The following is a 144,179-nucleotide window of genomic DNA, read 5'->3' as shown; positions in this document are numbered from 1 at the left end:
TCTTCTCCAGAGCTTTTCATCCACTGTGTATTGTATTTAAAGCCACATTGTATTAATCAGTCAATAGCATTCCATTTGTTAAGTCCCACTGTACACTGCTGACACTCTGTAAGGCAAAGAAGTCAGCCAGTACTCCAAAGCTATGGGCTGCTTCATCACCCATATCTAAAGAGTACATTCTTGCTGAAATGCCTGTGCCTTGAGATTAGGAGGCTAGAAGCAGCCCAGCTGGGGTATTGCAAAAAAAAAGAAGATTGGTTTCCAGTCCTTCCTTGCCTTGCACTTGACATTGAAGAAGTAGTGATAGATGAAGTCATGTAACAGACCAACATCCTGTACAGAAAACTGTATTTGAAGCTTACAGAGAAGCTGCCAAATGCTTCAGGATTAGGACATTGCCAGCCACCATAGAAGCTGGTACAGCTTCGCATTGGCTGCTTGCCTTTAGCACAAAAATCGTTTAACTCTGCAATGTGTACAATATGGTTTCTGACTTTATGATGTAACATGTAATCACATGTTGCCTAAACAGACATCTGCGGTGCTTATCCAAGTCTTCTCTCATGTTAAATCAGGTGCAAAATGGAATGGCTGTGTATGCAACATGGGGGACCCTCTCTACTATACTGAACCTGACGATATACCTGCAGCATCAGACAGTCACATCTAGATGTGACTGTGCAATGCTGTCAATGCTGTTACTTCTAATGGAGCTGTTAACCTGGTGAGCCTTACTCCCTGCTGTGTTTTGATGTTTGACTGCTTTTTTTCCCCTTCCTCTAAGAGACAACACTGAGCAAATGCACCCAAATGTTTTGTCTTCTTCTTTTTCTCCCCAGGTTTCTCTTAGAAAACTTCTACTTAGATGAGCATGTGCGTTATATCATGACCATCTACCCTGTGGTAATCCTGTGGTTAACAGGCACCCTGAGCAATTCTGGCTCTAATGAAAGTCCCATTTACATCTTTGCAGGTACTGTTTCAACCCTGAACTAAGGGAAATTAGCATCCTGCATATTTTCCAATTTACTTCTTGGTGATTGATTAAATTTCTCTGTACACTGGTTATTGGTTTATAAAGATATTTGATCTTGTCTTTTCTCTGCAGCTGTGATCCTGCTTATTTCCTGCATCTTGTTTGTGGCTCGCATTGCCCTGGTCACATGGAAACACCACAAACGGCCATTTTACAATGACAGTGGACCCTTTATGTCACCAGTAGAAATTTCCTTGACGCAGAAAAAAATCTTTCTATGAATGAATGTTAGTATAAAATAGCCTATTCTTACAGGTGGGTAAAAAATGATTTTGTAAGACTCAGGTGTGTACTTGTGCAGGGCAGATTTTCCCTGGTGTTTTTTTTTTTGTTTTTGTTTTTTTGTCTTTTCAGCAGTATTTTTCAGAATGGCAGTCAGTTAGTTGAGTTGAAATTTACTATGGATATACTACAATGAATGTGTAAATACTGCAATTATATTTTAAAAATACTAAAACACTTTGCATTACTAACCCGATAGAAAAATTCAATGTACAGCTTAAAAAAAACAAATAAATAAAAAAATGACAATAAAGTTATGGTATTTCTTTGATTCATTGTAAGGACAAAAATCATTTAGTCTATAAAATGTCAGAAAAAGTTCAATTTACTTGTTTTGTCTGACCAAAAGTCCAGACTCCAAAGATATTGAATTTACAATCTTATAGAGATCCCCTTAGACATCCCCTCTAGACTAAAAATATATGCTCTGAATAATGATTTGTGTCTAATATCTTTTCACAAAAAAAGTTAATTTACCTTGTTAAAATTCTTGAAATGACATCTCTTTCTTATCCTTCATTGAAAATCTTCATTTCAAAAGTTTAACTGCTGGACACTGGAGTCTTCAAGTTTCCACATCACACCTGTGTAAGTTGCATATTGGACCATGAAGGCTCCAAACTAGTCGTGATGTTACAAATCATGCTCATAAGTACATGCCTGAAACTGAGATTTAAGGTGAGCACAGAGAAACTTCCCCCCTTCAGCAGATGAAGGGGATTGTCAGACTTTGCATATACATCATTCTGCACAGTGAATCTTCAACATCCAAGGGAAGGAATAATAAGCAAAATTAATTGTTGAGCTAGAAACAAATATTGTTTTACATTTTTGCTTGATTAATAACTAAAATCAGCTGTCAAAATTGTTGATTTTTTTGTGGATTGTCTAATTCATTAATCGGCTCAACATCTCCAATTTATCCCTGTGAAAAGTAATGTTGTCTACACAGTCAAAAACATTTTATCATTCTGGATGGTAAAACCCTTCTCTTACTCTATTACATATACTCACATGACTTGTAATATCATCACTGGATCATAATTACCAGGCTTACAGGGCATTGAACATGTAATCACAGAGATGCCATAAAACAGTACATGCAGCAATCCAAAGTCCAAAATGTTAGATTGTGGTGGCAGTTGTTGTGCCTGACAGCGTTTAGAGCTGTAGTTAGACACTATGGCGAGAATCCAGATGTTCCTCCTCGCAGCGAAAAAGAGTGACCATGTAATGACACATGCTGTATGCGTTGCCCTGGCTGTCATTACTCAGCTATGCTCAATAGTCTTCTGTAGTCTGGCAAAGGACAGCACCGTGCCCAACGGTAAGTGACATGACGTCTACTGAAAATTTTAAATCATACAATGATAACAGATGCTGTACTGAGAGCCGGAGATGAAAGAATCTCAAACTCTCAAGGTTTTGATAAACTGGTGCTATGCTCATAGTGATATATATATATATCATATACTTTAAAAGAAAAAAAAAGACTTTTTTTATTTTACTTGAAAAGTCACCACATTGAAAGCTTACTTTCAGCAAGCATGATTCAACTTTACTGTTTACTGTAATTCTTACTGAACAACCTTTGCCTTGCCAGTCATTATAAATTATGTACTTTTTGCAAGCTATTAGATTGGCCTGGATGGATGCCAATGAAGTTAAGGCCATACAGAAAAGACACACACACACACACACACACACACACACACACCTCTTACAATCTTTACACCTTGATTGTTGATGTATTACCTGTGGTTACAGCTCTGTTTAAGACCTCATCCAGGAATGTGTCTGAGACCTTCCCCCTGGAGGTGACTATGGACTGGTGGTCAGAGAGCAACTGGATTTTGACTGACATTTGGTCAATGGCTTGGCTCACGCATGCAATGGTCGGACTCTGTAAAAGGTAGCAAGGATGTAGTCTTTAAAATGTAATACAATGCCAGAGTAAAGTGTGTTTTACCAGAGCTTCTATGGTAACCCAAGGTTCTGCATGTGATCACAGTTGACTCTGTCTTTGCTCCATCTGTAGAAATGTCCTCGGTCCTGTGTCATGCAATCCGGAAATCCACTCTCCAGTCTTTTATCTGATGTGGGTCATGATTAACATTGCAAGAACCTACATTATCATTATGTGGGATGAACAGTGAGTTGTTCTTGTAGCATGCACAACTACAGAAAACACATAGTTACACACACACACACACAAAGAAATATGTGCACAAGCGATCAAATTTGTTTTGGCTTTCTATAGCAATGTATTTGGAGCGGTCATCCTGACATGGTTTCTACCAGCCCTCAGCTTCTACATGCTCTACATGTCCTACTACAACCTCAACGAGTGCAAAGCCTGGCTAGCCATCAACAACCCTGATGAGATCGGGTGGATTCGTTACCTGGTGAGGCTACTTTTTTACCTCATAATCACTGCAGTAAAAGCTCAATTGCATTTGGTAATCATCAGGAAAGATGAGAGGTAAAAAAAATGAAAGCTTCCTCAAATTCTTGTCAGTTTTAAATGTGTATGTTTTATCATTTGTTGCAGACACAGAATGGGTTGGCACTATTTGCCTGGTGGACTCTCTTGAAAGCTGACGTGGGTCTTGGCATCGTGCTCAAGTACAAAGCTGGTCTACAGGACCCACTGGTCAGCACCATTGTCCTCACCGTAGTCCTCTTGTGCACTCTAACCTGGTAAGACTGGAGATTTAAAGGAATGCCCTCTATGTATTTTTAACTTTATGGAAAGATTTTATTTGAAAGAAATGTTTGAAAATGCATGCTACTCCCCTCAGGTTCATCATGCAGAGCTTCCTGTTCACCAAGTACATGCGCTACACATTCACTGTGTACGCCATTCTCATTCTGGGCCTGGGTGCAATGTTCACCAGAAGCTATCGCATTCATGACTTTGCTGCAAACACAGTCTATTGTGGTAAGATCTTACCCAAGAGTAGTAAATGTACATTTAAGTGTCATATTTGTGAAAGCTCATCATGGTTTTTATTATCTCCAGGGTTTCTTATGCTAATGATGACCATCATGAGCTCAGTCCATTTGATGTCTATATGTCTGTACAAACCTCCTGCCATGGAGCCCTATGTGACATCTGAGAGCTGCCAGACAGTGTGCCAACCTGAAGGCAGGAGCCAACAAAAACTGCAGAACTGACATCATCAGGAAAGCTTATAAGTTCATCTGGTAACAGCAAAACAATCAAATCTGGGTTCCCACAGTTTCTTGAAATCCTTGAAAGTTTGTGAATTTGAGGGGAAAAAAAATCAAGGCCTTGAAAGTTTTTGAAAGTTGACATAAATAGACATGGGTCATTGAAAGTGCTTGGATTCATATATTTTGTGCAATAATAGAATATTGTTTGGCTGTGTTGGAGAAGGCCAGAGACCACATAGATTCTGTAAAGCCTGCTAGTTCTCATTATTAAAATTCTGTGTTATAACAGTAATTAACCTTGATCTATGACTCAAACTACGCCATGGTGGGTCCTTGAATTTGAGGGAATTGGGCCAGGAAAGTCCTTAAAAAGTCCTTGAATTTGATGTTTGAGAAGGTGTGGGAACCCTATCAAATAAATAAATGTCTATATCATGCAGTGGTCATTTTTTTTTACTGTTACTATAACTGACACCTTACATAAATATACGAGGAGTAATCATTTGCACATGTGCACCTTACATTAATCACCAAAGGAGGGCAGCATATATTCACACCACACTGATAAACTGAAATGACAAGAAGAGCTCTGTTCTACCAGAAGATGGCACAGTGGCTCAAGCCCTTTGACAGAAGGTCTCTGAATTCAAGATTGAAAACCAAATTTTATTGGTAACAAAGACCCAAATGATCCAAAACAAACAAAACGAAAATTATCCAGTGAGGCACAAACTATTTATGTGTTTTTTTGGCCAAGTTATTTGATTTCTGTTCAAAAAGCATCAAATCCTAATGCACACTTTAACCTTAACATAAGCTGAACAAGAGTAGGGTTACAGAAATACAACCAAACCATCAAATCTTTTTTTCTTTTTACTTGTAATGATGAAATTTTCTGAATTAATGACCAAAAAAAGTTCATTTAAACCCCCTATACCCTCTCCCATTCCCTCTTTGTGTGTCTCATTGTGTCTATGACGTGGTACGGCAGGCACAGATAATCACACATGCTCAAGTTTATAAGTGCCCTCTTTCTTGATGTGGCTTAAAGAATGGAATATCAAACACAACCGTTGGCTGTGGGGAAGAGCAGCACGACCTTTGATGAGGACGTTCAGCTGAATAGAACTGATGAAACCGCAGATGAAAGCAGCAGGGGAAAAAAAAAAACAATAGGGATACAATGAATGTGTCCACGGATGGACATGTTGACCACACAGCTGAGCAAATTGGTTTTCAACTGCAGACTGCAAATTGAATACTGAATTGTCTTTTTCCACATATTTCTACAGTAAGATGCAGAAACAGTATCTCAGACATCTTTTTGAATTTTTAGATTGACAATAATTGATTCATTCACAACAAACTGCATGGAAACCATAATGCTTTTCCGTGCTGTTGATAAAGTGTTATCTTGGCGTTCACAGACATTAGATTGCAAAAAATGGCTTCTGTAGTAGGTGGATGTCTGTGATAAACTCACATGGGCAATTTATTTGACTGCCTCATTTGGAGACATTTCTGCAGAAGGTTATTATCTCTGACTTCATAATGCAGAAGTGATTTGCTTTCAGGGTCGTTACTGAAAGAGGCAGAGCTATAGTACACGGGAGTGGAAAATCTCTCATTACAAACCATATCACTGTAATTTTGTTTGGTGTATGTACTAAAATCAGTAATTCTGTTTCCAAAAACATAGATTTTGACATATTATACTTGTGGAAATGTGGGAATTACAGATCTTCCTGCAGTGAGGATGTTGCGGCTCAGTCATTATGATTTTCCATTGAAGTTTCATTTAAACTTCTTTTTCCGCTCATAAGAGAATATATGAAAGTTTTGTTTTAATTGGAGCTGAAACACTATTTTAAGGCATTTTTAAGTAACAACGGCAAACATTCACTGTTTTCAGCATTTTAAATGTGAATAAAAAAACCCCCAAAATATTCAAGGTAATCAAGGGCTCTGGGAAACTGCGATGGGCATTTTGACATTTTAATTGGTAGATTGAAATAATCTGCGTTAATTGATAATGAAAATAATCTTTAATTGCTGCTCCAGATATAAGAAGTAATGGTGAACACATTACTGGATTAAAATAGGAAAGGGATGAATTGGAAGACTGCACTCACATACTCAAATGATCACAGTCAAAATGCTACATTGGCCCTTTTACAGTGAAATATCATAAGTAAACATATTTTCTGGGCTTTTATGGTAATAGGTTTCAACACAAGTAATCCTAACTCTGGTATAAAGTAACTTCCAGTCGAGTAAGATATTCTAGTAGTCTTTCAACCCTGACAACATAATGCATCGGCTTAGGTGATTAAAATTAGCAACGGCTTCACACCAGATTGGGCCCAATATTCTTACAATGAAGGTGGGAAAACTTGTCAGGAGCAGAAAATGAGATTCCCCACACACCATTTGCAAGACAGTATCAGATTGAACAAGTCCAATCAAATTTCCATTAGAACTTATTTTCAACTATCCCCTCCCTGGCAAAACACGTTTTTTTTTTTTTTTTTTTAAATAAATACCTGCAAATGTTCAGAGTAACTAATTTAAAGATATCATGGGTAGTGTGTTTTAAAGGTGGCTGCAAAGTCCATTAAATTGCTTCATGGATGTGACTCCTGCACATATTGCACTGTGATGTTATCACGTCTTTCCTCCAGAGTACTGAGACCAAATCCTCCCCGGAGCAAAACACTGGAGGAAATGGCAGACGTGAAGGGAGAAATGGAGGTGTTTTACTGTCTGGCAGCCTTTTAATTGTTTCTATACTCTCCAAAGGCCTTTTTCTCAGTAAGAGAAATAACCTAGATATGCAAATGTGCCTTCCCAATTAATTTAATTCATATAATTATGCAGAGAAAAGAGATTGGTTTGGAAAAAGAAGTCTTACCTTATGCCAAGTTGTCCTCCCACTCAAGCCCTCCTCACTCTGCAGGGTACAGCTAAATTAGCTTGGAATATTGAGGCATGCTCGGCTACGCAGGCGAGCATCAATTATAACTAACGTTTTAATGAGTGGTCTTCAGTCGTTTGGAATCAACAAACAGAGGGGTTGGTGGAGGTAATCAATACAAGTTGAGGTTTAAATGCATTGATTAAATGCATAAACATGACCTCGTGACCCCAGCTTTAGTGCTTTTACACGTTTTAATTTAAAATATAGAGCAGAATTTATGCTTCATCAGATAGACTAAAGGACTGTTTGATTGGAAAATATTTTAAATTGACTGATAAACGTTTCTTCTTAACAACTGAATACTCGTCAAGAGACTCCTATCCTTTGTTCTTCGATCTCTTTATTATTTTATTCCGTTGTGTTTCTGACATGCTTACAGCTAAAAACACGGTTCCTATTCTAACATGTTGAGCATGTTTCCACAATGTGTGTTTTCTAGCATATTCCAGTGATTTTATATACATTTTTAAAAGATTAAAATTTATAATGGCAGTCTATGGGAGGAATGATAGACCTCGGTTGGAAAGTTGGAAACTCTTTGGAACTTAGAAACTCACCTGCTCGGACGTACGTTGGCCTACAGACCCCGTTCAAACTTTAAAACGTTCAGCAGACTTTCAATATTCAAAGTTGTGCTCTGTGTTGTGATACCTTTTGAACATTTTGAGCAATTTAAGTCCAAAGTGAGGGTTTTTACAGCAGTTTTCAGATCTCATCATGGTGTGATATGATCAGGCAGAAGGGAGAGCATTAGGTATTTTAGACCAGAAAACAAATTCAAAATGCATCTCACTCCCATAGTTTTAACTCTCCAAGCACATATCATACCTCATAATGTTGCCACAAGCCTCCTCTCTCTCAAAATGTAAATATATTTCCCATAGAAGTAACAGTTTTTGCAATCTAAACCTTAACTGATAGGGAGCAGGCTCTCATTGACTGCAATACAAACTGCAGGTGGTTCCTCCTGTTTCTTAAACTCTTCCTTCAAACACTTTTCAAAGGCACTAACAATGAAACATCTCTTGTATAAACTACAGTATTTTTCCATATGAGCAACCAATTATTTCAGACATTTCCAACATCAGGCTGAAAACAGGAAAGGCACATTTTACATAGAAATTAAATGATAAGGTGATTATAGGAAAATGAATAAGCAACTATTTTGATAATCTATTGTGTGTTTTCAGTTACTTATAGGCAATAATTTCAAACATTACCTTGTTACAGCTTCAATTTGTGAGATTTTGCTGCTTATCTTTGTCTTTGATGGTAGCAAATTAAATAGTTGGGGGTTTAGACTGTTGGTCTGACAAACAAACAACCTGAGGACATTACCTTGGGCTTTAGAAATTGTGATCGTCATTTTTCTGACATTTTATAGAAAATAATCAGCAGATTAATTGATACTAAAAAAAAAAACACTATTAGTTGCAGCCCTAATCTCATGAGTAATTAAATTAAAATGAAAAATGAAAACTAAAATGTAATGGCCGGATTTATTTTAGAGGCAACAATTATTAAAGAACCCAGAACACTTCTAAAAATTGTTGACAGCAACGCCTGTAAAGCTGAATGACAACATTTAATACTCACCCTTACTTTGCCCTTACTACTGGAACTGTATGTTTATGGAAATAATATGGTATAATAATGATAATGATATAATATAATTCCATTAGCAGCACAATTCTCTATATTACATTATTATTATTATTATTATTATGTTATTATATACTATATAATTATATTCTACAAAATAACATTGGCAAAATTATATGTTTCTAAATGTTTTCTGTCATGTTTCCAGACTTTACAAACTTGCCACGGTTGTAAAATACTGACTTGCAGTATTACAAAGTGCTATGCAGTGTTTTGACATCTGATTAGTCTCAATATACATGGATCTATCCCTCAAACTGGACTTTTTGTATCATATTTCATCATCTCACCACTACCTGCAGCAACCTGCCCACACTAATACAGACCATTTTGATCTTAACCAGGCTCAGACACACTTTCAGTCTGGTAATAGCTCAGTATAAAAAGCATTGCGTCTACATATTCTTGAATAATTCAATACAAATACACTACTCCTGATGCAGAGAAAATCTAATTTGAAACATACCTAAGATTGCTGTAGAAAGGGCAGCGTCACTCAGTTGTCAGTTTGATCCTGCGGGAACAGATTTAACCAAAAATGTGAAATACTTTGTGTTACAGTTGTAATTCCTCCTCATTCCAGTTAACAAGAACTTCACAATGAAATGCTTAAGTGACTTTTTAAACACAAAATATAGCTATTTATTTGACTTACCAATACAGTAGCTGCTTTCTGGTGAGTCAGGTGATTTAGTCCTCTTTAGTCCTAGATGTGCACAAATAGACATGAATATAAACTGCCATGTAGAAACATCAAACATGTAATATGGGCAGGGTTTGAAGTAGAGCTATTATGTTTAGTTCATTAATCTTTAAGTTGATTGAAAGAAAATTAATCAGCAATTATATTTTGATAATTGATAGTTGTTTCAATGTTTTGTTTTGTTTGTTTTTTTAAAGAAAACTGCCAAAAATGTGCTGGTTCCAGCTTCTCAAATATGCAGATTTTCTGCTTTTCTCTATCTGATATCACTGTGAGTTGAACATCTTTTGATTTGGGACTGTTAGTCAGACCAAACAAGACATTTGAAGAAGTTACCTTGGGCTTCTTCAAATGACACTAGAACTCTAATTTTTGTATAAATTTTGTTTAATTTTTTTATAAACCAAACAATGAATTCATTAATCTAGAAAATGATTGCTAGTTGCAGCCCAAGTTTAAAGTTATTAGCAATTTAATTTATTTGGTCTTCAAAATAGATGTGAAACTGAAAATGTTTGCCTGCAACAACTGAAGAACTGAAATCCCTCATCTATAAATGTTTCAAGTTAATGGCCAGTATCCACTTCAGATGAGGCAACCAGTCACTGGAGTAGTAGCGCTGGGGGAACCCTCGAGTACATGGCTAATAAAATTAAACATTGAAGCACCATCACTATTTCAGCATACATCATACTGAGATTTCTTTGAAGCTCAAGGAACCTCAGCGCTCACGTTGAGCCTAGGAGGAAACATAAATGACAACAGATATAAGTTAACTTAAAATATATGAAGGATTTACTATACAAACATACAGTATGTTCAATAGTAACACAGTTCAGTATTTACCGGTTCAGTCAAGCTGTTTATATCCAAAACCAAACTATTTAGCTGAATTATTCCTGGTTAAAAAAAAATGTTTTGACTATTTGAGTATCACATATATAAATTCTTAAGATCAGAAGAGGAAAGTAGTTCTAGGATTGTTTTATGTGAATAGTTTTTAGAGGCTCAGAAAAAGTGGGTGAGACCACATCATTTAGTCCTCATTACACTTTGTATTTTTTCCATAGTTGTCATTTGTTTATTTAGCCAGTTTAACATCTAGTATTGTATTGTTGTCACATAATATCCTCGGTTTTGTTGTATTTAGCGTTGTTTTGTTACATTTACATCTGCATTTATGATTTAATCAAGACAGACAAGTATTTAAAGTCATTTATTGTTTATTGATTTGAGTTTCTTGAGTTACAGATTAGCTTGGGTTGTAACTTACAATACTCATCATGCTTTCAGGAGACAAAAGGGGAGGCACTGAAAGCACTTCCTGATTTTAAGCTCTCGCTGACATCACCAGTGATGCCATGGGTTAGACCAAGTTATTTTATCAATTTTATTTTATTTAGTTAAATGTTTAGTTTTGTATTTATGTTGGTAAGGACTATGCTGTGGTTGATGTGTGTGTAAACAATGTTAACTGATATGTCAACCTGTCATATACCAGTTGTTGGTATAAGGGAAGGGACCCCCTGCTAGAAATATGGTTCTGCCTATATAGACTGGAGGGCCTATTTAATGGGAGAGTTGTTGGTTTGAGAAAGAGCAGAAATGAAAAATGATGTCAGTATGTCAGTGATAAGATAAGTTTTAGTTGCTTGATTTCATTTCCTTTTTGGAGAAACTTATTTTTGGATAAACTGGTCAGAATTCATCACCCTTTTTGGTCAGTCTGTCTCTTATCACCTTACTTGACACTTGGCAATGTTTCCTCACAGGTAAAACTTTATTTTACAATAAAACAGCAAACAATTGTAAAAGGCCAGAAAGTGTTGCAGATATATATTTCTTTTAGAAACTTTGTTTAAATGCCAAAACATGCATCTTCTTCAGGAGATGTATGCTATTACTTTTCTTTTTTCTAGTATACTACAGTGATTTTATCTCATTTAAAAAAATATATTTAATTTTATAATGACAGTCTATGGGAGGAAATGATCTATCTCAGTTTGAAAGTTGGAATCTCAACTGTGCTAAAGTGGACAGGTGTCCCATGTGGAAATGCTTAACATATTAAAACATAGCACCAATAGCGCCACCATATGGTCAGTTATTATGTTTTACATTTGGGCTAATAGTAAAACCATGTTTGCAGAGTGTGTTCCTTGGATGAAGTTGATTTGACTGATATAGGCCACACCCATTTTTGCCAATAGGATCTTTCCACCTTTTGGGTTTTTTTGGTGAACACATTTTTTTGCTTCTTCTGGCACATATTTCCTCTAATCTTCACCAAACTTAGTACATACCATATTTAGATGACCTCAAACAAAGTTTATGAGTTTGTTTTTGGGTAACACTTACCATTTCTCTGTAATTGGTTACCAAAATTTTGAAGACATGGCCTGATGCACTTGATGGGCCATAACTCGTCAATGCTAAATTTGATAGCAACCAAATTTGGATTGTTATTCTTACAGCTGCACTGCACAAGTGTGTAACTTCTGATACAATTCTGCCCACAGGGGCGCTACAGTAACAATATAATATGATATTCTACAATTCTTTTGCCTATAATGAAATTAAACTTGGTACACAAGTTCTCATTAGAATGTGCAGACATATTGAAGCAGGGCACCAATAGCGCCACCTTGTGGCCATTAATAAAACACCACCATGCTACTTATTAACTGCCATATCTCTTAAATATAATAGGTAGGTGACACTACAAGATTTAAAAAATTGTTGCTGGAGCAGCAGCTTACAGCAGCAGCAGCAGCAGCAGCTCTCTACAACTGTAAAATGTTGGCAAAGGTCTGCTTGGACCAAATCAATAGGTGAGTTCCTTTTTTCTTTGCTTGGTAGCATGGGCAAAATACAAAACATTTAAACTCAATCAATTTGAATTGTGCTATATGCCCTTTCTTCTGTCATGATAATGATTTGCTAATATGCCATCTGATCACAACAAACAAAATAAGCTAGTTTACTTGTATATATTTTTATATTAAGCCTGAGATCTATCTTTCTGACTTATTAACCAACCTTGATGATTTGGAGTTTTTGCTCAAATTGTTTTCTTGGAATGAATTTTATTCCGTTTAAATGCGAAAAGCAATGGACTTCAATTAAGTTTTGAAATCAGTCTTGCAACTAGCTACATCTGTACTGTTGCTAAAATAATGTCTTGTTGCAGTGACAAGTCACCTTTCCTGAGGGTGGAGCACGACTTGTGATTGTGATGCTCCAAATTACATGGTGAGTTTCAGTTTACTTAGTCTTATATGCCAACGTCTCCAAATGACTTAATTGTATTTAGATGATGTCCCATTGCTGTCTGTGTAGTAGTGTGTACAACTTTGTAACTGATGAAATCGTTTTCTTTCATGCCTAAGTACTAGTGGATTTAGTACTACAGTATGAAACACATCAGCAATTTACAGCAATATCCCTAATTTACTCCTTTTAGGGATGCAACACTGAAGAATGGATGTTATATAAATTAAGCATTATTATTATTATTGTTTTTATTTTTAGTTAGGTTACAAGTTGCATTAGAGGAGCATGTTAATACTTTTGTAATGTTTTATGTCTTTAGTTGTGTTCGGACAGATTGCACTACTTGTTTAAGTACTTTTTAAATGACTGAAATTTAAGTTTAATTACGTGAATGAGCTCTGTGCTGTTTTTTTTTTTTTTTGTTGTTTTTTTTGATTACTTTCTAATTTTGTACAAATGTTTAGCATCTTCATTTAAAATGTTAAGAAAGTGAGACATGGTTTGAAAGAAACACCTTATATTTCCCATACAGAGTAACAGTTTTTGTAATCTAAACCTTAATTGATAGGGAGCACACTGTCCAGCTCATTGACTGCAATATAAACTACAGGTGGTCCCTCCTGTTTCTTAAACTTACAGATTGTCTCTTCCCTCAAACATTGTGTACAGATATGATATATCCTCATTCTCAGCTAATCCTGCTGCCACTAATGATGTACAAATCTCTGGGCTACAAGCTTTAGTTTTGGGCAAATCAATTTCTCCTCAACAAAATGGGAACTTTTTCATAACATGTCAGGGATAGTTGTCTGGCTCAGTGGTTTAAGCACTGTCTTCATGGTCAGCTTTCCTATGATGATGATCTGCTGATTGCTCTCTCTCTCTCTCTCTCTCTCTCTCTCTCTCTCTCTCTCTCTCTCCCTCTCTTTTAGCTGTAAATACATTCAAATCTTTGGTGGCTTCAGGTTTCATTCACAATTCAAAACTGACACACACACACACACACACACACACACACACACACACACACACACACACACACACACACACACACACACACACCGAAACAATACATAGAAAGACACACTACATACTGACATGTACAAACACACACAACCCCCCCTCCTTGTCACCTTGTCTCCTCTCTTCAAATTCAGTTGTTTAGAAGCAATGTTAGCTTATTTGAATATACTTCCCAGCATGCATTGCAGTGGTGTGAAAACTGTCTAGAAAACCTTTTGTCTGGACAATTTACATGATTGAGGCTATTATGTGTCTTTGTAAACATTGTGTTAGAAGAGTCAGATAGTTTTCTCTCTGATCAACATTAAAACCATTCAAACCATGATGAATACAGATATGCATGTTACTCACTTGCTGCACACTGTTATATTTCTGATTTTTATACAGCCTCACCTGTAAGTAGCTCTACAATATTGAGAAATAGCTGCAGCAGATGGCAGTAGCTGCAGTTATCAGCTAGCAGCAATCACATGCATTTTCCTCAGGAAAAGCACATTCTAGTTACTTGAGATTCATATAGCAATCTGTCAGGACCAGAATAAGTAATTCTTCTTTTTCTTTGGCACACTCTATTATATTTTCTGTGGAACGCCATTGTTTTGGAGAGGATTTTAAACATAACTAAAAGAAGATAATGTGTTTCACATACTGCAGGATTTGTTAAAAAACAAAAAGGTAACACATATTTAGAAATCAGAACTGTCATGTTAACCCTTCTTGTCTTGTTTGAAAGTAAAGTCCTAATTGAATTCATAAATAAACTATGTGTGGAAAAAAATATAAGCATAACACAAATAACAATAATATTTTTTCCCTAAGACAAATGTCTATAAATCATTAAGTAACCAGACTTTAATCAGTGATTCAAGGTGATTCAACACTTTATTATATATTTTAGATTTTAAAAAAATTCAAATTTCTCAACAGTATTATACAGAGTTTAAATAGTGTCATGACTTATAATATAACAAGTGCATCGGATGCATGCTCAGATGAATGGGTTTTGAATTCTAATGCCTTTCTACATTTTATTCAAAATCCTTCTCATTGTTCATGCATTTGTAAACACCTGATAGAGAAACAACAACAACGTGCAGAAGGTTGACATACTGGTTTTTGCTGGGAGCAAACAAACTTCAAGAATCCTTAGTATTACAACAGTGGCACCCTGATGCCAATTAGCTTTGTGAGACAATTAGAAAATATGTAAATGTTCTGAATTAATTAATCCAGTGACACAGTTACACTAATTAGCTGGTAATCCCTGACTCCTATTCCTCCATATTTAAGACAAACCCCCCTCAGTCCAGATATGGGGACAGCAGAAACCAAATAGTGAAATCTGTAGAAATAATTATGACTTTAAATGGATGATTTTTTTTTTTCAAACTAGATCTGACTAATTAGTGGTGGCATTTTTATATGTCAGTACAGATGAGCATTGACAGATTTAGTCTTCTAGGACGGAGGCAAACCAACAAGGAACTTGTTGATGTTAATCAAAAATATATATACTTTAATTTACAGTACTAATTAAGAGAGGTAATAATTATAGTGAACACATTTCTCTAGTGGTCTGTAAATGACTTTAAAAAGATAGAAATACAATTCAATGCCACATGTTGGAACCAGACTGAAGAGCTGAACAGCTGATGAAGTTTTCAGACTCGAACGAATGAACAAACTGTCAGATGACTACAGCTGCTTTCCACATCTGTGTTTTTTGCCTCAGTTGCTTATTGTCACTTTACTTGTAGTGACATCTGCACACAAGGGACACCCCAAGTATTTATTAGTTACAAGGAGTAAAACGCAGTGTGTGAAAACAGTGATATAACTGTCAAGTCTCAACTTACTCAAGTGACATCACTCCGGTATCTTATCTCAGACTTGAAGACGACATATTTTTAGCAGAAAACATTATAAACACATTATAAACTAAAAAGATGTGGGTCTTTACCAGGTAAAGATGATCTAACAAAAGATTGCATTATGGGAAATGTAGGACTCAGTGTTTTTAGAGCTTCACCCATATTAGGGTCTAAAAAGTAAGTCTATTTCTGCCTTTGCTGGTTATATTTTGACCGTTATTTCATGAATATGCATGAATAAATATATTTTTATGAAGTGTCAATGGTGCCCAGTTCACATGGGCTTACAAGACATTACTTATGTTACCTACAGAAGGAAGATAAAACAAAAGGAAGGCAAGCAAACGGTATTGTGCACATACTGTATGTGTCAAACACTACATTAATCATGTCAAGCAGGCTGGGATTTTCACAAAAAGCTTAACTGTAAGATCATGATAAAATTGATATTCTCATTATTATTTATCAACCTGTTTCTTGCAATTCCCCAATTTTATGGAAGTACAATACTAAATTGCTGGATTACTTGAGTCCCAGAACCTCACTGTGTTGAATCCTGTGCTTCACTGAACTGCTACATTACTGGATCATTCTGGAGCAAGTCTGTGGTTAACACTTGTAGTGTGTTTATGTTTTACTGGTTCACTGTCAGTCTTGCCTGCACTAAATGTCCTTGTTTGCACTGAGTTTGTCGATCCTGTATTGTGTAACTGTCTTAAAATCTGTCAACACAAATTAATGAAGGCTGTTTCCTTCTACGTTCATTGTACTCCGTGAACAAAGCAATTCTGGTGCTGAAATGTAAGATTTGAGAAACAGTACGTGCACCCAGGGGTTTAGGAGGGGCATGTTGACAAGATACAGAAACAAAAATGCCTGCAAAAAAAAAAAAAAAAAAGATGGCTTGTGCTTGAAATGCTGCAAAATACTAGGAGCATTTTGAGAGTGCAGCCTAGTTTTAAACTTGATTCTGAAATATTGAAATACTGTCAAAATACAAGGACTCTTCTTGCACAACACAGTTAAACAGCACTTTCACTTATTTGTGCGTGACTCATCAATCAGCATCTCCCTGATTTGCTTTCACGGCAAACAGACCTAAAATTGCTAATAACGTGGAAGCTGCCATGATGATTGAATGCCAAATTGAGAGATAATAACTGCTTCTGTAGCTTTTTATCAAATGTCAAATTATGTGTTAGTTACTGAGCTTTAGAGTTGTTGGTAGGTGGATTTCTTCACCTTTGGACAGAACTAGGCTTCTACTTTCTCCTTGTTTCCAGTGTTTATGCTAAGCTAAGATAACCATCTGCCGGCTGTAGCTTCATACTCAGCGGACATTTATAAGAATATCAGATGACCATGCTGCTGAGTGTATCAGCACCATAAACCATAAAACAGACACTCAGCGGTTCAGATATAATAATGATACAGAGAACAGATGTCACATAGAACTATTGCTTTGAGTTGAGATATTTATCTAATTCTCAACTGAGTGTGAATTGCAAAAAGAAAATGTGAATGTGTGAGTTTATGTGAAGCCGTTATTACAGAGAGATAATTATCCGAATGGGCTGTGGGAATTATAGCCATATTTACATCCCTGAAGCCAATATATAATATTTCCCTCTACTACCCCTGCTTGCAGTAAGCCTGCAGGCAACTCCAATAAACAATGAAAATAACCTAGAGGGAAAGATCATGCCACAAATCCAAATCAGTTAATACATTTAAGGATATTCATATTTCACCACTATGCAAAAATTAAAGCATTAAAGAATTAAAATTCACATGCCAAACAGCAAACAAAAAAAACAAACAAAAAAGCTGGCTAAATCCTTCAGACATCAACAGCCAGCAGCATAATGTTTGTTGACCAAGCACACAGACACTGACTGAACAGAGCCAAGACATCAACTCACAAGGAGAATGTTAGCACAAGCAGCCAGCACTTACCTTGTAAAGCGGTGATAGCATCTCAGTGGTACCAAACTGCCACAGCAGGGACAGGAAAACTGTCCTTCCAGCTTGAAGTGTGCCTTTACAACAAATCAAGACAATAATTATTCCTCCACAGAACCTTCTAGAATCTTCCTTGGACTGTTGACAAGCATTCTAATTCTAGAATTATTTCTTCTTAACTTTAAGTTATTGAATCATAATGAGAATTCTACTGACTGAAATGAATGTGTCACGCTCACTGTAAAAAAAACTCATATATCAAAGTGTTTTAACATACAAAAAAATGATTTTAAATGTCAAGGGAAATATTACATCAGCTGGGAGGAGGTGGTATCTGTTTATGAGCTGGAGAATATGGTAAATAGCACTTTATATGAGCAAATGATATTTTTGAAATAGTGCTGCAAGCTGAGTCAGTGTAGCACGGTGTTTCATTTCCAATTCTGTCTTATATTGGATCAAATGACAATAAAGGAAGGACTGGGGTGATGAAACTATGGACTTCTGGTTGTTTTCAGGATCCAAACCTGAGCTACTAGTTAGTCTAAGAAAGAAGTCAACCGCCTCCCTAAATTAGATGTGTCACTACTGACTTCATATTAAGCCTACCGACAGAAAGGCAAAGCAAAAAAGCTCAGACACAGAAAATAGGACAGTATACGCTCATTGTATACTTTCTGACAAGGGATCAATTTCAAGCATCTGACTCACCCCAAAGGTCCAGGGTCTCTGATTGCAGCAAATTACAGATTAAAGGGCCCTCCATACTGTTACACAAGTGCTCCTGACGCACTGGCTGGTGTCTGAGATGATATGTGATCCACGGCGCACAGAGTTGGGTCGGGGTGTGTGTGAGAATGTGTGTGTTTTGGGGAGGGGGGTAGGGGAGGGGGGCCTCTATTCCTTCCCTGTATTGTTTATTTGTCACTGAGCAAGGTGACAGGAGGATTGGGTGAAGGCAGCTAAGGCACATGAAAAGGAAGAAATCAACTTGCTCTGACAGCAAACCGTATATTCATGTGTTCTACTGAAAACAAAGATGTTAACAGATTTGGAAAGCTATGACAACCTCATAGTGCAAATTCAAAGAGCCTCCTGGCTGCAGTGGATCAATATTAGATGAGTTATTGTAATGCTAAGCCACAGTTCCTCATTTTCGCACTTGAAAATACTAATGTCATTTTAAAGAAATATGAAGCTTCAGGTTGTTTTACCTTGGCCAGTCCCTAGGTGCAGTAGATGGATAGTTCCTCTCAGGGTTTACTGGCATATGACCTTGAGTGCTTTATTAATTTCCTTATTTTTTTAGGACAATACCTCAGGCTATTCACCTAAGAGATGAGTCAAGGGATCACTTGAGGCTTAAGATCTGAAATGAGACAATTTCCAGTTAAAAAGACTTCAATAGTTCATTAACTGTTTCAATTAAAATTCTTATTGAAGAATAATTAAATTAAAATGATCCAATTAGCTGTATTGTTTTATATGTAAGTTACACTTTTTCAATTATTCAAAGGATAGTCATTATTTAAGGCATTTAGTGACATGAGTCTGCTTCAAATCCAATCAGGGCAGAAATATTTTAACTTTAAAAATTGAAAAAAGAAAAAAAAAACATCTTTCCACTAAATCTAATGTATTTAATGGCAAGTAACAAAAGCGGTGCTTTAAAAAGATAAATGCAAAAGAGATTATTGTGCAGAATAATTCTACTGTGAAGTTTGGATGCTTTGAAAAGTGCTTTACACTAACTGGCATTTAACCACTTCAATTAAAGTATTCATGAGGATGATAAATTCATCTGGAACAATTAGATTCTCCCTGGAGAGTATAAATTGAGGACTGGGTTCATTTTAAGATAAAACACATGTGGATTCATAAGTGACCAAAGATTCACAATTCATGCACCACCGCATTGTGTTTTGAAAAGCACTGCGCTCAATGTGTCATCTTTGGAAAGTGTGAATAAGACTGAATATATTTCATCTGGATTGTGTTCATCAAAAATGGTTGAATAAAGAAGCTGTATCCAGAAAAGGCTTACAGAGTATCATTTACGTAATCTTGTATTATCTACCCGGATATACTTTAAATTGGGAGATATCAGTAGCAACACAGAGGGAAAGAGCAATTTAAAGACTTATTTATTCCTTTGAAAATAGATAGTAAAGCACGTGTGGGTCAAATTGCTTGTGTGAGGAATCATAAATAAACACGAGCTGGGAGACAAAGTAATGACTGATGATGATGTTGACAGCAACACATAGCCTTTCATTAGTAATCTGGCCATTCTTCTTATGTTACTCTGACAAAAAATGTCTTTGGAGAAAAGAAAACAAGAGCTCTATTCTGTCATTTACAGCAGCTTGAAATTCTAGTAACATATGTAACAGGCTCCTACAGTATTCCCAGTCTTGGCAAGTTCACAGCACCACAAGGGGTCAGAGCAATTTATTAAGATGATTGCTGTACAATAAGGACACCTCTGCCCCCAGTATTATGTGCAACACCTAAAAATCAGCTGGACATTTCAGGGGAGATGATGAAAGACTGTGTGTGTCAATAACAAGTTAAAATAATTAATCAAGAAGACTTTTGATTGAGAGGGGTGTTAGTGACAAAGAATCAAAACTTAATCAATTAAAGAAGAAATGTGTCGGTTATTTGGGACTACAATATAAAGTTACATACAGCTGGAAGACACAGATAAGCTACTGTATGAGAAAAATGAGAAGTACTATAATATAAAGTGCTCGCATAATGATAAAAACTGTAAGGCAAAATTGTTTAACTTAATGTGAAGATTCTTTTCAGAAGATGCTTTTTCAATAATATTTTAAAACTAGACACACAATATTCTTGAATAATGTGTTGAAGGAGTCATTGCTCATTGCTTGATATATGATAGTACGTTGGATTGAGTTTGTTCTATTCCTGGGAGATATAAACTGCCCTCCTGCTGCATATCTAATAAATTATTATGTGTATCAATTCAAAAAGTTGACATTTTGTACAAAATATATGTTTTTTTTTTAACCGTCAAGCCAGGAGAGTCTTTCATGCATAACAACATTTATCTATAATTGACAGTGAAGAACTATGCAAGCTTATCTGCAGAGGTAGCAGCCCATACTGCTGGACAGTAATCAACATGGAATAAAACCAAGGTTTGAGTCATTTTATTGCTTATCTCAAAGATTTTGAAAACCTCTTTACAGCAAGACCATTTTCCAAGACCATTTTAGTGGGTATTTAAGGCTGTAATTCACTGTGAAATTATTACATTTAAAGTTTACGCATTTGTGAACCCAGTCCCCAATTTATAAAATTAAGTCAGAGAAAAGACTAAATTGATCAATTTAAGGTTTCTTCTTAATAAATACATATTTATGCAAGGGAATAAGTGTCCAAATGAACAGAAAAAGACAACTTGTTATCCAATAAAACAACACTGCAGATTACCAGTAGTGAAAAGTAATTAAGTACTATACCCAAGTACAATTTTTAGGTACTTGTACTTTATACTTCTAGTCCACTACATTTCAGATGTCTATTAGCACTTCTACCAAAGAGACATTTCCCCAGTAAACATCTCAGGTAGCGCCGTTTAAATAATTATGTCACAAAAAGAAAAGATTAGAGAAAAGTAAATGAATACAACTTTGTGTAGCAGAGCATTGTTGTTCCTTCTTTCCTACCCCATAAATCATCTCACAACCCCTCATTTTTATTGCATGACCTCTAGGTTGGGAACCACAGGACTAAACTACCACAAGGTCCATTTTTCTGCAGAATAAGTACTCATGCTTCTAATACTTTCGGTACATTTTGCTGTTCATTCTTCTGTACTTTTGATTGTAATGGGGGATTTTTTGCATACTTGTATTTGTGCTCTCAAAATACTTGTTCCACCACTGGAGATTAAACTACAACCATAATCACACTGAATCACAAAACTTATATTTTCTGCTGTATTAGATTGCTGAATTTTGCATATGCAGGTAAGCAAACACACTGTCAAAGTAACATGGTGTACTGCAGAGTATGGTCTGTATCTAAGGTCATTGTCACATTGAGTCAACCTTAAAAAATATACTTTTTGAGTTGTGAGCATCACTCATGTGCAGGATTCACAGCTCTCAGTGTACTCTGCCAACAGCCGATCAAAGAGGACACAGCACCTCCATCTTCACCATTTATCAAATCACTCCGTCTTTTCCTTCATCTACTGGGCCAGTGCTGCTTGCCTCAGCACATCGCAGCCTAACACCTTGCCCGTCTGAACCTACCCCTGCCTCACCAGCTACTGGCACACACCGATGCTGTAATTAGGTGTGAGTGGTACAGTGCAGACAGATATCATTAGCTTTCAGGGGCAGATGACAGTATCAACCTTGTCTGTAGTATAGAGGAAGAAGTTTAGACTTTTATCTTCTACAACATATTTTACCTGTCATGTTTTTTACTGACACCATAGAAACTCTGTTGTTTGGATAACCTCTCGATGTAAAGGGCAAAATGCAGGCTTTGCTACTGCAGCAAAAAATATATTATTAATCATAAATAAATAAAGACGAAAATGTTGTACCCACTGAACATCAAGGAGGTGTGGTGCTACAATTCTATATTATATATTCCACACACATGAACCATTGAACTCTCATGACACTGCTTCAGCAAAGCAGTGTCATGAGAGTGAGAGGGTTTTACCATGTACAACATGGTTAGATTCTCATCATGGGTTCATATGAGGAAACAGAATGAAACCCTTGTGCTTCTCTGTGTTTAATCACTCATTGCACTATTACTGCAAACCAGGCACCCTGCAGGCCCATGCCGAAGAGCTGCTGAATTTATGTGGCAGGTTTACTAGCAAAGTCCCTGATCTCAGACCACATCACATTTTTCCTCTCTGGTCATTTTCCAGGACCTACGACGCAAAGTTATAGTTGCTGACAGCATTAAATTCTGGGAGTAATAGGAATAATTGATGATGGCTATTTATGGTGATCAGACCAGTCCAGCAGGACAAGGTCAGAGATGTGATTTACAGTAATGTGCCCAGAAAGGAAAAGAAAAAGAGAAAAGATCCCTTTGCCTTGCACAGAGCAAGTGTGATGTTCACATTTCAGGTTTTCTTGAGTCTGAGCAAGGTGAGTCACAGCTGCTCGAAACAGGACACAGCATGATTTTCCCGGTGACAGAATTAAATGTTAAGCTTGATTAGAGCTTTTTTTTTCACAAACCAGGACTACACTGTATGGTATGAGTCCTTCCACTGTTTTCATGTAAGCCTACTACAGTGTACTTTTCATCAACTCTGGACACTAAACAGCTAAACAGCTGGAAGTGCAAGTATGTCATCTGTTTTAATAAGGAGCACTTTGCAGTGACACTTTAAGCAGGTTGCATTAATGCCTTCATGACCCTATAATTAGCAAGACACAATTTTGCAAAGCAGGTTATTCTGCAGTAACAGCAGAAGCGACTACTGAGCTGATTTGATTTTGTGCATCAGGATCACCTGTATGAGGGAGTTAAGGTAGTGTGGGGGGGGGGGGTTGAGGAGGGACTCTGGTGGGAAGGTTATATGGAGGGATAGGGGAGGGCACTACAGCTACTCACATGTTATCCTTGAGCAGGGGATGATGTGATGAAAGCCAAGTGCGCCTATACATGCGCGCAGCTGCATATTTCACGGTTAGTTGAGGAATCTACTTATACCCTTTGAGTAGGTGTTTCAAACAAATCCTGTGGATTAGGGGGAAGTGGGTGTTAGCACAAGCAATAGGTAGATAAACTATCATTGTACCCTCCACGGCTGCTGAAGTAAAGAGTGCTGTGACATGTACGCTGCAGTAGAGGTTGAAAAGCCAAGTGCATGCTGTGTATTTTAACCTTGGAACAACTGTATTGTAGGTTGTGCTGCGACAAACAGGCTGTTCTCTCTATAATGGTAATAAACAAGCATCCCATGGTGCTGTCCATGGTGCTGAAACCACAACTTTTGTACGGGTTCCCATTTGTTATCAGTTACTATAAGGACTTATAGTGTGAGTGTGATACTAAATACTATGATCAGGGCATTGCTCTGTATTGTTGCTCTATTATATTACAGGGCAGTTGAATGTCAGTGACCTTCACAGTAACTGTCTGACATTATAAAGTCTGGATCATCTGGATTATCCATCCCTGGTCTTCATGTAGCTACACGTCTGCTGTCTGGGAAGTTAATCAACATTAAATTGAATTAATTTTGTCTCCCAAAAAGAAAACATCTTTAGAACAGATTCTTAATTGACAAATTGTTTGCTTAACAGTCACAGAGTGTTCTCTTGTTCTCCTTGCAGGAAGCCACTGGCGCAGATGATGATTTCATTAAATTAACTATCCTGAGAGGATTTTCTCAGGACATTTTCACGGGACAAAGGAAAAAGTGTTGCAAGGGATATTCCAGATACAGCCCATAGAAGAGAAACTTGATTTCAAGTTATCCTGCCAACAAATGAGATTTGAATGAATTTGCGCGAAGATCTTGATTAATCACGCTGGCGGGAGATGGGAGAAATGCCAGGGGAGTTTTCATAGGTGAGATGGCTGCATGGCAGTATCGTTTATCATAAAGCAGCAGGATCCGTGTCTCCTCAAGCCACCTCTGATCACTGCAGAATGAGAGTAATTAATAAAGAGGGAATGTTTTCTGAGCAGCACGGACACTGGCAAGACAGAGACATTGTCTCCTTTCACACTGCACGCCTCTGAATAGCAAGCTGCGAAAAGCACGCCCCAAAACACACACACATACACACACACGTCTCCCACATGCTTAGAAAACGCAGTGTTTATTACTCGATTTGGACTCAGTTCCCCCTTCCGACCACTGTGGTTTATTCCAGCGCCTCTGTATCCTCAGTACGAGGTGTGTTCCTGCTGTCATCCACACTGAAGCCAGGCGGTTCAAACACTCTGACAGACCACCAAAGTGAATTTTGATGGAGAGACTAAGACCTAGCAGAGATCTTCTGGCGCCGGACTGATTGATGCCGAACTGTTAATGGGGTGAGTTGTTTCCCGATAAAGAATCGTTGCCGCCGAGTTTTCTTTCTTCTGGCAAGAATTAGCGTTTCTAAATGAAGATTCAAAAGTAAGGTTGTGTTTCTGAGAGGATGTGTAACAAGTGTCTTGGCTGATTATCAGGTGTGAACAGGAATCAGGTGCAGACAGGTGACCTCATGGGACAAGAGAGCACCACAGGGAATTCTGAATATGTAAATGCCAAAGTTATTATTGTGGGGAATATCATTTTTGCTCAATCTCTTAGATATTGCGGTTTCAATTATAAAGCACTTGTGCATGTTTTATTTATTTATTTATTTATTTTCCAGTGGAGCATGCTTTAAAAATCTTTTACACATTCATTGCACTGGTTTGAAAACGTGTTCCACCAAACCCAAGACCAAGTGCTCCTTTCAGCTGTAAATGTCAACCACTGAAGCCACTGAAGCCTCAGAGAAACTCTCCTTGGAGATAATTATGTGACAAATGATCGTATAACCGTTTCAGAATGAAGAGCTTCACACTATGCTATTCAGATTATAGCTGTTACAATAAGAAGGTTGTGATAGCATGTTTTTGCATAAAGATGAGATAAAACTGAGATGTCAGAAAACTTTTGCCTGAATCTGCAGCTCACAGCCATTAACACCTTGTTCGAAATTGCTTTTTTTTTAATCAGCACACTGATTGCATAAAAGGGGACAGCAAATTAATAAATTATGAAGAGAAGAATTTGTAGGACAAATTACTTTTTTTCCTTTGAGCAAAGAAAACACATGCAAAACACATTCATCTAAGTTTGTGGCTAGCTATGAAATAATGAAACGTCTTGATTTCTGCAGCATCTGGTGCTTGTGAAGCTCAGAAAGGAATATGATTGCTAATTAATTTGCTCACTTTCAAATTATGGGGAAATATATGTGGTCTGGAAATATGTCCTTGCTGCAGCTCTGTCAGGAGTATGAAAAGTGTTCACTCTTCACCTCTGTCTTAATACTAGCAATAAAATGTAAAAAAAAAAAAAAAAAAAGCACAGACCTTATGATACGTAATGAGATGTTAATCATGCTCTGTCCCCATTTAATTCCTAACAGTTAACTAAAATCCCCACAAGGCTCATGAGCAAATACGCCCAGTGAACCAGCTGTCTGTTGCAAGTCTAAAGACACTGACTGACCTGAATTGACACTTTACCCGCACAGCTGTCTAAAAAAACAGTGTCAAATGTATTCAGTTATTATCATTTCACACTAGGGACCGTGATTGCTGTCCTCCTGTCGATCAGTGTCTCCCTCCATGCTCCTCTCACATATGCATATATACATTTGCATGTGTTTCTCTTTCTTTCACAGAGTGAATGGCAGCCGCTGTTTGAAACACCTGGTCTGTGATGTCAGCACAGAAATTGTAAGATTGCTTTGCTGAATGCCGCATGTTTGATTGCCTGTTTTCTTCATAACTGTTGTTCAATTTCATGGCTATTAGGCTAGTTAATAGGTGCGGGGAGAAGAGAGAGCAGAGGGCCTATTGGTGTGCTTGGTTGGACCCTTTGATTAGAGGGCATGGTTTGTGATGCTAAGAGACAGTGTCACATGTCACAGAAATACACTGCTTGACAGCGACATGGCTCATACTGTTATTACCCATCGGGCTTTATTGATGAGGCAAGTGATTGATAACAAGCAGATCAATCTGACAGTGGGTATAAAAACATAAATAAATGAAGCATTTCATGAGGAACCTTGTGGTATATTTTTGTGTGTTTTTTCCTGCACAAAAACCAACATGTCCTTGGAAATTCAAGAAATGTCTGATTTTTTTTTGAAGATTTATTCATCAGATTAATGTAATACAGCCCAAAGTAATGCTATTAGAGGCCACACAGGCATAAGAATATGATCCTATTGATTAAATTCTGTGATTTCGAGCACACCCAATTAGGGCCAATTATTTAATCCAAATTATATGCATCAGCCACACTCATTATGGATGCTTGCACTGTGAAAGAGGTCTGGGAAAAACCTGAGCGAGTCATCCATTACCCCTCATGACAGTGTCACAGGAAAAGCCATGCAAAATGAATGATTAGATTTGATATTCAAGATTACAGGTAAAACTCCACTTTAAAGGTCTGGTGTGGGAGATAGAATGGGTCAAGGTAAGAAACTGTAATCTGTATTTTTAAGAAGCCTGGGAGGATTGTAAGAGCCTGGTGTAGGTCGTAGGAATAGCAGGATGAGTAGTTTAAACTGCATTTATAAATAAGAAATTTTGATTAACGATTATAATGATTGTCTTATGAGATTGTTAAATGAGGCAGATCTGAATATGTTTCCCAAAACATGATGCATTAAATCATTATTGCTCCCAGTGTTGCTGCTAAACAGATGTGTTTTAGTTATCATAACAATGAATTCTGGGCAAATATTATGAGTTTCTAATGTTACTCAAATGCTTTTGCATACTTTTCATTTAAAGTTTATTGTTAATATAGCCACCGTTGAAAGAAAATTGTGCCTGAAATCATATAATAGATGATTGATAAATGAGTATCTATTCTGAGTCTATTCATTTATACTACATATATCAGCTATATATTGTGAACTTCACAACATCCAGCTGAAAGACAGTAGAGGTGGTTGGTGACATGAGATTCATTATTTCTGCACTGTTGACCACTGAACAGTGAAGGCTTTGCAACTTCCTGTGCGTTTCCTGTGAATGTATTGATAGAACTGGCATGTTTGCAAAGCTTTTCTTTTGTGATTCTGAAATGGAGACAATCACATGCTAATACAGAGTATTTCTTCGACAGACACTCATATTTAAGGTGACAATTGATGCTGCTCTCTGCAACCACTTAAAACACGTAACTCTGCAGTGATTAACAGAGGGATCTCTTCATTGGATACAAAGTGAAATATTCCCAAATTACTGTACAACAAAGACTCAATTTAAAACTCTTCATTTTGCAATAGAAGCCTGACTTTAATGCAATTCAAAGGGCAGCAGTGGGATGATGAAACTGAATATTTATGGTCTTTTCCAGTCTCAGAGATGTCCCAGAGTACTTTCAAGCCTTTTAAACGGCAGATGAAATTGCACTTGAAAGTTGTAGGCAGGTTTCTTGCCAGCTGAAATGAGAAACTTAAGTACTTTTCACGATTGTGAGCAAATCACTAAACTACCTCTCTTGTGAATGACCCAGTGATGTCACACTAACTGTGCAAAACATAGTAAAAGCTTGTATTCAGTGTGAGAATCTTTTATTTCATATTGTTAAATTTCTGCTGTAGTATTGATTAAAAAGGCAGTAAGAGACTTAGATGTATTAGTCACATTAAAATGTTTCTCTTCCTTATCTCTCCCTACGGCAGAATGTGTCCTCCCTCTGCAGAAACTGCCTCAGAATCGTCTTGACCTTTGGCTGCAGGGCGGTGAGCAGCTACCATGACTTACCCCAACACTAGCATACTGACTGCAGCCAACTTCAGTGGAACTTTAGACAACCATGACTCAGGGGGAAACATCTATCGCCCCTTCTCTGTTTTCAGTGTGCTCACTCTTACTTTGCTGGCGATGCTGGTGGCGGCCACCTTCGTGTGGAACTTGCTGGTGTTGGTGACCATTCTGAGAGTGAGGACATTCCACCGAGTGCCACACAACCTGGTAGCTTCCATGGCCATCTCCGACGTGATGGTGGCCGCACTGGTCATGCCGCTCAGCCTCGTCCATGAGTTGAACGGCAGGCTGTGGAAACTGGGCCGTGTGCTGTGCCAGGTGTGGATCTCCTTCGATGTGCTCTGCTGCACTGCCAGCATCTGGAACGTGACAGCCATCGCACTGGACCGCTACTGGTCCATCACCAGGCACCTGGAGTACACGCTCAAGACGCGCAAAAAGATTTCCAATGTGATGATCGCCCTGACGTGGCTGCTGTCCTCCATCATCTCCCTGTCACCTCTCTTTGGCTGGGGAGAAACCTACTCAGAGGGGATGAAGTGCCAGGTGAGCCAGGAGCCATCGTATACGATCTTCTCCACCTTTGGAGCATTTTACCTCCCCCTTTGTGTGGTGCTGTTTGTCTATTGGAAGATCTACAAGGCGGCCAAGTTCCGGATTGGCTCTCGCAAGAACAACACCATCACACCCATGGCTGAGGTGATCATTAATATTCTTTACTTTAAATCCATTTTTTCAATATAACCTTTTGTCCTTAAAAGTCACAATATCATTATCCCCCCCCCCCCCCCCCCTTTATCAAATCATAATTATTTATCTCCCTGCAACTGGCTGATGTCACAACAAATATTGGTTGCTGTGCAATTACTTATTATTTTGGCTGATGAGGTTATCAACAGTAATCAGGGAAACATAAGCATCCGATGTATGAGCAATGAGCATACGGACAAATAATTGAAGCAATCCTGCTCATCACCACAAGCTTGTTAATGTGTGTAGGCAGAAGGTTATTCCACTAGAAGGCTATAAATGTCACCTTCAGTGTTTTTAATGGGCTAGTGCACCTTCCTGGCTTTGGCGTTTCTCTAATAAGCAGACATAAAGGTCTATTCTGCAAGCTTTAGTTTGATTTTTAATCAGGAAAGCAAATTTTCCTCATGAATATTGTGTCAGCACCCATTTTTCACCTGCCCTGATGGTGGGAAATGACATTTGAACCCCCACCCCACCCCCCAAACACCTCAGAGATAGAGATTAAACTACTTTTATACATCTTAGAACAGACACCTTTTTCTTTCACCTGTAGAAGACTTCTGACAAAAATGACTCTACGTCTGAATATTCTGAGAACTTGGCAAATGTCCACAGAATGAAAAATGTTTCACAAAAAATATACGACAAGGGCTTTTTTTCTTTTCATTTACGTAAGTTATGCTCTTGAATATTTCACCCAAATCCTCATGATGCCCATTAGTTATGCATGCGTGACATCAGTTGGCCCAAAATTAGAAGCAAACGGTCAAGGAGGACTAATCGAATAAATTAGACCTGACTTTTATTTGCTTTCCTAGACTTTTATGTCAAGTTTCATTACTTAGGCAATCACTCTTGTAGCTATAGCAATTAAACAGAATATGTTTTATTAGTCATTTTGCTTTCCTCAGAAATACTAGCAGCTTATATTATACGTGTCTCATTACCCAGCCAAAGTTTATTTTCATCACTTCCCAGCGTACATCGAAGAGGCAAGGCACAGAGCCCTGTGAAGTGCGAGTTATGACGTGAACAGATGTGAATGTCCCCTGCATTCATCCATCAAAAACACCCACTCAAAGACATTAAGATGTAAACACAACAGAAATAGAATGTATTAATAGGTAGGATGCACCGTTTCTTGACCTAATTGCACAAATAATTCAACACGACCAAAATCCATGAAATAAAAATACAGAAAGTTTTTATGTCACTGAAAATATAAAAAAGACTGACTCTAAGGATTGACTCTAAAACAATGATATATTAACTTTTATCTCTCTCTTTAACACATAAAGTACCTGTACACTTTCCATTGTTATTTCAACACTGTATTTATTCATTTATGCCTTTTGAAGAATAACATAAATGATGACTTTGGTCCTGTTATTTGTTTAAACGCTCATATCAATCTTTTATAATCTTTTCATAGTGACCTCATGTGGCCATGTGAATAATGACTTTTCTCTTGTAGAAGCAAAGGTTTATGTAGTGTGATGTTGCAAATCTCTTAGAGAGGAGGTTGTGGTGGAAAACTGACTAAACAAAGTACGTGACTTTAACACCAGAGACTGCAGTTCACATCCTGTTTCTTACCAACTGTCAACTTTGGTTTATTTTAAACATGACCTTGATCTTTTCCTTACCTCAGTAGTTTTGGTTGTCTAAAGTCAGATCCAGGCATACACAAAAAACTACAATAGAAATGCACAAAAATAACTGAAACAAAACAAAGAGCATACATCCAAGTTAGCGATTCTGTGAGGCTAATGCTAATGTCAACATGTGCTAACATACTCACAATAACAATATTCACATGCTGATGTTTAGCAGGTGTAATATTTATATTCACCATCTTGGTTTAGCATGTAAGCATGCTAACATTTTCTAATCAGCACTGAACACAAAGCACAGCTGAGGCTGATGGGAATTTCAGTTTTGCAGGTATTTGGTCATAAACAGTATTTTGGACCTGATGACAGAGCTAGATCTAGCAAGCTCAGTTAGAGGATCACCAAAGTTATTAGAATTCATTCAAGTGGGACATGAATGTGTGATAGCAACCTATACAATAGTTATCAAGATATTTCACTCAGAACAAGAAATATGAACCTCTAGCCCCGTAGTGGCACTAAAATGTCAAACAAGTACACACAATAGAAATTTAGAAAAATAACAAAAAATAATGTACTGTATACTGCTTTATGTATGGGTTTGTTAACACTAGAAGAAGACAAGGCTGGCTGCTCAGCTCTCAGGTTGCCAGGAAGGATAAATATAATCAATGAATAATTGTTCTTAAGTGAGCCATTTAAGGTGATTTAAGTGATTGTACAAAGGAGGATCTGCAGGTGTAAGTGCCCATTTTAGCTATTGCACTATCTAGTATATAATGTTAAGGTGTCTTAAACCACCCATTGAATTTGAAACCTCTTTCCTGGCAGCACTATGCTTTTAACTTCTGGCCTCTGCTGTAAATGGATTTGCTTCATCCGTCTTATCAGTTACAGGCGCCTCTGACCCATATTGATTCAACTAAATTTAGTCCCTGCTATCCCAGTGCAGGTTCTTGTTTAAATGTTGAACAGAACACAACAGTTTAGAGTGCTGCGCGTCTTTCCTCTGACAGATTTAGAGGGATGGTTCATCTTTATACAAAAAGCTGGATAAACAAAAATAAAGTCAGCCCTGAGCTGTGCTAGGCAACAAATAAGAGAGGGGGAAGTCAACAGATTACTGTTGACATTTTCTTTTTCCTTTTTCCGGCTGCACAGTATGTTTGTGAAATGGAAAGTGGGCTGCTGGAAAATGCAGATTAAGACATGGCTCTGGCTTCATATGCGGTATTGTGTGTGTGTGTTTGTGTTTGTGCGTGTGTGTGAATACGCTGCTGTAGCTTGTTGATCCACCTGTTGATTCACACTTCTGTTCAGCAGCCTATAATCCATCTTTTGTTGAGCAGCCACAAAATTTTCACTTCAGTAATTGCTTTTTTCTTTAGCCTATATTATTAAAGATATTGCCTTTCTAATTATAATGCTAACCATGTCTAATTTATTGATGAATCAATAGAACAATTGATTTATTGTCTTTATTCTGTGATCGGCTGCCACCCAGGTAAAGGAGGAAACACAGCAGCCCCAGATGGTATTTACTGTGCGTCACGCCACTGTGACCTTCCAAACAGACGGGGACACATGGCGTGAGCAAAAGGAGAAAAAGGCGGCGCTGATGGTAGGCATTTTGATTGGCGTGTTTGTACTTTGTTGGATCCCCTTTTTCATCACAGAGCTCATCGTCCCACTGTGCTCCTGCGACATCCCCCCCATCTGGAAGAGCATCTTCCTGTGGCTGGGCTACTCCAACTCCTTCTTTAACCCTCTTATATACACCGCCTTTAATAAGAACTACAACAATGCCCTGAGGAACCTCTTCTCCCGGCAGCGCTGAGCCATTGGGCACACTCAGCAGACACACTATACCAGCACGCACTCCACAGCGTTACTCCTTCAGACAGAAAATAACTAACCTGTCTGTGTCCGTCATCATCCCCAGATGGATAATAACCAGACATTGCGTCTGAAAAACTGTCTTTAAAAAGGTGTAATTTTTATTTATGTTTTGTTTTTTTTTTATTGCCATGCTCACAGCTGGGCGAAGATGGGTGTTTGAGCCACTGAACCACTATAAAGAGAGGAATAAATTGTTTTTTTTGTGACAGTAGCAGACACAGTGCTGTCTAAATGTTGGTTTCTCTCTGTTGTTTCAGGCTTATTAAGGGGAAATGCATGTAAACTCTCTTGTAAACACTTTCATCATCATGTGTGAGGCTATTGGGAATCGTTTCAAAGTAGAACTGGAGGAAATTTTCAAGGAATACTTTTACAAGTGAACAAAACAAACCTCGTATATAATAAGCCAAGAACAAACCAGGGATTTGTCTCTGAACTACACAACAAAATGCTCATTATAGATAGGATTTCAGGCTACAGCAGGAATTTCATTATAGAAAAGAAGTGGCAAAGTGTTTGGGGACCTGCACCTTGGTTCATAGCTACTGTAGGTGCACATGAACTCATTGGCTTCACATACAATTTATTCATACATGGTTCTAGATAAATATACAGTCTCTCCTCTAATGTTGGCTATCTATACACCGATTCTCCTTGCACCTACACACTCCCATACTTTTTATGATAACAGGGAAATAGCAGCAAGTTGTTGTTTCCATCATCTTTGAATGGATGCATTGTTGAGAAACTGCAGCCACAAATGATTATATCTCAGTCCAGATAAATAAACTGTGAGATACAAAAGATGTATGGACTGGCGTAAAGCTATTCAAAGCATTATCACAATAGATTCTGTAGCTGGATAAGTCAGTGGGAATTAAATTGAAAAATAAAAAATAGAGACACTATTGTTTCTTCACTGTATGAGGAAGCTACATGTTACTATAGCTTTAAGTGCTGAGACAATGCATGTTTTTAAGTATGGCTCATGGAGTTTACAGTGGGGGAGTTATGGGACTAAGAAAATCTGATGTTAACCAATACAAATATCCCTAATGGGATCGCCACATAGCTCATGCCTCAGTTGATCTAATGATGTTTTCCAATTGTGGGTCTTCATCGGTTTTCTTACATGACCCCCCTGTTTTCCTGCACAAACTGTCACTTTTTTACTAAAAGTGTAGCTTTTATTTTGTTGTGTAATATATTGTGATGTTAGGAATCAAGCATGCAAAATCAACCGTCAGCAAATGGTTGTGTAATTGAGCTCATGTTTAAGAGCAACAAAGTTTCCTGCAAAAATCTCAATCTCAATCTCAATTTGTTCAAAATGTTCATCATCACTATCCAGTAAAAACTGTATCTCCAAATTTGGTGATTTGAATTCTTCAGATAAGTTGAATGATTTATCTTATTTATTTTTGCTTTGTGGGTCAAGAAAATTCTTGTATTCTTGAGCTAATTAAAAACATTTAACAAGAGTCTACAGCGAAGAGAGCAGCTCTGTGAAGCTGCGAGCTAAATGCTAACTTAGCATGCTAACACCTGCTTAGTTTAGCAGGTTAGCATGCTAATATTTGCCAATTAGCACTATACCAAGCGGGGAGCTCCAGGTCTGAAAAATTAGGCTAATGCGGAAGAGCCTTAAACCTGCATTCTCTCTAATGGCCATCAGGGGGCGGCTGCGCTAGTTGCAAAAAGACATCTGATTGTATGGAAGTCTATAACAAAATTAGCCTACTTCTCACTTGATTTATTGCCTCATTAAACACTTTCCTAATGAGTTTATGGTCTCAATTGCTAGTTTCAAGTCTTCTTTATTACAGCATGATGTTCTTTTTGTAAATTATGGCCCCATTTAGAGTAAAATAGATGATAAAGCAGTGTGTGCTTTAGGGCATGGCTACCTTTTGATTGACAAGTCGCGACCATGGTGACAAAGTTGGTTATGTATGTTACGTAACATAACCCCAGAGTAGAATAGAAAATGTCAACCTCATGGTGGCACGAGAGAAAAAGTAAGGGGATCACCAAAATCATTTGGTTTCATGCTAAATATCATACAACATTTTGTTCCAATTAACCATGTAGATGCTGAGATATTTCACTGGATAAGTAAAAATTTTGACCTGCTCCTTTGGGGACCATAAATGTCTGTACAAATTTTCATGGTAATAGTTGTTGAGATATGTTACTCTGGAACAAAGTGGTGGACTAAGTGACCAACACTGCTATCCCTTAAGCTACACTACTAGTGTAGCTAAAAAAAAAACCATTGTATTATCAGAAAATATGTTGCAAAACTGAAACGTGTATTTTTTTTCATTATAATTTTTGGCTCAAGAAAATTTATTTTGGAGATACATAAGTTTCACAGGACAGTGCTGCTATGTGGCTAATACTAGAGTAGCTTTATCCTTTTTCTACACTAATGTTTGTGCACAAAGTTAGGCTTCAATTAATGATCAATGAGTATATTCTGTCTACCTTAAATTGTACTGTTACAGTATATTTTACATATGTTAAAATCTTACAGACTTCCAGTTAGAATGGTTCATAGTTTAAAATTCCCCATATTATATGTACAAAAAAGGCATAAAAAAAGGATAAATAATTATGAAGTTGAACAGAGCAATGTAAATATATATGAAAAGAAAATTACCTCAATAATTTTACTGGTGGTTCCAATATTAACAATATTCTGTGGTAAATAATGAAATGCATGGAATATAGACAAAAACAGTGTTCATCATTATTATATTCTTTCTGATATGATGAAGTAAAACACAGTACTGGTGAAACTGGTCTGTTCTCTCTTAGCAATTCTTTCATATATTAATCCCATGAGCTGGTTGACTTGAGCTAACAGTGTTCCTGCAGGATTCACTTATTTAAATGACTTCTCACCGCTCTTCAAATTGCCCAAGGACAGTTGATTATTCACCCTCTCCCCTCTTAGGTCTTGTTCTGTGTGATGACCCAGCTCAGAAATTTCAAGGTCTTGCAGAAAGGCATTGTTTGCCATCCATTCCTGTTTCCATTTTCCATGTTCAAAAGAGGTAAACAAATTTTGACAATTACCTCCTTCACAGACACTTCTTGGATATTTATTTATTTTATTTCTATTTTATTTGTAAGGGACCATGTACAATATTGAACATAAATGTTACCAAATGTTAATGTATCGACTTGCTAATTTTCATCTGCAGTCCCTTCGCACACTTGTATTCATACATAAAAAACAAGCATAAAAGTAGTGGGATTTTGAGTATCATCATCATGTGTAGTTGTGTCAGTGGTCATGTATTGTTTTTTTTTCACAGAAGCCTTGGATGATAAAATTGATAATAAACATGCACTTAGTTTGTGATACACAGCATCAAGCTTGGCACTTTGACAAGAAAGCTTATGAAAGTAACAGCTATCCAGGTCAAAGCACCATGTATCCTGCTTGATATTTGCTAGCTTGTGGCTACGGACACACTCAGAGATGCCTGCACAGACTTAGAAAGGGAGACAGAAAGAAAGCATGAAAGGGAGAAAGATTTCTGTGTTTTACGAGGACCTCATTTATATGATGATCATTACCCGACGACTGCAGGTCATTTTAGAAACGGGCATTGGCATGTCCTATCTCTCTGCAGTGTCCCTGCCAGCATGCACATTTCAGAGCCAGGAGTGAGCCTGCTGTTCAAAGGAGCACATCCATCCATGGTCTCAGGAAAGACAGCATGCATGAAAATGTGGCTTGGCTAAACTGACTTAGGATTAGACCCAAATGCCTCTGGCAACCTGTGCTTTAGCAGCTGAGGTTTACAGAAATAGCTGCAACGTGAAGCCTCATGACACATAGTGATGGAATATACTCTGTCACCTCACAAATATGACAACCAATGCAATATTCAGTCCAATAATTTTAACAAAACATTTTTATTAAATATGTTTTCACACTATGCATATCTGCAATCTTTCTGCACTTTGGTTTTTCTATACCACATATGTTCTTTTGTCATTCATAGAATTGTAACATCCCAGCCATTTGAACAAGATATCCCACATAATAGTCTCTGATAACACTGAACCACGCTTTACATAATGGGTGAGGAGCATGTGGTGGACACTTGTATTGTAGAATGACCAGACAGGACCAGATTTCCTGTCCTACTCTGTCTCTTATCTTGACAACAAAGTGGGCTCAGTCTCTTCCTGTCTGAGGCGATGTCGACTGTGTGACTCTGTTGTTGTTCCACTTATTATTCTGCAACAGCTCAGTTTTATCCAAATAGAGACTGCACAGCAGGACTGTGGAGAAGAGGATCCTAGTGAGCCTATGTATGTGTGATCTGAATGAGTGCACCACTTCTCTCTTCCGCACCCTCCACTCTGCTCCTCGCTTGCTTTTAATTCAATTCTCGGGGCAAAATAGAGGTGATTGTAGGTGAATGGAAAATTGGAAATTCCAAAATACTCCAGAGGAGATACAGGCTGATAAACCTTTCTTTGCCTTGAGACACAGTTAGGATGGACAGTGCTTACTGAATTTTTTAAGTTTCTTATTTAATACATGAATACATAAACTCTGCTGTTGCAGGATTGAAGCTGTAGGCAGAAATTTATTGAGGATGATACATGCATCTGTATTTTTTTTTTTTTACCTCTAAATGTATGCTATATATATATCTATATGCTAAATATAAGCTGTCCAATGTACTCACAAGATCACATTGAAAGACATGAATAATTGTGAATTTGCAGATTTTGTTTATTTGTCAGGACTCTCACAAGATTTTTTTTTTAAAAATCTCCCAGTGAAAACCTGAATGCAACAGTAGTGATAGACAAAAACAAAACAAAACAGTACAAACACAACTAAGAGTCTACAACAATGCTAGCAGTGATTTGATCTAACATGCTCACAATGGTACTGTTAACATGCTGATGATTTGCAAGTAATATTTACCATGTTCACCATCTTAGTTTTGCATGTTAGCATGCTGACATTTGCTAATTAATACTAAACACAAAGTACAGCTGAGTCTGATGGGAAAGCCATTAGTTTTGCAGGTATTTGGTCATAAATCACATATTGGACAAGTTGAAAATTTCACCTGATGAGGCCACTAGATTAAAAGTCAGGGGATCACCAAAATTGTTAAAATTCATCCTGGTACATGAATATATGTACCGCATTTGACTGTCATCCTTCTTATTGCTGTCAAGACATGTTACTCAAAACCACAAATGTGAACCTCATGGTGGCGCTAGAGGAAAAGTCACAGGATCATCAAAGTTGGTAAGATTCATCCTCCAGGGACCACGAATGTCTGTCAAAAATTGCATGGCAATCCATCCAATAGCTGTTGAGATATTTCAGTCTGGACCAAAGAGGTGGAGCAACCAACAGATCAGACTGACATTGCCATCTCCAGAGCCACGCCGCTAGTGTGGCTAAAAAAGGTACAACCAAATTTAGGGGAAAACATATGCTTTCATCCAAGTTTTAATGTTTTCTCAATGAGCCTGTGAAGAGGGATTATATGCATGAAAGAACTTGTCTAGTCATGGCCACAGGGACAAATAACAAAAACAAGTTCAGCTGTCATGAACAGCATTTTCCACCATGTTTTCAAGAAATATAAAAGAAAGCAAAACAAGAATAAAACCTGTAAAATTTAAAAGAACAGCTGTGCAATCCACAATAAAACTCTTCATGAGTCAGGCCTATAAGCATGTGGCAGGTGAATAAAAACGTCTTTAATAAAGTTTCCTTTCAGCCTCAATAAAACAAGATAGGATTTGAAACCTGAGGGAAAAGCTGTCATCAAAATTCTCAAGCAGTAAACATAAGTAATGTTGCCTGTTTGCGCCAAACACTGATCCATTGCTTATGTTCTCTCATTTTCTGTGCTTCCTCTCTCTTCTGTCCCCTTTTCTGTCATTCACTGTAACAAGTCACTCTGCCAGGCCATGAATAGGTAATACAATGTATGTGGGAAGCATCTCAAATAGATTCAGCAGGTGTTGCTGTGCTACAGATGAATTAGGATAAGCCTATGACATTTTAAATGGAGCCACTCTGGAGTACCTGTATAGCCTTTCTAAATAGTAATACACCCTATTGTGATTACAGTGGCATGCTACAGTATGTGCATGCATATTTTGTTGTTCAAAGGGTCCTGTCTATGTATCCTTACAACATAATATATTTTTTATTGGGTTACGGTGGAGATAAAGAAGAAAGAAACTGTGTTATCATTTGTGTAGTCTGTCTGCATTTCAATTTTACACCCCAGTGGGCTTGGTTAAACCAACACAAACATGAAAAGAAAGCAGAGAGCCCTGAGTCTAAATGCTGTTACAAGAAGGCTGGCTCCCACTGAGAATATGCAGGTGGTGTTGTAATTTCAAGACTGGTGGAAATGATGAGCAAACTAATTCAGGAGGTGATTGCTCAGAATAATTAAATGGTAAGCTGTGGGAAGTCTCATCATGTGTTCATCAGGGAGACAGACACAGATATATGTTGCATGCAAATGTATTTGAGATTCAGATGCATCCATATAACAACAAGGCTTTTAGCTACACATTCTATTGCAGGAGAGTAGCAGAAACAGCAGAAACCGGTGATTTTCCTGCACCTATGGTGAAAATAAACCAACACAGCCTCATGCTCTGTTGCTATGGCACCAAGACAGTGAAAGATAGCTCTTTACATGTCTGTGAAGATTCTCAGTCACCTAGGTTATATAGGATGTCTATGTGCTAAGTTAAAGAGAGACAAGTTGAGATGTTGTATGTTCTTCCTCTGAGATTTCAAGAGAGTCCTGAAACATCTCCATACCCAAAAATCAAGTCTACTTGCCTTTGATTTACTACTCATAGGCTAGATAATTCTCTTTATAGCCATATCCTTTCAGAAAAAAGCAAAGAGAAAGACTGCGAAGTGAACTGCTCATGACCTGTGCATACTGTTCTTCAACCCTCACAATTCGTCTTTTCCTTCCCATTGTGTGGTACTCAGGTTTGTGTCAAGTTTATTATGCACATTTCAAGGTCTATATTTATATCATGGGGCTCTACTGGAATATCTTTGGATGATTTACTGTTCGAAAACTCCATATTTATCTCATACTGGCTCTTTATGCAGCCCCTCAGTTCAGCCTCTGTCTGAAACAGGCTGTTTTAGCCCCTTTCTCTTTAAGGCCCGCCTCCCAATAAGCCCACTCTCTTCTGATTGGCCAGCTTCCGGAAGCTGCCCCTCAGCAGACTTCTGGCAGCTCTGGAGGCTACATAAATAAACAGTAGTAGTGGAAATCCCATTTCTTTTTCTTGTTCTTTGCTAGAAATGGAAACTTCTCAAATCTGACCCAAAATATGTGAGTGGAATATGCAAACAATCCGTGGAACAATCTCAGCAACAGACATGCACAAACAATCAGACGTCATGAGGAGGATGTAGAGGTAACTTTGCAAATGGAGCATTCCTAGCAGGATGAAGCCCTGACTCTTGACTTGCAGGGCACATTTTTACATACATTCACCTCAAGTTTTGGAAAAATAATTATGTTTTATGGTGTGATAATGCTGTGGTTAAGGTCTGGTTGGGTTTAGGCACAAAAACCACTTGGTTAGGGTTAGGGAAAGGGTTTGATTGAAATGATCACTTGTAACAGGTTTCCAACTTCCTTAAAGTTAGGCACCACAACAATCGTGGTGTTTTTTAAAAAATGTCCTGACTCGCAGTTGGAAACATGACACTTGCAGTTGGAAATGGGAAGCGAACAGTAGTCTCCAGCAGCAAAGTCCACACTAACTATCTAGTCATCTACCCTCTTCCTAATAAGGAAATTTGTCACCTTATATTGACCTCATTTGAACTGCGTCACTTCTGCGGGTCATAATTACTGCGGCCACTAGATGGCGCCTGTCACTCAAATGTAACTATAGGTCATTTTTGCCAGCCTGAATTTTAAGACTATACTATTGTTTTTCTTATGTGGACAGGCTGGTACTGTCATTCCTTCTGTCAATTTTTTTCAGTTGATGTAGTCCATGCCACTGCCCTCCACCTCAGTCAGCCCAGAGGATGTTTGTATGCAACACTTTGATGTCTGACGATGTGCATGTCGGCGCTGTTTTATCATTGATCGCATTGTACATACCCAATGTGAGAGCTTCTGGTTTGAATTCCCCTGAAGAAACATTACAATATGAATGAGATCTGTTACAAGGGAACAAAATGTTGTTGATTACCTTGCCTGATGATCAGCACAACTGCAAAAACACTGTGACCATGAGGCTTCAGTGGCTATATTGTGCCTGCTCAAGATTTTATGGTAAAAAAATCCACTAACAAGGATTCAGAGCTGCCTTACAAACCATGTTGACCCAACCTCTGCAAGCTGGAACAAGAGCCTGCATTACAGTTCATATGTTAGTACCACAAGTCCCAGAGGAAAAGCAGCCCTTGTTTTGCATTCCATTGTTGCAGTGCATTCATATTCAGTAGATGCTTGTGGTACATTGGCAGACACTAAACCAACTACATGGCTTTAAACACCACATTACTTCATTTTCTGACACTGAAAGCACTGAAACGATAAAAATACAACTTTTTTGATGTTTTCCCAAGATGAGAATTGTTCTAAAAATGCAACATTTTGTCTAGCTTGTTGCCAGGGTATTTTGTGGAAGGAATACATCTGTATGGCCTTAAATTGAGACTTCTGTTATGCAAGCTGCATTAACATCAGTAAGTCCTTGTTTTAGACACTGAATATGATTGCCAGCTCATCCCACAACACGCTTTGACAGTGTTTTTTCGAGTTAGAAGATAGCATTGTGATTCATTTGTGAAAACATTTCTATGTGCCACTGTAGCATTTTCATTATGGTCTTTGACAAATTATGCATTGCTCAAATGTCTGCAGTGGTAACCTTTATAGGCCATCTGATTGCCTGTTAGTTTCCACTTCGTCTGTAGCTGTTTTTGAGAGATTTTAACTGCACAAGGAAATGTTTAATTAGCATATTATTGCTGTCTGGCAAGAAGCACATCACAACTAAATTGTGAAATCTCAGATGGATGACAAAGAAAATGTTATATAAGACAAAGAGATCAGTAAATGCTCAATAAAGTCTGTAAACCATACATTTGTATATATGATTTAATTTGTTTGGTGTTCTCCATGAACATAATATGATCACATTAGTGAATCCCAATAAACTGTACCAATCACATGTGTATCATGTTCATTGATTATCTAATTATAGCAAAGATGATTTGATAGCAGATTTCAAACGACATGCAGCTGTTTGGAAATATTTGACTGCTGGCAAACTACAAGGCAGTTTGTATTTAGCACTATTGTCTACCCCTGCCTTTTTTTTATAGCCACAGTTGGTCCACGCCAACTCCACTCCACACAGCCCACTTCTCACTTAAAATGTCCTCTTGGGCTGCTGCACTTGGCAACATGTTCTCTCTGCCAGCCCAGAAAGACTCAACACCACCTAAATCGGGGAGACGATAAGAGCTGAATTTAAAATGAATTGCAAATTCTCCACAGGAAACATCAAATTAATGCATTGTTCAGTTATATATTATGAAAGGAGAACATTACCCATAAAAGGTTTGAGCCTTTTACACCCATGGGATTTAAAATATGAATAAATTGCTTTAACTGCCCCAAAAAAGCCCAATTAAAAGGGAGATAACAGAAGAGAAAATGAGTGGGACTGAATGACTCCCTAAGGAATAATCAAGAAATTCATATGATAATATTATAATATAGTTGGAGTGTTGCAATGACACTGGTTAGTCAGTCTCCATGCTTAGATCTTTATGTATCTACTCATACATGAATATATTGTTTCAGCAGTTTCTAAGTGCAGCCAGCAGTGTTCATTCGATTACTGATTATTCAATTAGGTAGATCGCAATGTGCTGAGTGGGCAGATTCAAGAGGAGTGAGCTGTCCCATTAGCTAAATCATGTTGACTCTGAACATGGAAATAAGTGCTATGTGGGTGGCTGTAGCTCTGTTCAGAATAGTATCAAAATAAAAACAGGTGCGATTATAAAGGAGGGTGTGAAGAGGAAAATGTACAGCTGCAGTGCTAATGTGTTGGAAATCAAACATTATGTGATGTAAAGTGTTTTACTAACAGCAATAATATTCAGAATGATGTTGTACGTTTCTTCCAGTGCATTTCTTCCAGTTTTACCAGTTACTTACAGTTATGACATGCGGATACCAACTGAACTGAACAAAATCAAACATACAATTAAACAAGACTAAAGGTTTACAGCCCTGCTAGCAGCTGTGTGAGGCTCTGTGAGCTAAATATAAATGTGCTGACATGCTCACTTTGACAATATTAAGGCCCCTGTAGACTGTGTGACAGCAACGATCAGCAACGAGTTTATTGCATGTCACAGTGTTCGACATGGCTCTAATAAAAATCTTGGTTTCAGTCTGCATCAGACTTCACAGTGTCAATTTCGTGCATGTGAGATGTGCACTGAATGCATGGTGAATTGTAGCACTACATTGTAAATAGTAAAAAGTATATTAAAGCATCATCCGCTCACGTCATCTATTGCAACACTCATATGGTTTGAAAATACAGGATAGTCAATTAACATCCATCTTTTTGGTTTTTGTGTACCATAGACTTATGAAGGTGAATGAATGTGTTTTCTCCCTAAACTGTATTCAAAAACTGCATTTATGAAATGTTACACCAGCTAGTGTATTCTGTGTCAATTCATGTCTTTTTCTGATTGGTTTGTTTGTTTGTAGCAGCAGTAACATTGTGAGAATTTGGTCTTTCTGACGCTGCCAGAAGTCTCTGGTCTCCAAAGCTCAAAATTGATCACCAGTGGACGTGTCTCACAGTGCAATATAGGAGCACCATTTTGGACTAATGGCCAAAGATTTTACCACATTTCTCTCACGATTGTCAACTTTCATGTAAGCTCAAAATCACACAGTGTAAATGGGTCTTAAACATGCTGAAATGTTCACCATGTTCACCATCTTACTTTAGTGTGTTAGCATGCTAACATCAACAGCTCTGAACTGACTGACCTGCGTTGCTATCCCTAGAGAGTTGACTGAAAAATAAGAAAAAGCTTGATCACAATGAATGAAAACATTAAAGAAAAATGAATAATTAACTAATACTGTATAAGCAACATCAGATGTGTCTGTGATTTCCTATGTTGGACATTTTATGTGTGTGCCTCTCTCTTTTGTGTGTGTTTGCATGCCCAGTTGCACATGTATGCATGTGAGTCATTTGTCATCATCAAGACAGAAATGAACTGGCAGACAGAGGCCAATCAAACCTTCATCACAGCTCTCTGATTCACAGGAAATGTATGCATGAGGCAACAAAGCATGGACAAGCACATGATCATCTTCAAAGCTGAGTGTTAATCATCAGCCTAAGTGCTTTGTGTGCATCAACCGCACTGCATGAAACCAGTTCAGGCTATATGCAGGGACTCAAGAGAGATATACATACTGAACCTCCTGGCATGCATTTTAACTTAAGCACAGTATCAGCTTCTGGTTCGTGTGAATATGAGATAAATCCCTGATGAAATGCACCCTCATTAGTCTCCCAGAAATGTATTACCATTACTGCCACCAGATATTACACATTTGTAATACTGAATGGATATAAATGAGCTGTATTAAGTTGCTCTCTACAATATTACTACCCTAATAACCATTAATGCTTCCACAGATCCTCTTTTCCTGCTGTCATTTTCGCTTCCGAGGCCTATTTGACAGAGGTTCCCACTGACAGTGTAGACAGTAGTAAAAAATAATAAGATAAGCCACATCCTCCATGTCTTCTTCTCTGCTTAATAAGCTCATCAGCATGTAGAGCATTTGAGAGGACTTCCCAGAGATGTCCGTACTTCAGGTGTGCTCATTACGATGCAGCTATCATGAGAGCATCAACATTAAACAGAAAAACCTTCAAACGCTCCTTCCCCTATGCAGTCATGGAAACCACCCCACTGACCATTTTCTCTTAATGTTTCACTTAACCCTGGGTTTCACTGGAAAAGGTACAGATTCCTCAGGCTTTGTGCACCTGCCAGTTTCACTGCTACTCGCTCAAAAGTACAAAAAAGTGCAACATGGTGTGCTGCATGACTAGAAAACCCCAGCTGTGCAGCTTAATTGAGATTCACGATGTAATTTAGAGCAGCGTATGTGGATTTGTGTGCGTGTCTCCAGAGTCTGCAGCATTATCAGTCACAGTCATCCATGTGTGTATATTGATGTTACTGTAGGACTCATCAATATTTATCAGTATTGATTTAGAGCCTTTACTTTTTTAAAATCGCGGGACAAATGTGATTCCCTGCTGAGCACTGTGGGATGTTAAAAATGTAGAGAGCAGGTGATGCTAGGTCAAGCAAAGCAGCTATTTGATGAATAGATAGATAGATAGATAGATAGATAGATAGATAGATAGATAGATAGATAGATAGATAGATAGATAGATAGATAGATAGATAGAATTTGTATGTCACTGAGACCATTTGCTGGATTGTTCCATCTCACTCCCCAAGAGATACTGGATCCCTCATTGCTGCCTTCTCTGTAGCCAGCTATCTTAATTAGCATCCAAGTGATCTATGTTCTAGCCAATAAATTCCACTTAAATCCAGAGCTCTGTCTCATCTGTTACAATATATATATTTTTTTTTTACACCTCATGATGTGGTTAGGCCTGTATCATGTCAATATATTTTAATGTGTGAAATGTAAAATGAGATTTGAGTGTTTTTTTTGTGCCATTTAATATATACCTTTTGATTCACAGTGAAAAGCTCTCAGCTGAAATACTTTGGCAACAGTGATTTATTGGATTGAAGACAAGTCTATCACAGTGCAAGTCATTGTGTGAGCCATGAGCCCATGAATTTGAAGGGCTCCAGAAGGCTTACTCATGTGTGCATAGTTATAAGACAGAAAAGGCCTCAATGTACTGTTCAAATGAAATACATTTAATATTATTTAATGCTGCACCAATCATTATTTTTATGTAAACAATTTGTCAAATTACTGTTTAATATGAAAAGTGTCATATGTAGTGATGAACACAAAGAATTTTCACCCATCTCTGCAAACTCCCACAGCTCTTTTAGCATTTTTTTTTTAGCTCATTGCTTTGGTTTTCCTGCCTGCAGCTTTACAGTTTTCGTTCAGTGTCATTGCTCTCATTAGCATTGTTTCCAGCCACAGCAGGGAGCTGTTTTCGGTGAGAAAGATTTGATAAACCCATTACATCCTACTACGACAGACTCCTGTTAATTAGTCACTAACAAAGAGACATTTTCTGTTTGATAGTGACTAGCTGGTGAACATAATGGAGCATTTAGCAACTGAACAGCCAGACATTTCTCTCAGAAGTTGGTGGAGACCAAAATAGAGTTACAACATGAGAGATATCGGGTTGACAGAGACATAACTTCAAATGAACGCTAATTTCGCTCTGTGTCTGCTGTTCAACTGTTTGCTAACACATTTGTCAAAACAACTTTATAAGGTGGTAATATATCAACGTTGTGTTTACAGCTTGCCTGCCCCCTCATGGACAAAAAAAATAAATAATGCAGCTGTATTGTACATATTTTTCCTCCATTTTTCAGTTTTGGATATTTGACACAATATTAAAATACGTTTGATTCATTATTTGCAAAGCTTACAAGGAAACAACCATAAAGAGTGAAGAGGTCAGAGTATTTTTCTCAGACAATAAATGTAGCAAATGTTCCTGTGTCCCTTAAATGGCCTTGCACAGTGTCATGGCAAAGTAGTTTGTCAAGAAATAAAAGTGGAGGAGTGAAGGTAGAAAGTGTTTTTCCGCCGGCACAGATGCATATCAAAACATGTGCATTCAGACTGAATGGAAGATATGATTCAGTTATTTTTAAGAGATGGAAGATGCTTCCTTTGTACAGCAAACTCTCTGTGAAGAAACTGAATTTTACTGTCTTCTCATTCATTTTATATATATAAAAAAATAAACTGATAAATGTTTCATGACACAATCTGAAATACCATCAAGGCACTCTGGATAACATCTGGCATTGTCTGACCATTTCATATTGGAAAATAAAATTGGAATCAAAGAACCTGAACCCTGCAGAAATTGTCTGTTCTACATTCACAGTAACAAAGATAAATGCAAAAATGATTAATAGCAAGTGTTTTCTGCTTCTGTTCACAAAGACTAGTCTTTCAGTTGGCCTGTCAAAGAAGCGTTTTGCTCCACTGCAAATGGCCTTAGCATAGTGAACACAGGAACATAAAAAAGGATGGAATTTAAAAGATGAAAAGACCAGACATTTCTGACAACTTCTCACTACAAACACTGCAATCGGATGGTTAAAAATACACACTTTCACTGTCAGTTTCACAATTCACAGATCAGAAACAACTAAAAAAGATCTCTCTCTCATTTATCTTCAATTTCTTTTAACTAAAACACACAGAGATATGCAGATATACACACACATACACATTGCTGAAGAACAAATATGTGGTTCAAATCTGAATCCATTCAGATATAACAAACATTCAAGATAGAGACTGAAGATGCAAAGAGATTCACTCCAGAGTAAAGTGAATACACAGTGTGTGTGAGCTCTAATGAGGCAGTTTGATGTGATTAACTGCAGGGTAACTATTGATCTTTACCAGAAGCTGGAAATAATAATGATATGACTCAGCCTTACATCTATGATGAAGTGCTTGTTATATTTTGGATTTTATTCCTGCTTATTATATAAATGTAGACTTATTTACTTCTTGACTTGTACTGTACGGCACAGTAAATTAAAATAGTCGACAATCAAGTTTGCATGTTGTTACAGAATACATGATTCCAGATGAAAATGTAATAGTAAAGCTGTAACTTGTTGATGAAATATCTTGTAGCAAACTGTGCGGCAGTGTTAAGTAGTGCACTGTAGGTCATGTGTGTAAATTCTGGAGGCACTGAGGATAGAAATCCCATCTGTATGGCAGTACAACGTCTGTACTCCTGACTCAGGGGCAAAACACAAACATCACACACATGCACACAGACACCCTTCACTACTGCCACCAGCACAAACACGAAAAAAAAAAAAGAAGAAGAAGCAGAGACCAGTGCCTCCTCTGCGATTTTGGCTCTGGTTGCTTCTTCACATCTCCAAAAATCATCTGCAGTCATCGTCCAAATGTTTATTTGCTTCACAGCAGACTGAGGTACCAGAAAGGACACCGTCTGCAGTTTTGATGGGAGTAAATTCAGTACACCGGGAGGCTTTTTCAACCCTCTTTCTGTTTCTTGGTCACCACAATCAATAAGAACATATCGATTAAACATGTTTTTTTCAGTTTTTATTGATTAGATCTTCATATATTCTATGGTTCAGGAAAATCATGAAATTCCTCAAGATTATTTGCCAATGAATATCATGTGACAGCTGTTAAATGAATTACTTTTGCAGTATGGTTAAAATACAATATTCTGCACCTTAGCTTCTCAAAAATGTACCAGTTGTTCAGTTGTGATGTATAAAACGAGGCTGCCAAAAAAGAGAGATATTTTTGGAAAGTTCAATAACTTCACATCCACCCACGCAAACACAACACTGATCACAAGTTCCTACATGAAGGTAGGACTAGAATTTCCACAGTACTGTATATTTCTTTGCACGAAAGAGTGTAGGTATACCCCTCTTTAATATCGGCGTGCTGCGCCTGTTTGTTCTCCACCACAGTGATCTTAAAACACAAGGAAAACCACGCATTAGATGGACTAAAATAGATGGATTCCACAGTGTAGCAGCAAATGAATCAAAGGCAGTGAGAGCTTGAGATAATCATAGCAAGGCACTCTGTGGAGAGATCAAAAGTGGAACATTTCTGCACCTGCCAGTGTCTATGTGCTGTGTTAGGGTTGGCTTTGCTCACTAAGGGAAACAGGACTACACCTCCTATTCTAAGGGGACCCTAACACAAACACTAGATGACTAATGACTCTGTGTACATGTCAGAACTGATCTCTCACATCTTATTTGCAGGCAACTTGTTTGTCAGGATTTAGGGCAATGTGAGACACAGAGGGCAACATATGGGAATGAGAACTCGTATTATTTGCTGAGGTGATGTATTGAAGTGTTTTCATCTGAGGGGTGTGATGTCTTGCATCCTGAACACACAATCATGCTGACATCTTAACCTGGTTTTTGCCGTTTGGGAGTTTCAAACACACATACCAGATCTATGATGCTTATTGCCTGTGTATGAGGAAATATTGACATATCTCTGAATTCTTTTTAGTGCTATTGCTGTTCATCTCCCATTAAAGTACCAGTACTACATTTATTTGTCCAAGAACATACTAAATTTAGAATATTTTAAGACAATTTTAAAGTCCCGCTCCACTCAAAAATGTTTTTTGCTTATTGCTCCTTTGGTTGGATGTTTCAGCTTCACTCTGCAGAATGATGAATATGCAGAGTTTGACACTAGAAGGCTGTTTTCACATTCATCTGCTGAAAGTGAAAAGTTTGTCTGTGCTCATCAAAAATCTGAGTTTTAGGGGTGGGTGGTGTGATTGCAACATCACAACTAATTTGGAGGCTAATTGTCGTCCAGTACTCCACATATACAAGTGTGATGTGGAAACTTGAAGCCTCCAGTGCACATACACTGAGAATTTCAGCGAAGGAGGACACATCTTTTGTCCAGCAGTTAAACCTATGAAATTAACAATATTTGTATATTCATCAATTCTTGTTTTTTCAATGAGGGAAAAGAAGTAGATGGAATTTTTAGGTATTAGGTAAACATATCATTATCCCAAGCAGAGTATCTAGTATATGTCTTATATGTCTGGAGGTGATCTTTAATAAATTTAAGGTATTAAATGTTTTAAGTGACATGCACAAATGATAGATCAAAATTGCGTTACCTGGATCCTCAGATCTGAATTTCACATCTTGAATTTTGAGATCTGAATTGAGCTTATTGAATTTAGGCAATTTGAATATAGTTTTTGAAATCTGGGTACTTGAATTTGTGAGCCCTAATAAGTATATACATCGGAAATTTAACTTAAAATTGACTACTGTAAACTTCAAAGAGAGGAATTATCAGACCACATAAATTGTGATGGTTTTCAAAGTGAAATATTTCAGTGTGATAAATTCAGTAGTATCTGTAGTTTTGCTTGATTAGATATTTTCTGTGATGGGAATCATGTGATGTAACCAAACTATGAACCAAAGATAATGGTACAAATTGTCCTGTCCTAATAGTTGCAACAAAACGAACTGGAAAGTGAGGGAGCTGTCTGTGCTCACTCTTCTTGACGAGACGGCTAATCAGGCAGCATAAGTGGAAACACTTAGAGTGAATTATGGGTATATAGGGGCTTCTTTGTCACGTCAGACATTTCCACATGTCATATAAGAAATAGCACAGGTGTAACTGATAATATTATTAATGGCTGCATTACATTCAGGTGTTTCTGCTCCAGGGCCCTGGTACTGTGCATGCTGGTTCAAACTTATTAGTCCCACCTGTACTTTTCTTACTGAGATGCTGTTGTCTAGTGTATAAAGGGAAAACCGCAAATCTTTTACTGCACTAAATAAATCTGTTCATTGCTTCATAAAGAGAATTACAGTTGTGCATCATGCATAATAATTGGGCCAGTTGGGGAAGAGGCTCTCCAACAATCTATTTTAGCTTATGTTTCATGCATATTAAAGATGGTGACTAAAGAAATTTAGAAGTGCAAGTTAGATTTGCATACAATGTGAATGTCAGCAGGTTAAAAAGAAACTGATTTCTCATTTTAATATAGTCACTTGTTCTTTAAAAAGCATGAACGCAAGAGCACTTTGTTCAGTTACTGTGTGCATGAAACGTTTGCAGAGAATGTCTGTTTACATCCTGCAGGAGCTGACCGCCTTGGCACTGATGCACACTCAACTCTCAAAACAGCGCCTGACTCGCTGTGAGGCAACACAGTTGGGTAGAAATGTGGGAAGAAAATACTGTATATTTTGGCATATTGCAAAGTATTACTGTCAAACCTCTGACTGAAAGGCTCCCAATTTTAATTAGCATGAACATGAGAATCCCGCAGGACTATTTTCAATTTTCCAACGGCTGTTCTTTAACTCATTCAATCTCTCCAATCTGTTAATAACCTCTAAGTTGATTAAAGAGCATAATCATCTTTATTCCTTTTTAATTTATTAAAGCATTCATTTCCTCAAACTTTCTTTCTGTCTCAAGGACTTTGATAATATGTGCTGCTATATGTGGCACTCATGACATTTTTTAGCTCATTTATCTTTCTGTTTGCTCAGTGCGTTTAATGACACACGTAATGAAGCCACCCTCTGAGCATAGACTCGTACATTTCTCCTCATGTACATTCAGATGCCTCAAGTGGGTGTCAAATGCAACACATCTGAGTCTCTATTTGACTTGCTGGATTCAGTTCCACCTTCAGGGCTTTGCTAACCAAAAGAGATTCTCCTCGGCTCGACTCACAAGCACTCAGGCGTTGATAAAAGTCATGGCCCCCTTTCAGAATCTCGCCCCGGTGTGGCTGAACTGACTTATCAATGAAACATAAAGAAAAATGCAAAGTTTCTCGGTTACGAAATGTTTCTTTGTTGCCTATGACAATGAAAATATGCTTCTATAAAAGGCATATTGATTTTAGATATTCAGCTGATCAGTGTTACAGTTCTGATCATGGTGAGATGGGATGTTTTCCTCCTCAAAGTGGTGACGTCAAGCAGACCCACTTGAAAGTCAAAGTAGGGTTTTTGATATGTATATTCACTGAAATTATCATCCTTGTTTCACTATCTCACGATTTCATTACCTGCAATTAGATGACAAGAGAACTTTTGTAATAATTGCCTACAATTATTGGATAGCTGGCACCAATTAGCATTTTGCTTGTTTCATGATTTTAAAAGCACCCTGTAAACTGCCAACTGTAATAGATCTATGAGGAACAATTATCTTTAAAGGGATGATTATGGCAGAGTAAGTAGAAAACAATTTACCTGCTCCTGCAACAACAGCACAATCGTGGCAACGTAGCTTCAAGAGGAAAAGATGATACATTTTATTTTTTTTCAATGTGACACATGGAGTAAATGACACAAAACAAGCTCTGGTGTAGATTCATGTGACTGAATATGAGCTTGTATTGATTAAAACTACATGGAAGGAAAGGATTAGACTTTAACAACAGCAGTAGACTATAAGAGTGTGCCTTTAAAACATGTTATCCCTGTCAAGTGAAATTCATTCACAGGTAATATACACTCTGGAGCCAGAGCTGGATTGGAGAGTCAATTCTCTCTGACCCCTCTGGCTACCAGGCGAGCTGTTATCAGCACACATGTCTGTCACCTGTGTACCTTGCTGGAATCTGTATGAGCTAAGGGAGATTTTTGGCTCAAAAATGAAACAGTCTGCTTCCACATCCGTAGAAAAATTAAATAACATTTGAACAATGACTGTCCCTTAGTGACACTCTTAGCCTCTCTAATTTCCAATACATGATGCAAGCAGCGGGCATGCAAATGTTTAATTAGCTTGTGTTTTGATGTCTGTGAGTCTCAGAAAGTTTAAAGAGGGGTCTCAATGAGGCCAAATAGAAATAAAGTGATATCCAGAGTCAACTGCAAATTGCTGTCATAGTAGTACATTTTTATTCATAATTGTCTCAGACAAACTAAAGGACACGTGTTAATGTTCTGGTGCCATAGCAACACAGTCTTGCGTCTATTGTGGAAATGATGAGAAGGAAGAATGTCACATGACTTAATTCTCCAATGAGACCCCTAACTGCAATGTAGAGAAGATGATGTGCCTTTGCAGCTACATTTCAGTCTGAAACAGATGTAAGCATATGTTTATACAGACTTAGACTCAATCAGTTGATTCGAAGAATATTGAAAATGTGTAAGAAAGGTAGAAAGAAAGGAAATTGAGTTTCAATTAGTCTTTTATTGACTGTTATGTGGGTGCCATCTGCTGGTTGCTCTTATGCAGGACGACGACAACTCTGCTTTACCCAAAGCTACCACTAGGAGGACACTGCACTACTGCATGCACTGTGTCAAAACAGTGCACATTTGGAGCCTGTAAACTATTTCTGTTACTGAAAATACAATCAACAACTCACTTGATAAAAAACCCTACCATAAAATATCCTGCAGTATTTATAACCGTTTTTTTAACAGATAGTCTTGTGTTTGTTTCTTTTATCTCACAGATAAAGCCATACCCGCTCCAGCTCTATCACTAACTTATCAGAGATAATAGATCAGCTATACAGGCTGCCAGCCTCTGTCCAATAGTGACTCAGTTATAACTGCCACCCTTCTGCAGAGATAAAGAATACAATAACAACATGTAAGCATGGATAAGAACACTGTAGAATCTGATAATATACTGTAACTAGTCAAGGTGTGATGAAAACTTCCTCTAAATTGGTGAAGTATTTCATTAAATCTACAAGTGCAATAAATTAATGGATAAAGTAGCAATCTCAATACATTAATTATTAGAGGAACATACAATATGTTTAAATGAAAATAATGAAGTAAATTAACAGCTGTTATTGCGTGTTAAATCCCTTTAGCAGGACATTTTATTGCATTTTGACAAACACTGACTTCATCCGTTGAGTCACACTGCATTTGCAAACTGATTGTTGACATTTCTGACATGTATAAACAAGGAGAACACTCATTCTGTATCATCTCGGAGCACGTCTATTCAACAGCTGATTAAGCTGTTTTGGCTACGTTCATTCAACCCTTTCTGTGCAAACAAAATATCCATCCACAACCAGAAATGATTTCTATTTTCAGTTTCTTTATTTGTTTGATTTTTTTTTTTTTTTGCTTTATAAATCAATATTGTTATAATGCAATACACCAGAGGATACTGTTAAAGGGAATACTTGTGCATAAACCTTTAAATATGGTCAGTTCAAAATCTGTTTCCCAATGTGGACTTGCTTGAAAAGCAGTGCTGTGATGCAAGGCTGAAGAAACAATTTCAGACAAAAGAAAATCACATGCTTACAATACATCAAGGCTTTATCTCTGACAAGTGTAGGGCAGGCCAACAAGGACAATGGTGGGGCAGTTGTACAGGACACGCTGTTCAAATCTCCAGCCAATCCTGTGACTTTCCCCACAATCACAAGATGCCATGATGTGAGTCTTTGGGTGTGAGATGTGGCATGAGCTAACAGTGAAATCAAGGCTTTGAACTGCAAAACAGCAGGGGACGATCTGTTTGAAGCATAAGAAATTCATTTTTTGGTGTGAACCTTAATTTTTTATTTTCTCTTTTTATCCAGACTTCCAAGAGAAGGAAGAGAAGTTTATATTTTTGAGGAATGTTCAGTAATCACTTTCATGTTCAATTTTTGTGTACTTCATGTATGTTTTGTCTTAGTTGAAATACCAGATAAATGACAGGATTTGATTATATCTCTCTCAAAACCCCAACAAACTGCTCTGACATGTACAAATTATGTCACAGTTTATCCAAGCAACGCAGATACGATGTTGGCTTTTCTACGGGGTCAAGTGGAAATTGCACGAGAACAGTAAACAAGGCGAGTTTACTTGTTAACTTTTGCATACTTTTTTTCCCACACTAATCCTCTTTGGAAACAGGGTGTTCAGCACTTCACCTGATATGAGGCCACTATGTTAAACATTAAGCTATAGCCGGAGGAGGCTCAGGAAGAGGTTGCCTCGGGTAAAGGTGGTGTGATGTCCTCATTGCGATAGAGCAGTGATCTTGAAAGTAACAACAATCAGTAACAGTGGAACAGGTGGCATTTGTATCTGGCAGAGGTCACTAGTAGTAATGAAGCAACAGAGAATGTCGCCTGAGTCTGCTGTCTGTTTATTATGTTCCTTCTCACTGCTCTTCCAGTGTTGTTTTCAACTGTTTTTAGCACAAAAAAACTTTAAAGACTCCCTGTACGCCACGTGCACAGCAACAAGCAACAAGTAGACAAAGTTAGCAACTAGCTGGTGAACATAGCATAGCATTTAGCAGCTAAAGAGTCAGACATTTCCCTCAGACATTGGTGGAGACCAAAAACAGAGCAAACAGTAAAGTAATTGGACTTATATTCACCAGATTGCCAAAAAAAAAATCTGTTATTTCCAGTTTTAAAAGATAAGCATGCCATGTTCATTCTATATAACCTGTCAAAAGCTTTATAAAAGGACTTAGCTGCTATCTAAAACATTTGAGATGACAGTTTGATTGTGCCATTGCTTTGATTTTAGATAGTAAAGCCAAAATCAACAAAAATGTGCCCCTTTCTTTAGTTCTGAGGAAAGGACTGACTCAGACATTTTAACTAACGAGTCTTATAAGGGATTCAGCTATTAGTCATGTGCTGATATCCCTGTAAAATTACTACCGGTAGTGAGCTGTCCTATTATTCACTGTCTGGGAGGCATGTCTAGTATCTGTCTATGGATGACATCATCGCCACAGTGTGTCTCGCTACTGTACAGCTTGAGGTAAAACTTAATTTATAAATGAAATGTGCAATGAGTAATAGAACAGGAAAAAACAAATGATGTGTATTTTTAGAATGTCAAATTAGATCAACTAAACAAATTCTCTCTATTCCTCTCACTATCTCTCTCTCCCTTAATATCTCTCTCTCTCTCACACACACACACACACACACACGAATATACCCACTGGGTGCACGACTGTGATTGGTGGAAAATGACACCTGAGCAGACAGCCGGGGATAATTTAGGATGCTCATTGGCTGCTGGAGCTGTGCTGTTCATGGGCACTTCTAGTGTAGCTGAGTTGAATAGAGCTTTTGTGTAAACATGCGACATAAAGAGGTGGGGGCATGCTATCATGAACACCTGTACTGTAGTGTATTGCAATCCAATACAATAGACCTGCAACAAAAAAAATGTACCAATGTTGAGCTTATAATGCTCAGCTTTTGTGTCTGAGAGTTGCTTAATCAACTCTGTGGAAAGTTTGGAGTTTGACTTGAGTGGTGTTAACTCAGAATACAATCTGTCTACCAGACAGCACAAAAACCATAAAGCAATTAACAATACAGCCACCATACACCAATTTCCTTGAAAAAAGATAACAAACTGAAGTGTTTTTCTTTAAAGTGAAATAGCTATTTAAAGGTCAACGGTTGCAATAAGCTTAGCAGTGAGAAGCTCAGTGCTGATAACGGTTTGTGTAGTTTATCATAACAGACACACAGTGACAGCTGTTGGTCAAGTTAAAGGAGTAGCTCGACATTTTTGGAAATGCACTTATTCAGTTTCTTGACGAGAATTAGATGAGAAAATGGATACCTCTCAGTAATTTACACATTCCCTTTTGCTTAATTTGTACAAAAACTGAGAGACTAGCTGTTTTCCAGTCTCTATGCTAAGCTAACCGGCTGCTGGCCCCAGCTACATATTTACCCTACAGATATGACTCTCAGCAAGTAAGAAAACAAGCTAATTTCTCAAAAAGTTAAACTATTCCTTTAAAAAAAAAACCACAATAAATGTAAGTCACTGTTTCTGAAATATTGTTATTCACTGAAGAACAGAGTTTATTTGTCTTGTAGCTCTGAATTTATTTAACATCCCTTACAGTTCAACATATTCTTTCTGTTTTGGCATAATACACCCAGAAAATAAGCATGCTGTACAGGAGAGGGTGTAGGATCCGGCTATGAAAAAAGGTGAGCTGCTCTGAAACAATTTTGGAGCTGAGCGCTAAAGAACAAAGGGGCTAGGAGATTGCATCCTGGTGCCACGCCCTCGGGCTGTAGAGTTAGGGCCTTTATGGCACCCTTTGTTAAGCTGCTTGATACACTCTATACCCTAGAATCCCCTTTCATCTTTCATGGCCCAGTAAAAAAGAGAGCTACTGAAAAGGTTGTGTGTATCCAGGGTACCCAGAATGCACTGAAGGAAGAAGATAGAGAATTTTGAGCAAACTGTGGATTATTACACTAGCAATAAAAAGGGATGGGTGCTGCCTGTGATTACTTACGGTGCACTTTACCCATGATTGCTTTTTGGAGGAAAATAACGTCTTTGTTAATGGGTCAAATCATTTTAAAGGTTGTCTTAAATGTGCAGTAGCTTAGCACCCATGAAATGGAGAGAAGAAATGCAATAATTTTGACACCTGAACTAGAAGGAATAAACAGAATGAAGCTGTTTTAATCAACAATCCGAGAGCATGGATTAGGATGTCTCCCTTCATAATTTCACACAGGATTGAGGAAAAAAATTGTCAAGCTTGAGTTTGATAGATCAATTTACCAGCTGTTCCAGCAGGCTTTTCCTTTAGCTATAATTCAATCCCTCCCAGTCTAACAGCATAATCTATGACACGCTTGATCTGCTATTCATTTGAAGTGTCGTAGCATCCTGCTTTATCTTCTGATGTAGCTGAGACCTCCTCGACGCCAGCACCAGCACTGGTGGTTGCTAGGAGCTATTTGCTATATGCCGAGTCATTTTCACGGTTATTATGGCCTCGTATTAGCTAACATACAGCTTGTGATTTTCAGCCTCCGTATTAATGCACATGTTACTGTCATTATAAGTATGAGAAGCAATCTAAATTCCTACAGGATCTTTATTTTTCCATTTTTTAACTTGTGCCCCTTCTCTCTATGATAAAATATTCAATGTGTTTTCAACCACATTATAATACTGATATTTCGTTATGTCTTCCTGTGTGTGAGTCATCTCAGGTCACCCATATCCAACAACATAAAACTCAAGCTAAGAGAGAGATTTACGCACACCGACAATCCCCCAAACACACACACATACACACATTGCTATAGGCTTTTCTCCACAGACACCTGGATTGCCAAAAATTACACAGAGAGAAATGTATTCATTTGGGGAACATACACACACTCTTTCTCAGAGACAAGCCTTCAACACTCATTTCATTCTGAGGCAGAAAAGAATACTATTGTTTGATTACTGCGATGGTGTAGTAGTTTGGGGCCTCGGGGAGTTCCCTGTATGTGCACCCTTCTCTTTTTGACCTCCTTTGCCCTTTTGTGAAGCTGTTAAGTCTCTGGTAATTTATCTGTGGTAACCACATGGTCCGCTGAAATTAGGATAGAGCAAATATGACGGATGTCATTATCTATGGGTTGCAGCAAAGTGAGTGTTGGTTTAAGACCAGACCAGCGTGTTTGTGAAGAGGTCATGAGTGAGGATCTATACCCTTATATCCAAGCATCCTTTAAGAAAGAAATGAGTGAGGAAGAAAAAGAAACTTGTTCAGTTGGGTTAAAAAGCAGAAATTTCTTTTTTGACAGTCTCCTCATCCTGTAAGACATGCTGCATTTGTTCAAGGCCTCTACATAAACCAACATAACTCTAAGCACTCAGAAATGAGAAGGGGGCACAAATGCAAACTTTTCAACTCTCAATATACTTTCATGCTTGATTTATTTGGTACAAAGTAGTGACACAGCTCCAGTGAAGTGGTTCCAGCTGTGACATTTATATTTAACCATTCAGTTATCACTGCCATTTTAGAAATGGCATTTTCTCATTCTATTCAACTGGAACCAATTTAAACTCAGCCAATTTGAATGTGCTGTCTGGAGACTGAAATACCTACTGTATAAGATGATTATGTATCCATATGTAATAGTAACATTCAAAAACCCATTCTGAAACTGCTCTAGTGGGACTATAAAAGCTGCATTATCTTTTAAAGTGAGTGATGACATGGTTAGTACCTTAATAATATGGAAGTCAACAGAATAAAGTAGCTTCCCGTCTGCTGCATTTGCCATCACTGTTTGCATGCTGACTTTAGAGTTTACAGCCATGCCAGGATCACTAAAGTCATACTGATATATCACCTGGGGACCATGAATGCCTGCACAAAATTTCATGGCAATCCATCTAACAGTTGCGAGACCAACCGTTAGACCAACATTGCCATCCCTAGAGCCAAGCCGCAATCATGGCTAAAAAGTCCGTAGTGTGCTCGCAATGTCTCCATGACTGCTTTCATAAATATAGTTATAGATTGTTTTGTTCCCAATATCCCCGGTAATTGGGGCATCGTTTTCCTCCACATGGCACATCAAATCAGCCATAAAAAGAAGTGATAAATTCAGCAGTTGGCTTAAGGCTTTGAAGCTGAACACTGGGTGACAACCACCAGAACCCAGTGCCTGCATCACATTCATTTAGAGCTCATTTTTAGTTCAGCATCTTAGCACCACATAATTGCCAAAAGAAAAAAAAAAACAACAATGAATACAATACCCTGAGACATCAGCAGCACAGATAATTACACCAAAAAAGATTTTAATTAAACTTAATTGAAAAGAAATGCTTATCAGATTGATATGCTCTCTGTTTTTGTTTACCAAATTTGCTGTAGGTCATGAAGCATCACTCAATTTTGCAAGTCAATTTGCATGAAAAAAGATGATTCACCCATGCTATTAGTTTCTACAAAGTGCCAGCAGCTGAAATTAAGTATCTTTCTTAGTGTGGGGCTTTTTGACAGTCAAGTTGAAATAACTGTTTTTGTTCCTCTCCCTGGATGAATTATGCAGTTTCATCTCATAAAAAAAAAATTGCACAGCAGTGACTTTTCATCCAAATATGTCATTTGTGGTTCATATTCCAAAGGGTACAACGTTTCCTGTGCATGTCCTCAGGCGCAGGGAAAAGCAAAACATGACCCTATAGATGTTTTTTCCTGCACGTATGCACTGGGTGGAGGTTTGTTATCGCGCTGCCATATAGACCGCCTGACTGGGTCACACAGGCTCTTGCAAAACATGTTTCCATGTTGTTGTCGGTCCTTGAAAGAATATGTCATCTGGCCACTGAACCTTTTTACCATACATATTATCTCTTGACTGACGTGCAGGAGCCCTACAAAGATCAACAACATCACAAAAATGTCGTGCCACTAACCCCATTTTACAATAGCTGGCTATATAAAGGTGCCTGTGCAGGAAGTTGGGAGTCAAATTGTGGAGACTGCTGGAATAGAAAGAGAGAGATTGCTTCTTTTTGGGCAAAATCTGTAAAAGTCTGAGCATTAATCAAAGAAAGATATTCTGCTTTTAGCCTGGTAAACACCAAACCTTCCTCTTTAAAAGACACTCTTTCTCATAATGGCTACTTTTGTGTTGTTTTTCCACTATATTTGCTCTAATATTCTATTCAATCTTATGATATATTATACTCCTGCTCTATTTTTACAGCTCTTTCTTGCAGTAGTTATGTTATGCTGCTATTTAAACTAGTTCTCTGTTTCTACTTTCACTTCTCTGGTCTCCAGCCTGCAGGTTTGTGCGTCTGTCCCGGACGAAGGGGCGGTGGGGTGGCGTCACGTCATATCAGCCGCCGCGCTCTGATTGGCTGCCGATTCTCACCCGACACAGCTGTGATTGTTTTCTGCAGAGGAAGCTCTGGTCCCTGGTATGAGCTCTGTGCTGTGGAATGGAGCAGTGCTGTGTTTTTTTTTCTTCTTCTTCTTCTTCTTCTCCTCCTCCTCCTTCTCTGAGTCCACTAACGATGATGTGAACAAGCAACGTGATTGTAGTGTTTGTTTGTAAAAGAAAAAAGAAAAAAGAGCAGGAGAACAAGGAGGCGAGTCCGGTTTAATGAACAGGAGTACAGGTTTCTCTTTTGATCAGACACTGAAGACGTCTGGAGATCAAGGTAAGTTAAGCTACAATGATCGCAGGCTTTTCTTTGTTAGTGTAACTTGTGTCAGCTCAAGCAGCAACAAGCTATCTCTCTAACTTGTCAGATAAATGTATCTATCATGCAGTAGCCTATTTCCTCCTTGTCCTCTAGACCCAAAGTGCCAAATGCCCAGACTAGACGACCACTGTTGGAGCTGCTCCTGTGCATCGAGGGTGGAAACTAAACACTCATCATCATCTGGAGCGAACTGGTTGGCATCGAAAGCCGAAGAGATGATGTCCATTATCACGACGGTGCTCAGCAATGCCTACGGCTCCCTGCACGACGTCCGGACGGCCAACCTGATCCGCCGGGGTCTCGTCCTCTTCACGGTGGGAGCCTTCCTCGCCTTGGTGCTCAACTTGCTGCAGATACAAAGGCACGTCACCCTGTTTCCAGAGGAGGTGATGACAACTGTGTTTTCGTCTGCCTGGTGGATCCCGCCGTGCTGCGGTACCGGTGCCGGTGAGTGGACAACACATTGGTGTAAAACATGCTTTAAAAAAGTGCGTTTATAAATAGTTCTGGGGGAGCTTTTTTGAGCTAGGTTATCTGTAGAGTGGGACAAAGGAATGCAAAGAGAGGGGAGGGGTTGCAGGGCAGTAGTTTTTATCATATAAAAAGAATATTATGGTGAAGAAGAAACTCTTTAAAAATCAATTAACCAATCGTTTAGTAGTGCTGGAAGTTAATTTACAGCACACACACCATACTAAGCAGTAAAACAGCACATTAGGCTGTTTAAGGAAACAAAAACTATTGTTGTCTGTAATTGCTACTATCATCAGACGCTGCATGATCAGGTGGTAATGAATCATCAGGGTTTGTTTTTGTTAGTCATTATATAAGCCTTCTTTTGCCCAGCTTTATTAGTCTTGTGGTTTTGTCTGGCAGTCAGTTATGAAAAAAAAAAAAAAAACTCAACTGAGTACAGATGGTAAAGATCCTCGAGCTCTGATTGGTCGCAACAGCCGGACATGAGGTGATCTGCGCGCTCATTGGCTGGTGTCATAACGGGTGAGCTGAGGGGGGGAGGTACCTTTAAGGCCAGGAACCAGGAAGTGAGAGAAGAAGGGGGAGAGGACGTGGGAGGGGGGATAACAGCAACTATGCTCGGCACCTCCTCCCATGTGCTGCGAGGCAGAAAACAAATGATAAGAGAGGAGTAGATTCATGTTCTGTTTACATTGTTCTGCAGCTTATTAATGCCCCTCAGTGTCATGCGGGGACTTGTTTAAGGTCATCACTGTGTAAACTGTGTGCCTTTAGTATTCAGTAATAAGTTTAAAATGAACGTGTGGTGTTTTTCCAAGTATTTAGTCTCAATTGAGGCTGCTTTTCAATGAAACACTCAATTGTTTGATCTATGCAATGTTAGAAAATAGTTCCAAGAGTCAAAGATAACATCTTCAAATAACTTTATTTTGTCCGACTAACATACCAAAACCCAAATCTATTCAGTTTCTAATGATATAGAATAGACAGATGTTGCATATCTAAACTTTTTGAAGCAGGAACCAGAGAATATTTGGTATTTTTGTGCGATATATCATGAAACAACTCCTCAGTTTAATTTTTTCTTCAGCTGAAATGATTAGTTAGACAGAAAAAACAGTTGGCAACTATTTTGATAAATGATTCATAAAGCCATTTATAAGAAAAAAGTACAACAATACCTAGTTTCAGTTCCCATCTTGCGTTATAGAGAAATGAAAAAGGATTTCGTGGGTTTACTCAGACAAAACAAGTAGTTTGAGGATGTCACTTTGGGCTCTAGGAATTAAAGATGAACATTTCCTGACATTTTAGAGAATGATTCATTGATAAATAATGAAAATACATACACATTAATAGATATTGAAAACAATGCAGCCCTAATAATGTCAGTATAATATTCCTATGAAATGTACATAGAGACTAATACATTTGCTAATATTATTATAGTGTCTTTCTAACATTTTTGACTTTTTTTTAAGGGGGTTTCAGTCTATGTATGTGTTGAAATGAGTAACTAATTATGGACGTGCATGTTCAGCAAATAATCCCACACAGCAGTTCTATGACAGGATTTTCCCCTCTGGCATTTCACAGAATTTCTGCTTATCTGGTGTAATTCGGGTCTGTTTGTTCCTTTCACAGCTGTTGTCGGCCTGTTGTATCCCTGCCTCGACAGCCATTTGGGAGAGCCGCACAAGTTCAAGCGGGAGTGGGCCAGCGTCATGAGGTGCATCGCCGTGTTCGTCGGCATCAACCACGCCAGTGTTGTATCCTTTTTTCTAAAGTCCGTGGTTATGAGTGACAGAAAAGTAGATTGATCGATCATTAAGGCTTGGGGTTCTAGTTTGCACAGTATCTAAAGCAACCAGGATGTCCTGCTTTACCCTTTACCCATAAGAAGTGATGGAACATTGGCGGGTCATCCAAATATTTGAGTAAAACTAATCCCATGCTAGCGTCATACTGTTTGACTTTGTCCTTAACTGCCTGAAACACAGAAACTAGACTTCGTCAACAACATGCAGCTCTCCCTAACCCTGGCAGCTTTGTCCTTGGGCCTGTGGTGGACGTTCGACCGGTCCAGGAGCGGCTTCGGTTTGGGCATCACCACTGCCTTCCTAGCTACTGTGATCACACAGCTGCTTGTCTACAATGGAGTCTACCAGTACGTCCCAACAATTCATTTTCTGTAATAAAATCTCGCAAGTGGAACAGCAGCTGTCTCAAGTTTTCACTTTTTAGGAAGCACAACTTTTTTTTTTTTTTTGGTGCTGCCAGCGATGATAAAACACAAGTGCTTTGTCATCACTTCAATTCTGTGTGGTTGAAGTGATGATTATGTAGCTGTAAAAGTATGCTTCGCCCCACTGTGAACGAAATAGATGTAGAAGTTCAGATAGGCTTTGTATGTTCTCCTCACTCAGATCCGTCCTCAGCTCTGTTTTTAATGTGTCTTTTCTGTTTGTAAGAGCTAACATGTCTTATTTGTAGATTTGACTTAAGTGGAGAGACATTGTGATTTTATTATTGTAGGATTACTTTGGAGGGAAATCTGTTTTCATATGACTCTTCCAGAGAGGTCAGAGGTCAGGGTACAGGACAGCACCACATAAACCTGCTCTGCTTTCTTAAGAATGATCAAATAAGATGTTTCTTTTTTTCTCTCTCTCTCTCTTTCAGGTATACATCTCCAGACTTCTTGTATGTACGCTCCTGGCTCCCATGCATATTCTTCTCAGGCGGTGTTACGGTGGGAAACATAGGACGGCAACTTGCCATGGTAAGTCTGCAACCTTTAGTAATATATATAGTGTTATAACTCATATTCGAGTTCTAATGTAACAGCTGAGTCCCTTCTTTTAGGTAGGAAATCAGATATAAACTCATCCATGGTAATATGGTAGAGGTGACATAACTTATGGTAGTTCAGTTACATTCCTGTAAATATACCTTTATATACAACTTGCCTTATAGGAATAATTCACCTATATCTCAGTCTATATTAAAGCTAGGACATTTTTTTAGAGAGTGTTTTTCAGCTATAAAATATCCTACTTAGTACATATCTTGGTCACAAATCTCTAATAAGCAAATTAAGGGCATTCTTATCAACATGTCCATATGTCATTTGCCTATATGTCATTATCTGTATCTGACTTGTATGTAAATATAACAGTCGCTGGGTGAGTTAGCATTGCTGCTGTATGTGTCGGCCTTCTCCCAAACATTAGAAATAACCAGAAGCTGATTCTTTAGTTACAACAATTGCAACAAAGTTGATAATGAAACCAAAAATAACACAATCCACATGTTCTAAAGCCAAAATAATTGGGTTTTTAATCCCAAAGTTTAGCATTTATCTTACTATTACCTAATATTTCTCCACTGATCACTTGTTAATGGAGACTTGGAGAGTCTTGCTGCTTTACGGTGTTTCCTAAACCAGTTTCAGAGTTTGAATGTCATCAATACAACTTACAACAATATATCACTTTCAAGTGAGAAAGGGAACCTTTGACAGAGGTTTTTTCACTGGGTGTATTACCTTGAAGTCGGTTACATGAAACACCTAAAAGTCTCATGTTAACGTCCTCATTCTCAGCTTTGATGTGATTCCTGTAAACAGCTACCAAACCAGTTTCAGTGCTACAGGTGTCAGTTTTCTAGTCACCCGATACTCTTGATTTTGATCCAGAGGCTTTTTCTAATTTGCCAAGAATATAATTTAAGGCTAAACACTGAATGTGTGTGATGTTTTTAAGGTTTTTTGGCCTGGCAGTGGTTCAACAAAATGTGTATCTATTGAATACTTCTGCACTATTTTAAAGCAGTTGAACATAAAATGATGACTTCAAAAGACCACAACAGCTGATAACATTGTCAAACGGTTTAGAGAAGAGCAGAGTGCGTCAGACACCCCCCATCCTTCATAATTATCCCATCAAGTCAGCTTTGATGTCTTCATTAAGCTTCTGCCCAGAAGCCTCACCTCATTCTCTCTGTAAAGTAAGAATCCCGTCACTCCCTCAGTTTGACTCAGTCAAAGCGTGAAAGCAGATTAAGAGCTGTTGTTTTTCACAGTCGTGGCGGGGACACAGAGCCAGTCAGAACTCGGCTGACCAGAGGGTCATTTGCCACTTGTTGTTTTTGTTTGTGATGAAGCCTGGAATGCTGGCACAAGTCCTCACTTGTGTATTTGTTCGCTGTTTTTCTCTCTTTCGCTCCAGTGGTTCATTTATGAAAAGGATAAGAAGGAACATAAGACTTTTCTTTTTTTTCTCTTCTTACAAAATTGTTTTTTTGGTGGCTTTTCCTTCTTTCATTTTGGGTTTAAGCCAGTTACAGTGAAACAATCTTTTTAACAGCATTAAGCATGCAGAATAAAAAATAAAACACCAAGCACTGCTCTCTCCAGCTCTTGTGCTTAATAGATCTGGTTTAATGGCTAATAATTGTACTGGTTTTTATCCAGTTATAGTCAGATGTGGAATTCATGGGCAAATAAGATGACAATATAGTTTAGTGCACAAGCTGTTGAGAGATTTGTTTCTAAATCTATTTGAAATGTTTTGTGATGACTTCAGATAAACAGATTTTGCAGTTTTCTCGTGTCAAGCTAGCAGTACTCCCTTCCCTTTTTTTGTGTGAAACGTTCACTTGTCAGTAGGGAAAAATCAAGTCATCCCAAAAAAGGGAACTGAAACAAAATGATTCATTTGTTTAAATCTAATCTTGATACTTGAAATAGTCAAGATTGTTTCATACAGGGAGGAACGGATCTGTGGTTATGTCAGCTCAGCAGGGTTTCGTTTCAGCAGCAGTTTAAAGTTTGCAGGAAACTGAAAATAACGTGTTCATGTTTGCATCCGTGATTCATGTCTTGAAAATGAGTCACCCAAAGTTGTTTTAAAGTTTCCCTGAATTAGTTTTCCAGTCATCCAAACAAAGCTTCAGGTTAAGGATGTTTTTCTATATAAATGCTGTCACATCTTCAGTGTTTACATAAAGAGACAACAGAAACTCTAACAGTGACTTTTCAACTAACTTAAGTGCTAGTCGTTGCATTGAAGTGATTAATCTATTGATTGGCATGTTATTAACACAAGCCTTCTTCTCTGTCTCCCCTCAGGGTTGTGTGGAGAAACCTCACAATGACTGAACGGTGAACCACAGAACAGTGGAAAGACAGAAAAAAACCAGGTGGAGAACAACAACACGAACATGGACAAGTTTTGTTGAGAACTCGAAGAGAGAGAGAAAAAAAAAAAGACTCATTGGTTTTTGACTCCATCCTTTGTTCTCATAACAGAGTGCGGGTCAGAAAAGCCCCTCATCTAACGTGCCATGTCCTCTGCACCTCCTTGTGGCCAAACAGCCTTTTCCCTCCCAACCTCTGTTGTCCTACATTAGCATTAAGACTTCCTTCACACTAGACGGGAGGACAGTGTTTGCCTTTTTTTAAAAAAAAAGTGAACAATAAGCTGGTTTTTAATTTTTGCGCTGGAAGATCCGGCTACTCATCTTCCCACAGTTTATGGAGTGAAAGCGTGCGTGTGTGTGCTTTAGCGTGGATGTGTCGTGGTCTTAGCAGAGAAGACATGAGGGGGTGCTATAATGTCTGTTTTTGTTTTAGTAGTTTGAATATAATATGATCATAAAAGGGAAATGTTATATGAAGTGGGCAAAAAAAAAAAATGTCTTAACTCTCACATGGAAAAGTATTAAGTGGCTTCTGTGATTGAGGTACAGGGGGAGACATACTGTATGTTCCCAATCAAACCAAATTAAGTATTTATTTTGTTACATTTTGAATGACCCCAAACCAAATGTTCTGTGTGATAAGGAATGATGCCTCCCATTTTTAAAGGAACTACAAGCTTGTAGTTTTTTAAGTCAGTCAGTATAGTCAATTTGTACTAACTGATATTAATTTATAGAGGAAAATGCATACTACTTAGCCTCTTCAGTGAAAATTTGTTGTATTTACAAGTGAAAAGCATCACATTGGCAGTTATCTGCCAGCACAGGATTGTGTTTTCCACATTTTTATGAGAAAACCACTCTCAAACCAGCAGTATGTTGTTTCTCACCTGCAGATGATTGTTTAGAAGAAAGTAGGACAGAAGCTTTTTTTTATTACCAGCAAAGTGAGGAAAGACACCAGTATGGGCCGTGTTTTTAAAAGAATGTACCAGGAGTATATTACAATTTTGCTGTAATACCATTTTAAAACACTTTCCAACGCATTTTTACCTTTGTAGTCAGGTGTTAAACTTCTTGTAGAATGGACCTGCGATTCCCATCGAGACAAACATTCACCGTGTTGATCGTGATGAGCATTTTCCACTTCGAATTGTATCTTCAAACTGGCGATAACAGTTTGGGAACATACGCCGGTTTGAAGGAGAGAGCAGGACATTATTACTTCAGCCTCGAAGATTTGCAATCTGTGATTGCCTGTGTATTATAGAATGTAGTGCTTTTGTCACTATAACAGTTTAGTTTTATCATTTGTACAAACATAATGACATTATTGCTTGTATATATGATGGCTTGCCTATGTAATCAGACAGGTATTACCATACTAGACCTACAGTATGTTAGTTAGTGTTTGGGGGTCTAGAGGATTAAGTGCAATCAGAATATACATGAGCCGATTATTCTTCCTTATTTATTATTATTATTTCTGACAAAGGCTAAAAAAATATATATATAACTTGCAGTGTGGAAACTTTCAACATCAAAAAAAAAAAAAGCAATAACATCTTTGTTTTTTTGTGAACAAGATTTTTGTCAGAGATTACATGCCTTCAGAGTCAATACCAATGACTCTCACCAGAGAGACAAAATGAAAACTACATATTGTGTCAAACTGTTGTAAAATCTGATTTAGTAGCATTATTGAAGGAGACCTGATTTATTTTTTTAAATACTTTTTTCTTGCGGCAGATCGCAGAGGTCGGATCTGCTTATATTCAGGTGTGCTAAACTGAAGAGGAAGCTTTATTTTTTTGAGGTGGTGAAACACCTTTTGTTTCAATGTTTTAGAGTCCCTATGTGTGCGTCTGATATTTCAGCTGTGTATCGTTTTTGCTACCTTGGATTTAAGTGAAAAATAAAAAAAAAAAACACCTGATAAGGACGTCTGTGTGAAGTCGTTACTCACATATGGGAATTGGTGAATGATATGAATGAACTTATCCTTAAAACCAGGAAGAAATAAAGGAACTACATAGTCATCTACACCTGATACCAGCATACATAATTCAACTGAGCTTCAGTCATTCTGTGTTTAATTACTAAACACTAGAAAGCAGACACTAGCCTAATTACATGTCTCACCAGCTTCGGTAAAACAATGACCCTCAGATTTTATTTGGGTGTCAGATGCAGCAGCAGCAGCTCAATTGGACCAGAGCTTTCTGGGGTGCTGATGATGGCATTTGTTGTGTCTGCTGTCACGGCCAAGTTTGAATAGATGAGGACACTCTTTTGTCCGGGGGTCTCTGTCAGTCTCCAGAGCCATTATAATGTCTTCGGCTGCATCTCTTCTGTAAGACCCATCCAACCCCCCCCCCCCCCCTCACCCCCACCCCCCACCCCGCCCCTGTGTGTCACTGGGATCATGAGGAACTGGCCCCCCTCCTCCTCTGTCTACCCCTGTTACTGAACACGCCTTTCTGGAGGGCAGACTTCTATTTATACCTAGCGGGGGACTGACAGTTAACCTTTTGCACTGGGGGAAATTTCTGGGAGTGGGGCCAATATCTGTGGGCTATTTTGTATCACCCCCTCGTTCTGGGAAGCTCTCCATACATTCATCTATTTTTCAGTTGTTTCTATCTATCTATCTATCTATCTATCCATCTATCTATCTATCTATTTATCTATCTATCTATCTATCCATCCATCTGTCTATCAGGACAACGATCCAGCGCCACACGCCACTTCTTCTTCTCTCCCTCCTCTTTCCGTCTCCTCCTCTTCTGAGGCAGAATAATTGGCCAGGCTTCAACCTCCTTTCATTTCCAGCCACAGCAAACTGAAAGACTCCATTAGAGCGCCTCCTTATTGCCAAAACAACCCCCCCTTCCCTCTCTCTCTCTCTCTCTCTCTCTCTCTCTCTCTCTCTCGCTTCCTCTTGCTGTATCTGGGCCAATCTTATCTATTGATTCAGGTCATCTATAGGTTCAAACCATTTAGTTTCACCTGCAGCACTTTGGGCTCCATGACTTTGATTACTCCTTTGGAGATTCTGTTATTTAGCCTCTAATTTGATGCAGTGAATCAACTGCCAGTAAACATGTCAGGCAGTGATGTGAACATTTAATAACTCCATGCTCAAGGAGCAATTTTTAAGTTTACATAAGTCTTAAAAATCATGTCTTTCATGAAATAAGTGGGGAAATAGTGTCTATCTGTGAAGGTTGCCAGTCATCCAGGTCACTATACATAAGATATAATCAAACTTTATTGATACCAGGAAGGGAAATTCAGCATTACAGCAGCACAAGACCAAAGAGTTAGATAGGCACAGGCTACAGATAAGTAGAAATATACAAATAACACACAAAAAAAAATCAGTTTGAAAGCTATATACAGTATGTTACACTAACCGGTATGCATAAATGTATATGCAAAACCAATAGATCATGGTGGCATATTAGATATGGTATATTTGGAATGAATATTTATCAAGATTAGTATGGTTGTATAATGAATATAAAGCATAATGTGGAAAATATTATAAAAAATTTAAATTAATATAAATATTTTATGTGATATACATGTTTATAATAACACATGAATAAGAAATATGAGATAGTACAGCAGAATACATTTGCATAGTATAAGAACAATATGATGTATTATAGAAAGATCATGTTATTGTTTTTGTACGTTAGACTTGTGTTGTGTTTCTGTAATATGACAGATTCTGAAATACAACTTTATAAGTTTGGATGAGAGCAAAAACATCTTCTGTGGGATCGTTCCACTTTTTGAAGTGACAGTATCTGAACTCAAACTCACTTAAGCTTTGCAAATGATTGACTTGCATGCCACAGAAGTGTGCTCTTCACATTTGTATTTAGACAACCATACTAGACTCTAGATACTTGACTAAATTACATCATCAGACTTTTGTACAGTAATTGCGTCTCACCTTAGGGCCCCTCAGCAGTTCCTGACTCTGTTGTGATTGGATGCGGGTGGCCTGTCTCCCTCTCATCAGAAATGTCTGTTGTAACTCTGTTGTTGACTCATCGAGCTGCTGTCAACTCACTCTGCCTGTCGCGCATATTAAAAAGTCTCTCAGGTGCTGTTACATAGACATCTTGACAAGTATTTGCTTTGATTCATGCTCCTACTCTGGTGCTAAACTCTTTGTTGGGTCCTTCTGGACTGGCCTGAGTTGAAACTAAACAGCTTGTTGTGAAGTTGAATTGTTAAATGCATGCATCAGGGTTGCAGAGAGACATGTTGAAGAGCTGAGGTATTAGGAGACATTAAGAGGCACATACGCTGGAGGAGTAAATCATGCAGCATAGTGTGAGATTACTATGCTGTCTACTCAGTAGTGATGGCTTTTGTTACCACCAGATGACAGTATTTATCCTCTCAGCTTGTCTGGACATTATTACCATGACATCTACGGACCCCTAGTGGTGGGACAGGGAACAGTAATGTCTTGCAGGGCCTGATTTTACAATGCAAAAGATGTAACTACTCTCAATCATCCAGCTACTTTTATGTAGCTCTAAATTAAGAAAACATACGACTCATGAGCCTTTGGACAAAACACAGACAGTAAGTGTGATTGAGCTGAGATAACAAGCTCTATATGTTTAAAAGTGCACGTTCAAGTATGCAAATGTTGCACATGAAAAGAGAGAGAAAACTTGAGAAAAATCACATATCAGTAAAGTGTTTAAAAAGACATTTTCCTTAAAGCCTTTTGAAAACCACTGATGAAAATAAGAAAACAAATCAGATTCAAAATGATAATTTATTAAACAGTGAGCGGGAATATTGGAATATTTATCTCACACTGCAGTGAGCAGCAGAGTCACATGCATGATAGAAAAGGTCAATGAAATGGATTGAGTGTGGAGAAAATCATTGCACACTCTTATTTCTCTGCCAAAAGGTCTTCAGTGGCATTAATGTCCTGCTCTCTGTGAAATATAATGAAAGATTGTGTGTGTGCAAGTGTGTGTGTGTGCGAGTGTGTGTCGTTTAGGTCTACTGAGTCTTCATTACACCAGAGCTGGGTCCACTCCTGTCCTCTGCCCTCGCTCATTGCCTCTCCCAGTGCCGGCCAGGAATAATGAATTACAGTGGATGCCATGGGGGGCTGAGTGAGTGGCTCAGAAGTGGACTCCATTTTAGTTCAAATTACCTCTCAGATCCCATTCAATTGCAGTTTCAGGCTGCTCTCTGCCTTCTCTACGTATTCCTGTCAGAGGGTGAACTGATCCGTTCATACCTTTCATTCATTTACTTATTTAAGTAGCAGCTTTTTTTTTTTTTTTTTTTTGGTGGTCATCCCTCCACTTCTCTAGGTTAAACCACAGGCAAATCAAAGGGATACAAGCAAAAGATCTGCATAAAAATAAAAAATAAAAACACAAGGAACAAGCTTACAGACACAGAATCATCTTTAGCAGCGTAAACAATGTCTCGGTGGGATTTATCAGTTCAGTCAGCATGCTCAGCCTTGTGTGCCATTCCTGTTGATTCCTCCTCTTCCTCCGCAGGACAATCATAAAATGACAGCATAAACCTCAGGTGATGGCACATTATGCATGCTATCCAAACAAATCCTTCCCAGTGTAAATTAAACACACCCAGTGCATCTTACAGCCCAGATCAGACTCTGTAAATCGAACCAGGGTAATAATAACTGAATAAAAGGTAATGGAATAAATCAAGGTGAGCATGCCCGCTGCAAAGATCTAAAACCTGAGAGGCAGAAAACAAAAACTCTGCATCTCGTGACATCTCACAAACAGGCAGGCATGAATCTGATAAAATATTAAAATATGAGGGGTTGCTTTTTTAAAAAAATCTGATTTAATTGTGTAAAGGAAATACATAACTAAATATATAAACATGCCTATACCTTCCTGAAAATCAAAGCCCTGACACCTGTTGTGTGGTGTAGAGCAGTCAGATCTACAGCAAATTTAAACAAACTCATTTGTTTATGGACTCTTGTAGGGAATTTGTCCTTTGTCACCTACTTCTATAATGTCAAAGGATGGAGACTTTCTGGCTTTTCCTTTCTCAAATTTGCATAATCCAAATCATACTTGCAGCCCTGTTTAGGATGCACTAAAGGTCGATGTTTGTTATGTTTTAATCAGACTTCATTAGTAGGCGTAAGAGATATTCGTGGGGAAGCAACATGCACGCAGCCTATTCATCCTCGCTGCTGAGAGATGCACAAAGTTGGCAGGCTAAATCCATCTGGGAAAGTTATTGCGCCTAAAATGGCCTTTGACAGCCCGCCCTGATAAGTGACAAATTCACAGCATATCCGAGACTGGGGGGTAAAAACAACTCAGGTGCGCAGGGGGGTGAAAGGGACTCCGTCGCACATGGCGCTTTCAGGGGAGGCCAGCACTATTTTGGCGAGTTAAACGGCGCAGGACGGCGATGCCACACAGGGAGAGGGGTCGAGTAACCGCTTACGACTGACCTCCGCCCACTATAATTAAAGTTGCAAGCTGGACCCGAAGACATAACACGAATTGTTTCTCCCATTTAGAATGACCTCCAATCTGAAAACGGAAATAATCGGCAGAAAAACTTGCAATGCTAGATTTTGGGATTTTTAACTGTGCAACTTTCTATAGCTACTGTGCTGTAAACACATGTAGTTTGTTGATTTGATATTGTTCGGTAAAAAACACACAAATAATCAGTTATAACACTTGTTTGAATTGAAGTTGAATATGATTGGGAAAATAATCTTTACAGGACAAACTGATCATGCATTTTTGGGGAGAATTAAGCTAGATGTAGTGATTGCAAACTGCTCCATGATGGAGGATAGAAAGATATTTTAAGATAAAGCATAAAAAATATAATAGATGTTTTGCAAGCACCTGCTCAACAAATATGAGTTCATGCTGGAGCAAGTGCTCTCCACCTGTCTCTCTCCCACTTGTTCCTCCCTCCTCATAAACGAATGCAGGAGTTCGGGACAGGTGCATGAGGCATGTGGACGATCCAAACCCCGAAAAGCATCCCTGGATGCCCCGCATGTGGGGATTGAGGGGACCGAGAACTCGAGGGCCACCGAGCTGAGCTGAGCTGAGCTGAGCTGATCTGATCTGATCTGATCTGAGTGAGGGTCATTGAATCATTGAACACCAGGTAGACTGCGGCGCGCCTCTGCAGCTTTGACGCACGTTTTACATTACATTGGCCTTTCTTTTGAGGTCTGTTTAGCGGCACTTTTTTCATTCATAAATGCCCCCTCTCAGCACCCCAATCCCCCCCATGTTGCATGGTAGCCTATTTGTTCTGTATGACTGAGAATGTAAACCCATTAACCTTACGGAAATAGCCACCACGTGCAGTTCATTCTTTGCTGTCACAAGTAAGACGTCCCGACATGTGGAAAGTCCTGCCGACCAGCTGGAAAACCTTCATGATACTGCGGACCTGACACCAGTTGACTATCAACGTAGATAACAGCGGCTGTGAAGAAACTCCGAGGCCTCATAAAATGACTTTTTAATTACTTTTACGTGTTTGTTGTGACATGAGAACGAGAGTGCAACACTTCTACAGGTTTTACAGAAACAGAAGAAGAAACTCCACGTAAAACTAAATAAACTTTACTGTTTGTTTGCCTGATCTTCCTTTTCTCCACAATTTTTTCTTTTTTAAACTTTTGTTTCTTTTGCCATTGTATCTTAAAGTAACTGTTACTGGATCAGCAGCAGTTCTGCTTCCTTTAATTAATTTTGAAATAACAGAAACAAGCTGGATGATGATTTAAAGTGACGCATGTTTGGCACTAAACGTATAAGGATGAAATTACTGGTCCAGAGGAGATCTGACATTTTTGTTTCATTATCTTTTCTATTGTTTTCTGTGTGTGAAGTTTACTATTGTAACTTTAATTTCTTTGTGCACACTTTATTTTCTACTTTTGGTTTATTAAGAGCTGATTAGTTTGGGAATGGGCTCTCCCTTCTTATTTAAATCTTAAATCTATTTAAGATTCCACATTTTGCAATAAAAGATTGAAAAATTGAACAAACTGACTCCTAATGTTCTTTCAGCTTAAGTTTTATGTCACTCCTCTTTCCCGTAGACCAACTTTCGGTCGTAATAAGCCTTTTTATGATTAGTACACGAATCACTAACTTTGTTAAAACTATATTTTCCACCGCAAAACTAGAAAGACCACAACATTAAAAATTCATAGTTTAGCAGTTTTTTTTCTGTGACTTTTAAATGGATCTTAGTTATAGTTGTGTAAACAAAAAACACTCTCACACTCCACATCCAGCAAACTCAATATAACCCACAGCTGTAACTTTTTCCTCTTATGAGTAATGAGAAAACTTTTTAAAAAATATTTCGAGCTCCAAAAGGACGTAAATTCAGACAGGAGTGCTGCTGCTTTATGTCTGTAAGCAAATTTACTTGTTTGACATTTTAATAAATATTTACTCCTTAAAAACTTGAAGGAAAAAAAAAAAACAGTGACTATCCACTGGACGTTTTTCTCATATTAGCGAAGCATTCAAGAGTTTGCTGATGGGAACTCAGCTGCATTCAATTAGCCTTCATCTAATTTAGCTGAGGCCTTAATTGCGCTCAGGGTGGTGCAGTTGTTTGTGCTAAGCTCTGTTTGAGACTTCTGTGGAGAAATACGAGCCGCTCCTTAAGAACAATCCCAATTCAAATGAGACTTATCTACGCCAGACCGATCAGACGGATTAAGAGTTATTAAAACCTATAAAGGACTGAAACCAGAATATTCAGCAGCTCCAAAGTCCGCTGCGTGGTGACTCCAGAGGATTTCTCTGTAAACACATTCACACCACGGGAAAAAAATATATTATATAGACATCCTCTATCCTACATAAAGCGTTGTATGATGAATAAATAGTGGGGTAAAGGATGTTATCTGGAAGGTGATACACCAACAGAAACAACAATAAATTCATAAAAGAAGCAGACTTTGAGGGGCATCCCGTGTTTTCCTTAAAAATACGAATCCAAACTTGTGTTTCATATCATGTTTTGACTTTTAGAAGAATGAAAAGTATAGTTTCGAAGTTACATCTGCTACAGTGGGGTCTATTTCTGCAAGATTTGCACAGTAATATGAAGCAATAGTAGCCTACTAATCAGGCAGATGTTCGTACGTTACACTGCAAAAATATCCAGTCTTGACGCAAGTGGAAAGCATGTACCAATGCCATAAAATAATGGCGTTTGTTTCTAATACAAATCAACTTTTTCACATGATTTACCCTCGATCTTCCCAATTCTGCCACATTCAACACACTGGCAGACTGCTTGTTTCTGGAATATTCCTGGGAAACAATGGGGCACTGGGAAACAGGTGCAAGTTTCTCCCCAAATCCTAAAATGTATTTTTTTATATCATTTAAATTTCTAAACTGATTAACTTTTTGCAGTGTAGACGCAATTAGGCCCGCTTATCATCTTTTCTAATTCGGCTGTCATGCTCTTGGCTGACCCGGGATGAAAAAAAACCCCCAAAAAACAGGGAGCAGCGAGCTTCCAGGCCCACAAAAGCGCAACTAAAACAAAATCATACAGGATCATCAAATAGGAGAGACGTGCTTTCAGGTTTTGAAAAGGCACAGGAAGCTGGAGGATTTGGTCCGACCCCTGTATGGTGACAGAGCTGATATCTTAGAGACCCCCATTCATCTGGAGAGAGGGATGGTGACCGGGAGAGGGAGGGAGGCAGGGGGGGGGTGTGTGTGAGGGGGGGGGGGGAGTTGCTGGGTGGGGGTGCATCTGCAGAGGTCCCACCGCCCTCTGATCTGTGAGCTGGCGCACACATCACGGCGTCCATTCACAAATCCTCCTTCTGCGCGTCACCTTTTGTAGTACTCCATAGTACTGAGCGCTGGTGACGTGTAAGACAATCCTACCAAGGAAAATACAGAGGGGAAAAAAAAAAATAGGTTATAGGAACTCAAGGACAGGGCACATGCGCACAATGCATGCGATTTATTATAGTAGTAGGAGGGGTGTATATACGTGTGTGCGTGTGTGTGTATGTGTGTGAGGAGGAGGATGAGGAGGGGTTGAGAGGTGTAGAGCTATAAGTGAATATGAAATAGATCGAGTTACTGGATTTATAGGCTGCACAGATACAAAAATCTGTGCATTACCAGCCTTGAATATAATAAAATAATAATAATAATAATAAAGGATACAGTGTTAACCATTCCCTGAAACGCAGAAGAGCTGCTCCACTGCTTTTTTGAAACAAACAAGAAAAAAAAAAGAGAGAAGAAACTGAAGCATTCACTATTTAGTAGAACCTGACAGACATGACATGTACAATAATCAATATGTCCTGCTTCTCTGAACAAGAACAGAATATATTCGTGGCGATAATAAATGTATCTAGTCTATGCTTTAAGCATGATACAGTAATCTCAATGTACGCTTTTGCAAAAAAAAAAAAAAAAAAAAAAGATTTTTCTTAAACTTCACATCATTGATTAGTGAGTTGACGTGGTTTGCTGGCGTTTATTTAGAAGTGACGTGACAGAGTGTTATGGAACAAAATGCAGCAAATAACAGCTGGATATGAAAAGTGTTTTGTTCAACATGTGAAAAGACGGCAGACCAGGCTGCTATCCTGCACACATTTGAGTTCATTAGAAATTGGTTGCAAACAGAAACAGCTTTCTCTTATTGCACTGCATTATCAAAATGTGAAAAGTACACATGTACAAGTCTTAAAGTCACCTTAAACAAAAACTATAAACGCCTGTAATCCAGTCCGAGTCTGGCATGCTTTGAAGCACATGCGCGTAATAACATTCTTGGTATTTAGGATTTATTTGGATAATTTTTGATAATGTCTCAAGCAGGAAAAATAAAAATTATTGTTGGTTTCACATGCCAATTTCATCCCAGGCTCAGTTAAAAAAAAAACCACCATCTTCAAGGGTGAGCAAGCATCATAAAAGCTTCCTTTTAAAATTGCAGTTTCTTCTGAATGTATCAATTATGAAAAAAACAAACATCCTAAAGACTGAACACGAAGAGATTTCACAATCTAAATATACTGTAGTTTAAAGCATTACACAAAACAGCCAAAATGAGACTTGCACTATGAGTCTGTTATGTCTGACTGAACTTAAAAATTAAAAATAAATCAAAAGCAACAATATTGTAAAAATGCAACTCAGCTGAATGCTACAGCACTGTTTTTTGAGCAGCAAACAACTAGGACAAGCTGTCCAAGATGATATATTCATCCGCAATCAGCAAAGTAAACCAAAAAAGTCTCGCTTACATGTCCAACAACAGAAATACTCAGTAAACTAAAGATAGTGATTATTGAGATGACGTTTCCAACTAAAACAGGAGCAAAATCAAAACAAGTGACCAGACAATAGTGAATCAAAACCTCACAATAGTGGGATAGTAGGCTCTCTAAAGTACACACTGCAAAAAATACACTTAAGGTCCAGTTTTGAGTCTTGAAATCTCGCTTTCTTACTAAAAACCTGCAGTATGGTGAGATAACTTCTTTACACAGCTTTCGAGAATTTTCTTGAAAAAGGATGCGTAAAAGCACTATTCCCGAATCTTAAAACCAGTCAAGTAAAACGCTCTTTTAGGTGCAAACAAGTGAAATAAGTGGCAAATCTTTCTCTTTATAAAGAAATATAAGATTTTGGAGCTCAATAGCAGACTAGTTTGGCTTATAGAAATGTATATATTTTTTTGCAGTGCACATGCTTTGACTCATATTATAATTCAGAGCCTGAAATGGTGTCATTTCCTCCAGACATCCCTGTTTTGCTGTGAGGTTAGAGGCCAAACCCAGGCGGTAGCGGCCTGTCTGTGCCTCCATTGTCTGCTGCTTATTTAGCGCTCAACATTAATCTGCGCTTCCCCTCACAAGTGAGAAACAATCGCAGCATGAGAGTGGCCTGTCTAATTACATGTTTCACTCCCAACTTTCACTTCAGCAGCCGACATGGGAGCTTGGATGGGCCCTTTGTGATGGGGACATGTGTGAGGCAGGAGCAGAGGTTGTTGATCAGGTAGATTTGGGATAAGAAGCTTTTTAAAATGCAGCATCATTAGACAATAATAAGAAAAAAAAACACTTTCAATCTGAGATTATTTTTTTTGAAAAATCATCTTGGAACCACCTTGTGAATCTGTGTGTATATGAGCTGTCGAGACGCGTTTCAACACAAACCCCAGATTAAGCCCAGACAAATATTTTAGGCAGTAAGATTTCACCATAATTGCTTTGCAATTTGCACAAGGCCTGTATTTAACAAGTGAAAAGTCAAGGGTTTGCTGTTTCCCGCAGGACAATACCAGGTTTAGACTCGCTCTTAAATTACGGGGTTTAACGTGTCACAAATACAAATCAAAACAGCAGTTTGGGTCAGCAAACCATTCATAGCGTCTGTAAAAACCCCAATTTCATGGCAAACATGACCACGGCTCAAATAAAACTTAATGTATCTACATTATAACGGCTGATTGGCCTTTGATGCACAAATAATCACATTATACAACAAAATATGTTGTGCGTAATTTAAGAAATTTGGATCAAAGTGGCTCCCACATACAACTATAGGAAAAATACAATGCATACGTGTAATAATAATAATAAAAAAAGAAGGCAGCTGGCTGAATATTGTGCAAAGGCTCCTCACTCAGTCTCAGTCTTGCTGCTCCTCTGGTCCTCCTCGATGCACACTTTTTTACGCGCAGCCCCGGTTCAAACGCCAGCGGAGAGCGGGCTGAGCCGTCCCTGCTGCCCGGTGGCGTCCTGAGAGGAGAAATACAAACTTAGCGCTGGTCAGCAAAGTTACTCAAAGTTTTGTCTTTGGCGCGACTCAGTATCCTGAGCACCGTGCACAAAACAGTTTGTTTGCATCACTGATTTCTTTTAAAGGGATATGGACCCAGTTCTTGGTCGACCGCAGCGTCACGACAGGCGAACATGAGAACATCAAAAATACTTAACACGCATCCCTGCGCGCTTGAAATCAGACAGGAAACACTCTTTGGCTGTCATATCTTCAGTTTTGATGCGTTTTGCTGCCAATTAAAAGGCGACTGAGCAACATGACACATTAGAGCATCCTGCAAAAAAAATATCTAAAGGGTTAAATTTCATAATATAAACACAAATGTGTTGCTATACGTTAGGAGGAGATACATATTTTGGGATGAAATTCAATTTTCAAGAAAATATGGTTACTCCACCCAAAGTTGAAAATGTGAGCATACAGACAAGAAGCAATTCTGTTTTCCGCATTTAACCTTGGCCAGGACAAACTGACTTTAAGTTACCCAGAGTCAAACTGACCTCATAGGTATTATAATGACCTTTAATGCAGATATACTCTGAAATATCTCCACAAAATAGTCATGTTTCAGTATATTTGGAGGTATATTAGTCCTGTATTTTCATATGATACTTCAAAACAGGTGGCCTCAAAGATTTCAACGTTCGGATCCCCAAATATATCCACATTAGGCCACATAGTCCCATTTTCATATAACATTTTGTCTTATTTGCTTTCATATGAGTAGATTTTTATTGTTACACATGTAATACTTCACTATAGTAATATTGTGGGGAGCTAAAATAGGGTGAAACTTCTTTACTGCTCAGGTGTCTTATAGTGCATTCAAATACGCTAAAAAAAATTTACTAGTCCTCCTTTTATTGGGAATCCCTCTCTGTCTTGCCAGCAAGGAACCCCGGGGGTCCCCGCACTTTGACAGCCGATGCTTCAATCTCCTTTTGTTTTAATAAACACAAACAAGGTAGTGTGCATCATGTGTTCCTTTTGCAAATGAAAACTAAAAAAAAAAGTTACAGTTTCATAAACACAGATGAATTATTGGGAGTATCTTAGAGCATGCACAGGATTTAGGCTTCTTCTCCGTTAGTCCAGGACTCTTCCCCTTTACTAAGGCGAGGATGGGCGTTTGTGGACTGCTCTGGAGTCGTGGTCACATGGCCTGGTTCCTCCCATCCTATTGGTCCAAGGCACGTGTCTGGGAGGACGGTGGGAAAACGTCACTCGAGGGGCTTGTATTGAAAATAAGAACAAAACTCCAGAGTGAGAGTATTAGAGCATCAGTTTAGCAGCCTCTTTATTTACCCTTAGTTTAGTTTAGGTGTAGGCATTACTGAGCGCACTGAAATCGGATAACACTAAATTGGATGGTGCGCAAATGGCACATGTTTTAGCTCTACGATATCAGTTGTAACCCGACATTGAAGGGATATATGTCAAAAAAGTATGCTTTTCTCAGAGGACACTACCGCAAGGCTTTGCATGGTGTCCAAGGCACCCACTAGTATTTGAGTTTTTTTATTTTTTTATTTATTTTACCCGTGCAGTTTTTTGCAATTTAATTTTCTCCGAAGTTCCTTGCGAATTTTATTGCAGCGGAGAGAGCGATAAAGGGGTTAAAGAGAGTAAAGCGGGGAAAGTGAATCAGTATGGAAGAAAATGATCACGGCAACAGAGACGTGGTGGAGCGGCAGGAGTCGGCGGATGGATCAAACAGAGCTATCCTTCCCCTCTTACAGGCGCCGGGGAACCTGCAGATCCCTCACCGGGTCACCAATTTCTTCATCGACAACATCCTGCGGCCGGATTTCGGACGGAAAAAGGACGGGGGCGCAAACCGCGAAGAGAATAGCCTGGCATCGCGGGAGAGCCACAACAGCCCCGCCGCCCCTCAGACCGAGCCGGTGGGGAGCACGGTGCCGGCGGAGGGGACCTCCACTCCACACACGGTTACCGGGTCCAAGAAGCCAGCTATAGCCGCCGAGGAGCCCCTGAAACCCCGCGGGGAGAACGGAGACCAGTGCCTAAGCTCAGACTCAGACAGTTCCCAAGCCAGCTCAACCCCAGCCACGTCTCAGTCCATGCTGTGGCCAGCCTGGGTTTACTGCACCAGATACTCGGACAGGCCTTCTTCAGGTTAGTGCCATGCGTTTTACTATACCGTGTTCTCGGTAACCTGAAATACCCCGTAACACTGACCCCGGATGCCTTGACCGACTTCTCCCGAGCAGAGCAGAGCGAACCGTGCTGAGCAGCGCACACTGACAATTTACCAAATACAGGCCTGAATCACTTTAGATTTTTTGGAGAATTCATGCAAAACAACTATCTCACAGTAGACTACATGAACCATATACGCTTTTACGATGCAGAAAAATACCACATTTAAAAATATATTTTTTCGGTGAGAGTAGGCCTATTTTAAACGCAGACAAGACAGAAAAATATATATTTAATACAGCAAAACTTTCTTTAAATCTTAATATTTTAACTACTCACCAAAATACACCAAAACGTTAAATAAAATCAGCTAATTTCTAAACATTTTGCGCGTGCTTTTTCCTCACAAAAATATTCTCATTCGAGGTAGTCTTCTTGCAAATTTCCTCGGGTTATGAATATGATAACAGGCTACGATACAGTAAACATAAGGCTGGATGTCTTCCAGAGATTCTGCAAAATAATATTTGCTGCACTTGTCATATCTATCTGTTTTGCTTTCCACGAGCGCACAAACGAGTTGTGTTCGGGATGAATTAAATATGCATCTGTTTTCACAATGGACGCTCCCATAGCCCATGTATATGCGGTCCAGGAGTGAGCTCTCTTTTTATGTTGTAATCTTTATTTATAAGAAAACACAGGCTACAACTTCTCAGCCAGCAGCAAGATTAATATCAAGTATATTTTTATTAGTGTCTATCAAAAGTGGAGTACAACTTGTTCTCATGCATTATGTAACGCTGTATGGAGTGGCGTAGGCGACTACTACGAGTTGTAGAGCTGCACAGTTTTTATATGGGGCTGGTTGGAGAAAAAAAAAAGACACACACACACACACACACACACACAAGCTGATTCATCAGTATAAAGGTTCGGCCTGTATTATGTTGTTTCATTAATGTTTTGCACTGCTTGGAGGAGGGAACCAAACACTTAGCCCAAAGTTCCACCAAATAGGCCTCCATCCAAATGGAAAATTAATGTGTATCCAGTGTGTGCTGCCCAAATTCAGTTCACGTTTGCCCATTGAGGAGCTTTTCAAGTGGCCCACAAAAACAAAAATGCAAAGTAGCAGCATTGAAATTTATCCTGCATTTCAACTCACCTGCACAATGGCTGAGATGTGTCAGCGATGTTTTCCCAGTGTTGCCCTATTGGTTAATAATTCCTTACTATAGCTTACTATAGGCAGTGTCAGCGTGTGTGTGTGTGTGTGTGTGTGTAAGTTCACGTTCGTGTGTAAGCGAAGAGTAGAGACAGGGAGGGAGGGGAGGTTTTTGTTTCTTGGTTGTTTTCTTCAGTGGACGTGTCAACATTTTACAATCAGTCTTCTTCTGGGTTTTTTATCCCGTTGTCCAAAATGCTTTAGAGAACCAGTGAAACGTATTTTTGTGATTTTATTTGTACTAAAGAGATTAACATAATGACAACAGATGTCTAAACAGACATTTGTTTGCATTTCAAAGACTTATGTCTTTATTGTGTTTATTAAAACAAGTTTAGAAATCCTACTTTTTTTCTAAATTAGCCTTTTACGGCACATGGTTTGGATACATTTGAATAACCTAAATGCAAAGTTGGAAAAATGTAATCAAGCCATGCATGTGCTGGGTCTAAAGTTGCTATGACACTGTTTGCCTAAACGAAGATAAACGTTTATAAGCTATTCTCATTTCTGACCGACATTTGGATACTCATAAACCACATTTGTATGTCTGTGACCCCCCACCCCCCACATCCCCTACACTACAGGGCCGAGATCTCGCAAACCAAAGAAGAAAACGACCAGCAAAGAGGACAAGCGACCACGGACGGCCTTCACAGCAGAGCAGCTGCAAAGACTAAAATCGGAGTTTCAGACAAACCGGTATCTGACCGAGCAGAGGCGGCAGAACCTGGCGCAGGAACTGGGCCTGAACGAGTCCCAGATCAAGATCTGGTTTCAGAACAAGAGGGCCAAAATCAAGAAGTCCAGCGGCACTAAAAACAGTCTGGCCTTACACCTGATGGCACAGGGACTGTACAATCACGCCACCGTCACGTCGAAAGATGAAAAATCAGACAGCGATTGATTTCCAGAGAAGTAACAGCAGCCTCCTGACGAAAAAGAACCTATAGTAATCCTATGATAGATTTCTTTTTTCTTTTCTTTTTTTTACAGATGTATCACAACATAAGTCAGGAATATTTAATGATACAACAGCAGATAAAAATACCATAAAGTCACTATTACTCAATGTTGACCTACTACAGATGGGTCCCTACAACCCTAGAAAATATTTTAAAAAATACTACAAAGGAACAATAAGGTCGCTGGACTAACTGGGTCCCTTCAGGAATATTTAATCATATCATAGGTCTCTATAGGTTCCTATAGGAATATTATAGTGATTTTTCGTTATATGGGAGGTTTAATCAAGCCTACAATGCAATAATTTCATTGAATAAAGGGCCAGTGTATAGAGTATACCAGCATAAATTGTTTAAAAAAATAGAGAGAGATATTTCTGCAATATCACGTCTATAAAAGATGTTGTATAAAGGTATGTTTTCATTGTTTGTCGTTCTCGCCCCCCCCAGGAGGTACAAATGCTTACACTTCATTTTATATAGGCCTATACTGCTATCCATGATTGTCATCATTTTACATTTTAACTAACTGGCACGTTTCGATCTTGTCAGTGAGGTGAACAAACTTAAGTCCAAAGAATATTTTTCTGCTGCATCCAGGCTACTGTGAATTTAAATAAATGCTAACACGATTTTATTTCCATGCTTGTTGGTTTTCTTGGTTGTTTTATGATGTAAAAATGGACAGAGGGAGGTGCTTTTTGAGTGTCAGTTGCAGACCTAATTGGGCAGACTATGAATTTTGATACGTTTTTAAAAAATACAAATAAAAAAATCACAGGAACAGTTTATTATCATGTACAGACCTAAGTGATTGAGAGAGGGAGCGCTTTTTTTTTTCTAACACGCCACTTAACTAAAAAGCGAAGTTAGGCCTTGCTTATATGTATGTGGTCGCCTCATAGCCTTTAAACAATTATGCGCGTGTTCCCTTCGTTATACCAATGCATCAGTGCAGCTATTATAGTTTTAAATAGCAATATCAATCATGTTTTGTAGCTAAATGAATTGAAGGCTATAATGCTGCCTATAAAGTCACAGAAACAACTCTGTAGCATAAAGACAATGATGACAACCATTTTGCGCACTCTTGAGCATAGACTATAAATGCAGGTTATTGGATGTTCTTGTTAAATCTTTCTCTATATACATTTTTATTACATATCCATATATCATTAAAGAAGGCAAATCCGTCAGTGACTGTATTACAAATGTTGGAAATCTCTTATCGTTGTTGAAAGGACTTCATATGTGTATTTATATAGATTATATTGAGAAAAAAATCTATCCAATGACCAGTGTTGCTTTAGAGTAGATATCTGAGGTGTTTACACTGCTTGTTTATCTTGCAATAACTTCTTTTTGTTTTCTTTTATTGTGAATGAAAAATAGTTTATGGGGCCTTTTGCATGAAAGCTGCAATTTGTTGTACTTGGGCAAATAACTGTGTTTATAAACTTTGGTCTTTATCGACAAAAGTATGATCGAGCTAAGTTTTAGACTGTATCCATACCAAATTGTGGACTTTTTGCCTTTCAAAGTGTTTTGTTGTGTATCTGCAAAAAGTGTGTGTGAATTAAAATCCACCAAACAGAAACACACTTTGCCTTAAAGTTCAAGTGTGAACTTTTTATGAAACAGAACTGTGCCGAATCAGAGAAGCAGTATTACTTCAAATGCAGACTATTCAAGTTTAATGCCTTTATGAAAACTGCTGGTACGACATTATGAATTTACTCATCAGCGTATATCTATCTATATATGAACATGTTTAAATAAAATTACAACACAGAGTTGTAGAATACAATGCTATTTTTATTTTATGTTGGAAGTATTCTTTGGTATAAATGTACATAATTTGTATCATGTATTAATTGTGTAATTAACTGCCTCCAGAAAAGTGCAAAAGAAGAGTAAATAAACCTTGAAGATTATACAAAAACAAGTTTCCGACATCTTTATATGAGGCACAGGGTTCAAATCTTGTCACAAAAACAGTAAACGTGACCTTCAATCAATGCTGAGCTTCTGCAGGAAATACTATTAATGCATTTCTAGCGAAAAGTGTTTAGAAAACAGAAATACATACAATAGTAGTTTTAATTAAATGTTGCCAGATGTCAAATATTCACAAATGTGATCACAAACATTAATTTCAATAGCATGACAATCGTTTCCATGCAAACACCCACTCATTCTATGGGCGGTTCAGGATCAGATTCGAGGAGGATCAAATTCATGGGTTTTGAGATTAAAACATTTGCAAAAGCAGCCAAACATTATGCAAGGGAAAGCCTTGAACAATTCCCAGGCATGTTTCCTCAACAATGCCTTATCTGCATTTCCATACTTGCACCACTAGTCTTTGAACGCCATGTCTAACGGCCAGTGACTAGCATTAGAGCAGATAGGGCTGCTCCCAGCACTGTCTCCACGACGGTCAGTCTTCCTTGCAGCTTCTCAAAAGAGCCTGTGCTTCTATCCAGAAATGGGAGTGGAAAGGAGAGAGGGAGAAAGAGAGAGAGGGAGGGAGGGAGGGGGTGAGAAACAGAGAGAGACAGAAAGAGAGAGAGAGAGAGAGAGAGAGAGAGAGAGAGAGCAATGAAGGTCAAAGCCTGTCATGGCTGCAGGTGGCTGGTTTTCCCCCTCCCGCCCCTCGGTAACCCATTCTCCACACAGAGCTTTCTCACTCACCAACTCATACTCTCTCTTCCCCTTCTCTCTCGCTCGCTCGCTCTCTCTCACACACACACACACACACACACACACACACACACACGCACACACACGTCTTACTATCACTTGGTTTTATTTTATTCTTGCCTGGCACGCACACATCCCCACACACACACACCAACACGTTTCATTCATTTTTCTTCCACCTCGCATTGCACTCATCCGCTCGCACACTCAAGCACGCATATCCCTGTTGTTTTGGTCCTTCATTCAGCGCATCAATAGGAACCTTCATCAAAATATTCACAGGCAGAGAAGCTCCCTGAAGTTCAGATAGGGACACCAATGTATGAACAATAGCTAAAGCTGTACGGCTGCATGGGCACATTCTCCTGGAACAAAAGGTTTTTATCTGAGAATGATTTGTCCCATCTCTGAAAGTGAGATTCAGGTGGTCAAGTGATCTGAAGTGGTGCAGGGTTGGGGCTTCGAAACCACTTCGTGCGACAGGAAAGTCGTGCATTTCTATCTAAACATGATACCGAATTGTATGACAGTAAAAATCATCAGTAATCTGAGTAGATAACCCTGAGAAATAAACAACTCTCCTAGAACAGGATGCAAAAAAAAAAAAAAAAAAAAAAAAAAAAAACATGCCTGGAATTCTGGAGTATTGCTGACAATTTCAGAAAGTTCTCATGTTGTAAAATGGAAGTGAGAGGAGGACACATCAGGAAAGTATCAATGTCTACCTCTAAACACAAAAGGGCCCCATCCTGCTATGACCTCTCCTACCATCCTCCCCCTCCCCTACTGTGTCATTTACCCACAGTTTCTAAATGCTTCCTACGGCCAGAGTGGAATCTGCTCAGAGGTGCCTGGGCTTTGTGGCGGAAACATAATTAAAGTGGTGAAAGATGTAAAAGGTGAAGAATGGGGATGACATCAGGCCAATTTCACACTTGGCACTCGAATGGCTAGGTCCAAGCCAGGACTCTTGCCTCGCAACACAGATCAAAGCCCACTGTCACCGCACCAGTGCAGGAAAAAAAGAGGCAAAAGGACACCTAACTATGCTAATCCCCAGGACGAATATATTTTAATCTTGTTAGAATACAAGTTAATGCCGTGGCTCAGTGACTGAACTTTTTGGCAAGAATGAGAGGTGGACAGAACTACTTTTACCTTTTCTACATGAGGTGCCTCTGTCTGGCACTGGATAAACAGCCAGAGACTGAACAAACTTTCTTTTGGGCAAACTCAGGCACATTATCAAGCTACATACTGTACAGGCTGTAGATACGTAGCAAGTCAAAAGCCACTGAAAAGTTCTCATTAAGAACAACGATGGAAAAAAAAAAAACCTCAACCCCAGTGGCTGTGTCAGTGACCCCGTCTGAATCCCCACTAGGGCACCTAACATGCAAAGGAAATTAGTATTTTGTGGACTGGTTTGTCCCCTCTCACACTGAGCCCTTCTTTCTCAAAAGCACCTTGGTAACCCTTGATCTCTCATGTATGGAAGTCAGGGCGCTGGGGCCTGCAGAAGTTGACTAGGCAGACAATAGCAAGCGGATGCTTTCTGGAAAAGTCACACCCAGGCAACTCTCATTTCACACACCGTGTTTGAGTGACCCTTGAAAAAAAAGATGCAAGACTTTTCAATAAAGATTCTTTTTGTTCACTTAACGAAATTCAGGAAAAAAAAAAAAAACATCCATATACTTTTTCCCATGTAGCTACCATGTCTGGTTTTAAGAGGAATGTTTTCTGCTCAGTGGCATTGAATTAAAACATGGCATTAAATTTCACAAAGTGGTTTATAAAGTGCTTTGACCAGCAATGTTTCTGCTCTACATTGGCTGAATCGTGGATGTATCACAAAATATGACAGTTAATCTTTGTTTTTTCTTTTTTTTTTGTTTATTTACTCTGTGGCAAAAAGGGAGAAACAATGATGAGAAAACATCATAGGAAATATCTGTTCATAAGGAATTGGCTTTCGTTCTACTTCAAATGATGACACAGGTTGCATCAATTATTTCAGTTACATTTTGAGTTCAATCACGATTTTTTACAGATTGCTTTTGATATAACATTGACTACGGCTTTGGTAAAATTGCTTACTGTTACACTGAGACTGAACACTGAGACACAAGGACAACAGATCAAACAACAAGTACTTATGAAAAAACTATGATAACTAACTTTCAACATCATATACTGATATGTTATCTTTCTGGTAAGTGGAAGCATATATTTCACTGGTATATTTCACTAAGCAGAACAATTCATCTTTATTTTAACCCATGAAACATCCACAGATTTTGTTCATTTATAACTTCATGTTCATGCTTAAGACAATTAGGTCTCCAATTGACAATTATTTTCATTATCAGTGTATCTGTTGGCAACATCTTCCCTTAACTGATTTTTTGTTTAGCTATAAAATGGCATAAATGTGTGAAAAATGCACACAACAATTTCACAGAGCCCAAGGTGACGCTAGAAATGGCTTATTTTGTCCGGCCTACAGCTCGAAATCCATAGATATTCAATTCATCATGATATAGGTGAAACTTTACTTTACATCTCCTTATTTAGCATTTATAAACAGTATGTAAACATTTAATGAATGCTTATAACAAATTAATAGTTATAAGTAGATATAAGGACATTTAAGTTTTTAATTCAGAATATTTGTCATCAGTTATAACTTCTCCAATGGAGACATATTTTATATTATTACAACTGTGTTCTACTATATTGTCATTCATTATCTGTTCATACACCACCCTCCACTTATGTGTGCAGTTCTTGAGAAATACTTTAACACCTATATCTGCTTAAAACTACAGTGTTTATAAAAGCTAAATCAGGGGATTTAAAGTGTTTCCATGATGTAAAACGAAGCAAATCCTCAGTTTAGAAGCTGAAAACAGGAACCGTTCGACCTTTTCACTTGATAAACCACTTAAACCATTCATCAATTATCAGAATTGTTGTTCATCTATGTTGATTAACTAATCCATTGATTAATCAACTACTTGTTTCAGCACTAAGCATAATGATAGTACCAGTATTCGGACTATAGTTTGTGCAAAATGCAGCACATCTTCACGTCTTGTTTTTTTCCATGTCGTATGGCTTTTACAGCCAATTACAACAAGCCGAGTACTGTGTAGGTAAGACTCATGTTAAGTTGCAATTCACAGTTTCTCCACAAATTTCTTGATCATTTGGGTTGGATGAAAGTTTTACTTAGCACTGATCAGCCAGTCATTTTATCAAGCAATACCCAGACATGCATAATCGTTTTACAAACGTTTCTAATTCTGATTACATTATCTGTGAAGTTTGATCACCTTCAGGCACCAAGCACAGATGATTCTTCCGTTGTCTGGCCACATATCATGTACAGTATGTATCCTAATGAATGCTTTCTCAAATTCAAGCTTTGAATTTTCAGTAATTAAGTATTGGAAGTTTTAGTGGCACATATCTTTCTGCACCCTTAAACTCTGACAGCTTTGCATCTTAAAATATAAGCAAAGTCTGAGCTAAAATAAGCATATGCAACAAAGCTACAACATTTGCTATAAAACAAGCTTTAAAAGCAAGTCCTGACTCCACAGACTGACACATATAAAACTTTTCTCTGACATCTTTTTTCAAAGTTCTAACCTGAGTTTGGGCATTTTATGCTTGATCTGTATTTCACTGAAGTAAACATATTTTTTATTGAATATAAACCAAAATCGATGTTGCTTTAGACAGGCTCTTAACAATATCACAAAGCCAAGAGTAAAATGTTCAGTACCCTGTTGTGAAACACAGATGCAAGCAAAGATATCAGCTGTAATATGATATGCTGCATTATCATTTCATTATTCATAAATTGGGGGAGTATATGCACTGAAAACCAAATCCCTTGAACAGAAACCATCAAGGTGGTTGTGTTTCTTGAAAAATGATTCCCGCATTCTTCTTCTACATACTAAATGAAGACGTACAATATACAGTCATGCCATTTCTGGCCTTCTTTACAGAGTTTGTGTTGTTTGCTGACACACAGCTAGACAGGGTCAAGGATACATCTGACTCACCTCAGGCCCCCTGCTCTCCCCGGGGACTGGCCTGTCACTCACTTTGTGGTTACGCATCATAGCTGACAGAGGCACAAAGTGAGAGCTCGATGCTGCATCAACATCATCACCAAAACCCATCCTTAGCATGACATCTTCCTCCTAGTCCACCACCAGCTCTCTACACTGTAGAGAGGGAAAGAACATATTCACACCAAGAGCCAACAACAAAATCTCATTCAGTGCGAGTATGTAAACCTAAAAATAGATGATTTGGACATTTACCTGAAAATTCTCCACCCTGCAGTTTGGATGTGGAGTGCCATGCAATAAAGTTGTTATGAAGTAGCAGCCATACCTGCAAAAGGTTTAAAATGATTGGTGTGATACTTCATTTCGGATGGTTTATTGAGACTGGATACACACATCTACGCTCTGTGAGCCATTTTAAATGGGTCTCTAGCTCATTGAAACAGCATTGGGTTGCTGTAGCGTATAGCCTTTAATTGGTATTAGATGACATAATAAGCACATGCATAGGGCTGTTTGACTAAGAGCAAAGGGTTTCAATGATCACTGATCATAGCACTTTGTTCTTTCTCCATTAAAAATGAATACAGTCACTGAAATACTGTACTGCACCACTGCAGAATACAAATTATATGGTGGCTAATGCTGACAACCTTAACTAAGACTTATTATAACTAAGAAACATATACAGTGCGTGAAAAATATAGCTTGTTTTCACATCATGAAGCCACAGTGCAGAAAATTCTGTGATAATCGCTCTTTCCCATTGTGCCGAGCTACGACCAATAATTCGGAGAATAAAATGGCAGCTCAGCAAAGACCTGGGTGAAGAGTTTAAAAAAAAATCTTAGCACTTTCTATCTTTAAATTGTAGTAAGGGTCACACTGAATCCCAAAAAGCATATTTAGCATAGATGATCTCTGTTTGGCTGCGTTTGTACAATAAGAAATAGTGGAGCCAAGGTTTCGCTAATGATGTTCGGATGAATTTACATTTTTTCAACTCAATCTATTAAAATAAGAATATATAGAAAAATCAGGGTCTATATTTGGACAAATTGTGGCTGAAAATAGAGGACTAATGTCAACTACTGATTTTGGATAAATCAATGACAAAAGAGGTAAACCCCTCACTGATTTCTTGCACTTTCTACCTGCGAACACTTCTTTGTATCTTACATCGTACTCGGACGACTATACACAAAAAAATAATCATCTCAGTTTGAGTTGGCATACAAGGCGAGCTATGGCTCAGTCGACCGTGCCTTAGCTCACAGTAGTGGGCGTCTCTCTCTTTCTCCCTCTCACTCATTTTGCTGCATGCTGCCATTTTAACTGTTCCTGAGTGGCAGGCGAGAGGGCGGGGTTTGTGGTGGCGGCCATGATGGTGGAATCACTACACCCACTCCAGAGGAACAGCCCCAACATCAAAGCCAGTTCACACATTAGGCTATGTTGTGGTTCAGGCCAAAACCGGGGACTGTAGGTAAAGGACAAGGTATTACATGTGATAAATTAGAATGTCAACAATATCTCTCTGTCTGCACGAAACATTTCTCTTAGGTGTAAACATACTAATTACGCTCCTCTGACAATTTGAAAGCAGCCAGAGAAAACTTCAACCAGATTATTTGCAAGAACTTCTATAGATACTCTAGACTCTAGAGAAGGAAATGTCCCAAATACTCCTCATTACTGTACGTCATATTGTTGGTTTCTGCACTTTGTTTTTTTGGATTAGCACTGCACTGCACTTTTTTCACGAATCCCTAATATTTTTCAGTCTTTTTACTTACTTTATGTACATACATGCTCTGCGTAAGTACAGGTTAAGAGAGAGAGGTAAATATTGAGAATAGCAGAAGAGTATGCCGCACATTACTTTCATCTGCTGAAATATAAAAATCACAATTTTATAAAGATAAAACAATAAAAATAGATCACATGTTTATGCCCATCCAAAACTGTCTTTAGCTCAACATTGTAACGTAAGACTAGCTCAGAAAGAGTCTACAATGTGAAGAATACTGACTCAAAATAAGAATATTTTTCTTTGTTTTACCTACAAATTACATGTTAAATATAGTATTTAACAAGATAAAACACATAACATTATTTCAAACTTAAAGATTACTTACTGCACATGAGAAAGAAAAGGTCCAAAAATGTATCAAATTCAAAAAAAAACAACCGTGAGTCAAAAGCAACATCACCCTGGGAGCTAGAATATGTCACAAATTAAAAACAAAATCAGTCCTCCTTCCAAGAGTGTCATCGTAGGATCAGATGAACTAAAAGCAAACAAACAAAATTCTCAGAAAGGTCGTATCAATCACATTAGTCAGCAATATTGTTCTATATCTTGTCCAACTGTCTGTTTTCCTGTAACCTAACTGAAAATGTCACACAATTATTGGAATTTTTTTTTTAAAAAAAGAAAATTTTGCCAGCAAAGTCATGCTTGTGGTCCCTCAAAGCAGATTGTGTATTATGTGGGTCACATCCATACTGCCTCATTTCCCCACCCCCAACCCTGAAAATTAAAAAGGAAAAAAAATGTCTTCCTTGGATGACCAAAGTGGCTCCTAACCAACTACATTTGAGGTCAAAGTTCATTATATCCCCTTGGCAACACCAGGGCAACAAGCAACGGTGTCTAGACAGGTCATGGTATCCCCCCCATGCCCAAACCAACCCACCACCCCCTGGCTCTTTCCGGAAGGAGGTGTCAGCAGTAGCCAAGTGCAGGGTAAACAGGGCAAGGGGGGGGTGGCCTTTGGCCCTCGTGAGGTCGGATCAGCACCTCCACCCTCCACTGATCAAAGATGAGGATCTTCCATGCCAGGGCCTTGGTCAGAGGGGGCAGGGTCGGAAGATGAACTCTGCGTTTCTGTAATCTAGACGTGACCAGACCCGATTGTCTTCTTTCACAGCCCAAAATGGACCCTTCCGGTGCCACTGATTACATTAGGGAGGACAGACTCTTTTCACAGAGGCGCCCGGACAAAAGAGGCGCTTCCGTGCCCCTCGCCATCTGGTCCCAAAATAACAGAAAAGGTCCCAGGAAAAAAAAAAAAAAAAAAAAAAAAGAGCCCAGCCAGCACACAGCCTTAAATGAAAGGAACGCTGTTTGAATAGATGGGATGGCTGGACAGATAAGCAAACATACAGTAAAGCCTCGCACATTTACGCAGAGATTTGGACCCAATCTACATCAGCAAATAAAGCCGTGTACGTGGGCTCTGATGAGCAGGCCTGCAAATCATTGACGTATTTAAGTAAAAATGGAATTCTGCTGTGCACCAAACAGAGAATACAGCCCTCAGCTGAACCACACATACATCATTATTATTGCAAACTATTAATGCCCAGAGGCTCTTCAGCAGTTTAAACTGCACAGTGGACCACGTGGCTAGATTTTTGATGGAAATTATTAGAAAAACACTAAAATATGTGAAAGTTTTGAGTTTTTAATACAAAACAGTCGATAGATATCAAGCTGAATAATTTAAGACATCATACATTAGGCATAACCACAACTAACAAAGCCAATACATGGACTAACTAACTCTGATGTAAGTAAATCAGCATTGCTGCAACACAGGTGTCACATTTGCTTGATTACCAGTTGGCAGTATTTGCAACCCTGTACATCGCACATTTTATGTCTGTCATTTAGTTAGTTTTCAACCTTTGCCCAGTCTTCTTTGTCAAAGCTATGTGTGTGACATTACTGGTAAAGCTATCAGTCACTGGCTCTGGTTTGTTGACATAATCATCTGGGTTTTTGAAAGCCTGACATGAAATGAATTTAAAGTAGCTGATTAAAATAGGTATATACCTATTTTAAATAAAAGCCTTAAAAGTGCTCATCCCAGGAAACACCATTTGAGGACATTTCTTTCTTTTGAAGATGATGTCCAATTTAAAATCTACTACGACTTTGTTCAGGATATAATAATGTGGTCTGTTCACTTCAGCAGCCCTTTTGAAAGGCTTACATGTTCAACGCGCAGGCATTTCAGGTAAGCTACATGGTGTTACAGTGTCACAAAATGTATAACTTGGAGCTTTTGGAGCTGTTTTGCTAATGCTGATTATATGCTCTGCTATGCATGGCTTGTTTTTCCTCTCACAGTTTAAGTCCACAAGGAAATTTGGTAAATAAACAACCTCATTAGTGGCAAAGGTGATGCTGCCCTTGATGTTGAATGGTTTTGTCAAGAGAAAGGTGAATGTGCAGCATTGAGAAGTGAAGTTAGATTGAGTAGCCTGCCCATATGGGACTACCAGCTTTGCTATGAAAACTGATTTTCGAACAAAGCTAAAAATCTAAATTCAGCTCCTGACTGGCACAAGCCAAGCAACTGTGATGTGGGAAGAAGTTCTGTGTAAGAGAACAGAACAACCTGCACTACCTAACATAATGTTTGCACATATATAATTTAACAGCTACAAATCAGTGGGAAAATGTGTTTAGACCTAAATTTGATACTAAAGGATTCTCAATATCTGGAGGTTCATCTAACAAATCTATCATACTATCCACCAGTAAAGATAGGGAAGCCTGGACCACGAGCCACTTCCCCATCATCTCTTAAAACTCAAGTCTATACCTTCACCCAGGAGGATTACAGTTCATATAATCAACCTTGGCACCTAAAGCGCAGAATTCAGTTTTAAATTAATGTACATATTCAAGTTTTCAGGTAGATCTGTCAAACCGGCCTAAAAAGTAGATATCGAGGATTTAAGAAATCTGAATTAAAAGTATTGCCAGAACAAAATAACTTTTTAATGAATCATGTGATATATGCATATTGCAGGTAGAATTAGGACATATAGAATATTCAAAGTAACTCATGCACATTAAGAGGATTGTTTGAAGTTTTTCTTATTCTCTTATTTTAAGTATTGAAATTCAAGGACATTTTAATATCTTTTTAACTTTCCCTGAAATGTAAAACATACAGCATCCCAGGTTAGCTGTCTGACATGACAAAGATTTTTTTTTTTTTTTTTTTTTTTTTTTTTACATACTAACAGGTGGACGCAGTTAATCTCCTAAAATGTTTACTTTCTAACTAGTCACCTTCTACAGGTCGTACTTTACCCCCTTTTTTCCCAATTTCTGTTTTCTTGCTTCATTCTTTATTTTTTCCTCTTATCTGAAATCTCAATATAAATCAAATGCAGGGTCAAAACTTTTTGTATTCTCTATGCGCTGAAACAATCCGTCCACCAATTAATCAATCAACAGGAATTTGATCGGCAAATATTACAGTATATTATTATTTGAGTCATTTTTCCAAGTAAAAATGCCAAACATCAACTGGTTCCGGCTTCAAAACTGTTATGATTTACTGCTTTTCTTTGTTTATATTATTGTAAATTGAATATTCTTGACTGTTGGTCATCAAAACAAGCGACTGAATATGTTACCTTAGGATCGGGGAAATTTTAATAGGCATTTTCCAAAATTTTGTGGCATTTTATAGACTCGATTGTTCAATTAATCAAGAAAGTAATCTGCAGAGTAATTGATGATGAGAATAATTGTTAGTTGCAGCTCTTGTATTCTTTTTTAATCCCTATATTAGTGAGTACATATAGATGTGAAATCCATGGACAGAAGTTAAATAACTGAATAAATATGCAAAAAAAACTGTGATTACACAATAAATGATGCACATCTAAGTAGACAAAAAGTGGTCAAATGGCACAGATTAATAAACTGATTCTCAAAAATGAAATGAATGAGAATGACAGTCTACTGGTATGATTTTTGACAGCTATATCCTGAGAAGAGTGGAAATTACTGTAGACTTCAATGTCTTAAAAGAGCTAGTTCACACATGACAACAAGCTCTTCTTATCCCTGCTGTGATGGAGCAACATCCTGCGAGTACTTAACATCTGATTTTTTTCCATCTGTGTCATTTCTAGCAGTAGCAGATCATATACAGTAAAACCAATATGGAGAGAATAAACTGAAGCAGATGAGGTGCTCAGTCTACTGTTCTGGCAATACAGCTCAAGTAGAAAAGGAGAGGTTTAATTTTTTTTTTTTTTTCTCAATAGAACATAAAAGTCCTAAACTTCAAAGATGAGGCACTGACACATTTTACTGCTCCATAATGCTGAAGATCTGCTGTATTGACTGGCATTCAGATCAGGATTTGAAATGCACAAACATGGCTCGGACAGTCAGTTGTTGTCCCAGTTCTTTGTGATGATGCTGCAGACTTGAACCTGTTTTGGTACCTTTAGCCTGAGAGTCTAGCATACACACACACACAAACTGATGTGGCTGCTGTTGTTTTTCTTTGTTCTTTGTTTTCTCAAGAAAGTTCTTTGGCCTTGTAATTATTGATAAAAAACAGTCAGGAAAAAAGGCCTGTATACCAGAAGAGAATACAGAAAAGGGCAGCCGAAGTCAGACTTTTTGTGGAGTTTTGTTGAGGTGAGCACGCTGCAGGATAAGAATTCATTGGTAAATATACTGGTGAATCAGGCAAAAGTAAAACATAGCTTTAAATGCGTGGGAGTCAGTTGCACATCATGGGTTGACACCTTATGTGCATACACCTGAACTCATGACAATTTTAGAAAATCCCTTAACTTATTTGAACATGCTATACCAGTGCAATACAGGCAATCGTGTTAAAACTTGCTTTTCAAAGCTCTTAAACAGGATACTGCATACTACTTTATATTCATAAACTCTGTTGCCAGTTTCTCAAGCAGGTAGTGTGGAGAAAAAAAAAAATAATGCAAAGGAAAGAGATGCACCACCATAGCCAGAGCTGAGAGCAGAGCAAAGTTGTGCTAAATGAGCTAAATGTTATTCCCAACACATTTTAGAGGAATATTTTAAAAAAAAGATGCAAAACTCAAGAAAACATAAGTTCCAGCAGGTCAAGCTACAACTCACAAATACTTTCCAAAGAAACACACACAAACACGTACTATAAATGGCCTACAGAGACAAATATTTCCAGAACTTTCTCTCCGATACTCTGACTCTCAGCTTCCCCACTGAGGGGAGTTCCCATCCAGTTGCTAATACTGAATCCTTCTTTCACCAAAATCTCCATCCTGTGTGTGATCTACTACTAATTATTTATTTATGGGCAAAGAAAATCTAAATAACAATAGAATTATCAAGACCAACCCACCACTGATTCATTGCACATGTGTCTGCAGGGGTTGGACATAACTGGCAGACACCAGCTCGGTTTCACAACTGTGGGAGAAGTGAAGTGAGTGTGACATATAGAGGGCAGGTGGTGCCAGTCAAGTGAAGTACACCAGCGTAGTCCCAATCTGTAGTTTCGTAGCTCCGTAATTAGTTATTTTTCCATAGCAATCACCAAATTATGTCATCAGGCCTTACAGAGTACTCATTATTCACTGCAACAAACAAGCTGGAAATAACATCCAATCCTATGGAGACCTGAATACTGCGTTCCAGGGAGGGACTTGAGTCACTGTGTGAAACCAACAAGAACCAACACGACACCTGGCATTTTCCAGCTAAAGTGGGCTGTTGCACACTGCTGAGCACAATAGCAAGAAATGCTTCTTAATTGTGCAGGTTTGAGTGTGCTAATAAAAGAGAGAGAGAAAAAAAAAAAATCACACATATGGTTGTCCTTAAAAAGACTGAAAACCTGCATGTTTATACATAAACTGTCTTAATCAGTGTTTAGACATCATAAAGAAAGCATACAAAATTTACTAAAAGGTTATTGTGGCTTAGCATCAGTTGAGGGAAATAGCTAATATGTTCTCCTCTCATTACAGAGCAGCTATCTAGTCTTGATGTCAGTGTTCACCTACATAATTAATCATGTTAAGAAAACACCCAACAGCATTCAGTAACATAAAGATGTTTCAAAACAACAGAGAAAATCAAATCAGAAACGAGGAAACAGGAAACATTTTAACTGAAATATCACATGCAAAGAGAAAAATCTAATGTTTTTGAAAATGGACAACTATTCTTGAAGAGATGCGATGTATCCATATAATAAACAAGATATTATAAAAAGGCATGTAGGGTAAATACATATGTATAGTCCACACTGAAGAGAAATCCCTAAAGTATTGCAAGAGTTACAATTTTAGAATTTTTTACTTTTCTCATATAGCGTGCCTTATAAGCACATTATTTTTAGTCTTTTAAGGTAACAATTGCTATGAAAGGTGTATTTTTACTCCAACTTGCCTTGCTGTAATGGTGAAGGTGGTAGGAAAATCACAAGAATGACATGAAATCAATTGTTGAAGGTACTGTACAGTGATAGCAGACTGACTTGACTAAATGTCTTTCTAAGACTGAACACAAGTCAAGTTGAACATGACTAAGTTACCATTTACTTGATTGACTTTCTGTTCAATCTCTTCAAAAGCATTTAAAAGCAAAAGTAAGTCATTGTGCACTACACACTTGCTTATACCAACATTTTTAGATCAAACAAACTGATTCTGGGGCTCAAATATTGCTCAAAACCTCATTGTGTTCACCACAAAATCTGAATAAAAGACAGAAGAGAAAAAAACGAATCCAAGTCTTTCTTAATTTTCTAATAGAACCAAAGTGCAGATAATTGTCATACCATTACAAATCAAACTATTTCTTTGCCAACTGGTTTGTCAAGATATAAGGGGTTCATGAAAAGTCTTGACTTTAATATCGTTTACTCATTTCTGACATTAGTGCCATTCAGTCATCGCTCGGACAGAATTCAGTTTAAGACATATCATGAGGATGGAATATGTTAAAATTAATAATTAACAGTGTGTCTGAAATATCACAATGTGCTATATTTAATAACAGCTATTACTGGCCAGAGTGTAAATCCAAGCGAATCATACACAAACGTGACAATTAGACAACAATTTAGTTTTTATAGATGTTGCAGATGTAACAAATACTTTTTTTTAAAAAAGCCCCAGCAACTGCAACACTGCCTGCACTTTGGAAATCATGCCATGTCCGCACTTAAATAAAAGTGACGTGGGCCCTGACTTAAAAGTCAATACAAACATTTTAAGGAGGGTAATTAGTCAACAGTTAAAGGCAGTAATCACCTAGTGATGAAGATAAAAGGACTCAAAGGAAAACAGACTGGAAATGGGCTGGTACCATTCACATCACAGTCGGATTCAAGAGGTCATGTGCTAAGTCCTGTTAAGAGCCTCAAAGGGCAAATGCTGAACACTGAGCACTTTCGAGGGAGTGTTTAGAAACACAGCCAGATTTTAAGCACACAAACATGAAAAATATCAATTTCACATTTGGTTTAACGCTTTCACACTTTGTGTCACTGACACCCAGAGAGAAGGGCTGTGGAAGACAAAACACAGCTCCTGGATAAGGATCATGTTAATGCCTATCAATTAGGATCAAAAAGGGATTAACCGGCATGGTTGCAGCAGTGGGATGGGGGCCCATGCAAAGTCACTGAATACTAGGGGTCACACCCCCGACTTCATTAGGCCTGACCTTTCCACGCCATTGTGTGACAGGAAAGAGATCCTGCAGTCTGTATTTCCCCTTTGCACATCTTAGATGGCTTATGGAGAGTCAAATATGAGACATGCAGAAAAGCTGTTAGAGATCAGTGAAATATGAAATATTCACTTTCAAAGTCCAGGGAGACTTATTAGGTTACTGCAACTTGGTGCAGGTGGGTATTTACTCATCAACCCCCTACCCTCCCTGCAAAGGAAATCATTTTTTTCACCTTAGAGAGAAGTAAGATTTACTAATTAGTCATGGTGCAGCCTCCCCTCGCTATGATGTACCGCAGGGTCGACGTGCTCAAACTCTGCCTTACCATCTTAATTCACAAAAGGTCAAATGGCAAAGTGAAAGCAGGTACTCCAGGTGTGTTAAGATAAGCCCCAATTAGGGAAAAATGCAAGCACACCCTCAAGTCTCACACATGTGACTTGGAAGGAAACTTTCAGCAAAGCCCCTGAAGTGGGAAAATTTAAATGCTGTGGCATGTTAGTATTTACATACTCATTCGACGAAAAATGAGAACGATAGAGAGAAATAACTTTTACACACATATCCGGAATATGATATTTACACCAAACTATTGGTCACATTAATACTGGGTTGTCACCATTAACTCAAGATCCAGTCCACAACTGCTGATGTGTATCTGCCTGTGCTAAACCGGTTGCATCATTAAAGATAGTTGCTGCTATAATCTGAGATTCAACTAGGTGAGAGTTTGGATGAAGCATTTACAACTTTATAGTTTTTCTACACTCTCATTTAAGCATTTTTATGGTCAAGAGGAGCAAAATCATAGCTGAGCGGAGATTATCGTTTTACTATAGGAATTCACACCGATACTCTGCAATTTATGAGTATTATGTTACAGTTTAGAAAGAGCAATGACTTTTTCTTGTTCAACTACGCCATACTTTTGATTACCGAGTTTAAGGGATCCTTGATTAAAGTGTGCGCAAAGTAAACAAATATCTGCTGGTTTATTATTATCACAACATTTTTTGTTTTCCTAAATACTATCAGGCTCGAAAACCCAGTACTGGTCAAGCTCTATGCAGTAACTATGGGGTTACAAGGACAATATGCACTTAAATTTCACTTTTTCATATCAAAGCTGAACAGTGTAAAATCCTAGCAGAGGGCAAGGAGGACCTGGAGCAGGTAACTGATATTGACCCATTCTGACCAATGGCAACTGTAGTTTGTAAGCTTTTGTGTAAAAGGGTAAAAAACATCTTTTAGTTAATTAATTAAGTCCAAACATACACATATTTGACATTTTTACTGTAAACACGTGGACCGTGTTATTCTGAAAAAGAAGTAAAGTAAGTAAGTATGAAATGCATGACATATTAAATGCCCGGGTACATGTATTTTTTAAAATGTTTTGTTGGAAAATGATAACTTAGACTAGAAAGGGGGCTACTTCTCATCATTTTGCAGGGCCTAAATCCAGAGCCATGTTTATTTCTGATGTGTTGAGAACTCAGTGAAAGTTAAGACTTAAGCAAAAAAGCAGAAAATTCATCTCAGGCCAAAAGTTGCTTCTCAGAAAGTAAGTACTTGTTCAGGCTGCTGTTCAGTTTAAGCAGGCATGCAGCCTTGCACTGCAGTCAAACGGTGGTCACCCAGGCCTACAGCATTCTTTGTACCGTTTATGAGGGTGTAATAGATGAGCACACTCCATTTAAAAGGCAGTGGTGGATTTGCAGACAAATGAAAACAGGAAGTATTGCAGAAGCTGTCAATGCTACGCCGCAGAGTGGGAAACTGACATGCTGCATGTGTACATCTAGCTGGATCACAAACAGTGGAAACAAATGCAAGCACACAAAATTTACACTCAAACACTACAGTCAATGAAAACAAGTTATTTACTTACTGTTCACAGAGCACAAAAATAATGTTTCAACAGTGTTGCAATTTATAGTACATTTACAGTATAGTCAGTGTGCACCCTTCTACTGAGGATCTAATATTCATGTGTTGACTCATTGATGTTGTGGCTGCACCTCAAATTTAAAATCAAATTCAGTAAGCGGTGTGGTGACTCTGGTTGTTTTAATGATAAACAAAGCTATGCTATCTGCAGGCAAAGATCTTACTGTTGACCCAAGATCAATTTCATACCCCAGAAATTGTGTTTCAGCAGAAGACAAGATAGCTGGCAAAATCCACTCCAATAACAAGTCACTCGTGTTGTTATTCTAATATTAGAGTATCATGACTACAGTCTAAGGGAAACATATTCAACCATAACTGATCGACATACATATTAGAAGTAAATGCAGTTGTTGAAAGCGTTTCTTTTCAGCTAAAGTACTGGTAAGAATAACTGTTCTATTTTATTCAATTTCAGATTTCAAGTTGAATAACAGCTGAAATTATTGCGTTTAATTGTGCATGATTTACTTATTTTGTTACATCAGCAAAGGAAAACAGGTTTGAGTGTGTAAAAAAAAAAAAAAATCTCAAAATCCTCAATGTGACATTAATCTATAGGTTTGTTACTTCCGACCAGCTTCCTTCCCTCGTGGATTCACAACACATGCATAAACCCAAAGTGCCTTTTCTCTCTCTCTGTTTTCGTGGCAATAGAGTAGAGGCCCAGCTTAATATGTTACTGACAGCCACTGTTGTGTTACGTGGCATCAGAACACCGTCTTGCTTTCACACGAGGTCTTAACAGTGGACGAAAACAAGTATTCAAGGGGGTAAAGGTCACCTCAACCTTTCACTGAGTCAAGTTAGCGGTTCCACATCACAATATACAGTACTTTTATATAAGTGCTGCAATGGGCTGACTTTAATTTACACCCAATGCAACTTCATTATACAGATATCAAGTTTTCAATTAATGCAATGTAACATACAAATAATACAGCATTGTATCGCTTTAATTGCCTTAATTCTCAGTAAGCATAATATACATAACGCGTAAAATATTTAATTACATTAATTACATTTAATATAAGTATATAAAATTAGATTACATTACGATAAAAATGCATTGTGTATAATTCAACAATATTTGCTAAATTGAATAATATGAAAATATATGTATATGATCGCACAAATTAGACACAAAATAGTTACAAAACATATTACCGTAATTTATTGCTGTGAAAAATATTTGTGTTAAATAATGTTTATGATGCGCGACTCGCTGAAAGAAAATATTATTTTATTTACTGTGTATGTATTCTTTTGATATGATTTTTTTCATAAACGCTGTAAAACAATGTTATTACACTGATGACTAATAATTGTTTTAATATTCACCTGGTGAAAAATTCAAAACACAAAACCAGATCATCAAACACAAGCATACTATACTTCCTAAAAATATTTTCATTGCTTTTGAAAATATTTTACCAGTCACATTGCATAACTTACTCTCCACCGTATGTTTTTGATTAACCTACAGCTTGGATAATTTTTGCAATGTAAAACACTAAATAAATAGCACAAACTGTGCATCGCACACAACATTTAATCGCAAATAATTTCACTTGATACTGTAAATATTATTTTACTACAAAATATTATTATACGGGTGGAATTTAATTACTGCTTCAACATTTTATTTAAGTCTTTGTGCATTTGTGGTAAATCATATTAAATATCTCCTCAAAAGTGTTCATGAGATAGTGTAAAAATTGTGAAAATAAAAAAGGCAAATTTTACGATAAAATCAAAATGGTCAGCCGGATAATTATTTTTTTTCGTGCAGCACTTCACAAAAACTAAATCTATAAATCATAAACCACAATTCAACAGCAGAAATTTACAAATTGACCCGTTTGTTCAGAATTAATTTCAAATCTCTTCCACTGAAAAGTTTGTTTACTCCACAAAAGTAGCCCCGGTTCCTAACAGGATTTGCGCTGAGAGTTCAGATTCCCTTTTTCTACGAGCTACATTACAGTTCATTTCTTTCGCCACTGCCTGAAACCTAAAATGGACGCTGCTGGCTTTGAGTTATCGATGGATAGGACCAGTTAAGGGTCACAGCTGTGCAGTTGTGCTCTTATGAGGGAAGAGGCAAATGGACCCATGTTTTGGCAGACTGCCAGGAGACTCCTTAAAATACAGTGAAAGCCTTGATTTAAAATATGCCACACCAATGCGTCATTACGCAGCAGAGGCTGGTGGGATGAACAACCCACCGTTTACAACAGACAATGGCAGGTGCTGCTTTTGTACAGAGCAATGCTTTGAAACATGCTCAGATTTTACTCTGTATGTGCACAGAAATAACCCAAGAAAATCTTTTCAGTATAGCTCAGGCAGCATTAGAGCCTAGATGAAAGCCTGTTTTCTCCAGACATCATCATGATGTTAGACCTCGTGACTGCACTGTGGGTGGAGACAATGAGCCAATAGAAAAACAGGATAAAGATCCAGAGCCCTTCTTGCATCAGCATTTTCCGGCTAAGCCTCAAGTGAAAGTTACGAGATCCATATCCATGATTATCTTATGAAGAGATCAAAAATCAGTGTTAATAAAAAATGATTGCTGTTGACGAGTGAATGACAGCACTGAATTTGATTTGCCATTTCTCAGCATCATATCATCTAGAATTGGCATTGCAAGCCAGAGCTCAACCTCTGTAAATACTGGTCTGTGCAGTGGACTGATATTTCCCTCAGGCAATCACATTCACTCACTGCAGCACCTTAAAGCATTCCTAGAATTGCTTTTCTCGACTTTAAACGTGCCCAAATGTGCTTTAATGAACAGGTCAACACAGATCTTACTATGTGGGCGAACACACTCCAGCGTCGAAGACATGAAGGCATGACAGGCTGCATGAAAACACGGATTTCCTGTGGAGATGCAAGAAAAATAAACATCGTCAAACAACTTTATCATTGTTGTTTTGCTTTTTCCATTTGTTTTCATTTGGCGTACAATACATTTAAGCTCAATTTGCAGTCAAAAAGTTACAATACATAAATAAATAAATAAATAAAATGTTGCATTGGTCGCAAGTGACAGTGAAACAATTTCTAGGACGCAACCAATAATTATTGCAGTAGTTTACCTTTTTAAATAATGCGTGTGATGTATTTCATTTTTAATATATAAACTTTCAAACGGCTGAGATGAAATTAGAGCAGCGTAAATTGGGGATGATTTTGTTATGAGGTAGTATTGCATTGCTTGCGTTTATTATCTGTATGCAAGCAGCAATGATCATAAATTCTCATTCATTCACAAATGTGGATACTACTGCACATAGCCAGCATCAAATAAACAGACCATTGTATGTTTTGTGTAGCAGAGAACAAACAAAAATGCAAGCAGGCCATATTACACTTTCAAAAATGCTTATTCTGATAAAATATATTATCCAGAACTTCCAAAAAATGCCAATTTTGCACGATTACGACAAGTGGATATTGCAACAAGTTACTGCGATACAAATATATGTCCCTGAAACTCTGCTTTTCACATCTTTCTTACCTTTCTAATTGCAATTCCAATCATTTTTGTCAGACACTGGATCAGGTTTGGGACAGGCCTGCAAAGATACTGCATGTTTAAGTGTGGCTGTACGCTCCAGTGAAAACATAATCAACAAGCACTCAAAAACCATTAAGGAATATGACAAGACCAGACTAAAGGAAGCTGCCCGACAGCAGACGAGTATGCACTAAGTCGGTGATAATGAAGAGATCTGTCCAGGCTGGTCACTGATATGGCAAACAGATAAACATCACAGACTCAGTGAGTGAAAGTAACTTGTAATGTCAGACTGACGCTTGCAGCACTTTTAGTAGCCAAAGTTATTATTGCCTGTACTCTGACTAAAAAGTGGACTGTGAACAGAACATTGCAGCTGCTTTGACTTTTTAAAAAACACATCTCAGTGCTTAGTAGGATATATGAAAAGCTTCAACATTTTAATATATAAGCATTCTTTTACTATAAGAGAAGTAGTGCATCACCAAATCCTCTAAATGGCAGGTTGCTGTTAATACTAAATCTCTCGTAAAAAGAAGAATCTTGCATACTACTTGATGATAGAAATTATGTCATTAAGATAAGTTTCACTGGGTATTATTACAGCACTTTATTAAGTCCAAAGCAACAAAGATATAAGTGATAATAATACCTAAAATGTAACCTATTACAGATGAACCTTCCCTCCTAAATGTCGAGTAAAGCAATGTACTGTATTTCACAGATTTATCAGAGTAATTACATTACTCTCAGTAACATTCAGTTATCAGTCGAAAGTCAACCGAATAAAAAAAGTATATAAAAATACAAACTGAATTTTACAGTTGCTTTTTTACATTTTCCACACCATTAAAACATTTTTTTCCAACTGCATAAAACACTATGTGTCCAAACTGTTGCCTTTCCAATGTGCCTCCCTGCATGTTGAGAAATGCTGAGTAGTTGTGTGTATAGATTCTAGATAAATATATATTATATTTCAATTTCTTTCAAACGTCTTGCAGGTAATTATCTTTGATATACCTGCTGTAAATACCTGTATTTGTGTATGTAACAAATACAGTAGAAACTACACAAGATGGGCTTCTAGATACTCAACTGATACTAAATTGATACAGGCTTAAAACCAGTTCAAGTTATATTTAAAAACAAGAAGCAACCACTGATCTTTTTACAACGAGCAGCGATATTTTGGTTGTTCAAAACATTCTGAGATTCACCAGAAGCCTTAGGCAGTGATGAATCAGACAAAATGGCTACCAAGTGTCCCAACAACAGACAGACAAGCAGTGGTTGAGAAAGAAACAATGTTTTTCCTCATCACATTAATTCCATATACGTCATGGCTAACAACAATGCTGTAGCAGCCATCTTGCCCCAAAAGAGCAGACACTGGGGAGGAGGGAGGAAGGCTCCCCAAGTCATATGACTGCACTGTCTGCAGACAACTGCAGTGACAGAGCAAAAGCGTCTAGACAAGTCTGAGGCAGCAGCAGATCAGGTACACATGGACTGTGGCACGCAACTTACTCTGACTTATTGTTCAAATCTTTGATAGTCAAGTCTTTTTTTTTTTTTAACCATTTCTGCACCTTGAAATGAAAAAAGCTGATCAATTTGGATGAGAAATAGTGAGATGATTAACCTCTTCAACTACGAGAACAATCATTGTTCAAAATGGATTCAACTCAAGAGCCAAAGGTTACCAAATATTCCAGCTGAATTTCAGGGAATGTGCACAAATGAAGCAGAGTTTTCCATAAGATGTAATAGTGAAGTCAGAGATTTAGAATTAAATTAGATTTTTTTTTATTAGCTATAGATTAGAATAAAGAAAGAAATGTTGATACGTGTAGATGTTGTTGTCAGACAGTGTGGAAAATGTTTAATCTTTCTTAGAAGCTACTTAAGTGTGAGTTTGAAGTGAATAGTGGCAAGAAAATAGATATAAATAAACTGTTTTGGGGAAATGTAATCATTATAAATGAATAAATCCACAGTCTGGTATAAAGCATACACTCCACCCTAAAACTCTTTAGCCTATACAGCCTAAAAGTAAACATACAACTCCTGTCTCAACACACAATGTGCACAGAAACCAACCTTTTCTCTGCTGGTTCAGACTGCCTTCTGGATGGTGCACTCCTCTTGAACTCTGAAGTCTGGTCCCCCTGCAGAGCATAAACAAGGACAGGACAAGAAAAATTCACACAGGATTCACATTACCTCACCTCAGAACCACATGTGTATTTAGAGACTAGTTTACTGCATATGTGCCTGAAAAATATATTGTTTTGTTATCATAAATTGAGCAGGTAGGACAGCTGAAAGGGTCAAATTGAAAAAAAAAAAAAATAGAAGTGACGAGCCCACAAGACAGGTATCCGCCCCTGCTGAGTTAACAGGTAGCCTAAGCACGCGTGGGGTTAATCAACCTCACGTCAGCAAAGGTGCGTCACCTGCGCATCCTCCTGAAGTAGTGTGAATGAGGTCAAGTCTCCAAACCAAATAGCTACTGTGTAAGAAATTATAAATAAAATAGAAAAAAAACACAACACACGCATTGTTTTAACGGCATAAAATGATCAAGCTTCTTACAGTTTGTTACGATACAGCGGGATAATTTAAATTATAAGCTCTAAAGCCGTTTTTTCAACAAAAACGCTCTGCTAACATTCACAAATACACGTTATTTTGGCAGTGTTGTAATGCTGCAGCATCCACTGTATGTTAGGCAACTTGCTCTGCCGCCTGCCTTACCTACCTGTGCATAAAGAGCTGTCTGCTGATAGACTGCAGAAGAAAAAAACTTTCACAGCGTTTATCTAAAAATTATTTTGGGGCTGAGCGTGGCGACTCATGGGCGAAGGCGTTTCGGGTGGAGAGAGGAAATTCCCGTTTCCAACAGACGGCTTCCTTGTAAATGAGCAAAGAGATGTTAAAAAACTCCATCTCCAATTTTATCAATTTCAGACACACTCCAGACGGTCTCCAAGCGGTTACGTGCCTGCTCGTCTTGCGCGTGCACGCCGAATGGCGCGGGAAGCGGAGATAACATATCCGGAGTGACAGCGCTGAGAGCCAATGGCAGAGCGAGGCTGGTTCTGGCAGCCAATCACAACAGCCGATAAGTATAACCTCCCGCCTCTCCTCCTCTTCACCCGTCTGTTGACAGTGCACTGAATAAAACAACAGTCTGAGTTAAGCAGTTCATTGCACTGAGATGTGGGTCACTGACTGCAGCCTATTCTCACTGGGAAATCGGCAGAGATGCTTGGTATCATGTATTACAGAGGAACCATATCAAACATTATTAGATTGTCAAGATGCATTTTTCATAGCTTGTAAAATATACATCATACCATCATATATACCATATAATATAAATATGGATTTATAGCCTATAAATGTGACATTATAGCTTTAAAAGTAACCTGACAAATTTTCCTTTCCTTACTGGATGCCATTTATTTTCAGTCAAAGCCAGTGGCTACTATTGTCAATGATATCTGAAACAGCTATTATGTCAATACTTTACATACAGGTGACTACAAATACAGTGTACAGCAACTTTATGGAAAACAAAGATGCCTCCATTGATGCCTGTGAATTACAGCCAAATTATTATTTGATAAATTGACAACTTGATCGTCAGAAAATGTATCCGCAACAACTTTGATAATCAATGAATTGTTTAAGTTATTTTTAATGCCAAAAATTAAGTAGTTCCAGCTTCTAAAATGGGTATATATTCTGGTTTTCCTAGTTTTCAATGATGGTAAAACTAATATCTTTGGGTTTTAGACTGTTGTTCATCCAAAATGAGCAATCTGCAGATGTCACCTTGCGCTCTGGGAACATGTGATGAGATTATTTTCTTCAAGTAATTTTGAACTTGGCTTGTCTCTTCTCATTGTCACATACATTGAGCTGGTTTGTGACAATGTTTTTTTTTAAACAAATTTTCTGGCATTTTATAGACTGAGCAATTAGCTAAGAAAATAATTGGCAGTTTATTCAATTGTTAGTTATTAGTTGCAGCACAAGTACTCAAGTCTCTGTCTACTTATGTGGATGAATAGTATGAACGCCAATTTCTGTGTGTTTATTTTAAATTTATATTCTTCTTCATCAAATAGATTTTCTGTTAAGAAGATACTAGGAAGCTTTAATCCCTGACCCAGTGAAAGAAATATGATTCAAACCCTAGTCTCCCATGTGTGGGGAACCAGACATCCACAAACAAAAGCAAATCTTCCTGTTGGAGTGTATTAAGCTAACAGTTCTTGGGTACGGCCACATGGTAACACATTCATTTTACTTCCTGTCAATGCAAAAACTGCTACAACTTGGACACTAGATCAGTCTCAGAGTGTCTCAGACAGGGCAAGTCTGCAGCTAAACACAATACATAATGAATCGAAAAATTGACCGATTAAATTTCCGTCACTCACAAAATAATCTATTGCAGGCCTACAGCTCCAGTATCACTTTCTCAAGATGAATTGACAGCAAAAACCGATTGTCTCACACAAAGCAACTTCCAAGTTGCTATTAAAATTCTGTCAAAGTCTACACAAGGCGTAGTCTACACAAGGCGTACAGACAAGTTTGTTGTAAAGAACCTCTGTCCTTTGGGTGGAAAATAACAAGTCTTCTCTCCTTCAGCTTTGCACCCTTTAATTTGCATTGTTATGGAAAACCACTGGATTTGGATAGGGCACAGAATCATTGAGGTCACCATAATAGAGTGTGACAGCTCCCCTTTTCACATCTATTTGGAAGTAAAATCAAAATTCCTGGGAAAGTGAATCCAGGGAGCATAGAAATATCTTATACAGTTTTGGAAACAGCTGTTTAGAGTGAATATTTAATAGGGTGTGCAATAGATATTGATATGAGTTGCACCTGCATTCATTTCAAAAAGATAAACTGGACACATGTGCTTATGCATGTACGCAAAGCATGAAAAATGTCTGAGTTTGGCTGAAGGGCTGAAGGCTGAAACATCAGGCTTTTATAAAGTTTAGAAGTTATGTTATAAAAGAAGCAGCATTTTTCATTTCATAATTTCATAATTATTTTATTTCATGCAAGAGTTATGACTCTATGATAAGACTAAGATATTCATTAGATTTATTGATTGAATTTCAATGATGGCACATGTAATTTTTATCATAAATATTGGTCTGATCACCTTGAATGTAACGGTTACTTGTATGTCGTCCTGCAGATGCAGCACATGACATACAAGGAAGTGTCTGGGAGCTGGAATTGCATTTCTTTAAAAGAGAAAACATTTGCCAACTCAACATCTTGTCTGTTTAATCCTCACAGTCCATTACAATTCACAGACTGTCTTTCAGTAGGAAAGTCCCTTTACGCTTTCTCAAATTAAAAATCTCACGGCTGATCCCCTCCATCGCCCTGGCTTTCAGATATTGACCTTGTGGTGCTACAAAATAGCTTCTTCCTCACTGCGGGACCCCATAATGAGCCAATACAATGAGGCTTCAGTTCACTGCTCACCTCTCTTTGGTGTCTCTCGGGGTCTTTGTTGACGTTTGTCAGCCCAGGAGGAATTTGGGGGTTACGATTCTGCTGTAGTCTAGCTGTAGACTCAGACAACAACTTTGACTCCCAGACTTAAGCGCAAGAGAGGAAAAAATTTGGTCAGAGATAAAAAGGCTTTGACCTTACAGGGAAGAAAAATCAAAGGAGTGACTTGAATGAAGATTAAGCACTGTTTTGAATTTCAGCCAAAATGAACAAGATTTGAAAAGGACAAGCATTTACACATGTGCCATCTTTGTTGTAACACTAAAATTGGAAACCAAGAATGGTCATATTTTTTAAAATTTTGACCAATTTTCAAGATCTGATGGATGCAATAATCTGTTGTGCTATTAAACCTCCATCCAATGGTGAAGAAAGTGGTGAGAGTGAGTTAAGTTCTGGCCATGCATATGTGTCAACCTCATCATGACTCATCTGACTCATCTGACTGCTGAGCTGATCAGAAAACCCATTCCAACAACAATCTACAGTACATCTAATCTATGAACCCCAGTCAATTCTACATGACGGTGATGACCCACTCACTAAAACTGTACAGCTGAGTACACTTGAAAATGGAACCAGTTTATATGTTACCTAAATGTTTAAATTGTGAGCACATCTTATCAAATCAATATGTTATCTGCATAATACTTAATCCATATCAAATACAAAATATCAATTTGAATCTTTAGTTATTCTATGAAGTAACATTTTATGCATGCACACTGATAAACTCTAAACTCTCTGATAAAGTCTTAAACTTGGAACTTTTCTTATGCAGTCTTTGTGTCCTGATTATGGTCTGTCATTCTTTTCTATAAATCAATAAGCCAACAGAATAATTTGTAATTAATCAATGTCAATAAAGTTACCATTCTATTCTATTTTATTATATATAATATCCCCCTTAATATATAAGAAATCCAATATAAGTACCATCTCTTATACTGCTCCTGCCAAAAAGCCAGAATTAAATGAAAATCACTACCATGAATCATGAAACAATGAAACCACTAATTGTGCCAACAATTGCTATGAGACATTCATAGGCTATCATAGGACTACCAGATTTTTAAATCTAAAAAGTACCTTAATTGTCAGCAGAAGTCAGTTTTCTGCATGTTTTTTTTGTTGTTGTTGTTTTTTCTTACCAACAAGTGTGCTTATATGCAGCTTTTGCAAATATGCACTTGTTTTCCTTCTTAACATTTTTCCTCTCCTTTTCCCCCATTGACTTGTTTTCATCTGGTTTGATTTTTAAAGCCTTACCGGTCAGTCAGTTTTCATCTAACAACCACCAGACTTCATGTGCTACCTCAGGCCATTCCACCAAACACTCATTGAATGGTGCCTTGACCCCCACTTACCTATTTTCCTGGAGGACTGGGAGGACTTTGGTTGGCTACTATTGCTGCACTTTTTGGGGAGCTCCAGTCTAAAATTTCGCCTTGGGCACCAATGTCCCATTATCCATTAACATTTTAAACAGTAGTAATAAAACAATGTGTTGGTGGAACGATATATAGTCACAGAACACTCTACAGATGGTTTACACTAGCATGTGCACTACATAAGTTGTTGGTCGTATGTTAAATGTGTAATATCCTTCTACAATGTGCAATTTTGGTGAAATATAAATATTATTTGCCTGGTTTTATAAGCTATAGTGGTTTTTATCAATGTCATTGGTCTTATTGTGGTGTGTGTGTACGTGTGTTTTTGTTTGTTTGTTTGTTTTGTTTTGTTTTGTATGAATGATGTAAAATATGTATGTATGTAGGTAAGTATGTTTGGAAAATTAGTGATACAGTAACACTGAGCCCAAGAAAAATGTCCCTAATGGGACAGTAAAGTATCTTATCTTATAGTCAGAGCCGTCTTATTAGTGGGGTAAATGAGTGTGGAAGTGACATTAAATTTATTGAATGTGTAGGTTATGGAAACATAACCTATTCCGTTGTATAATAGACGTATCATCTGATATTATATTAATACATGTAATTACCTGCGTGCCTGGCACATTCATGATGTGTGTGTTTTCCCCTCACCTGTCAGGCAGCTCGCCTTGCTGCAGCTAACCGAGCGGGGGAGCTCCTGTTTCCCACCCACAATGCATCATTGCTACCAAACACAGCTCTGCCATGTTCGTGCTCTCTGGTCGTGGATGAAAATCGTTGCTGCATAGAAGCGCCTACCTAAATTAATCTCACGTTTTGCATCGTCAAAATGGTGAAATACTAAAGATTGAATGCAGCCTCCAGTTTTGTAGTCAAGACTCTAAGCGGGACGCGCCTTGCACCATGTCAGCCAACGCTCAGGGTAAGTCATGTCATTAGCAGCTTGTTTTTCGACAATGCTAAGTCAGCTAACACAAGTAGCCACCGATAACAGCAGTTTTGAACACGGCTGCAGTAACGGTAGGCCGCAGTCTGGAGCTCAGCTGTGCTGTATTTAGCGGTACCTTCAACAAACATTGACACTCTTGGTTGTAAACAAGACGTCGCCTTAAGCGAACGGTATTGTTAGCTTTACAGCTAACGTTGTAATTTATTAGCATGATATGGCTTTGCTAATTTCTGTAACTTATGAGTTGTTTTAATTCACCGAATGTTCGTATTATTCCCAAGTAAACCCAGCCAAGTCGCGGGCTAATGGTAGCTTTTTATTTTTCAGCCCAAATTTTCCGTATTTTGAGGTTGTTAGCAGCATGCTAGCTACCTAGCTACACAGCTAACTTGTGAAAAACGTTTTACACTTAAATCGCGGGTGGTGCCATGTCTTGACGTGTTAAAGTTGCTTAAAATGACGTCTTAAAATGAAGTCTGGCTCTCAAACATGTCAGGTGTTTGGGCTGAAATGTAACATTAGCCGCAACGTAGTTGACATAAGCTAACCTGGATCCATACAGGACAAACACGCACTTATTTAATGTTAGTCGCCTGCTTTAACTTACTTGCTTATATACAGTAGTGGTTTGTATTTCCAGGATTTGACCTCAGCAAGGAAACACACGACTGCTTTGATTAAGTGTGTAAAAAGGGCACCAGTAAATGACGCAGTTTACGCGGTGTTTTTATTCCACGTTAGCATTGCTGTTTTGGGCTGCAATGGACTTTAGATGATAAACGCCATGTTGGCTGTAGCCTGAGTTTGTGAGGGTAATTTTTAAAAAGTGAAATACATTTGTTAGGCCTTTGAATACATTAATTGGGTAGATTTGTAAGCACACGGAAGCCGTTTTCTCATTTTGTTTCATCATTCTGGGGTCAGAGTATCCAAATGATGTGGCCCATGAAAGTGGGTCCTTCAGAGGAGCTGAAAAGCAGGCTAGACTTTGATCTTCTCCCAAAACGATTTAGTAATGGATGTATTATGTTGGTGTACCTATATAATATTCACTTTACTGCACTGGCCTGTAAATAATAACACATTCATACTACTAACAAGAGCAAATTCATCATTATTGGGGGGATGGTGTTAATACGTGATAAGTCGCTCATAAGCACAGCACTGGCATATCCTAATCAACAGTGGCATATTGATCAATGTCAGTAAGAAGTGCTACATTACAGTGGAACACCAGTGACATACTGTTTGTAAATGCCATAAGCCAGTAGAGTGGCAGCGGCATACCAAAAAACAACAGTGACATACCACCCAGAATCTGCAAATGCCACTGGAACAAGAGTGGCATTGCTATCAGCCACTTTTCAATCTCTGCGCTCCTGCAATATTTACATCCAGCAATGGCTTTTCCCTTGATCTACTTCCTGTGCAGTGTTTGAAAAGTTTTTGTCTCACCTGCCAAGAAGACTGGTAGATAAAAAAGAACAAAAACGCCGGGTTAAGCATATTTTTACCGGCCTAAATAATAAATTGCCTTTTTGTGTCACATATACATTTGTTTCAAAACATTTCATTTAGAAAATAAAGTATTATGCTGAATACAGTGTCTCCACAGCTATTTTATTAACGGTATCTAGCAGCAGACCAGCGGCAAGTGACAGTTTAGCAGAGAGCTGCGATGTCGAGTAGCTGATGTCCTGTACGGTAAACAGTGCTGTGAAACTAGGAGTGTTCAAGACAGTCTGTGGCTGGCACTCCTTCGCCTCAGACAGGCTCAAGTGCTCCTACAATTTTGTCAGCACTGTTAAGACGCATGTGAAAAAACACAAATGTTGCGCGTGTCTACTATGTATAGGGACAAACATGAGTAATTTCAAGCCATCATGCCAGATATTTTATTACATGACTATTTTGGTACAGACATTTACCCGCCAGTGTGGTGGATAGCCTTTCAAGATTTACTCGCCAAACGGAAAACCTACCCACGTTTGGTACTTGATGGGTGTTAATTTTGGACCCTGTTCCATATTTATCAGGGACTGATTACCACCTAGGTGCAAGTAACTGGTAAATGACACTATTTGCAAGTGATATTTCCTTAATTTATTTATAATTTTCATGAATACTGCCTGTCCAGTCCATTAAACAATCCACTGAAGGCTGCATTTGGGGGAGTTTTTGGAACAAGAAAGCTGGTCTTTTATATTGAGATGTTTGAGGGTCTAGAGAGATTTAAGAAAGCTGCAGGTGTAGAGATTGAAATGTTAGAACAACAGTTTTAGACTGAATTCTGACCAGATCCATGACCTGATCTTAAAGCCACTATAGCCTCTTTTTGGCCAAATTGTGCCAAGAACTAAGGAGCCCCAGGAAGGAGTTCCTTTTTGTGCATTGCAGTTTGTTTTTCTGCCACTTGTTAAGAATTGTAAAGAGTAGTCAGAAGGACTGATAACAGATTATAAAGATAACAGCTATGACATGCACAATTGAACAATAATACATAGTCACTATTGCACAGACAAGGAACTTGCCACGGTGTTGTGGTGCCACAAATACACACAAAATTAAGTAGTCCTAAGTAATATAAAAAAAAGAAATTTACAATAAAAAATATGTAAAATTAGGGGTGTAATGGTACACAAAAATCACGGTTCAGTGTTTATCTTGGTTTCGAAGTCATGGTTTGGTTCATTTTCAGTAAGATAAAGGGAAAAAATGCAAAACATAAAATTGCTTGTCACTTGTAAACAACAATTTATCTTTTTTTTTTTTTTAAATAAAAATTTTAATGAAACATAATAAAAAATACATATAAAATAGAATAAAAATGGAATAATGCTGCGAACTACTACTACTGCTAATTGTTCTCAAATAAATTAAATGAAATATAAAAAAATATAAATAACTATTGATTACAGTTCCAGTTTGTAGCCCTGTTCAGTTTCATTCAACTGTCATGTTTTATTTCAGAAAAATGAACTTGTCCATGTTGTCCGCAGAAAGGGCAGACCTGCTGGCGGTTACAATGTGTCCAGCTGTAGAAAATACTCTCTCACTAGGGACAGAGGTAGCAGGTACAGCAAGCTAGCACTTTGCTAACATGGCAATATAAGGATAGGTGGGCTCATTGGTCCTCCACCGTACAAATGGGTTAGAATCCAGTGAAATGGAGTCCACTGCCTTGTATGAGGTAACCTCTTCCTTTACCAGCTGCAAAGTAGGCTTGTTTCCCATCTGAGTCTTGAAGAGCTCACCAAACAGTTCAGCCATGGCTGACTTCTTGACAGGAGGAGATGATTCAGATGGCATGGGATGAACTGACTGCTGTTGTCCTTGTGGCCTCCTCACTCTGCAAAAGAAATGACAAAACTTTAATATATGAGTACTATTGACACTGTAGCAGCAAGTATTGCAAATTAAACAATGAAGACATTTTATGCAAAAGAAAACTAACAAAATACTTGTTCTTCCATTGTTACAATCTCTGTGATAATGTTATAGATTCTGTCACGACAGACATCATCCGCATAGGCCCGAAACTTGGGGTCAAGAGCTGTGCTTTTGTGGAGGAGGTCATGACAAGCAGAGAATCTGTCCTCCAGGTTTTCTCTGATGGCAGCCTTGACTTCTCTCACAGTTAGACTGTCTTCCTCAGTGGGCTCCATAGAGTTCAGCACTGGATCATTGATACTGAAGGTGTGGCTTCAATGCTCATCAATGTTGTTAGGGTTTTTAGTGTTTTAAGGACCTCAGTTACCACCTCTACCATTCTCACATTCTGGTCAGACAACATGGTTATGTCTTCAGTGTTTCCCCTAGAATTTTTTTTCAGGCCTGATGGTACGTACCGAAAAAACCCTAAAGGGACAAAGCACGTGGGATGGCATATTTTGGTGGTATGCTTCAGTCGGGTGGCACAGCAGGCAGTCTGCAATTTATATTTTTATTCAAATTTTTGTTTGCTCGGTATATTCAAGACTTAAAACAAAGTCGTTACAACTTAAAAGCTGCATTTATTGCATAAAAATAAGCTGCCCCTCTCACTTCTTCCACTTCTGCATTCTTGCTTGACTCCAGAGTTTTGGAGAAAAACGTTGATGTATTTGTTTGTCCGTCACCCACATCAGGAGTTCCCGAGGCAACAACACAGAGGTTGACTCGCGTTTCAGAACAGTGTCGCACAGAGGCTCCGAAACACATATGATTATTGATTTCTGAATGAATGGATATTTGGCGTTACTTTTGGCATTCAAAAAACGATTTTTTTGGCCTGGTGGGGGTTCTCATTGGCCTGGTGGCCCACCAGGCCTGTACAGTTATAGGGGTAACACTGGTCTTTATTCTTCTTGAGGGTCTTTTCTGTCAGTGCTGAGCTTACACCTGCTTGCTGTTCAAGGTACCTCTCAAGCATATCATAACTGGAGTTCAAACGGGTTGTGACATCATGAATAAGGATGCGTTTTGGTATATTAAGCATCTCCTGTTTGCGCTCCAATGTTTGTGCTACCATGAAAAAAAGACACAACCTTCTGACTCTACCTAGACACCTGATTGAGTCTTGTTGCTTTCTGTGACACTAAATTAATATTCCAGCTTCACTGACTGCATTGATAATATTTCTAGCAATGTTTGTTGTGACAGGAATTGTAGTTCCTGGCCTTTCCAACTTCCACTCCAACACAGCCTCCTTAAGTCCCTCTGCCAGATTTGTGCTTGTGTGTTGTTCATAAATGGGGCGAATTTGCAGAACATGGCTTATCATGTTCCAGTCAGGGGTTGAATGTCCATCCAGCAGTTGTGAGTGTTACAGCAGATGCCTTGGATAAGTCTTGGACAACAGCACCCTTTCCTTGTTCATAAAAGACTGTATGACTTTCTGGCTGAAATGCAGATGAGAAGGAATTTCAATCACCTTCAACATGTGTTTAAAACCTGTGTTCCCAACAACTTAGTATGGTTATAGATCCACTGCTATAAAAACACTAACTGTTTGTTATTACTTTGGCCCGATCTGAATTACCAGCGAAAGGCTGATAAATGCCAAATGCTAAAAATGCGAGGCAGAGACTAAACAAACTTCCAGTCCGCCACTTAATATGCTTGTGTGGGAACTTGAATTTGAAGTATGTTCTGCATGCAAAACAAGCCTACTGTTAACTACTGTTAAAGATTGCATGTGGTACATATCTGCACCATACCAAAAGTCCTGTACCAAAAGGGTCTGATATGAATATGTGTACCGTTACACCCCTATGTAAAATATATTCTAAGTGAGAAGAGCTGCTGCAAGTTTAAATTTTTTATTGAAGAGAATGAGATGAAATGTAAAAAATATTGACCAGGAGTAAACAGTATATGCAGTGTGCAAATAATAATAATAATCTTATAATAGTCTAACAATAATAATGATAATAATTTTATTCTTAAAAGGATTTGAATCACAGAAGTTTAAGTGTCTTTTATTGACGACAAAATGAAATATTTATTTCAATCAAATGTGTTCATTAATTTTATAGCCTATGACATTCCTAATATGAATAAGGCAGGTAATAACTAGGGATGCACAATAATATTGGCACGTCATTGGTATCGACTCTGCAGCCAAACATTTCTCTGTTCTCTGTTTAAGAGTGGCTGAGATTGACACTAAAATGAGAATAGCTGATCCACCTTAAAGGTCAGTACACCTTAAGTGAGCCTGGATGTTAGGCTAACCCATTGTTGCTAACTTTGGGGCGAACCTTCTTCACTTTTCCAGCAGTTGGGGAAGCAGACAAGACTTTTTTTGGTCTTGAGAAGCTGCAGAATTTATTAACTGACACACTATAGCCTGCACTATACATTTACTGCCAGATTGACAACTTACTACTGACCTTTTCCTCTGCTCCGTTCACATTCACCATCACTTTTCTGCCTCTCACTCAACCACACACTCGTTACGCACTGCCCTGTTCCTCAAAGCAGCTACGCTACTCTTACAACAGTAGCTTTCACATAGATGTCCTTCGAAGAATGAGGAAGGAGGATGGCTCAAAACGATTCCACAATAATGTAGGGTGTTATCGTGCTCACACAGTGTGGAAGTGAAAATCATTAGTAGCAGCGCTCATAACCAACAACTGAGCCATGTTTCTCATTATGGCGGTTGTGATGTTGGCTACATTATCGGTGGTTATTGCCAACAGTTTATTCTTATCTAAATCCCAATCTTCAAGTGCCTTGCGGAGGGCTTCACTCATGTTTTTGGCTGTATTGTTTTCTGGGAAAAAGCTGGTCCTGAAGGCATTTCGATTCAAGTTTCCAGTCAAATGTGATGAAGTGTGCTGTCAGAGACATGTAGGGGGTCATGCCCTCCACTGACCACATGTCTGTTGTTAAAGCATAGTAGCTTGACTCCAACACAAGCAATTTAACTTCTTCCTGAATTTTATAAAATAAATAAATATATTTTCTATATATTTATAGAAAAATATATTTTTTAAAATATTTTCTTCCAGGCAGCTTATATAGAGGGTCCAATGTTTTGACAATCTCACAGAAAGCCTTTTTACTGTCATACTGCCCAAGCCCGGTAGAGACACTTGTTTAAATGGAGTACATACGGCACATGAGTTGAGTTGACGTTGAATCTCTATCAGCTGATGGTCAAACAGCAGCAAGTAGTTTGGCAGATGTTGTAATTATAAGTTCATGTTGAGAATGAGTTTTAATCACTAGAAACGGATAAATCTGCAGTTGTGCAACATCAGGGATGCATTGATACTTTTTTCTCCCCAGCATTATTCTGATACCTCCACTCAGAATATCTGCTGGTACAGAGTACCGATCCGATACCAGCGCTCTCTTTTTTCCAAATTGAAAATCTGTATACCTCAGTGCATGGAGCTCTTTCAGATCCTTGGGATTGCTGAGTCAGCGATCCCGTCTAACTGAATGAGTATAAGCGATAACCGAAACAGTGAACTTCTGTAGAAGCTGAATTTAATGTGGATCAATCCCTTCATTGCTGATATTCTATTGGTGCTGATGCTGATCCAGCATATCTAATTGGTGGGCAACATTATTAAGATTTTAAATCTATATAACAATCACCCAGGCCAAAATTGAATTTCATATTTGGACAGCATTTTAATACAATACCTTTTCAAGTAGCATCAGTCATGGAAAACCATGTGAAAGATGTTTACCAGTTTTTATTGTGTACTATGTTGTTTGTAGAGGTGTAACGGCTCACAAAATTAAAGGTTTTACATGTACCTTGGTTTTGGGGTCATGGTTTGGTACAATTTCAGTACAGGAGGAAAAATAAGAAAGGTAGAAAATATTTTGGTCTTTTATTTTGAAAGATGTAAACATCCAACAATGGTTCATTGTCCAAAGCAATTACTGAAACAGTTTAGTTGTGCTGTAGTGGAAAAGGAAAACAACCTCTCTGTTTCTTGTATATAAAGTAGTTGAAACTAGCTCCACCTCCAGCAGCTACAACAGTAACATGCTGCTCTAACACTGATGCTTTAGTTTTAATAATCTAATGATGTCATATATAATAATATATCAGTCAGAGGGACCAAAACACTACTTTTGCTTTAAAAATGCAGTGTGTAAGATTTAGTGGCATCTACCAGTGAGATTGCAGATTGCAACCAGCTGAGTTACCCTCCCTCCCGTGTCACCCTCCCCTTCCAAGCGTGTAGAAGAACCTACGTTGGCCATGAAACTCATGAAAAACGCGAAAGGCTCTCTAGAGCCGCTGTTTGGTTTTTCCATACTGTAGACATGGTGGTGGAACATGGCAGGCTCTGTGGAAGGAGACCCACTCCCTATGTAGATATAAAGGGCTCATTCTACGGTAATGAAAACACAAAAATTCTTATTTTCAAGTGATTGTACACTAATTAAGACATACTTATGAATATTATACTCCATCTCTGCCAAGTCAGTTCCACTGCATGCCTCTAAATTCTACAACTGCACCTTTAATACTTTTTGACTGCTTTGCTCTCTCAGAACTGCTCAGTACTTACAACATGCTGTCGCCAGAAATCAAATGTTTTTATAGAGCGGCTTCACTCAAAGGCAGAGTGAAAAGCCGACCGTCACAGAGAGGGCAGGGAGATGGGTGTTGTGGATTTTCGGAGCTGATGCACTGGCAGTTGTCAGTTTGAAGAAGAGAAGACCAAACCAAACTTCGTATGATGATTCTGGGAAAACTTTAATGAAGAACCTTGCAAGGGAGAGCGACTCAAGGGACACCTCCTGTTCGTACGGTGTCCCCAAACTCGTCTGACCCTCACAGTCCAAAACCAGCCTTTAAGCCAATCATAGAAACTAGTTCGTCAGTTCCGAATCATAAACCTATGACCTAAATCTGTATCTTTGGTTTGTCTTGTTGCGTCTGATGATGACCTGCATTCTGGCCTTGGTTCGCCTGTGAGGCTCCTGGTTTATTAAACAACATGTGTTATCTTCTGTTTGAGAGAACAGAAGAGTACAGCTTGACATTCTGTTGTCCTGGTCAGTTATGGAATATCCATAACAATGGGGAGACACGGTATTGTTTCAGTATGGAGATAATGGAGCATATTTTAATAATAGCATTGCACTCAGTCAGAGTTATGGGTCTCTCGTTTGTCATTCTGACGGCAGCAACACTACAGGGTAACAGGCTACTTTGGCTAAGCTGGCTAGCATACATCTATGCTCCAGCTAAGTGGTGCCCTGCCAAAACGTTCCAGGTGGAACTCGCACTCTAGAGTTATTGTTCCGCATGTCGGAGTAAGTGGATTATCAAACTGTTTTGATGGTAATTGTTTGGGTAAGAGAGCATATTTTTTGTACGCCTGCATATCAACCTATGAGGATTGTATGTTTTATTAGCATAGTGCTGATAGGAGCAAAACTGCTTTTCTGTTGCAGATTATGACTTTGATGAATATGACAAACCCGGGATTGAGCGGTCACGCAGGAGAAGGGGTGAAGATGATGATCTAGAGAGGTAAATCATCTTGTCATGTTCTCATGTCTCTACAGGAATACTGCTGAAATTCACAACCAGCTTCGACAGTAAAAACAGCCTCTTTTTTTCCATAAGCAAAAGAAGTTTTTGATCATGCATTGTGCTTACATAACTATCAAAAAATCACAATCTTATTGTGTAAAAAAAAAAATGTTTAGGTGCAACCAGTATAGTTGTAGACTGGACCGTTTTCACTCATTGCTTACTCCTAAAGTTTACTCAGTTGTTGACATTATTTCTTATCAAATAAACTAGCAAAAAGGTTAAGATGCTGACCATAAACCCCAGTTACAATCTGGCCAAGGACTTTTTTTTTTTTTGCAAGCTTCAGATCAGTTATTTGAGTACATTTTTGAGTATATTTTGTTTAGGTGTGAGGTCTGAGGCCAGTTGAAATGTTGTGATAACAAGTATTAATCATAATCATTTGTTTTAATTTTAGTGTCTTAGTTGTATTTGCTTTTACTTAGTTTAAAATCTTATTATTTCAAAATGAGAAATGATGATAAATTGTAGTCGATAAAACATTTTTGAGATATTTTATCAGGGATTTTGATATTATCACATAAATCAGTGTATAATCATTTGTAAATAGACAGCCTGCACTATTATCTGACTCTGTAAACCTTTTTATTTGTTGTCTTTTCTCCTTAAAAGTGATTTGGAAGAGGATTTGTTGGAGGAGGATTGGCTGTCAAGTAAAAAGGTAAGATAAAACAACATCTCTTTGAATCTCCCTTCTTCATTTACTTTGATTTTATTCTGGTTACCAAAAAGCACTTGGGTTGTCAGTGTGGTTTCTCTGCCTACAAGCAGGAGACGCAAAAAATAATATCCAAAACATTGTGTTTTAGTGTTGATGGAACATTTTAGAAAATAGAAGTGCACAGTGTAGCAGGTGGCTCCTCCACAGGGGGAACTGTTGATGTGAACCAGGAGGAAGTACAGTGGACAAAAAAGAACTGTGTTGACCTGCCCAGATTGTCTTCACCACATGGGAATAAAGCATCCGTCGGGGTTGGAGGTGGACCCCTGCCTCCACACCTTACACACGCACAAACACACACAGAAGAGAAAGAGAACAATACAGTTTTTTAAAAAGTAAAAATGTTTCTGTATTTTTGTTTCAGAATCCCTCTGAAGTGTCAGATGAAGAGCTGAATGATGACCTTCTACAAAGTGATGATGAAGATCAAAATATGGCGTAAGCAAATTCATCAGTGCCATGAGTTCAAGTGTCTAATGTTTTATTTGTAAAGCTGACGAAGTTAAGCACACATATTTGCATATTCTCCAATAATACCTCATTTCTGTTTACAGGAAAGTCTCTAATGTTTTGTTTGTTTGTTTGTTCAGTGGTCAGGATGTGAGCCTGAATGCCACATACAGCTTGGGCACATCCTATGACCAGCAGGGCTACTCGCAGGAAGCAGACTACACAGATGACGTTGTGAACCTGGGTGCAGGGGGCTGTGAAGAAGGGGATGTAGAGGAGGAGGGGTACCAGCAAGAGGGGGAAGAGGAGTACACAGAGGAATACAGCCAGGACAACAACACAGAGATGCCTGAGGACCAAATGGATTACTCTGGAGATGTAGCTGAGGGTGACGACGGCTACCAGGATGAAGTGCTAGACATCCAAATCAATGAGCCCATAGATGGTGAATTTCAAGTGAGTTTTCACAATTGTTTACTCACATGTAAAAGCTCACAAACACACACACACGTGCTCCCACTCTCTTGTCTGTCTAGCTCTATTGTATCCAAGAGATAATGTCAGTTTTCTTGTCTCTGTAAGGGGACAGTGAGGATTGAAAATCTATTCAGGAAAAGGAGATGTAGGTTGGTGTTTTGGGGCAGGAGAGGATTAGATTCATTATCGCTTCCTGCCAGTTAATTTCTCCATCTTGCTGACAAAGTTTGTGTTGACAGCTTGTTTGGCATGAGGTAACGCTCTGCTGTCGTCTACAAATCCCAGTGCCATTGTGACCTTGGGCCCTGTATCTTTTGGAGAGTAAGAAGCCGCTTTGTGTCGGGGAGATGTGCTGCCAATCGGCGGAGGTTAATGTGGGGGGCTTTTATCTCGCACTTTAGACTGGATCTGATAAAGTCTCATGCAGGTGAAAAGATTATTGACCTTCCTGAGGACACCCTATACAGTTTTCTAATGATTGATGTGAGTTTCCCTTTTATTTGTTTCCCTTCCCTCTTAGCCCAGACTAAGAGGATCAAAGATAAGACCTGATCCATGTGCAAATGTCCGTTATGGTCCATTTACCAAGGTGTGATGGTGTTTGGCACCTGACAGAGATATATTAGCCTACCTTCTTTTTCCAAACAAAGATAAGATGTTGACCTTCTTACTGAGGGTGCGTAGCAAAAGTGGCTGCCTATTTTGGATTTTCGGTTATGTCTGCAGGTGTGGATGTGTATTCTTCTTATGTGTAATAACACTTTACAAGGTCACTAAACTGCCTGGCCTTGACATTTTGCTGGCTATGGTATTCATTCAGTACGATTTTGAACAGTTTAAAGGATTAAGCTGTTGTGTTCCCCTGGGGCAGCCTGTCCATCCATCTGATTTGGTGAGAGTTTTTTTCTTTTTTTTCTTTTCTGCATTAATATGTGCTGCTGTTTGGCAGGCTAATGGAGCGCAACACCAAACACCATTGTGTGACCTACAGTCTGACCTTATTCAGCAATGAATTTTTGTTAGACGGTGTTATGCAGATGGCATGTTTGAATTACTAGCACCTCCCATACCGGTTATGTGGCGCTCATATCTTGTTGTTTTGCTGCTGTGACTCCAGGATGTGTATTTGGTTCAACTGAAATTTTGTTGAGTAGTAAAAACTGATTTGTCATCTCACAGAATGTTTGTGTCTGTGTGATGTTTTTTTGGCATGAAATCATGAACTTACAGTGCGGCCAATAAAGGAGTGATTTGCGAGGAGTCAGTCAATGATATTTTCACCATCATTGAACCGGGGTGGAGTGTTTTTATCTGTGCCTGCAATTCTGTGTATCATGTCAAACATTTACATCTCATTGAATTTCAAATGCTGTCAGGAATAGTAATGAAGCCTTGCTCCCACTGTTATGGTAATTTGCAATGAGGTGGGGGGGGGGGGCGGTTTACATGGTGCCTCCCCAAAATCCTCTCTATAACATTTTGATGTTTGCCTTTATTCTCTGTATGATTTTTTTTAATTTAAATTTTGATAAACAAGGCCAGTATGTCATCATTAAGCTCCCTCATATTTATTTTAGCCACTCAAATAAGATAAAAAATAGTTAAAACCTACATCCATTTTTCATTAAAATGTACTATTGGATGTCAGATGAACTGGTATTCCTTATGCTTTTATGTATTACCCATATATCACGCAAGCATTGCTTTGGCTTCATTTTCAATGGAAAGACACTGTGGGAGATTATTTTCCAGCAGTGGCCAAAATACACTCCGCCATCACTAATTATTTTCAGAGTGTTATAAACGCTGAAGCTAATCAATACGCATTATCTTTGTGATCTTTAAAGGATGATGAATACCAAACCTCCTATGCTGATGAGCCACTGGATGAACATGGAGTCCAACAGGGGGAGGCCCCTGAGGAGGAGGAGGAGGAGGAGTTGGGGCGAGAAGAGCAGCAGGAAGAGGAGGAGGAAGACACCGCCGGGGGCTCTCAGGTCTTTGACACAGACGAGGTATGTCGAGACCCTCCACGCAACACCTCGCAGTTTTTGTTTTCTTTACATTGAGTGCGTTTATTTCAGAATCTGCTGAAATAAATGAACCTAACACAGGAGCTTCAAACTGCTTAATTTTGCACTCTTCATCGTTGTTTAGTTTTTGAACATGCAAATCTTATTAGTTTCATGGCAGTTTTGTTTATATTTTTAATTTAATGTTCACAAACTAATTTGACAGTTTGTGAAAACCCATATCAGGTAGTTGGAAGATTGATTTTCAGTGTTAAAGGCTGACAACAGTTCAACTTTTACCTCGAGAAAGATAACTTTACTGAAAACGAGCACCGTTTTTAGGAAATTTTGTCCTGCAATGCAAATGGGATGGGGAAGTAAATGTGTTAGAACGGCAAAATTTAGTTTACAACATCAAAACTTTTCCTCAGGTTGAAAATGAAGCTGTGCCTGAAGAAGAAACAAAGGAGGAATCAGATGAAGAGGATGAGGAAGACGAAGAGTCTGGCCGCATACGGTTTAAATCGGAGAGAAAGGATGGTGCTGTTGTGCGATTGGCTGACGCGGGCAATAAAAGAAGGAACATCCCCGAAACACTAGGTATGCATTATTCCTGCTGGGCGAATTTACCCGTCATTCAGTGATATCCAGAGGGAATCCCCAAATATTTTCTGATTTCACGTCTCAAGATTTTCCGAATGGTTAATATACTCCGTTTTCCTGTTTCACCTGCCACCAGAACTGTCAGAGAAGGCCAAACAAGACCTGATGGAGTTTGAGGAGCAGGAACGGCAGAAGAGACAAAACCGATACGGAGGCCGAGGGAGAGGAGGAGGAGGAGGGGGACGTGGAGGCAGAGGAAGAGGATTCTTCCCTGGTTATGGAATGCCAGATTTTAAAGGCGGAAACAGAGGAAGAATGAATGACCAGAGGCTCCCCCTAATGGGAAACATGGGCATGCAGGTAAAGCATTGTACAGTCATGCACCTGAACACCTTTGAAGGGATAATCTATTTGGCTACACAGAGTAATGCATCACGTGATACTCCACTATAAGAGTAGCTAAAGGGAACATAAGGACCTCAACAGATAAGATTATTTGGAGTGGGAAGACTCTGTACCTTCTTGTATTTGTCACAGTTACAATAAGGCTGAGTTTAGATGTACCTGACGTGATTTTTGTTCGCTCTAAGGCCTCTAAAAGCTTTGGTTGTCTGCTTGGAAAAAAAAAAAAGTGCTTCCTCTTATCAGTGTTGATATATGGATTATAGCAAATCATTTGGCAGTGGTCCATTTAGACACTGTTATACAAAATTCAATTTGTTCTTTGCCGAGGATTTAGTTTCTTGTGGACTTTTATTATTAGATATCACTCCAAGCATTTAATCCTTTGATTTAACATGTGACCTAAATAAAAAGAACTGGTGATGGCAACACAGTGGAAGGTTAAACTGGGCCGGCACTAGTCGTTGGTATTATCACATCCTGTTAATGATGATGTTAAAGAAAGCAAAACTTTAAAAATATATATATTATTACTGATCACATCACTGAGTGAAATCACACAAGTGCACAGAAAGCATAAGCATTAAAGAAAAATAAAATACCATTAACTGTTGTGTTACAGAGATTGTTTTTATTGCTGTATGGAATTTCATTCCAGCTCTCCAACTTTTTAATTGTTCTAATAATATGTCAAGAGGCTGTTAAATTTAAAACAAAACATCAACATCGGAAATGAAAATTTAATGGCAGATGGACAAAATGCCAACACCGCAAACATTCTGCAGACTGTTGTTAATGAGCTCACACTTTTTTTTTAAAAAAACATACTGTATGTTCAACCACTGGCTTGTTTGTTTGTGTGGCAGTTTAAACAGATAGATTGGCCAATTATCAAGGACTCGTTTGAAACATTATCCCATAATTATTGTTCAGTTGCTGATCAGTTGGCACGTTCCTAGTTTCTTTTCCCAGACAGCATGACTGGTGTTGACTTGTAAATTCCTCAACAAAAGCTTTGTGAAAGGTAAATAATGAATTAAGCCAGTATGAAGTAGCTTTAAATAGCTGAAGGATATATTATGATCCTGCTAATGCTACCTTCTTTATTATGTGACTTACATGATTTCTTAGGAAACGTGTACTTTTAATCTGCATGGGAGCACCAAATTAGTTAAAGATACTGTCTTCAATCTTGCTTGTGCATGGACTTCTCGGTTTGTCATGTCAGAATCTCCCCATAAAGAAATGTTTTGACAGGTTGTTTTGGTTTTCCCTCCTCTCCGTTTCCCCATCTCTCTCCAATTAGCAGCCATCCTCCCGAATGCCTCTTCCTCATCAGCCTCATCAGCAGCAACTGCAGTCCCAGCAGCACCACCCTTCGCGGCCAAGAGGACCTCCTCCCTTCCAAGAGCATGGGCGCCCACTGGCCCAGCAGCCCCTCCAGCCCCTCATTCCCCCGCACATGGCTCACCGCTCACCGCCGATGCGGCCCCAGATGGAGCCACCACCACGGATGATGAGCTCCCCGCCACCCAACTTCCCTCAGCATCACCAGCAGCAGCCTCCGCAGCCCAAAAACATCCACATTAACCCCCATTTCAGAGGCCCTGCATCATCCTCTGTACAAGGTAGGTTAATCCAATATCAGTCAAGTGCTTTTTATTAGACTTTGAGAGATTTGACTTGTATGGCTTCAAAAGCATTGCCCCTCATTTCCAGTGTCTTTCTGGGTTCACCATAGTGCTGCATATTAATAGTATTAAAGAAGTCATATTATGCCCCTTTCCTAGTTTAAGATTTTCATTATAGTGATCTATTAACAAACATTAGCATGTTTTTATGGTCAAAAAGCTCCTTGTTCCAGCTGTACAAGCCATGCATACAGCCGCTCTCACTGTCTAACTCAGCCCGAAATGAGCTGTCTTGACTCCTGTCCCCTCCTTCCGAAAAGCCCACTCTGTTGTGATTGGCCTGCTGCTTAAAGCATGACGTAAACGTCACGCCCTAAAGGCAGCCTGAAATGCTAAAAACACCGCTGTTTTTGAAATTATTTTGTTTTTTGATACTGGTCAAGTATTGAGTATCGAGCGCTTCAGCCAGCAGCCGTGAAAGGGGCTGCAATGTAATCATTGGGGGGAAATTGTGCCCGTCAAAGTATGTCTGCTAACAGTGCTTGTTTTTGCCACTGAAAGGCTCAGATTGTTATTATAAGTGTCTGACAGTGAAAGTAAACACAGGAACTAGCCGCATGCAGTAGCATTATGGCTATTTTTTTGTTTCCTTACAGTCCAAACAAGGTGAAAGTCAGCCTCATACATATAAAAAAAAAAACAAAAAATAACCCAGTGTATGTAGATGAATATGTGAGTGACTTGCATACTGTAGTTCCTCACAGTAATGTGTTGAAATCACATTTTTCTTACCGTGTGGGGCTGAACGTTTGGTCCAGCCAGCCTCGCACTTTTCATCCAGTTAATTCTGTGGAGGTGAAACAGTCTCCGGGACGACAATGTTGATAAATGCTGTAAATCCATTTGTAGTATTTATGGTAATTACTCATCCGTGGACATTTTCTAGATTTTCCGAGTCTGGCAGCAACAGGTCTGCAGAAAAAAGTTTTTCTCTTGAGAACAGTGACTGCAGGAACACCAGCAGTTCCTCTGAGGTAACGGTTACTGTACGTCGTCTTTCCTGACGGTCCTGTTGCCTTCTGCCTCCATTCTTCATTTTTCCTCTTTAATTTGTTTTATCTCCTCTCTATACTCCGGCTCAAATAAATACAGTTGGCCAGTCAAAGTGAAATGACTCACAATCATCCTCTTAACAGTCTACGGGGTAATCCGTCATTGCACTTTTTTTTAGTTTCATTACAATTTAACCGTGATGAAAGTCAGCCTCATATATGTAAACAAATCATGTGGATGAATATCTGCGTGGTCAGTTAGCCAGTAAGGTGTACCGGATATAGTTCCCTATGCAGTTAGCCATAATGCTTCTACATGCGGCTAGTTCCTGTGTTTACTTTTATTGTCAGACACTTATAATAACAATCTGAGCCTGTCCGTGGCAAAAACAAGCACTTTTAGAGGATATACTTTGAAGGACGCAATTGCCCCCATGGATCACATTTCAGCATGTGTCGCTCAATACTCGACCAGTTTCAAACATTTTTGTTCCCATTAGTCACTTAGACCCAAAATGATCGGGAAAATGGGGTCCAGGTTGAAAAAAATACAGAAGTTTCCCTTTAATCTGTGTGAAAATTGTAATTTTTATTCATCCAGAATCGTGCAGCCCTACTTCACCAGCAATAGGATGTGGTTCATGATGTCGTTTTGGCTAGTAGTCATCCTTACACTGTCCTGAAAGGTGTCGGGATTAGAATGCCATTTTCTTGTTTGGTTGAATGACAAGTGAATAGCTCTCTCAGCCAGTAATGGGTTTATTCTCCTTTTTTTTTTTTCTGGCGGCATCACCATTTCATTCCCTGAGATGGGTTTATCTGGCCTGTCTGTCCAGGCCAAGATTGAAATTTTGTTTGCAAAGCATGTTATTGTGTGTGTGTGTGAGTGTGTGTGTGTGTGTCACTGTGAGCAAGTGCACATGTGGGGGTTAGGGTTTTGCTCCTGAGAGGAAGACGTGTTCTGGAAGATCAGGGATCGCCTCTGGTTATGATTATGTGTGTGTGCACGTGTTTATATCTATCTATATATATATATATATATATGTCTGTATTTTTTATTTATTTACATATTTATTTTAAGTGATAGATTCCAATTTAATGTTTTCCATTTGCACAAATTGACAATTACAGTAACCCTTATGTTGATGCCAGCAATATTAAAATCCATTTTATTAAATTGCTTTGTGCCAAAGGTTGTCAAACAGCGAATGTCTTATTCATTTTTATTTGTTGAATTTGGCAATTTATCCTCATGTATTTAATATTTCCTTAAGCTCCCTGGTCTGCGCCAAGCTATGTAAAGATGTGAGGAACAACTCAGAGATAACATGTAACATGTATGCCTGTGTAACAGCCTTTAGCATGGAGGTGTCTTATGGTCCCCTCCCTTTCTACTATCACCATCCTCTCTCTGCCGACTGCCCCTCATTTTAATTTTCTCCCCCTCCCCCCTCCACACACACCCCTTTCTTTTGCTCTCTCTCTCTCTCTCTCTCTCTCTCTCTCTTCCTCTCTCTCTCTCTCTCTCATTGCAGTGCCCTTGATGCCTCCTGCTCAGAGCCAGCCCAGACCTGCTGTGGGTCCTCAGAGGTTCCCTGTGAGTAGCAGCTGCTCCTCTCCTTCCCTTTCACCTCACTTTCTCTCCCTCTCCACACGGTTGGCGTCCTTTTTTTGTGAGAGCAATATCATTATGGCAATTAGACTGCCTGCCCTGGCCAAATACTGTTAAAGCAAATCTGTAAACACTGATACGAGCCTGGCTGCACAACTGGAAATGCGTGATAGGGGCTTTAGGCAGTAGACTTTTGGAGGTCGGGGCTGCAGTGACGGGACTTAGTTAGCAACTCTTCATGGATGGGCTGGGGCTCAGACTAGCCAGCTTCGCACATAATGGAATTGTGAAACCAGGATATACTGCCAGTTAAAAATCACTTTCCACAAGTTTGTGTCCCAAAGGCAAAGAGACCTTTTTTTTTTTTGGAATGATATTTGAGTTAATGAAACGTGGTAGTAGTTTCATGGGGTTGGGGGTGAGGCTCATGCCTTTTTGCACCATATATTTCGAAAGCTGAATTTCACGTCAGAGAAAAGGGATCTTAAGTCAGTGATTTCCTATAAGAAAAGGTCCTTTATTTCACTCACAAAGAACCCATCCAAGAGATGACAGAAATGCCTTTAAAGTAATTACTGTATGGAGGGAAATGGCTCGCTAGCAAGTCAGCCAAAGTGCCTTAACTTACTCCATCCTTTAGTTAATGATGCCCAGGCATCAGGTGGCACTGGTACTGACTGACATCTTCCTGGAAAGTGCATTTTATATGGATTTATGCAAATTAGGCATCGGAAAATAGCTGCATCCAATTGCATTCATGTGGATTCACAACCCTGCTGCCAAACGAGCCAGGCTTTCACATAAGAGTCCATCTTTGTCCAAAAAAAAAAAACGAACAAAAAACCCCCCAATATTTTTATTTACTTCTTTATTATTTAGCAATTCCTCTTCCCCGCTGTCTGTGATTGTGCTAGATATTGATAGCATGGCAGCGGGGAGCTATTTTGCCTCCTATCAGACAGTGGAGGTGGGGTTGGAAGGGTATGCAGACAACTGGGTTGATGATCAGCATAGTGTTGGATTCCCCAGCTGTCAATTGCATTTAGGCTGCCGTTGCCAAGGACACAATTTGAAATGCAGGTGACATACCAGCCGGCAACATTCCATTTACCACTGGGCACCTGATTACTCGTGATTATCATACATTATCATCCCATCAAATTTAATTGTTAAAAGACCAGGCGAATGGGGGGTCATAGCCTCTAGTACTATTGCATTAAATTTTTGCTGGTGGAGACTGGTTTTGAAATATTAATCTCAGCGGCAATTACAGTTATTAGAATATTTCATCAGTTTAGATAATGATATTCCGTTTAACCACAAAATATACCAACGGCGGCTACAACTAATGATTATTTTCATTTATCGAGTGTTCTGCTAATTATTTTTCTCGATCAAGCGATTGGTTGATAAAATAATAATCAAATAGTGAAAAATGACAATCACAATTTTACAGAGCCCATTGTTTTGTCTGACCAACTGTTCAAAACCCCCAAAATATTCAGTTATCTATTACAAAAGACTATGAAAACCAGTAAATATTCACATTTGACAAGCTGAAATCAGTGATTTGTTGGTAATTTTTAAGGAAAATTACCGACATTGTTGCTGTTTAATTTCCTGATGATCGATTTATCATTCAAGCTTCACCATTGACCACACAATTTGAAAATGTTGTCAGTGTGAGCTATACTAGTAGTCCATATCTTGGTGCATTAACACAAAATGCCTCCATGACAACATTTGAATCAATCACAGCTCATTAACTGTTATCTCTTGTCAACAACATCTCTTTAAACTCAAATCTCCATTCTTCATTAAATACTTTGACGTTTGACCGCTCTTCATTATATTTACCTTGGTTATCCCTTCACTGGCTCAGCATCAGTTACATATTGAACAACCCATTGCCTGTTTATCAGGGATTAGAAGTGAGAGGATGAGCAGTGTTATTTGAGAGGTATTATATGGACACCGGAGTCCTCATTGTGAAAAACCTGCCTGTCTGACCTTTTAGAACAGTATGATAGTGCCCCCATTGTGATACCCTGTCTTTGTAAGCCCCTTTGATTAACTTTCTGTTAAGCACGTTTTTGGGACTCTGGCCTTCTAGCGTTCTAACACCTCTCCTCTCTAAATACCGCCACACAGCAGTGGAATAAAGATGGATTAAGCCTTGATAGCATCTTAAGTAATTTACAATAGGCTTGGAGGAGGCAAGGAGCCCATTTGTGGAAGTGCCACGTGTTGAATAGCAGGTTAATTTTTCAACAGAGATGGATGTTTAAAAGAATATAGGAGACAGTTATGAGGGGGATTCGAATTCCAAGGAGGGATTAAAGGGTTGTTATCTAGTTTTCCTTGGAAGATAGATGAGGAGTAGCATGCATGCAATGAGTAGAAAGCTGTCTAACATACGAAGTGGTTGAAACAAAGATGAGGGCACTTATCCCCTCCTGAAATACCCTTTCCTTGTTAGAGACGGACTTTTAGAAGGTTTATCAACAAAGCCCCAAGTAGCATTAATGCAGGTTTGCTCACAAATTCATGCTGAAGGGTTTCTTTAATATTGGCATGCATGTTGATGTTTACAAGTCAAGATTCTGTGTCTATTTAATGACCCTAGCCCTTCAATTACAAGCCCTCCCTGCCCGATGCAGTGCTCCACAACAAATTCCCATTTTTCATTAGTTTAATTTGTTTGTGATTATTGAGCTCCCAGTATGGCCTATAATTCATGAGTTTTGTGTTTTCCCAGGGACCGGGAGACTTCCATCAACACATGCCAGGTAATTTTGGTCAGCCCCAGCGGCCCCCTCATCACATGGAGCCCTTTAGGAACCAGCCACCTCAAGGCCCCCAGGACAGAGAGCCCCTCTTTATGGGAGGTGAGTTCCACACCCAGCCTTGACGAGGGTTACAAAGCTCTCTTAGCATATTTAACCCTATTCGACATCACCTCTGGCAGTATACCTACAGGGTATGCTGCTAGCTTTCTGGTGCTGCTCTATTAGCAACACTCATGTTATATGCATGTGTGTATATATACATCTGAATGAGCTGTGGAAAACTGCATTAAACATATACATTTCTGATTTGTAATTCCCGGTATTAACGCTGACTTAAATAGAAATACATCCCACTCAGTTGTTTACCCTTTCACCTTGATAGAGTTGTCTGTTTTCATTTCCCTTGCCATAACACTATACATCTGGAGAGGGAGTTACTGATGTATTGAAATTGGCTCACAAGGCGAAAAATTGACATCTCTGTTGTGTTGTTGTTGTTTGGTCTTCTCTTGTGGGCACAGAGCACACAGAGTCAACACGGTTTCCAGGGCAGCACATGTTTGATCACCAGGGCCCCAGCCCTCTGATGAACAGCGGCAACAACCTACACCAGCAGCAGCTGCCCGGCCAGGGCCAAATGGGCTTCGGCCCACCAGGACCAGCCTTCAACCAGCCGGGCCAGGGCCCACTAGGACTATTTCCAAGAGAACCTCCAAGACCCAACCTCCCTCACCACCAAGGTCACCAGGGAATGGTCGGCATGAATCAACAAGGTGGCCCCCCCAACCAGCCCCGGCCCTTCATGGGCCCTCGTCAGCCGTTTGGCCAGCAGGGGAACCTTTTCCATCCTCCACAAGTCCAGTTTGGGATGCAGGTACGACTAAGAGTAAGTGATTTTTTATAACCAATAGGTGTCTGTGTATTTGCGTCTGTTTGTTGCACATAAATAGTGTCAGCTGTTTCTTTATTTCTTCCCGTATTGTTCTTGAATTTGCTTGGTAAATATGTTAATTTGATCTTTTTTTTTAGCATCTTCTATCCTGCCTGTTACAATTCTTGTAAAGCTGCCTGGCAAACAATTCACATGCTTTCTCTGTGATGGATTCATGAATTTCATTTGCTTTGCTCTATATTGTTAAAATGTTGTGGCAAGAGCAATGACTACACTAGAGTACTGTACACATGAATAGACTAGACTAGTTATCATATTAACTGCTAGTGAGGCGTTAAGGAAAAAGACTCATGTCTGTTTGGCACCTCTACATTTTGTTATGAGACATGGACAAGAGCTCCCTCTAGTGATCAAATCACTATTGTAGTACTACTACGTGTATACATGAGGACACCAATTGGAGCTTAATTACATGCAGAGCATTTTCTAAATGTTAAGAAAAGCATTTATAAGAACAAAAGCTGTTTAAGTTAAAAATGAAATAGGAAGCACAGAGATATCTAGTGTTATATGTGACAATAAGTTCTGATTCACCTGGTTTTCTCATGTTGTAGTTTGTGTTCTTTCTCTGATTCCAGGGCTTAATGCATGGCCCTCCCGTCTCCCAGCTTCCGCATCATGACCCCATGCCATCCCATCAGCCTATGCACCAGCAGCAGCAACATCATAGGCAGGAGTTATCCCATCATCAGCAGCAACAGCTAAATCTCAATGAGCCTCGCCCCATGATGCACCATGGGCAGAATCCCTTCCATCAACAGCAGGCGCATGGTAGCCCCAGGCAGATGACTCCCCGCCCTCAGAACCCCCAACAGCGCAACATGTCCAACAGGCAAAGGATGGTAAGACATTAACATATTAGCTCATCTATTTTCTTCTCAAACTGATTGAAGGCGGCTGGAACAGGGCACTTATTTTCACTGTCTGATTCTAAATACTATACCTTATTCTATCAGCATCATTCCTCAGTAAACAAAACAAAGCTTTTATGCAAAATGAATAGATCGAAAAATATATTAAAGGTAAGATTGAGTGTAAACACAATCTGAAATGTTTATATTTTACCCTTCCTTCAGAACACACCTGTTTCCAAGCAAATGCAGATCCTTCCTCAGCGCAACAGCAATCTACGGGAGCTTCCCGTAGCACCTGGCAACACAACCATGAACAGTGCCCGCCCCGCCGCCTCCCCTGCCGCCAACGTCAGGCCTGTTGCCAAGGCAACACAGGGGGTGCGTCCCGTGCAGAACACTCAGCCGGTGTTTGACGGTGGCAGAGGAAGAGGCCAAGTTGCTGCCAAGACTGCTTCACAGCCTGGGGGAGCAGGCAGGACAGTGGTTCGCAAGGAAATCCCAAGCACACCGTCCAGCGAGGCACCACAGGTCAGCTTTTTAACACTTGGAAAAAAAACAACAACAAAGGACTTGAAAAATATTCAGTTTGCTGACACAATGCACAAATTATTTCAGATAAATGTGTGTAATTCCTCTGAAATGGTACTGTAAATCTTGAATATTTTTTCCCTGCTATATTCAATGACCCAGAAATTGTACACTCAGTCGGGCTTGTTAGTGTGCTGAGAGGGACGCCCATTTATTAAAAACCCAATAATAAGATTTGTTAATGACAGCAGCCTCATTCAATTGGAAAGAACAGATCAATACTATTGCATTCTTCCCTTGGGTTTTGACTTTGATTACATCTGAGTGTCACGCCAAGTAATATGGTTCAAATAGGACTCACGCTCACACACGGCCCCCCCCTCCAGTCAGTAGAGACAGGCAGTGATATTGTCAGCTTGTGTTTTGTGCCACAGGACCCTGATGAGGACGAGGATATGCGTCAGTACCGTCTGAAGATCGAGGAGCAGAAGCGTCTGAGAGAGGAGATCCTGAAGAGGAAGGAGATGAGACGGCAGATGCAAGCTGGCGTCAGGAAGAAGGAGCTGCTAGACAGGATCAACTCCCAGACAAATACTCCAAACCAAGGCCCAGCTCCTTCACAGAATCCATCCGTACAACAAAATCAACAAACACCACACCCCGTTGTACAACAACAACAACAACAACACCCACAACCACCACAGCAGCAAGAACAAAAACAGCCACAGCAGCAGCAGCAGCAACAACTACAGCCACAACAGCAGAGACAGTTTTCTCAGAGAACACAACAATCGTTAAATCAGTCATTAAAAAATCCTAATCAAGGCATCCCCATTTCTCCCAACGGGGCTGCTCAGACCCCTACACCACGTCCCAATGTCAAGACACGCCTGCAGATGGTAAAGGGTAATAACCAGCAGCAACAGACTCCCGGGCCTGGTCCTGACCAGCAGTGGAAGCCGCCCCAACAAAATCAGCAGCAGCAGCAGCAGCAGCAGCAGCCACTACCACGAAGGAACAGTGCTCTGCAGAACGTAAACAGACCTGGTGCTCAGATCCAGTCTACTCAGGTCCCCCAAAAGAACATACCTGTAACTTCCTCAGTGGGCCCTGGCCAGACTCAAGGACCGAAACCTGGGGCTAAAAGAACTGTAATGCAGCGGGCAAAGAATTGTGGCAGTGAAGGCCAGCAGGTGCCACAAAAAGTCAGAGTCGTCAAACTTTCAGGAGCGGTGAGCATATGGTTTCATTTCTATCTGACACCTTCTTTTGTGTTTTTGTCCGACATTTATTTGATCCCCTACAACTGATTTTTACCCACAAGGGAAACGATATAGTTTTGAAATGAAATAGTTTTAAATGCCACTGAGTGCCCTCACACTGTCTATTTTGTAACCTAAAAGAAATCTAACCTATGGGAATGACAAGGTGATGTCTGTGTCATTTTGGCAAAATTGATCTGTTAAGAGTTTCCTCTCTTAAGCTTCGGCAACTGGTATTTAAGCCACAATGCCTTAACGTACGTTTTACCTTTAGAACAAAGAAAGGCCGTAGGCATTAAAGAGAAGAGTATGACATTTATCTGTAGAGTTGGGGACACCTCATCACTGCTCTTAAAGGTTGATATCCTCTTTTAAGGGCAGAAGAGTATTCTTTTATAGATAAAGGCCTCGGAGAGGGTAAATCAAGAATGACAGTAACACCAACAAAGTCCAGAATTACCACTGCCAGCTATTCTATACTCACTTGATAAGTTACTGCTGTGGCCTTAATTACACATTAATCTTTATTGAAAAAAACACAAAGGCATGCATGTTAAACATTCGTACTTGTCATTGATGAGGCATGTTGGTGAGATGTGATAGTATTTGAAATAAGCCGCTTTCTGACTCCATCCCAGAGGATCAAGCTGCAGAGCCAAAATCGCTGGCTGGCTGCAGATGAAGATAACTGGGTGTCAGTGCGTTAATGGAAACCTGCGCAGAGCTATCTGATGTGCCGCATCTTGGAGGAAAAAAAAGGGGAGTGGGATGTGAGGTGGAGAAAGAGAGATGGAAGCAGAAAGAAACAGCAAAGGCCTATAGCCGTGGTGAAAAGAAGATTCTCTAGATGCTCCCTCTTCCACATTGTTCTGCTGTCATCAACGGGAGCTTGACAATGTTATCTGCTCTCTCCTTTTTTTTCTGTCTCTCTCTCTTTCTCTCTGTCATCCCTCAGTTGCTTTTTGCCATCAACCCATCTCTCAGGTGCGAGGCAACAAAAGAATGCCAATCCAAGACCCTTGTAATTAATCTTTCTTGGTTGAAGGGGGGCAACATAATACCTGTGTAAGAAAGTTGCCACTTTTGAGGATTTGGATTTGTATGGCTTAGGCACACAGATAAGAGGCAAATTATATTTTCATCAGGGATAATACAAAGCAGCGCAAGACACAAAAGCTTGGGAGGAGGGGGGTGTAAGGGGGATGGGGTACACATCGAGCTGCCGTCGTTCCAGTGTAATGCAGCTTAGCATTTGATGGGCGCAATCAGGAGCTGTGATTTCTATAGGAGGGATTAATCCATTTACTCTCAACTGGGGACAGGTCAGAGATATCGTCTCTTTTCTTCCCCTGTATTGATCTGTCACATCTCTCCGCAGAGTCGGGGAAGAGACGACCTTCAATTCCTCCCCGCATGTCAACAGAGTTGAGCTGTGACTTTATTTGATAATGAGACCATCACCTTGTTGGGTTGATCTATTCTCCACAGCCTCTCTGATAGGGATCCAGCCCCAGTGCTGGCACATTTTCAGTTTTCATTGTAGATATGGCCTTGCATTTCTCCCTGTTGTCCAAAAACTTGACACTTTGCCTAAATGCTTAATGTGAGCAGCAGTTTGTGACGCCTGCAAATGGAGATAAAGGCTGGAATTTTTTAGAGGTGCTAAATTAGTGTTGCCCTCTATCATTCCCATCCAGGCTGGAAAGGGGCCTGAGGCGATGGGTGTCCCAGTGCAGCAACAAGGCACCTGGTCGGCAACCCCACTCAACCAGGGCGTCCAAAGGAAGGTTACCATGGCAGGACAGCAGCCACAGGGACCAGGCGGAACACCGCAGGCTAGCCGAGGGGGCATGGGCAACCCCCAGCAAAACAGGGTATGTAATGAATGAGAGCTTACCTTCTTGGCTGCAGACACCAGCAACCATTTCACCTAAAATATATATATTACAAGTACAGAATGTGGGCTAATGGCAGTTCTGAAATAAAAGAAGCTGAAATGTCTCCTGTAAAGTTGTCGTGTGCCGCTGGCACTACCCTGGCATTCAGTAGACATACCAATCGAGCAGTAGAGGTAATAAGACAGGACAGTATGCCAGGTGCAGTAGTATTGACAAGCTGAAAGCAGTGTAACACGGGGGGCTACACAAGGTCCCCTGGCCTCTCTGCACGCCTGTCACCACCAGGCTGCTGTCACAGTTACTATACTCACTGATGCTGACAGGGTAAGGCAGCCACCATAACGCTTGCATGGCTCCTCTCCCTTTATGTTCCCCCGCCTCCAACACACACACACACACACACACACACACACACACACACACACACTCCCACACTCCCACTACCTCCTCTCCTCTCTTTTTGGGGTCTCTCCCTCCTCCTCCTCCTCTTCCTCTGCTGCTGAAGAAACATACCTCTCACTCACGGGCTCATATGAAGATATGCCATGCCACATGCATCATGTTCTGACGTTGATGTTCTATGTAGAAATATGATAAGTCAATCATGTGAAAGCCTGGTATGTGTGAGAGGTGCAAGGGGGAAACGCATGGCGTTTTTGAAATTTCCTTTGTGCTGAGAAACACTATAGCTCCTCTCTACACAGTTAAATGCAGAATTAAAACATCAACATGCCTGTGTAAGCAGTGAAAGGTTCAGTTTGTATTTTCGCCGTTTCTCTCTCACTCATTCCCCGTATTTTTTCCCTCGTGGGAAATTTTTCTCACACCTGGTGTTGGTGTAGGTGGTTGTGTCGGGCCGGGGCCGAGGTAGAGGGGGTGGTCAGATGGGTCGAGGACGTCCGATGTCCACCAGACAAAGCCAAAGAGGTGCAGAGAGTGAACACTGTACTGTGTCCATAGAGGGCCTCTCCTCATCCACAACCGATGTTCAGCTGAAGAACCTTCTGAGATCCATCGGCCCCATAGAGGTAGGTACCGGCTGTATTTCTGCTTGATTCGTAAGAGTACAGATTTATCGTAATTTAGACTAGATTTGTTTGTTAGGCACCCATTTTGTATTAAGAGTAAAATTCTTCTCAGTCACTCAGAAGTTAAAGCTATAAGCACTGCCATTTGCTCTTAGATGTCATTTTTATATTTAAGATATGTACCTCTTGATGAGAACTAGATGAAATAGATGTTTATTTGTATCAGCTAGAGTGGCAGTAATGATATTTTCTCAGTGTGATCCCATAGCGCCCTCTGTTGTAGTGATTGGGTAGGTAGAGAAAGTGAATGAAAGAATCAGTTTCTCTTCACCACCCTCACTCCCTCTTGTGGGTGAGAGGAGCATCTAGTTATATCCAATTTGTCCTTTTCTATTTCTGTGTATTGCAGATGTTCAAAATGATGCCTCAGCAGAGGAAAGCAGTCGCCACCTTTTCCAGTCCCCAGCATGCAGCGAGTTTTCAAATGAGCTTCCATAGGTAATCAATATATCTTCTTCCTTTCATCTTAATAGACATGCCAGTTAAATAATTACATACAGTAGTAGCCCTTTTACATTTCCCCAATGTGATGGTCTTGGAATTTTGCTTTTGTACATTTTGTACAAAGTACAGCATAAGTGTTCATTAGTATCTCAACCCCCTGAGATAGAGGTTGAAACTTTATTATTACAATTACCACACAGGCACATGATTGATTTGTCCCACATTGATGTGTCGCTGATTGATGGATGAGGAGCACAATAAAGCGAGGGAGTCCTGTTACAAGAAGTCGCTGTCTCCTGATGTGGGAGCCTCTCATGTACAGCTCCAACCTACCGCAGGAATATTTCTTCAACCCTCTGGGGTCAATCACAGTCATCGTGTCTGCACAGAAGCATCGTTCATCTCCTGTCAACTCGGAACAATGAACACAAAGACGTTAGCTGCGAGCATGCCTGTGTTTGACTTTGTCTACCATTGTCCTTTGTTGTAAAATGGCACTGGAGAGACACTGAACAGTTAATCCTACTTTGATGTAGTTTGTGAAGAATGTTTTTGTGCATTTTACATGGACACTAAGTAGTGCTTATCATGGGATAATGGTTGCTCCCCCCCTCAATAAGAGTCATTACAACAAACAAAAAAGGACAGTTGAACTATGTTATTCTGATCACTGGTATTTTTTTAATATTCGTGGTTCGCTGTTTGTTTCAGATACAGGGAATGGTTGTGGAAGATTGTGGCCAGTATATTCATATAGCAGTGTTTCTTCTTCTCTGTAGATGGCAGTATTTCATCACTATTGGAGCTTCATTTTTTTCCAACCCAAGACAGCTTTCAGGTAGAGTTAATTCTCCAAGCTGTTTGTGGGTAAATGGCACTGCCTAGTGGAGAACATGTATACAAGCACAGAGGAGGCCTGGTTGTATATAATGATTTAACTCATATTGTCATAGGACGCAACAGGATATGGTTTTCCTGAATTCCCAGTGGTTTTGGGAATGGTAAATGCTGCGACTGTATTGTGTAGATTCAGTGGTGCTTTTTGGTTTCAGTTCTGCCTCTCGATCAGATTGTTCAGATCACCTCTCTCATTTTTAGGTTCGTTCATTTGAGATGGCCAATTTTTCTAAATGTTAGTAGGTCTTTTAACTGATACCTGGAATGCATTTTTGGAAAGATCTTTCATACCTTTTTGATGTATATTTTAGTTGTTTGTCCTATTATGGAGTAGTCACGGATTTAGATTTCTAGTCTGTGGCGAGTGTGCTTTGAGGGAGTGCAAATGTACTTTTTTTTGAGAGAGAGAGTTTTTATGATGACAACTTCAACGTATATTGTTGGGAATTTAATACTTGTCTTATTTGGTAGATCCAAGAGAACTGCTTACAATTCTCCACAGAATACACATTTCTGTAAATTTTTACTAAGATATACATTTTGCTTACTCTTTTCTGAAACTGGTATAATTGGTCCAAGTCTGTGCAACTATCAATTGGTAATTTGGTGTCTGATCACTGAACTGCATAGTGTATCTGGAATAGCACTTTGAACAACTTGCCTTTGCACTGAGCTCGTACTATAGATGTTTGGCTGAAACAGAAAAGTAAACCCCCATAATGTTTAATGTCGAATTCCCCTCATTATTATTAATAATACATCCTCTGTAAAGTTTGGGCTGTACAAGACACAAAAAGTCACCTTTTTTTAAAAGATGTATGGGAAATGGTAACTACAGGCACTTGAACAATCTCTAATGCATCACTTTATTTTAAATTTCTCAGAGCATGTGCCCTTGTTTGGGAACTGCAACCACATTAGTGAAAACCTTGAATTCTCTAAATAATAAATGTCTGTTTGGCTTTCAGTTTGATTCCATTAGACATCATCAGACTAAATACAGCAAGATATGCTCATTTAATTTTTCCATCATTAATTACATGATTGATTTTTTTTTTTTTTTTTTTTTTTTTTACTTATCACACAATAGTTTTGCCTGTTCTAGGATTAAAATTTGTCAAAAACGAACATCGTTTATCTGTGTTTGCTAATAACTCAAGCTCAGAAGTGAATTTGGCTTTCATCATTAATAGGAAGGTGAGGGGGCAACCATTATGTGTCGTGATCATGTACATAAGTAGACCAGAACTTTCACTCAATATTTATCCTGTTAACTTTTTTTTTTGAGTTATTCTTTACTCATGTTGTATCAAGTTAAAACATTTTTATATGTAAGGATATGCTGATGTGTCCAGACATAAATCATTTTACAAGTGTTTTTGTTTCTAATTTCGAGCCAAAAAGAAAAATGACTGGACCACATTTCTGTTTATAAGACATTTGACAAAAAAGTTTAAGGGAAAACAAGAAAACAATAAAAACATGGCCAATATACCGTGAACATGCAGGTATGTGAAGCCGGTTAAACCTTAGCCCAAAGATGTGTGGTTTTGTGTGATGTCCATGTGTCTGTTGCGTTTACGATGAGGTCTCTTTTATTATTTGAGCCACGTTTTATTAATTTATACTTTTTATGTATTTTATAAGGTCCTGGGTACTCACGTTGAAGTACATGCTTTATACTTTATACACAACTCTTAAACACCTTGTGCCTAATTCACATTTTTTTAAGGATTTATTCTAGTTAATGTTTTAGAATTGCTGACACCAGTGATTATATGGCAGGAAATACTACCTCATATAGATGAAGGGGAATGCCACTGAATTTTGGCATTGAAATTATTTGCTTCATGGTCAACAAAAGAAATATTGTCCTGCCAGTTTAACCGTGATGTCATACTAATGTGCAGCTATATACAGTATAGGACATGCAAAAGGTGAAGTAATGATTTAATGTAACTGTAACAATAGCCTAAACGGATTTACCAGGATGTCTTTTTGGGTTAGTGCAAACTATATTACAAAGATAATTTGGAGGGTTTCCACAAAATCTTTTATTTAGGGTGAGAGAATTAACTTCTGGCTGTGCATCTGGATGACATCACAGATCAAGTTCTTGGTTCTCTGGTTTTGAGACTTGAGAAAGAGTTGTTCATGTTCACAAGTACTAATTGGCCCCTGTGATTGCCTGCATGTGTAAACTGAACTTGTAAAT

The 144,179-nt window shown here is 38.8% G+C and overlaps 5 protein-coding genes and 2 long non-coding RNA genes across 13 annotated transcripts in view; 6 read left to right on the top strand and 1 right to left on the bottom strand.

Moving 5' to 3' along the window:
• Window positions 1–1,505, top strand: part of LOC122972856 — a 3,306-nt gene extending 1,801 nt beyond the window's left edge. Inside the window, exons 3-4 of the long non-coding RNA XR_006399861.1 lie at window positions 576–973; window positions 1,109–1,505. This is a non-coding gene — a long non-coding RNA (uncharacterized LOC122972856). The remainder of the gene's footprint in view (window positions 1–575; window positions 974–1,108) is intronic.
• A 715-nt stretch (window positions 1,506–2,220) lies between these two features.
• LOC122972769 lies at window positions 2,221–4,951 on the top strand. 2 transcript variants are annotated; one of them, XM_044340099.1, is made up of 7 exons: window positions 2,221–2,645; window positions 3,086–3,230; window positions 3,357–3,470; window positions 3,579–3,723; window positions 3,870–4,018; window positions 4,120–4,259; window positions 4,341–4,951. In XM_044340099.1, exons 1-7 carry the CDS (start codon window positions 2,501–2,503, stop codon window positions 4,493–4,495), a joined length of 993 nt encoding a protein of 330 aa, XP_044196034.1. In that variant the 5' UTR covers window positions 2,221–2,500; the 3' UTR covers window positions 4,496–4,951. The 2 variants fall into 2 exon arrangements, with proteins under 2 accessions (XP_044196034.1, XP_044196033.1); XM_044340098.1 differs by having other exon boundaries at window positions 4,120–4,951.
• Window positions 4,952–24,708: 19,757 nt separating this feature from the next.
• Window positions 24,709–33,414, top strand: htr5ab (5-hydroxytryptamine (serotonin) receptor 5A, genome duplicate b). Of its 2 annotated transcripts, XM_044340045.1 has the most exons (4): window positions 24,709–25,025; window positions 26,375–26,429; window positions 28,400–29,183; window positions 32,355–33,414. In XM_044340045.1, the coding sequence occupies exons 3-4, from the start codon at window positions 28,473–28,475 to the stop codon at window positions 32,685–32,687; spliced, it is 1,044 nt and encodes a 347-aa protein (XP_044195980.1). In that variant the 5' UTR covers window positions 24,709–25,025; window positions 26,375–26,429; window positions 28,400–28,472; the 3' UTR covers window positions 32,688–33,414. The 2 variants fall into 2 exon arrangements, with proteins under 2 accessions (XP_044195980.1, XP_044195979.1); XM_044340044.1 differs by lacking the exon at window positions 26,375–26,429.
• Window positions 33,415–58,806: 25,392 nt separating this feature from the next.
• Window positions 58,807–68,232, top strand: insig1 (insulin induced gene 1). 2 transcript variants are annotated; one of them, XM_044340064.1, is made up of 7 exons: window positions 58,807–59,979; window positions 60,190–60,572; window positions 60,711–61,064; window positions 62,739–62,863; window positions 63,095–63,261; window positions 63,777–63,876; window positions 66,226–68,232. In XM_044340064.1, exons 2-7 carry the CDS (start codon window positions 60,515–60,517, stop codon window positions 66,253–66,255), a joined length of 834 nt encoding a protein of 277 aa, XP_044195999.1. In that variant the 5' UTR covers window positions 58,807–59,979; window positions 60,190–60,514; the 3' UTR covers window positions 66,256–68,232. The 2 variants fall into 2 exon arrangements, with proteins under 2 accessions (XP_044195999.1, XP_044196000.1); XM_044340065.1 differs by lacking the exons at window positions 58,807–59,979; window positions 60,190–60,572; window positions 60,711–61,064 and adding an exon at window positions 61,682–61,838.
• A 2,852-nt stretch (window positions 68,233–71,084) lies between these two features.
• LOC122972817 lies at window positions 71,085–113,006 on the bottom strand. The gene is made up of 9 exons (XR_006399857.1): window positions 112,934–113,006; window positions 108,091–108,505; window positions 107,430–107,497; window positions 105,327–105,384; window positions 104,618–104,686; window positions 90,580–90,652; window positions 90,316–90,480; window positions 79,022–79,137; window positions 71,085–76,248 (listed from the first exon to the last, which is right to left on the bottom strand). It is a non-coding gene; the product is annotated as an uncharacterized LOC122972817 (long non-coding RNA).
• On the top strand, window positions 80,088–85,230 carry en2a (engrailed homeobox 2a). The gene is made up of 2 exons (XM_044340155.1): window positions 80,088–81,316; window positions 83,156–85,230. Exons 1-2 carry the CDS (start codon window positions 80,830–80,832, stop codon window positions 83,473–83,475), a joined length of 807 nt encoding a protein of 268 aa, XP_044196090.1. The 5' UTR covers window positions 80,088–80,829; the 3' UTR covers window positions 83,476–85,230.
• Window positions 113,007–113,015: 9 nt separating the features above from the next.
• rbm33a (RNA binding motif protein 33a) lies at window positions 113,016–143,496 on the top strand. Of its 4 annotated transcripts, none has more exons than XM_044340152.1 (19): window positions 113,016–113,204; window positions 122,148–122,226; window positions 122,905–122,953; window positions 123,378–123,451; window positions 123,604–123,919; window positions 125,788–125,955; window positions 126,384–126,552; window positions 126,692–126,915; window positions 128,267–128,585; window positions 131,176–131,237; window positions 134,011–134,140; window positions 134,563–134,927; window positions 135,572–135,835; window positions 136,070–136,375; window positions 136,810–137,607; window positions 139,335–139,511; window positions 140,378–140,563; window positions 140,973–141,061; window positions 141,268–143,496. In XM_044340152.1, exons 1-19 carry the CDS (start codon window positions 113,186–113,188, stop codon window positions 141,314–141,316), a joined length of 3,843 nt encoding a protein of 1,280 aa, XP_044196087.1. In that variant the 5' UTR covers window positions 113,016–113,185; the 3' UTR covers window positions 141,317–143,496. The 4 variants fall into 4 exon arrangements, with proteins under 4 accessions (XP_044196087.1, XP_044196088.1, XP_044196086.1 ...); XM_044340153.1 differs by having other exon boundaries at window positions 128,264–128,585; window positions 134,563–134,915; XM_044340151.1 differs by having other exon boundaries at window positions 128,264–128,585.
• The last annotated feature ends 683 nt before the right edge of the window (window positions 143,497–144,179 follow it).

The sequence above is a fragment of the Thunnus albacares genome, chromosome 21 (genome assembly GCF_914725855.1).
Source record: "Thunnus albacares chromosome 21, fThuAlb1.1, whole genome shotgun sequence".
NCBI classification, from domain to species: domain Eukaryota; kingdom Metazoa; phylum Chordata; class Actinopteri; order Scombriformes; family Scombridae; genus Thunnus; species Thunnus albacares.
The sequence above is the reverse complement of the archived record's forward strand: the minus strand, read 5'-3'. Positions and strand labels throughout refer to the sequence as shown.

Excerpts from the sequence above, each read along its gene's own strand:
- LOC122972769 (XM_044340098.1), top strand. The coding sequence starts at position 2,501 with ATGGCGAGAATCCAGATGTTCCTCCTCGCAGCGAAAAAGAGTGACCAT. Across the intron at positions 3,471-3,578 it reads ATCATTATGTGGGATGAACA|CAATGTATTTGGAGCGGTCA; the intron begins GTGAGTTGTTCT and ends GGCTTTCTATAG. Across the intron at positions 4,019-4,119 it reads CTCTTGTGCACTCTAACCTG|GTTCATCATGCAGAGCTTCC; the intron begins GTAAGACTGGAG and ends TACTCCCCTCAG.
- en2a (XM_044340155.1), top strand. The coding sequence starts at position 80,830 with ATGGAAGAAAATGATCACGGCAACAGAGACGTGGTGGAGCGGCAGGAG. Across the intron at positions 81,317-83,155 it reads CTCGGACAGGCCTTCTTCAG|GGCCGAGATCTCGCAAACCA; the intron begins GTTAGTGCCATG and ends CCTACACTACAG.
- insig1 (XM_044340064.1), top strand. The coding sequence starts at position 60,515 with ATGAACAGGAGTACAGGTTTCTCTTTTGATCAGACACTGAAGACGTCT. Across the intron at positions 61,065-62,738 it reads GTGCTGCGGTACCGGTGCCG|CTGTTGTCGGCCTGTTGTAT; the intron begins GTGAGTGGACAA and ends TTCCTTTCACAG. Across the intron at positions 62,864-63,094 it reads GCATCAACCACGCCAGTGTT|AAACTAGACTTCGTCAACAA; the intron begins GTATCCTTTTTT and ends CCTGAAACACAG.
- htr5ab (XM_044340044.1), top strand. The coding sequence starts at position 28,473 with ATGACTTACCCCAACACTAGCATACTGACTGCAGCCAACTTCAGTGGA. Across the intron at positions 29,184-32,354 it reads CCATCACACCCATGGCTGAG|GTAAAGGAGGAAACACAGCA; the intron begins GTGATCATTAAT and ends GCTGCCACCCAG.
- rbm33a (XM_044340151.1), top strand. Across the intron at positions 123,452-123,603 it reads GATGAAGATCAAAATATGGC|TGGTCAGGATGTGAGCCTGA; the intron begins GTAAGCAAATTC and ends TTGTTTGTTCAG. Across the intron at positions 131,238-134,010 it reads TGGGTCCTCAGAGGTTCCCT|GGACCGGGAGACTTCCATCA; the intron begins GTGAGTAGCAGC and ends GTGTTTTCCCAG.